Here is a 144179-nt window from a genome sequence, read left to right on the forward strand (position 1 = left end):
GAAATTCTCTGTAACTTATTGTCATTCCTTAACTCGGCACCAAACTACTATGATCCTTGTGTAATGATTGCACTGCATATTTTGGCTTGCACTATAATAGTCTGGTTTACTTAGTATCAGATAATTTATTACGTATTATATATTTATTTGTTGTATTGAATATATCTGTAAAGCTTCTGCAATAGAATTTAATTGTTCCCTTCCCTGTGAATATAACAATTAGACAATCTTGACTTGACTTGATTCCTAAAACCTACCTCCTTTGCCAAGCACAGGTCCAAATTCTTCACTGCATTGTTTGACACTGCTTCTGTAAAGTCTCTTCAACCTTTTTCAACACCAAAGGTGCTATATAAATGAAAGTTCATAATAAGATGATAACATTGTTGTAACATAATTGAAAATGTTGATATATTTTGTTCAACTGCTTTGTAATTGAAGGCTAGGGCTACTTCTGTTCATCATACTTATTAATGTTCTAAGAGACCAGCGTCAGCTGTCCAATTGAAATTCTAAACTTAGAATAAACTTAGGAGTTTATAAAAGGAAAATATAATATAAAGGGATTGAGATAGACAGGGAAAGTGAAGTCTGAGGCAAAACTTTGGAGTTTTTAACATATGTATATTAGAGACGCTCGTTATTTTTCTATCTCTATTGTTTATCGTGCAGGAGGCCCTCTCTTTTATTCTACTTCACTTCCTCTTTGTCAAGCATAGCAGACAGCTGGATAACATTATAATTATTATTTGGTTTAACAGCAATGATGCTGCCATCTGAGCAGGCCAAATTTGCTGGTTGATTTACCACTCTACCATTTGAGTGATTGACACTTTCCCAGGAAACCAAATGTGCATTTAGTGCAAACTTCACAAACCAAAGCATTAAGATCATATGTGTAAGAGTCTGAAGAGGGTACCTACTCGAAATGTCACCGATCCTTTTTCTCCACAGATACTGCCTGACCCGTTGAGTTACTCCAGCACTTTGTGTCAATGTTCATTTAAAACCATATTATTGCTTTCTTAGCTATTTTAAATACATTTGCACATTGTTGTTTAAATAACAATCTACTTCATGGATGAGATTCAAATGTTTCTATGTACCCTCTTTCTGGTACATAACATAAAGAAGCAGTTAAGTAATCTGGACCTGTTAATCCTGGCTACATTGGAGAGGCTATGACTTCAAAATGGGGTAAAAGCTTCAGGGCTGCTGGGAGATTTGGTCAATTTGGAATTGCTATCTGCAGAGCTGGGACAAGCTGCAGAGTGGCGCCAGTGTGTCTAGAGCCTAGATACAATTTGCAAGCAAAGAATAAGAGCATCTGCAGACCCTGTCAGTTAGGTTCAAAATGCATAGAATGGATTGGATGGCTGCAATCCAGACATACACCTTGTAAATAGTTGTAAATAATGTTGCAGGGTTCTACTTTTGTGTTACGAGTTGATTGGATGAGGTATTGAGCCTTGATGGGTTTTCAGGCAAATCAGGGTAAATGTTTCTAAGTTGGCTTCCATGCGAAGTCCGGTTTGAATACAATGTATTGAGCTGCTGTATTATTGGGTTAGGGAAATGTCTGTTATGTATGGGATTAATCAATATCTGTATTAGGTTATTAAGAGACCACCCCCATGTGGTTCGGCCCCTCGAGGTCACGGGAAATATAAAAGTCTGCTACAACGAGGTTCAGCGTCAATCTTCTGGGAGAGCGCTTGGGACTGCGTGAACTTCAGGAGTGTCTCTGTCTGAGCGAGGCCTAGAGGGCTTGAACAGGCAGACACGAGGATCGAATCCGCGGTGGGATATGTACAGCAGTTGAACTGTAATGCGCTTTTGTTAAAATAAAATGTAGTTGTTTCAAGTGCTTGATTCAGTGTTTTTACTGAAACTAGACTGGGGGGAAGCTTATAAACGAGCAATTTACATTGGGGGCTCGTTCGGGATCTCAAAAATCCCCCAAACACAAGTTTACGATCAAAGGTGTAGAGCTGTTTCGATCACAAGTGCAGAAATCGGGCCCACGGTGCAGTTTTCGCGTTGATTTTCTGCACTTCGTTAGTTGGAGCGGATCGATCATTCGTGGGCTTGGGAAAGGGTCTAATCAAGATCATTAGAACATAGTCTAGTAGGCACGGGGGAGTGGTTAGCACACCTTTGGGGTAGGGGCCATAAAACCAGGGTGGGATTAGAGGCCCTGCTGGGGTTTGTTTAGAATCCCTTTCCTGGGTTAGAGGCCCAAAAATTTGGTCGTAGTTGGCAGACTGCAGCTGCTTTAACAAGAGCCAAACGCGCTTCAACGGGCGAGAGGTGGCCCAGGGTTAGACTTGGTATCCAAATTGGTGGGGTATTAAAATACAGGTCTCGCCTTCGATCGGATCTTTGCCGGGAGCGCGAATGGAAAAGGTGGGCTCTGAAAATCGGCATCGATAACTCACAGCGCAAAGCAACTAGGCGCTGGATCCTCGGTGCCCAGCAGAGAGGAATGTCTGTGCGAAGGTATCTGAGTCTCTCCCTGAAGTGATGGACGAAGAACCTCAAAAAGGTACTGGGCTTGGATGGACAGAGTAGAGACTGGCCGGAATACTCCAGTCCATTCAAGAATTCAACTGGCCAATTTTAGTTTGATTCGAGAGCCCACGTAGTAGAAGAGATACGCACTAAAATTAGGAGTTTGAGTTTGAGTCTATACTTGCATTGCCAAATTTTCAAATACTGAATTTCATATTGAAGTTCTGCCAGTAAGGTGGAATTTGAATTCCTGTCGATAGAACTTCGGAGTTGGTGCTTGTCCGTGATTGATTCCGAATAGCGGCTGATCAGCAGTGAATAGTAACCCTCTGGTCGATTGTTGACTAGTACCTGATAGCGAACAGTACCTGAGGGACGGGAACCTGATTTACTTGACGAAAAGTAACTTGAATAGCGAAGGGAACCCCTAATTCTGTCGAACTTAGACAGGAGGGATAGAGTTCCCCTTATTGAAGTCCAGTCTTAGCAGAGGGATAGTAACATTCGAGAGGAAAAGTAGTCATTTAAAGAGTAGTACCCCTCAGCAAAGTGTAAACTAGGAAGGGGAAAATCTTTGGTAGCAGAGGGAGAGTTTCGCTGCGTGATAACAGCGTGAAGTGGTATCGAAATCGAGTGTTCGTGAACTGTGCGCTAGTGCTTTAAATCATTTTGTAAATTGTAAAAATCTAGCTTCGATGGCCCAATTCAATAGTTCCATGGTAGTCTGTCTTCACCTTCTCCATCATGATCTGGTTTGGCTCAGCCACCAAGCACGACATCCGGAGTCTGCAGCGAATCATCCGATCAGCTGCAACCTTCCCCCCATTGACGAACTGTACACTGCAAGGGCTAGGAAGAGAGCGGGTAAATCATCTCTGACCCTTCTCACCCTGGCCACAAACTCTATGAAGCACCTCCCTCTGGAAGGCGACTCCAGACTGTCAAAGCCGCCACAGCCAGACATAAAAACGTTTTTTTTCCACAAATAGTAGCTCTACTCAATAACCAAAATCTGTTGCCTCCTTTTGCTCTGGTATTTTATTTCATTCACATGTTTAAACTATAATGTTTTATTATTAATGTTTAATGTTTAATTAATGTTCATTAGGCGAGATACAGTATTGGGTAGGCTAATGGGACTGAAGGATGATTAATCCCCGGGACCTGATGGACTGCATCCCAGGGTCCTCAGGGAGGTGGCTCTAGAAATAGTGGACGCATTGGTGATCATTTTCCAATGTTCAATAGATTCAGGATCAGTTCCTGTGGATTGGTGGATAGCTAATGTTATCCCACTTTTCAAGAAAGGAGCGAGAGAGAAAACGGGGAATTACAGACCAGTTAGCCTGACCTCGGTGGTGGGAAAGATGCTGGAGTCAATTATTAAAGAGGTAATAATGAGGCATTTGGATAGCAGTAAAAGGATTAGTCCAAGTCAACATGGATTTATGAAAGGGAAATCATGCTTGACTAATCTTCTGGAATTTCTTGAGGATGTGACACGTAAAATGGACGAAGGGGAGCCAGTGGATGTAGTGTATTTAGACTTTCAGAACGCCTTTGATAAGGTCCCGCACGGGAGACTGGTGACTAAAATTAGAGCACATGGTATTGGGGGTAGGGTGTTGACATGGATGGAAAATTTGTTGGCAGACAGGAAGCAAAGAGTAGGAGTGAACGGGTCCTTTTCAGAATAGCAGGCAGTGGCGAGTGGAGTGCAGAAGGCTCGGTGTTGGGGCCGCAACTGTTTACCATATATATTAATGATTTGGAAGAGGGAATTAGGAGCAACACTAGCAAGTTTGCGAATGACACAAAGCTGGGTGGCAGTGTGAACTGTGAAGAGGATGTTAGGAGGTTGCAGGGTGACCTGGACAGGTTGAGTTAGTGGGCAGATGCGTGGCAGATGCAGTATAATATAAATAAATGTGAGGTTATCCACTTTGGCAGCAAAAACAAGGGGGCCAATTATTATCTCAATGGGGTTAGGTTAGGTAAGGGGGAGGTGCAGCGAGACCTGGGTGTCCTTGTACACCAGTCACTGAAAGTTGGCGTGCAGGTACAGCAGGCAGTGAAGGAAGCTATTGGAATGTTGAACTTCATAACAAGAGGATTTCAGTATAGGAGTAAAGAGGTTCTTCTGCAGTTGTATAGGGCTCTGGTAAGACCACATCTGGAGTATTGTGTACAGTTTTGGTCTCCTAATTTGAGGAAGGACATCCTTGTGATTGAGGCAGTGTAGTGTAGGTTCACGAGATTGAGCCCTGGGATGGCGGGACTGTCATATGAGGAAAGATTGAAAAGACTAGGCTTGTATTCACTGGAGCTTAGAAGGATGAGGGGGATTCTTATAGAAACATAAAAAATTATAAAAGGACTGGACAAGCTAGATGCAGGAAAAATGTTCCCAATGTTGGGCGAGTCCAGAACCAGGGTCCACAGTCTTAGAATAAAGGGGAGGCCATTTAGGACTGAGGTGAGAAAAAACTTTTTTCACCCAGTGAGTTGTGAATTTGTGGAATTTCCTGCCACAGTGGAGGCCAAATCACTGGATGGATTTAAGAGAGAGTTAGATAGAGCTCTAGGGGCTAGTGGAATCAAGGGATATGGGGAGAAGGCAGGCACGGGTTATTGATTGGGGACGATCAGCCATGAGCACAATGAATGGCAGTGCTGGCTGGAAGGGCTGAATGGCCTCCTCCTGCACCTATTTTCTATGTTTCTATGTTTTATGTGTAATTCTTAAATGTTACTATATGTCGTGTTGTTACTTGCGAGCGGAGCACCAAAGCAAATTCCTTGTATGTGAATACTTGGTCAATAAACTTATTCATTCATTTTTCTGTGCCTTTCAGACGGTGTCATCCTTCAGTTTAACCGGTAAACTCCAGCTAATTAATAGATACAAAATCTTGCTCTTTTTAGCCAGAATTTGTAACCCTGTATTTGAGAAGTAAAGCATTCAGTTTGGATTAAACAGTTGTTGTTGATACAAAGTTCATGTTAGTCACTTCCAGTTTTATTTTACACCAAAATTAATAAACAGAAAATTGAATCGCGTTTATTAAGACCAAACAGTAAACACAATATGTGTGATTCATAACGTACTCATAACTTAGCGAATGAGTGGCATCTAGTGGGAGGAAGTAGGGTAGTCACCATCATTTACGTAGTACGAGCTCATACTCCAAAACCCTGTTTTTAAAACAAACTATCGAATTTGGTAAACATGCAGCAAAGGGCTGGACGTTTGAATTCGGATGCTTTGAGACAAACATTCCTCCGATGATGGCTTTCTGCTGCAGTTATTCCGTTATTTTTGTGCAGCTGCTGCTTGTATTGCACAAGATAAACGTCTTTGATCTCTATCGCCGAAAGCTCATGTACTTTCAGCATTAGCCGAACAAATCCTACTGCAAATCAGTCCTCTAGGTTCGCGGACACATCAAATCCACGAGTGACTCCTCTGTCGCTGAATGGCGCTGTTGTTAGTCCTTCCGCCACAGAACACTTGCAGTTGCAATCTGTGGCTTGTCACTTGTTCGGCGTATAATACATCTTCATTCAAAGCACAAAAAGGGGGGCATATTAAATAGGGTTTACTTTTTTTTAAATTACAGGTTTGAATAAAGTTATCCACACAATTAATGCTCCTGTTTTTTTTTAAATTTAGATTTACTTTAATATTAGTTTTAACCCGAAAGGGGTGGCAAATACGTCTGGAATAAACAGATGGGTGGAAGGGGATTACATTTCAGGGAGTCACACCCGCCACCCGACCGCTGCGCCCCGTTTCCCTTCAGAGGTTGCTGCTTTGTCAAAGATCACCTACAGTACCTTTAAGAAGCTGTGTGGAGGGGGAGGGATTGCACCGTAACATATGCAGATATAAAGTCTTCCCGTCGTCTTTACCACTACTATCCTTGTAATAGTGCTTCCAATAATTTGCCACGTCGGAAATTAGCCAGAGTGATAAATATGTTTATCTGAAATCGCTTCCTAGGGACCATCAAATAAACTGCAAGGGGGCAGGGATATATCACCAGTTACGGGCTTTCGTGCTTAAGTGCAGAAGAGGGAGAGAGGAAAAAAAAAGTTCCTGGTAGCCACGCAGCCTTGTCAGTTAGCGCTGGTCGCATCATCATCCGGGCTGACGAAAATAATGCAATTCTAGGAGTGTCTGATCGGGAAGGATGAAATCTTCAAACAGCGTTAACACGTTTCCAATTAAAGATACGCCGGGGTAATCCGGTGGGACCGATTACGTCTACAAATAGTCAGTAAAAGGCTGGGAAAGATCTAACGAAAGTTACTGAACCAAAGGTTGCCAAGTGAAGTTTTATTGTTTACCACCCACTTCAAGTCGATAGCATTATATTGAACTACCACATGCATCATATACTATATAAGGGCCTGCGCTTGGAGGCACAGCTGAAATTGTGTGGTTTGTGGAATTAAGTGCACACTTAATATCATATGTTTTGAGCAACAGTCCACCTTTTCTGCACGGTGAGAGGAAAAAAAACGCACGGATTGCACGGCGAGGTGCACCGGGAATCATTTTATCAGCCCGTGCTTAAAGGTATGAGTTTTTTATTTTTCTGAAATACACACCTTGATTGTAAAAGATATCTTGACTACAATTAGGCAAAAACAGAAACCGCTTCATGTTATTTGTCTGAATGTGCGAGCTATCCCTCGGAAAAGCGACACCAGTGTATCATTGTAAAAGTTTAGTGGAGGCACTCAATGATAAAATGCTCACTAGAGCACAATAGGCTAAGCTTTTGAATTGTTTTTTTACGCAGTATCTTGAGCGTTAGAAATTTTCATTTCTATTTCCGGAAAACCAATAAAGTGATTGCTGCAAACGAGAAATTATGCATCATTGTGAGTGGGATGGCATAACCTTGCGGTTATCTAACGAAAGCTGTTAAAGATCATCATGTCGGTTTATTTGCTCTTTCAGTATTTCCAGTCGAGGTTGGGAGGCTTTAATCTTTCGACAGAAATGAATGGACTGAGGCTGCCGCTATTCCTTGGATTTATGCTTTTGATAATCAGAGCTGGATATTGCCAAGAGAAGTCAGATTTCGCGGAGAAGACAGATTTCGCGGAGTTACGGGACGAAAAAACTCTCTTTAACTTGATATTGGAAATCATAAACCAGTTACAAAAGCACCACGAGGAGGAATCTAATGATGTTATGTATTTTCCACAAGACGTTGACTACACCTTTGATCCTCAGGAATTCCCTGATTATGATGTCGCTCAGAAGGAGAAAGTTGGTAGGTGTTTCAGGTTTATTGGCTTAGTTGTTTCCTGAGTATGTGTGTGTGTGTGGGGTTTTTTAACGTCCTATTAAGAGCCGTGCATGATGGGCGATAATAAATTTAATGTACATTACAGATTCCCCCCCCCCCCCCCGCCCCAAATGTGTTCAATTGACAGATCCTAGGGGCGGGTTATTTTTTATCTCGGTGTGCATTAGTCTTGTGGTCCCGTGGGAATGCGAATGGTCAAGGTTTGCTTGACGGTCCGACCGTTTAGAAGAGATAGGCACAAAGTACTGGAGTAATTTAGCGGGTCAGGCAGCATCTATGGAGAAAAGGAATAGGTGACGTTTCGGGACCAGTCTTTAGACTCAGACTCGGGCGATCCGAAACGTCACCTATTCCTTTTCAGCAGAGATGCTGTCTGACCCGCTGAGTTACTCCAGCTTTTTGTGTCTATCTCCACATTTTATGAATGAATTCTGTCTTAGTCAGGGTGACATGAGGACGCAAGTCTTCTGGTTTTCTGACGACGAGTAGATCAGCACGCCGTAGTCTGTTAGAAGCGGGGAAGCGCCACAGCCCGTGAGCTGTTGCTTTTCGGACTGAAGTCTGTCCTCGGAACATCATCAGCCCATTCTACAGTAGCTGTGGAGTTCCTCCAGCATTTTGGGGTTTTTTTTTATTCAAGATTCCAGAATCTGCAAGTCTCTTGCTTTCCGTTTATCAGGGAATGGGACGGTGTTGTTTTCCCCGACTGTATTGCAATCTTTTTAGATTTGTTTATCGGCCAAGAAGCAAGAGATGTCACATAATCATAATCAGAACGTGACTCTTCCAAAATATATTGAAGCAGTTAAGGTGGAAGTGCTGCTGTATCCGGATCTTGCCTGCTTTGGGGAACTTTAGTTATGGGGAGAGATTGGATAGGCTAGACTTGTTTTCCCTGGAGCAAAGAAAACCCAGGGATGAGCTGATAGAGATATATACAATTATGAGCCACATGTGGTGTAAAAACAAGGCGGCATAGGTTTAAGATGAGAAGAAGGAGTGTTAAAGGAGATTTTAAATATTTTTTTTCACACGGAGATGGTTAATATCACGAATTCCCTGCAAGGGGACGTGGCGGAATCCGAGACAACCAACCTTTAGGCAAGCATCTAAATGGATAAGGCATAGAAGGATACAAACAGTGCGCTAAATGGGATTGGTGTAGATGGTTGATATGGACGTGGTTGGTGCTGCGCAACTCTTCGACTTCCAATATCTGAAGTCACACCTGACTTGAGGCACTGTCCTGAATCTCCTTAAACTAAAGCATTCAGAATCCAAAACGATCACTGTCCTATTGTCAGAACAGAGGAAGGTGTCGTCTTTCTCTCTGTTTGCCCCGCCTGATGAGTAATTGGTACAGATCCGATTCTTGGGATTGACAATGGTTAATGACGATGTATTGTGAATCTATCCTTTTTCAGGACAAACTAGAAAATATAATTTCAGTTCACACCTGCAATGACACCCACACAAAATCTATAAAATATCTACCCCTCCCTGAATGATTACGAAACAAATTTGTCGTGGTACTGCGTGCCGATGCGGCCATTAAGATTGAGCACATGATATATACTGTATCTTTTTCCAACAGAAATAGTACCCAGGGATCTAAGGAGGGTGAAGGACAAGTTTCTAAAACATTTAACAGGTAAGAACCCTTTAACTTTCGCTGCGTGGTCTTCAGCGTGCTGACTATCAGCTGGTTTTAATCGATTATTGGTGTTGTTTCAGGACCTCTTTACTTCAGCCCCAAATGCAACAGACACTTCTACCGGTTGTACCACAATACCAGAGATTGTACCATACCAGCCTGTAAGTGCCCCGCCTTTCTTTTCAGATTATTTGGGACTACGTTTTATTTTGAACGATTGTTTTGGACTGATTAAGTCCAACATTGTGATTGTGTTAATTTGTCGCTACCGTTCCTTCGATATGCGTTAAACACCGAGAATGGTGGAAGTCTGAAACAATGCCTCGGGCTCACCATCTTTCGCCAGGTACCCATATTGGGGTGATGGGACCCACACTGCCATATCTTTAATTCTGAACCACATCAAGTTTGCAATAACTTTTCTGTCCACGGTCGAGAAGAAAAGTGTGACCCGTTGAGTTATTCCAACACTTTAAGTTCCACGTTAATATGTGGTTTTGGGGAGTTATTGTAGCTCCAATTAAGACAAATATTAGCTTAGGTATCCTTTTCTAGGCAGTTCCTGGAATAAGGGTGACACGCAGCAGCGTAACGGTAGCGCTGTTACCTCACAGCTCCAGAGAACCAGGGTCCTTCCTGATTTATCTCTGTGGAGTCTGCACGTTCTCCCTGTGACCGCGTGGTTTTCTTCCGGGTGCTCCGGTTTCCTCCCACATCCCGAAGACGTATCGGTTTGTAGGTTAATTGGCCTCTGTAAATTTCTCCCAGTGTGGGGATATTGTTACATCAGCAGTAAGACTTGTTGTATACTAGTTTCTGGTATCACGGTGCACCCACTGGTCCTGTCACACTCCACTATCACTCACTGAGCTCAATTGACAGAGGCCAATTACCCTACCAGTCCGGACTTCTCGGAGATGTGGGAGGGACCCAGAGCACCCGGGGGAAACCCACGCGGTCACAGAGAGAACTACAAACTCGACGCAGACAACCACGGGGGGGGGTCGCGACTATACCCAGGTCGCTGGAGTTGTGAGGCGGCGGCTTTATCAGCTGCGCGGAGCTCTACCGCCTTAAAATAAATTAACTGCACGGCCAAAAGTACAGGCTCACCAAATTAAACTAATCATCCGCAGTTCTTCGTTTCCCCGTCTGCCTGGACTTGGTTTGATAGAAAAATAGACATTTGTTTCATGAGAGTGAAGCAAATCTGATTCGGTGATTTATCAGAGTTCATAAAGGTCATACCGCACTTATCGGGTTATTTCGAAAAGAGATGCGCATGGAACGCGCGACCTTTGTGGAAAGGGGAGGATATGTTTATTACTTTGCTGATGGGTGACCACACTTTCTTACCGCAGATTATAAACGATGTGCCAGGCTACTCACAAGATTGGCGGCTAACCCGATGTGTGTGAAAGGCTGAATTCGACAAATGGTCAGTGTTTATCCGCGTGAAAATCCTGCTAAGACTTGCAGGGTGGGGAAGGGAGAATATACCATGTTGCCTGGCTGAGATCAACCTTTGGGGGTGGCTGGGGGGAGGGGAGAAACACGACCACTTGTTCAGTCAGTACAACCTTACATCAGCTAACGGCCAATCACTCAGTATCGATTGGCTTGTTCAATGTTGTACTTTAATTAGCACCATTCCAGACGTCTGACATCAGTGAGACCAGTGCAGCTTTCTCGTCGAGTCATTCCAGTTCATTCACTCACGGCTAGTCGCCACAGAGGCACTTTCATTTTTTTAAACGGATTTCCAAACATTTGTGAGTAACCGAACGCATGTCACTGTACTTCGGTTGAAGTCACTATTTAAATTACAACTGCACCGACATTGTACTTAAATAATTACTGAAACACAAAAAAAAAAATCAGTCAGAGTCATACAGCATAGAAACAGGCTTTTCGGCTCAACTTGTCCACACCGACCAACATGTCCCTTCTACACTAGTCACATCTGCCTGTGTTTGGCCCATATCCCTCTAAACCTATTCTATCCATGCACCTGTATAAACGTTTCACGCATGTTGCGATAGTACCTGCCTCAACAAGCTCCACTGCAGCTCGTTCAATACACCCGCCACCCTTTGTGTGAAAATGTTACCCCTCAGGTTCTTACTAAACCTCTCTCTTCCTCCTCCTCCCCCTCCCATAAACCTATGTCATCTAGTTCTCGATGCCCTTACTCTGGGCAAGAGACTGTGTGTTTACCCGATCTATTTGGAAGGGTCCCGACCCAAAACCTCACCTGTCCATTCCCTCGCAGATGCTGCTAGACGCACTGAGTTACTCTTGCACGTTGTGATTTATCCAAGGTTCCTACATCCGCACTTCCTTGTGTCTCCAAGTGCAGCCTTTGCCATCATAATGAGTTTCTGCTCTTTACAAGGCAGCACTAATTACCATGGCTACCACTCAATTAAAGATTGATAGCAATTGCAGCGTTTGACGCGCTCATCACTTTTCACAGCTTTACAATCTATAGTTCAACCCACGCACTTTGAAAGTGGAAAGTCTAGCCTTGAACATTTAGAAGGCAATTGACTGGATGTTGAACATCTTTTCTACTCACAGATTGGAGAGAGGCACAATTCCATTGAGTACTCCAACCTATGAGCTAGAAAAAAGGCATACGTTGGTGAAAAAAAAACTGAGCGCCGTTCACATTCACGCAAAATGACATTATTATCCGTGACTTCCATTTTGGCACTTTCAAGAATCTGTAAGGCGGTGGAGATAACATCATCACCAGAAAACATAGAAGGAATCAGATATAAAATAAATAAATAAAACAGGGACATGCTGCCCACAATTTGTGTGCGTGTAGAAAAGTTGACCCAGCCTATCCCCTGCTCTATAGATGTGCAGGTCTACCCAATGACAATGCACTAGACAAAGTTTGTTGCCTCTACCATCCTTGCAGATTGCGAGGACAGATGCGACCACTCAAATAAGTCCTTATCTGCCCTTTAGTCTTTCTACTATTTATGTTACATAAAATATCCCCAGCTGCTCAGGAAAACAGGTTGGCTTTCTTTACTCCATTTGGGATGCTCATAATTTTCTATTGCTCACCTCACTTGTATCCCCTTAGACATCTTTTCATTGAATGTAACCCCAGCCTACACAATCTTTCTTCATAGCTATAATTTTCGAGAGGTGGCAAAATCCAGGTAAACCTTCCCTGCACCCTTTCCAGTGCAGTCATGCCTTTCTTACGATTTGCGACCTGGGCTTTTGTAGTACTTAAGATGTGGTCTAATGAGTGTTGTATACAGTATGTCCTTTTACATTTCATGCCTGGGCTAAGAAACAAAGGTATTCCATGTACTTTTTCACTAGTTGTGGAAGGACATGGACAGATTATGTTTTGGGTCGGGGCCATTCTTCATTCATGTTTAACCACCTAAAGTTTAAAGATACAGCATGGAAACAGGCCCTTTGGCCCACTGAATCCACACTGACCATCGATCACCTGTTCACACACTAGTTCTATGTTATCCCACTTTTGCATCCACTTCCAACACACAAGCCATTTAACCTACAAACCCATAGGGATGTGGATGGAAACTGGAGCACCTGAAGGAACTCATAGGGAGAATGTACAAACTCCACACAGACAGCACCTGAGGTCAGGATTGAACCCGGGTGCCTGGTGTTGTGAGGCGGCATCTCTCCCACCTGTGCCACTGTGCCATCCTTTGCACTACTGTGCCACCCTCATCTGTCTTGATACCTTTACGGATCTGTTGCCATCTACTCCAAGGTCCATTTGTTCTTTCATGCCATTTACTATCATAGAATCGTACTGCCCTTTGGCCCAATTGTCGATGCTGACCAATGTGTCCCATCTAAGCAAGTCCAATTTGCCCATGTTTGGCCCATATCCCTCTAAACCTTTCCTATCCACATACCTGTCCAAGAGTCTTTTAAATGCTGTAATAATATTTGCTTCTACTCTGGCAGCTCGCTCCATATACCCACTACCATCTGAGAGAAAAAGATGCTTCTCAGGTTCCTATCTTGGACCTCTTAACTTAATTTGTACTTTGGTTCTTAATTCCACTACCCTGGGTAAAAGACATGTGCATTCATCCTATCTATACCCTGCATGATTTTATACACCTCTGAGCCTCCTGCACTCCAAGATAAAGTCTTAGACTCTCCAACCTCTCCCTGTAGCTCAGATCCTCGAGTCCTCTCAACATCCTTGTAAACCTTATCTACACTCTTTCCAGCTCCTTCCAGCAACCAGATGACCAAAATTAAACACATTACTCCAAGAATGGCCTCACTGCACCACGGGAGATCATACTCTCCATTTATTAATATTTTTGCACCTTTTAAGATAGGATTTCAACAAAGATTTTTGCAGCCTTATTAGCCTCAAGTGATGTACTGGAATACTGGAAGATAGCTAATGTTATCCTCTTGTTGAAATAGGGCAGTAGGAATAAGCTTGAAAACTACAGGTAGGTGAGCTGTGAAATTACGAGAGCTTTAGTGGGATAGATGGTTAGTCTTTATCCCAGAGCAGGAGAGTTTACAACCAGAGGGCACGGGTTTATATTGAGAGGGGTGACATTTAAAGATCTGAAGAGTTTTTCACACAGAGGGTTAATTGGAATGAGCTGCCAGCAGAGGTGGCAGAGGTGATATATTTACAATGTTTCAAAGGCATTTACTTAGACAGGTATTTAGATTCAAAAGGATATGCCTAAAGCAGGCAAATGGGATTAGCGTAGATATACGTCATCGTCGGCATGGATAACATAGATGTGGTTCTGTAAAATGGTGATTTTATGATTCTGTCCAAATGCATAGCCTTGCACTTCCCTCTAATTGCTGCCTTTCTGATCACATTACCAGACTATTTATATCTTCCTGCAGTCTAAAGTATGCTTCCTGTTGTCCAAATGACAAACTTTGCATAATTTACAAACTTAATCATGCTCATGACATTTAAGAATATATTACAAATTGCAGGGGACTATACACAGCCTGACAATAGCCTCCACACCATGAATTGCCAAACCGTGAACCAAGTGCTGTTAAATGGGATTATTATAGATGGGTACTTGATGGTCACCATAAGCATAGTGAGCTAAAACATTTGTTTCAGTGCCTTGTGACTTCAGGAACTCTTCGTACAACACAGTGTAGAAATCCAGCCATCCAGCAACTATTATCATTTGCTTCTTGTCACTGAACCAATCTTAGATCCAATTTGCCATTCTCCTAGAATCATATAGGATTTTACTTCCTTGGTTTGATGGTCAGCTGGGACTGTCAAAGGGCATGCTAACATCAAATGCAATCTTTTCTTTGACTCTTCTTGATGCCTCCACAAAACAAAAGATCATCTTGAGTCAGACAATGCCTTTCCATGATAAATCCATGTTTATTCTTCATAAGTTCATGATAGGAACGTGGCCTATCAAGTATACTCTGCCATACAATCATGGCTGATCTATCTTTCCCTCTTAACCCCATTCTCTTGCCTTCTCCCCATAACCCCTGATTATTCTCCCTGATAAATATGTGTCTTTTAAAATGATGATTCACAGTGTCCCTGAGAATGGATTCTAATAACCTGCCACTGGTAGTTAAACTATTTGGCCTATAATGCTAAAAATTCTCCAATCCTCTGGCACCACTCTGGTAGCCAGGATGGATTGAAAAATCGTAGACAAACCCGCTGCAACATTCTCCCATTTTTTTCCTCAACAGCCTGGAATACATTTAATTTGGTTAATACTGCTCAATTTTCATATCTTTTATATCAACTCATTGTCCTCAACTACAATGTCAACATCAATTCTCTCATTCTGAAGACAGTCACAGAGTATTTGTTTGAAACTTACATCTGTCCAATTTAAGTCTTTACAGACAAATCCAAGATGGCCCCATCTCTTGTAAGACTCACTATAGACAAGCAAAAAAAAATGTTCTCGTGAATTTAGGAATTCTGACTGCTCCATACCTGTAGAAATACACGTGGTAATTGTTCTTAAGGTACACAGTGGAGTGGGTGAGCTTTACCAGGATGTTGTATAGACGTAAAGTGTTAGGAAAACCTAGTTAGGCTGGATCTGCCTTCCTTGGAGCTGAGGAGGTAATAAAAATGATGAGGGGAATAGATAAGGTGCTTAGTGAAAGAAGATAGTTATAGCCAGAGGGCGTATGGTTAAGGTGAGGAATAAAAGGGAATCTGAGGTAGATTTTTTTCACTAGAGGATGGTCATAAACTAGAATCTATTGCCTTAGAAGATGGTGGAGGCAGGTACCTCCACACGATGAATTGCCAAAGCATAGAGGGCTCTAGAACATGTGCTGTTAAATGGGACTAGTTACAGAAGGATACTTGAAGGTCACCATGAACATTGAAGCTGATGTATTTGTTTCAGTGTCTTATGACTTGAGGACTCTCGAACACTTTGTACAACATAGCATGGAAGTAAATTCCATGATTGATAAATTCATGTTTTAAGGCAAAGCTATATAAGAAGATAGAAAATACATATAAATACCCATTTTATTCCAATTATAATGATCGTGGTTAGCATCACACAAGATTACGTATAGAATTATCTAATTTTTTACATATAATCCTTACTGTGCTATCACCTTCAACTGGGAGGCTACAATGTATTTGATCAATGTTTTGACTATAATTACTTTAGTTCAATGAAAAAGGCAGTTCAGTGATAGCAAACAGAATTGTGATGCAGAAGTGAGATTTTTTTTAAAAGTTGCAATATACGGACTGGAATAGCTTATCAAATCTTGATAATGCACTTTGTGCTGGAACTTACTGTGTGAAATAGTAGCTGCTCAATTTGTTGCGCATGGGGAAAACTATCAATCAAGCCACGCTCAACACTAAGTGGAGTTTACAGCAACAGTAGATGCCTGACCACATGGCTGGTCAATCTCTTATTTCAATCTATTCTATGAAAGTGAGTCCTGATATAAAGCTTTACTGAAAAATAAAATTAATTACTCACCATATAATCGATTAAATGGTGAAAGATACCAGAATTACCGTAGATGCCATTTTCACAATATAAATTCCATCAAGACTTGCCCACATGAGCTAACAGATAAATTAAAGCCTGATCAGGGGTTTTCATGTTTCCTGCTTAAACATGCCAAATGCTTCATGCTCATTTAAAAACTAACATGTAACTTACTTAAACCCCTTAAGAGTACAAAATGCAACAATCTTGTTTTACAGGTGACAACAATGAATTCAAATATCCCCAGAACCAAGAAAAGTGCCTTGGAAAACAACAGGGAAACAAATAGATCTCAATACCTTTATAACATATTCCATTGTGATCAAAGATTTATTTTTGCATACAGATGGATACTTCCATAAACTCCTCAATGTGCATTTTGTATGTTGGTCAACATTGTTTCTGTAATTCTGTACATTCATATAAATAACGGCCTATGTTACAAAGGCTTAATGTTTAAGAAAATAATATAATTTCACTGTTTTTGCTGCCAAAATTGCACATATGCTTTCTTGTTCAACAAATATTTGGAACATTATTTTGTATTAAACATTGAGATGCTCAGATACTGTTCAAGACGAAGCTACTCTATCCTAAATTTACTGCAGGATTTTTCTTCTTGCATCAGAGTACCGACTATCTCTTTTTGTCATATGTAATGCTATTGCAATTTAAAACCATTTGCCACATTATAACATAGTAACTGTCGATAATGAGAATGTTTAGGGTCACCCTGTGGACTAGTTAAATTATGATTTGCATGACATTTTCTTGTCTTTTCAAAATTTAACACCTTAAAACAGTACAGTTAGGCTAGTACTATGTTCGTTATGGTTTTCATTCGCTGAACTTAAAGAGGTTTGTCAGCAATTATCTTTTGTCTAACATAGTGGAGTGTCATTTGTACCAAAATATACAAGCTAATGTCATTAGTCACTGTACATTAAGATTTATAAACATTCCAGCTAACATGTGCAATATGTATATATTGTAAAGACTTGAATATATATCAGTTATAAAATAAAGTGTTTGGTATTTGGCACAGACAGGACTGAGTGCCTTTTGTATACATTCCCTGGTTGTTACTACATTGTTTCACGCCATGATTCACTATAGAAGATATCTACATTTCTAAACTTCAGACAGACATGGTTTACTTAAACCAATGTAACTTTTGTCTTTTAAGTCAAATAAATGGAAATGCACAGTATTTAATCAGGAGGCAATATAAAAAAATATAGCCATTATCATATTGTTTAAAGTTAGGCTGAATATATTTTCAACTATGAAGCAAACAGATCTCTGAGAAAGGATAACACTTGGAATGATGCTACATCATCTCCTAATACAGTATTTGATACATTTGTATTTAATAGCCACTTTCACATTCACGTTTCTGTCCAATGTCTACTTTCCATTCCATGAAGAGTTCTGAGCACACTGCAATTTGCCATCAGATTATCTATCGACTATCACGGAAGTCCATAGAATTAATACTCATACGGTCATAAGTGATAGGAGCAGAATTAGGCCATCAGCCCCACAAGTCTATTGCACCATTCAATCGTGGATGATCTATATCTAAGTCCTAACCCCATTCTCTGACTCCTCCCCATAACCCCTGACACCCAATGCGGCTGTTAGACTGTGTGCTGGCACCAGCAGGATAGAAAAATAGAAAATAGGTGCAGGAGAAGGCCATTCGGCCCTTCGAGCCAGCACCAGCAGGATGTGGTCTTTGGACATAGACACAAAATGCTGGAGTAACTCAGTGGATGAAGCAGCATCTCTGGAGTAAAGGAAATCCTTTAGGAGAAAAAGAAAAAGGTAAAAATATGATATTTGGACACATTTACATAAAGTAGAATACTGTTAATTACGGATGATTACAGCCAGATAAATGGCACTGATAATGAGCTCACCTGGAAGGTGATCTTGCACTGTCAAGTTTACACCTCTTATGGTGCTTGTTCAGTATTAAACCTCACTGGGATTTAAAGATGTCCAAATTTATGGACATGGATTTTTAGACTCAGTAGTTTTTAAATTTGTCTTTGTTGTTCTTTCCATTGTTAAAATATTATTCTACAAAAGGATCTAAAGAAATTTTGATATTCCCTAGCATTTTTCCACAAATAATGTTGTCAAACTCCCTCGTAATGCCAGTTTCAGAAATGGCTGGCTACTGAAGGGCTTTAGTCAAACGCTTCACAGCTGGTGGCATTTAGCCATACAGCTGCAACCTCAAGGGCCAGGCCTTAGGAGGCACACATGCACAACCTCAATACCACTCTCCCAGCTGATGGAGATGGCTGTTTCCTCAATAAATTGCATGAGGGAAATTGCATCCCCCAGGTTTATTGACAGGGAACTGACGAGCCTTGTGTACCGTACCACTTAGGAGAGAAGCAACGTGGACAAAAGACCAGGCAGATGCCATCAAGTCACCTGCTGTGATACTGCCAGTTGGTTGCAAGGAAGAAGCAATATTCCCACGCTGCTAACCAGTGTCACACAACATATCATTACCTCACAAGCTGGATCAAGGTGTGTTTTCACAACTTAAAACTTAATCATATTTACATCTAAGATAGACTCAAAGTGCTGGAGCAACTCAGCGGGTCAGGCAGCATCTCCAGCATTTAGTGGAGCCCCAAGGCATTTTATACATATATTAACAGTAGGAGAGTAATTATGGAAAGGGTTAGTCCACTCAAGGAACAAAGAAAGGCCAGAAAAAGTTTGTGAGTTCCTCAATGTGTATTTCACATCAGGATTTACCATGGGGAAGAGCATGGATGATGCTGAGGTTAGAGAGGGATATGTTACTACTGTATAGATGTAGGGAGGTCATGTTACAGTTATATAAGACGTTGGTGAGGGCATATTTACAGTATTGTGTTCAGTTTTGGTCACCATGTCGTAGAAAAGTTGTTGTTAAGCTGGAAAGAGTGCAGTGGAGATTTACCAGGATGTTACCAGCACTCGACTGCCTGAGCTACAGGGAGAGGTTGAGCACAAGTTCACTAGTTATAATTCAGGCATTCTCTGTCTTTCAGTCTAAAGAAGGGTTCACAAGTTGTAGGAGAAGAGTCCACTCCGCCATTCAATCATGGCTGATCTCTGCTTCCCAATCCCATTTTCCTGTATTCTCCTCATAACCCTTGACACGTGTTCTAATCAAAAAAATTGTCTATCTCTGCCTTACAAATACCCACTTGGCCCCCACAGCCCTCTGTGGCAATGAGCAGGCTAGGACATTATTCCTTGGAGTGCAGGAAGATGAGGAGTGATGTTATAGAGGTGTACAAAATCACTAGGAATAGATCGAGTAAACGCACAGAATATTTTACCCATTATAGGGGAATTGAAAACCAGAGGACATAGGTTTAAGGTGAGGGTGTAAATATTTAATAGGAATGTGAACAGTAACTTTTTAACAAAGGTTGGTGGGTGTATGGAATGAGCTGCCGGAGGAGGTAGTTGAGGCAGGGCCGATTGCAAAATTTAAGAAACATTTAGACAGGTACATGGATAGCATAAGTTTAGAGGTATATGGGCCAAACGCAGGCAAATGGGACGAGTGCAGATGGGGCATGTTGGTTGGCATGGGCAAGTTGGGCCAAAGGGCTTGTTTCCATGCTGAATGACTATTATTCTATGACCATAATTCAATGTTCATACCGTTAGTTTGTAATTTAGCTAAGTAAAGTATGAGGTGCTGTTCCTCCAGTTTGCCTACGGCCTGCCTGGCTCGGAGGCCCAGGATATAAAGGTTGGTAAGGGAATGGAAGGGGTGTTAAAATAGTTAGCAACCGGAAGATCCAGCAGGATTCCTGTTATCTTGTTATTCTTGTTGATTTCTTGTTATAGATAGATGTACAAAGAGAATGCATGGAAAACAATCCATGTTGGATATAAATTTGACCAATGAAGCATGTCCAGGAAATGCTTGACCTGATTTTATTTGCATTCTTGGACCGTTTGCCACAACATTGACTGGAGATGATTTGTGGTATAATATTTGGAGCAAATGATGCATAAACAATTTCAAACTGAACGGGAACTAAGTTAGTAAACATATTGCTGGCAGCCATGGAAAATGAGCCCCAAGGCTTGTGATAGGCGTGGAGCACAAATGTGACCATTTGACAGTGTTAAGGATAGTCATCAGCTTATTTTCCACATGTTTATAAACAGGTTTTTAACAATGAATCAGTCACCAACAGGCATCTCCTGCTTGACCAACTGGAGTTAAAAAACTGAGCTTCTAATATTGTATTGCCATGCTGAGCACATTGAAATACAGCGCCATTCTTCCTTAAATTAATCTGGAGAAGTAATCTGCAGAAAACTTAGTCCAAAGCTGTTAAACCTCTCCAAATTTTCCTTATTGATGACAATCTCTGAATCTGAGAGCAGCTTATTGACAGTCATGGGTTGAGGAGACATACAGCATGGAAATGAATGAATGAATGAATGAATGAATGAATGAATAAGTTTATTGGCCAAGTATGTACACATACAAGGAATTTGCCTTGGTGCTCCACATGCAAGTAATGACATACTGTAACAATTAAGAATGACACATAAAATATTAAACATTAATAATAAAACAAATAAAACACTACCATGCAGCTTATGCTGATCAAAATGCCAATCTTTGCTAATCCCGTTAGCCTGCATTTGGCCCCTGCCCATTTGAACCTTTTCTACCCATATACCTGTCCAAATGTATTTTTAAATGTTATAATTGTACCCGCCTCCTCTGCCAAAATGGGAATGGTGGATGCCTGGAACGAGCTTCCAGGGGTGATGGGCAGATACAAAAGTGTCATTTAAGAGGCATTTAAGAGGCTCTCTTCCCCTCTCTCCTCACCCCTCACCCCTCTCTCCTCACCCCTCTCTCCTCACCGCTCTCCCCCACCCCTCTCCTCACCCCTCTCATCAACCTCTCTCCTCCTCCTCCTCCTCCTCCTCACCACTCTCCCCATCTACCGTCTCCCCTTCACCCTCCCCGCTCTCCTCCCCTCCCCCATCTATGCTCCCTCCCTCTCCCCATCTCCCCCTCTCTCGTCACCCCTCTCCTCCCCCCTCTCTCTCTCCCCGTTCCCCCCTCCTCTCCCTCCCCTCCGCTCTCCCCATCCCGTCACCCCCTACCCTCCCCCGTGTGTGGGAGGTGGTTAGTGTGCGTGTGAAGCCGCATCCCCCCCCCCCCCCCCCCACCGCAACCGCACATTGAGGGAACGGGACCCCACCTCTCCCCACTCCCCCTCCTCTCTCTCCCCTCATCTCCCCCCTCCTCTCTCCCCTCTACTCTCTTTACCCTCCCCCGTCTCTCTCCCTCTCTCCTTCCACCTTTCTCTCTCCCCTCCTCTCTCCCCTTTCTCTCCCCCCTTTCCCCCTCCACTCCCTCTCCCTCCTCTCCCCACCCCGTCTCCCCCTACTCTCCTCATCCCCCTCCCCCTACCCCCCTGCGTGTGTGGGACGAGGTTAGTGTGTGTGTGAAGCTGCAGAACCCCCTCCCCCCCCCCTGCCCAACCGCGCGTTGAGGGAACAGACCCAGCGGGTCTGCACTTGGTCTAGTATATATTTAAAACTCTCGTGTTGGTTTGTCCGGGTTCTATTTCGCGAATATTCGTTTTAGGCGTTTGTGAATCTCCTCCTCCGAAATTTGCAAAATCTAAACAATATTTACATATTCCGGTAGGGTTTTTCCTCCTCCACTTAATGTTTGTAAAATTAGAACATTCGGTTCAACCTTTCACTGCTTTTTCAGTAAAAAACATTAAAAAATTCAAAATGTTAAAAGCTTCTAGCCCATAGAATGTTGATGAACGTTCCATCGTGTGATATCACAATGCCCAATGTCCAATCGCAATGGATTTCATTTACATATGCCTTTGTTCCAGCCCCAGCCCCGCCATCCCCCCCTCCGCCTGATGTTGCAGCACGTTCCATTCTGTGATGTCACAATGCCATCCCTCACAGATGGCCAATCGCAATGGATCTCATTTACATATGCCTTTGCACCAGCCCCAGCCCCTGTCGAAGCGCGTGATCACGAGTGTGGGAATAGAGAGGAGTGGGAGTGTTAGGGAGTAGAGAATAGATGGACTGCCCCTACCCCTCCACTCTTCCCCCTCTCCCCCCACCCCTCCCCTTCCCTCCACACTCTTCCCCCTCTCTCCCTCCCCACATCCCTCCCCTCCCCACACCTCTCCCACTCCCCCACCCCTCTCTCCTCCCTCCCTTCCTCCACACTTACCCTCTCCCCCTCCCTCTCCCCCCTACCCCTCTCCCTCCCCACTCTCCCCCTTCCTACACACTCTTCCCCTTCTCTCCCCCTCCCCATCCCTCCACGCTCTTCCCCCTCTCCCTCCTCCTCCCTCTCTCCCCCACCCTCCTCCTACCCACCCGTCTCCTCCCACTCAATTTCCCTCTCTCCTCACCCCTCTCCCTCCTCCCCTCCCAACCCCTCTCCCCCACCCTCTCTCCACTCCCCTCCTCCACCCTCCTTCCCCCCTCCTCCAACCCCCCTCTCCCCTCCTCCACCCCCCACCAAACCCCCTCTCCCCCTCCAACCCCCCTCTCCCCTCCTCCAACCCCCTCTCCGCCCTCCTCTCCCCGCTCCCCCTCCTCTCCCCCCTCGTCTCTCCTCCCTCCTCTCCCCTCTACTCTCCCTTCTACTCTCTTACCCCCCTCCCCTCTCTTTCTCTCCCCCTCTCTCTCCCTCCCCCTCTCCCCCTATCTCCCCCCCTTCCCCCTCCACTCCCTCTCCCCCTCCTTTCTCCCTCACCCCTCCTTCCCTTCTCCCCACCCCCTCCCCTACCCCCCTCATCCCCCTCCCCCCGTGCGTGTGGGAGGTGGTTAGTGAGCGTGTGAAGCCGCAGCCCCCCACCCCCCTGCAACCGCACGTTGAGGGGACGGGATCCAGCAGTCTCCCCTCCCTCCCCACCCCGTCTCCCCCTCCCCCCCACTCTGTGTGCATGTGAAGCCGCAGCACACACACACCCCCCCACCCGCCCAACCGCACGTTGGGGGAACAGACCCAGCGGGTCTGCACTTGGTCTAGTAACTATTAAAACTCTCGTTGGTTTGTTACGGGTTCTATTTCGAGAAAATTCGTTTAAGCTGTTTGTGAATTTACTCCTCCACCCTTTGCCGTAACGGAGAAAATTTTACATATTCCTGGAAAGTTTTCCTCCTCCACATTTTGTTTTGAAAATTAGAAAATGTGGTTATTAATTTCCCTGCTTTTTTAGTAACAAATATCAAACCAGGTGGGCGGCGCGACTCTCGTCAGCAGCGGCCTCTGCAGTCCGTCTGTGTTTTATTATTTTTTGTCTCGTTTTTATGTAGTTTTTGTTATTTTTTTTTGTTGGGGTATGTGTGTGGGGGGGTGGGGGTAACTTTAAAATCTTTCCCCTGCACGGGAGACCCGACCTTTTCTTTGTCGGGTCTCCGTTGTCGTTGGGGCTGCAACGTGGAGCGGCCTCCAACAGGAACGACCTGGGGTTCCAGCTGCGGAGCTGCCGACTACTCACCGTCACGGGGCTGGCCGAGTCCGGAGCGGGTGGAGCTGTGGTGGACGCTGCTGCCACCCGACCTCCGGAGTTTCGGAGGCTGCAACTGCGGGTTTGGCGGACGGCGGCACCGGGAGCCCGCGGGTCCCTGCTGGGTGACCGCTTTTCGGGGCTTCCGCAACGGCGACTTCTCCCGCCCGAGTTGCGGGGTTGAAGATTACCTGAGCGGGGCCTTACACCATCGCCCCGCGCGGCTTGGAATGGCCGCGGGACTTTGCGAGCGCACGCCGGGGGCTCTAACACCAAGACCCGGTGTGCGACCTTGCATCACCCGGCGTGGCTTTAATGGCCGCGGGACAATCGCCATCGCCAGCCGGGGGCTTTGACTTTGACCCTGACATCGGGGGGGGGAGAGTGCAGTGGAGAGATAAGTTTTTTTGCCTTCCATCACAACGATGTGATGGATGTTTGTGTAAACTGTGTTGTGTCTCGGGTCTTTTTGTTTTGTAATGTATGGCTGCAGAAACGACATTTCGTTTGGACCTCAAGGGGTCCAAATGACAATAAATTGAATTGTATTGTATTGTATTGTAAACCATTTAAAAATCAAACTGCTGCACGAGTCACAGTGCCTTCTCACAGATGTCTAATCACAATGGATCTCATTTACATATGACCACAATGGGGCAGGTGTGGGAGATTGCAACCTTCACGTGGTCTGGCGTGCACAATCAAATAAGATCAAATAGAGCAAGTTGTCCTATCCCCCTGTCTAACCCCCCCCCTTTCTACCCCTCCCCATCTGCCCCTCCCCCTTCCCTCACCCCATCCCCTCCCCACTCTCCCCCTCGCCTCTCTCCCCCTCACCTCTCACCCTCCCCTCTCTCCACCTCGTCTCTCTCCCCTACCCTCTCCGCACTCTTCCTCCTCTCCCCCCTAACCCTCTCCCCCTCCCTCCCCACTATTCCCTCCCTCCCCACTATTCCCCCTCTCCCAACCCCCTCCCCTCCTTCCTCCTCTCCCCACTCTCTCCCCCCTCCCACTCCACTCCCCCCCCCCCCTATCCCCCCCATCTCCACCCACCACTCTCCTCCACCTCTCCCCCTCCTCTTCTCTCCCCCCTCACCTCTCCCCATCCTCATCCCCCCCTACAACCCCCCCTTTTCTCTCCCCTCCCTCCCCCTCCTCTCCCCCTCCCTCCCTATTTCCCCTCCTCTCTCTCTATCCTCACTCCCTCTCCCCCTCCTCTCCCTCTATCCCCATTTCTCTCCCTCTCCCCCTACCTCCCTCTCGCCCCCTCCCTCCTCCCCCTCCACCCTCTCTCTTGCTCCCCTCTCTCTCTCTTGCTCCCCCCTCTCTCCCCCCCCCCTCGCTCCCACTCCCTCCCTCTCTCTCCCCCTCTCCCTCCCTCTCTTCCCCACCCCCTCTCCCCCCCCCCTCTCTCTCTCCCCCCTCTCTATCTCTCCCCTCCCCCTGCCTGAACCCCTCTGTTAATGGATCACCAACTTCCTGACCGACAGGAAGCAACGTGTGAGGCTGGGAAAGCACATCTTGGACCCGCTGACCCTCAGCATAGGAGCACCGCCAGACTGCGTACTCTTTACTCACCTTTACTCTCTCTACACCAACAACTGCACCTCCACAGACTCCTCTGTCAAGCTTCTCTAGTTTGCGGATGACACAACCCTGATTGGACAGATCCAGGATGGGAAGCTATCTGCCCACAGACAGGAAGTGTCACAGCTGCGTCCTGGTGCCATTGCAACAATTTGGAGCTCAATGCTCTTAAGACGATGGAATTGGTTGTAGATTTTAGGAGAGCTCCCCCTACTCACCATCAAGAACAGTCACATCTGTGGAGTCATTTAAGTTCCTTGGAACCATCATCTCCAGGGACCTTAAATGGGAGGCCACCATCGACTCCAGTCAAAAAGGCCCCACAGAGGATGTACTTCCTGCGGCTGAGAAAACCCAATCTGCCGCAGGCAATAATGGTCCGGTTTTATACTGCCATCACCTTCTCCATCGTGGTCTGGTTTGGCTCTACTCAACAGCCAAAAGTCTGTAGCCTCCTTTTGCCCTGGTATTTTATTTCATTCTTCACATATTTCAATTATGTTTTATTTTTAATTGCCTACTGTATATCGTGTTGTTACATGTGAGCAAAGCACCAAGGCAAATTCCTTGTCTGTATGTTGCTTGGCTAATAAAATGTATTCAATTCAATTCACTTCAATACCTTACTGACTATTGAGATGGACTGAAATGCTGCCATTAAAAAAAGCAAATATTTACCTAGACTGGCAAATATCTTTTGTCAAGGTTCAGAGAGATAAAGTATTAAAAACAAAGGCGATTAATTGAATTTCCTTTCCATAAAGGAAGTATGTGGTGGCAGATAAAGCTTAATTGTTTCAATCTCCTGCAGCAGATGAAATTTAAACACATTTAGGAAAAATATTTGAATTCAGATTTGGGACTGACATGTCTAAAATGTCTATTACAACAAGGAAGGTTAACCAAATAGTCATTTAACATAGCATGTAAATGTTAAGATAAATAAATGTGATGGGTTAAAAGGAAGGAAAGTAAAATCACACAAAATTATAGGTTCAATTGGGTCAGCAGTGTTTGCGAAGAATGAACTCCAGGATTGAAAGCTAAATTAAAGGCTTAAAGTTTCAGGCATCTTTTAGTATGCTGAAAACATGAAATATTCTCGCACTGAAAGGTACCATATGTGTTGCCTAAAACTAGGTACACATAAAGACAACTTGAAGATAAAAATATATACTTTTGTGATTGAATAAAGTACTCTCCCTGTGAATGTATTGTAAAGATAAAACATCCCAAGGTATTCTGCAGAATAATGTAAGAGAGCAATGTTAAGAAGTTATTTTGAGCAATGACGCAGCATGGTTAAAGATCTGCTCATATATTTTCAGCAATCTTTTCGTTTAAAAGGAGCAGATGAAGGTCTAACAGAGTAATCAATTTGCCCGACCTTAAAGCTCTGGCAGTAACAGAGAGGTGGATTGTTTGGAAACAGGAGGGGGGCTGCAGAAGTAGAGGAAGCCCTTGAGCAATTTTAAACAATGTCCTTAAAGTTCATGCACAAGAAGCTATTAATAAGAGGTGCTGGGTGAATGAAAGATTGTGCAATAGATGACACATGCTGCCTATTAAACCAATGGAAATTAAATTATGGCAGGATTAACACCGGAATGCTAAATTGCAGAACTCAGAGGAATATGGTTGAGGGTTTCAGTGGTACAAGCGATTGCTGCAAGAACAGCTAGCTACAGGCAGCTTTGAATGGGCGCAGGTATTATGTTACATTATATCTGCAGGACCGTAACATGAAGAAGGGTCTCGACCCAAAACGCCACCAATTCCTTCTCTCCAGATATGCTGCCTGTCCCGCTGAGTTACTTCAGCATTTTGTGTCGAGGTCATTAAATTCGACAGATTTACACATGTGCCACAAGGAAGTGGTTTTATAAATTGAGTTTCAGGGCTGAAATTCAGCTGAGAATAGGGTGGCAAGTTTGTAAAGCTGCTGCCTCACAGCACCACAGACCCAGATCTGATCTGGCTCTGTGTAGAGTTGCACGTTCTCCATGTGATCACACGGATTTTCACCATGTGCTCCGGTTTCCTCGCTAAACAAAGAACTGCAGATGCTGGTTTATACTAACGATAGACACAATTAGATCGAGTTACTCCAGCACATTGTGCCTATCTTAGGTTTCAGGTTAATTGGCCTCTGTAAATTAACAGTGCATAGGGAGTGGATGCGAAAATGGATAACATAGAACTAGTGTGAACAATTGAAGACTCCTGTTGACTTCTTCATTTTGGTCTCGGAAAAGAGCAGGAGAATTTAAAAGATTAGCAGAGGATTAGTGGAGCCAGCTGAAGGCAGCTAACTTGAGCAGCGGGACAATTGAGCAGCCAACATAAAAATGCAAGGTGTAGTGGAGCGGCCGTGTTGGGAGAGACCCTGTATTGAGATGCAATGCTGTGTTGAGGACAAGTGTGAGTCTTCGGCGAGGAGGCTATCACAGAGGGCGATAGGAGTCTGCTCTTGTGTGTGCATCTTGTTATTTTTCTTTCTTTCTTGGTTCAGTTGCAGTAGTGATGGCAGGTAAATTGGTACAATGCTCCTCCTGCAGGATGTGGGAAGTCAGAAAAACAGCTGGTGCCAGGAGATTGCAGCAAGCTGCAGGACTAATAAGGTTGTCATAATCGGTGATTTTAACTTTCCCAATATTGACTGGGACTGTCATGGTGCAAATGATTTAGACAAGGCAGAATTTGTCAAATGTGTTCAGCATAGTTTCCTCACGCAACATGTAGATGGCCCTACACAAGAGGGGACAACGTTTGATTTAATCTTAGGAAATTGGGAGTGGCAAGTGGATGCATGTTGGCGCGTGTGCCTTTTGGGACCAGCGAGCAATGTTCTATTAGGTTTAAGATGGTTCTGGATAAAGACCGGGTGCGCCCATTGGTTAAAATTCTAAATTATAGCAAAGCCAATTTTGAATGTATTAGACAGGAACTCCCTCAAGTCGATTGGTGCTGGTTGTTTGCAAGAAAAGGAAGTCCGGAAAGTGGGATGTTTTCAAATGTGCACTGCCAAGACTTCAGGCCTGCATTAGAGTGAAGGGCAAAGCAGGATGACGAGGAAATTGAGGCTCTGGCCAAGAATAAGGAGCCATAGGGCAGGTATAGAGAGCTGGGATCAAGTGTATTCTTGGAAGTTTCGGGAACTGAGGAGCATGCTAAAAAAAAAGGAAATCAGGAAAAAAATGGAAGGAGATATCTCTGGCAAATAATATGAAGGATAATTCCAAGAGAGAATAGGACCCCTCAAGAATCAAAGCGATCAACTGTGTAGAGCCACAGAAGATGGGCAAGGTCCTCAATGAGTATTTCCTCTCTACAAAAAGGGGAACTTGGGGCAGTTAATGATAGTGTTTTGAGGGCAGTCAGTCTTATGGTCATGGAGGTGTTGAATTCCTAATGCGTGTGTAGGTAGACAAATCTTCTGGACCTGAACAGATATATCCATGGATAATGTGGGAAAATCAATTGCATGTGCCCTGGCTGAGATTTACAAGTCATCATTATATACGGGTGAGGTGACAGAAGACTCCGCGGAGGGTGGAAAATATTATGTCTCTATTCAAGACGGGCTATAAAGAAAAACCTGGAAACCATAGGCTAGTGAATCTAGCAAGTGCGATTGGAAAGTTACTAAAATATTTGGAGGGGTATGAAAAACATGCATGTAGACAGATAAGGGCTGATGAGGGAGTCAGGAAGTTTTGTACAAGGGAGATCACGTCTCACAAATCTGATTGAGTTTTTTCTAATATGTGATCTAAAAGGCCGATAAAGGTAGTGCTGCAGACATAGTATATATGGAATTCAGCAATGCATTTGACTAGGTTCCACATGGTAAGCTGCAAAGAGATAGCTGAATTAATAGAAAATTGGCTTTGTGGAAGGAAGCAGAATGCGATGGTGGAAGGTTAATATTTGGACTGGAAGCCTGTGACTAGCAGTGTGCCTCAGGGTTTGTTGCTGGGGCCATTACTGTTTGTCATCTATATCAATGATTTGGATGAGAACGTACAAGGCTTGATTAGTAAGTCTGCAGATGACACTAAAGTTGGTGGTATTGTGGATTGTGAAGATATTTGTCAAATAATGCAGCAGTATCTTGATCGGTATTAAACTCCATCCCCCTGAGGAATGGTTGGTGGAGTTTAACAGATGTGTCAAATGGCAGGACTCTGGGGAGCATTGTAGAGCAGATTGATCTAGGAGTCCAGCTACATGTTTCCTTGAAGGTGACATCACAGGTAAATATGATGGTCAATAAGGCTTTTGGCACATTGGCCTTCATCAGTCAGGGTTTTGAGTATAGAATTGGGAAGTTATGTTACAGTTGCACAAGGCGTGGCCTGGAGGCAGCCGCGAAAGCTGTGTGGGCGGGCATCAGCATCAAAAGGTCAGGCCTGGAAACAGCCGGGCCGGTGGTTGCCCGGCCTGGATGTGAAGGTCAGTATGTGGCTGGCCTGGAATTGGCCACGGTGGTGGTGTGGGTTGGTAGCAGCAGCTTTGGTGGTTCAGGTCCTTGGAGAGACGGAAGAATTGGTGAGCATTGGCGCTGCGGGTCTCTGCCTCGTAGTGGTCGGGTGCACAGCACAATCCAGCGGTGAAACCTACAAGCAGTCAAGAGAGCCGGAGGGACTGGTTGAAGGTGGTCAAATTTGTGATGCTCGGTGGAGTCCATGTAAGTGAATCAGCGTTTATTGAAGGCTTGGATCCAGCAGAGAATGAAGTAAAGTTGAGGTCCATTGTAGGTCTGGGCGAGTGAGGCACAGAACAGAGGGAGAGTCAGAACTAGAGCCTCCTGGTACTAGCGCATGGCAGGCAGTGTACTGAAGCAGGACTGTTGCGAGAAGTGGCAGATTGAGTACAGGTGCCTGAAATGTGGGTTGGACAAAACTGGGAGGCCTGGCAAGAAGCTTCAAGGCACAAGATGGCAGTGCAGGCAAGTGTTCAGGAAACACAAGTGGCTAGGGTGGTCAGTCTGGGTCATAAAACATGGTCGTAGTGAAGGTGAAAGAGCGAGGGAAGAGGGAGTCCAGGTGAGGCACCTAACTTCACCTACACTCTAACAGGAACATGCTATTAGTTTTGCCGCCATCTGCAATTTCCCAACAATTTTTAATTTTAGATGTCCCTTTTACTATTTGGGGTTCTATAGTACACTCCCAACAAGGTAATCATCCCTTTTAAATATATATATTCCTGCTCCTTTTTCAAATTCTTCTCTGGTCTGCTATTTCCTTTTTTTTTTTTTTTTAAATCAACTACAGCACAACAAACTTTCAATCATGCATCTGAAAATATGATCTCTTCCTTGATAGATAAATCTTGTAGTTAAATCCAAGGTCTTTCTACCTTAAGGTTGTACCACCAAACTCTCATGTCTACAAACAGCCATCAGATCAGTGGCAAATGTTGTTAGTACAGTACTTCATTTCAAAGTGTTTCATACTGTGAACAATGGCAAAAATCCTTTATAAATGGAAGTGTTCATTTGACATTTTGGTACAAGATTTTTTTAATACTTTTGCAGAGACTATATGGATGAAATGAAAAATAATTAAGTATTGGGGATTATTTTGAATCAAAGGATGAGGTAATTTGAAAACGTACTTTAGTGCAGCTTGCAAAAAACATCCAAACCATTGCTGATTTTTTTTAACCCTCCTTCGCATTGTAGTTGTTGATCATTTTTGATGAACCTATATCTATCAAAAGGTGATTGCCTAAGTAGAGTTTTATCTTTCAAACAATCCCCCAGCCTTCGGGCTCCTCCTCCTTTTTCCTTTCTTCTCCCCGTTCCCCCCCCCACCACCACCCCCCATCAGTCTGAAGAAGGGTTTTGGCCCGAAACGTTGCCTATTTCCTTCGCTCCATAGATGCTGCTGCACCCGCTGAGTTTCTCCAGCTTTTTTGTGTACCTTCCATTTTCCAGCATCTGCAGTTCCTTCTTAAAAATATTAAATGTAAATAGTGCCAGTTTAGGGTATGGGAAAATTGCTAGTATTCAAGATGATTGCTTCATAGGGAAGGCAGAAATGTATTTCCAATAGCGGAGCGGAATATTTGAATGTAGTAACACACAGAATAAATTTAATATGACTTAATTTTCTCAAGTACGTTTTTCACTCTTATACACATTTAAACTGTCCACAGTAAGAGCATCAATTCTGTAGCATCAAATTTTATTGCCCTGCAATCAAAATTCATGAGAATAAAACCATCAAGTTTGTGATTTTTGCCTTTGTAAAGTTTGCCGATGAATATCATTTTTGTCTACTTGGTATAGAGCAAACAAGATTATATATAGCAAATAATTTTAAATATTTAATTAATTCTATAAATTCGAGGCCAATGATGTTGGTAAACCATATTCAATGGATTTGTTTTGATAATTTATAAAAGCAATGCTTCTTTTTGCATTGTTAAGTAGAAGCCTCTAGGAATCCTGTGCAACATCTTAAACACTGCTGGTACACTTCTTCAAAATGTGCTTCATCTCCCTGGACATGAGAAACAAAATGAGTAAATTAATATCTCCAAAACATACAAGAGGATAAACACACTTCCGCTTAAAACAGTGAACAATGCAAATGTTTCCAAATTTGAAAATAATGTACACACAACATAACTTTAAAGCTTTCACTACTTACATAATAGGGATCTTGTATAATACGCTTCTTCTCTGGATCAAATGATCCAAGTAGTTGTATGCTGGACTTAGGATTGCTTACTTTTTCAGCCATTGCCTTTAAAGATCTGTAAATTTATCAAACATGAACTAAGTTTCTTCTGCAAATGTCATATCAATAAATTTAATAATGATTTCAACAATAAGTAAATAAGCAGATTTGGCTAACCTTGCACCAGTTTCCCCTGCCCCTCCCCCTTCCTTCCCCTCCGCCTTCTCTCCACTGAACGTCCGTTGAGCAGCATCACAAATCACAACTATGTATCTCTTGGGCTCACACCGTCTATCCAACAATTGGTTTATCGGGGAACCTCCTTGACTGAGGTCACCTGTTGGCGTTCCTGATTTTTCCTGCTATTTGCGTTTAGTTTTTTTCCAAACTCCCTCCACATTAGTCTGAAGAAGGTTTCCAACCCGAAACATTTAATATACATTTTCTTCAGAAATCCTGCTGGATCCACTGAGTTAATCCAGCATTTTGAGTCTGTCATAAGTAAATTAATCAACTGCCACCAACTAAAATTGAACTCTTTCGCAAACATTGATATCAGAAATGTTAAACAAATCTATAGTTTGATTAGGAAACAGAACTACTTTGAAGATAGTTATTCTTTCAATTACTGTACTGTCTAAAATCTATGCAGCCAAATTGCCCCTCCCCCAATAGGAAGTCTCGAATACATTCTAACTACAGCCATGAGCTCCCAAATACAATATGCAGTGTAACACAGTCATCACTGCCCTGAATAATCTGCAGTTTCAGTTCAGGGTCACAGTAACTTTCTTCTCCACAAACAGACTTGTCAAGCACAGGTGCATCATTAGAACATTGCCCGTAGATAGTTAGAATTTGCTTTGAAAATCTTGGCCTGCTGATACAATATTCCTCATATGTTGCTTTGAGAGCAGTTCACTCAGTCCTCCTTCAATCCTCTTTGGTAAGGAAATCTTGCTTTAAGACAATCTCCTCCTGCTTTTGATTGTGCTGAAGGGTCAATAACATTTACAAAATACACCAGCCAATTGTTTTTCCTTTATGTAAAATCCATTTCAATGGCAGGCAGAATCTCGATACCTGCCTTAGTCAAGTCTAATTTGCTCTCATCTAAATCCCTCAAAGCTTGAACTAGTTAATTACAATGGAGCAAGGTTTCTTCTTTCTACTTAAAATATATTTCCACAATATGCACAGCAAATTGTTGCATCACAGAAATCCACAGTTCAATCAAATATGTTCAACCTGTTCACATTTCTATCCCAGTTCTTTAATAATGGGCCAGACATTTGCTGTATTGCAAATTAGAAGTGGCGGCGCTGTGATACAGCTGCGGCTCGCCTGCAGTCTGTCTGTTTTTACTTTTTGTGTTGTTTTTTTTTGTCTAATTTAGTAATTTTTTTGGTTATTAGGTGGTGTTATGTGTGTGGGGGGAGGGTGAAACAGAGCTTTCTGTCTCTCCCTTCGGGGGAATGCGACTTTTTTGTCGTATCCCCCTTCTCTTCCCCCGTCTGCGCTGAGGCCTAATGGCGGAGCTGGCGGCCTCCAACCTGCGACCGACCTCGAGGGTCCGGAGGTAGAGCCAGCCAGGACTCACCAACGCGAGGCTGGCCGTCTTCGAGCTGTGGCGACGTCCGGGTAGCGGCACGACTCGGTGCTCTGGTGAGGGCGGATGGCGCGGGGCTGAGACACTCCTGTGTGAGCGGCACGGCTACCGGCTGGAAGGCGCTCCCGTGTGAGCAGCCCGGTGCGGGGCTGAGACGCTGCCGTGTGGGTGGCCTGGCTATCGGCTGGAAGGCGCTCCGGTGAGGGCGGACCGGCTCCCGGCTGGAAGGTGCTCCCGTGGGGGCAGTCCGGTGCGGGGCTGAGACGCTGCCTTGTGGGCGGCCCGGTGCGGGGCGGAGACGGTGCTCCGGCGGCTGAGGCGGCGGCGACCTGGATCCGGGGCTAGGCCGCGGGCCAGTGGAGGACAATGTCGGGAGCTCGCAGGTCACAGGCTGGTGCCTGTTTTCCGGAGCACCCGTTGCAACAGCTGCGCCCGCTGGACTGGAGGGCGGCAGCTTCGACCACCCCCGGGCCGCGGAGCTTGAACCGCGGGACTGATACCATCGCCCGGTGGGGTATCGCCTCGGCGCAGAGGGAGAAGAGGAGGGAAGAGACAGTAACTCTAAGACTTTTGCCTCCATCACAGTGAGGAGGTGTTTGGTGAACTCACTGTGGTGGATGTTAATTTGTGTTTATTGTGTATTGTTATTATTACATGTATGGCTGCAGGCAACAGCATTTCGTTCAGACCGAAAGGTCTGAATGACAAATAAAGGATTCAATTCAATTCAATATTGGGAATTTAGCTCATGAAAACCTAAATTCCCAATACTTGCAATACAGCAAAATTATTCTGAACAGTGGGAATCAATAATATTCTGGGAAACTACGTAGCAGTACAGTACATAGATTATTGATTAGTACAGGTGTCAGAGGTTACAGGGGGAAGGCAGGAGAATGGAGTTAGGAGGGAGAGATAGATCAGCCATGATTGAATGGCGTAGAAGACTTGATGGGCTGCATGGCCTAATTCTACTCCTATTCCTATGACCTATGAACAGATTTTCAAGTTCAATGCTAGATTTCAATAGAAGGAATATTATGCTCTTCTATTAATGGGAAGACAATTCACTCTGCTAGATTACATACACTATCAGTTTACCGAGCAAATTAAACCAAAAATCACGTGCTGTTGAGGTATAAATTAATAAATAAGCCTCAAAACATCAGGGATGCAGTTCTGAGCAAATTACTGGAGCAAAAGGCTGACAGGTACCCTTGTTATGATAGACCATCTGTGGGCTTAAGAAATGGCTAATGATTGAGATGATGTACTCAAACTTCTGGCAATGCTCAGTGGATTGGGCAGCATCTGTGGAGGCATATGGGCAGTTGATGTTTTGGGTCAACACCCTTCTTCATACTGAGATTTAGATGATGTGTTGATTTTAATTTTCTAAAATACCATGGACAGTGGAATTTTGTTATGTTGCAAAACAGCAAATGCAATCCTTTTCTTCAAAAAGGGAGCGGAGAAGAAATGGGAACTGCAGGCGATTAGTTTGGCATAGGGAAGATGTTGGAAAGTATTATAAAGGGTTGCAGCACACATAGATAGGACATGGAAAAGGGGAGATGCAACGAGACCTGGGTGGCCGATTAGGAAAAGGGGAGATGCAACGAGACCTGGGTGTCATGGTACACCAGTCATTGAAAGTAGGCATGCAGGTGCAGCAGGCAGTGAAGAAAGAATGGTACACAAAATTGCTGGGGAAACTCAGCGGGTGCAGCAGCATCTATGGAGCGAAGGAAATAGGCGACGTTTCGGGCCGAAACCCTTCTTCAGTCTGAAGAAGGGTTTCGGCACGAAACGTCGCCTATTTCCTTCGCTCCATAGATGCTGCTGCACCCGCTGAGTTTCCCCAGCAATTTTGTGTACCTTCGATATTCCAGCATCTGCAGTTCCCTTTTGAACAGTGAAGAAAAAATGGTATGTTAGCATTCATAGCAAAAGGATTTGAGTATAGGAGCAGGGAGGTTCTACTGCAGTTTGTACAGGGTCTTGGTGAGACCACACCTTTGCGTACAGCGTACAGTATTGCGTACAGTTTTGGTCTCCTAATCTGAGGAAAGACATTCTTGCCATAGAGGAAGTATAGAGAAGGTTCACCAGACTGATTCCTGAGATGTCAGGACTTTCATATGAAGAAAGACTGGATAGACTTGGCTTGTACTCGCTTGAATTTAGAAGATTGAGGGGGGATCTTATAGAAACTTACAACATTCTTAAGGGGTTGGACAGGCTAGATGCAGGAAGATTATTACCAATCTTGGGGAAGTCCAGAACAAGGGGTCACAGTTTAAGGATAAGGGGGAAATCCTTTAGGACTGAGATGAGAAAAACATTGTTCACACAGAGAGTGGTGAATCTCTGGAATTCTCTGCCACAGAATGTAGTTGAGGACAGTTCATTGGCTATATTTAAGAAGGAGTTAGATGTGGCCCTTATGGCTAAAGGTATCAGGGGGTATGGAGAGAAGGCAGGTACAGGATACTGAGTTGGATGATCAGCCATGATTCTATTGAATGGCGGTGCAGGCTCGAAGGGCCGAATGGCCTATTCCTGCACCTATTTTCTATGTTTCTATGTATCTATGAGTTAGGAATACAAGACAGTTTCCTTTCATTAGTTGGGACATGGAGTGCAAGAGCAATGTGATACTGGTACAATTTTACAAAACATTCATTAGATCACAGCTGGAATATTTGAGTGTAGTTTTGGTTGCCATGCTATGGGAAGAACATGATTACACTGATAAGGGTGCAGAGGAGATTCAGCAGGATGTTGCCTGGGACGGAATGTTTTAGTAATGTGGATAAAGGATAGGCTGTGTTTGTTTTCCTTGTAGCACAGGAGACTGAGAAATGGACCCGAGAGAGGTTTACAAAATTATATATTAGGTGTGGGGAAAATGGTTGCCTAGTAATTAAGACAGAAAAATACTTCTTATAGTCAAGAGAAATGTTTAAATGTAGTGACACTAATACAGAGTCAATTTAAATGTGATAACTTTATCAAGTACATTTTTCACCCATATCTCTATAACAGGTTGCTAAGAGGGCATAGGTTTAAGGTGAGGAGGAAGAGGTTTAGAAGAGAAGAATGTTTTCATCCATAGGGTGGTTCCAATCGGGAACACGCATCCCAAGAACGTGTTGGTTACATTTAAGCAGCATCTGGAAAAGCACTAGAATCGTCAAGACAGAGAAGGTGATAAATGGAATTTGTAGATGAGTTGGAAGACCTTTGCTGTATGACTCTTTGACTTTATTACATTATAGAGGGTCGTGACAAACTTTGACCACACTTTTTCTCCACAGATGCTCCCTACCTGCTAAATTCAATCTGTTGTTTTGTTGAAAAACTTCTAGTGTGTAAAATAATACACTGGCATGGAATGAGGACTCACTGGCCAACAGCAAAAAACATGTTTTTTCCTAGTTGTCACAGTTGACAGTGAGGTGCCAAAAGAATCAATTTATACAAATTACTTGGATGAAGGAACTGAAGAAAAAGGTTACTAAATGTGCTGATGACAAGAGAAGTTGGATGTAAGCTGTGAAAATATATGGAGCCTTTATTGAAGGATTTTGATAAGTTATGTGATCTGCAAAGATCTGACAAATGGAGTATAATGTGTGAAAATGTATAATCTATCTGATTTTTAAAAATTGCCCAAAGGGTGAGAGATTTCAAAGCTTCAAAATGCAGAGGGATCGCGATTACATGATTCACTGACATTCAGTGTGCAGCAGTTACATGCAGTAAGATAAGCTAACAGAATTCTAATTTGTTGGAAGCAGTTTAGATCAGGTTTAGTTTAGTTTAGCAAAACATCATGGTAACGGCCCTTCTGTCCAACAAGAACTAATTCACATTAGTTCTATGCTATCCTACTTTCTCATCCACTCCTTACACTGTGGGCAATTTATAGAGGCCAAATTAACCTGCAAATCAGCACATCTTTGGGATGTGGGAAATACCAGGAGGAAACCAACCTGTTCACAGGGAGAACATGCAATTTCCCGACAGTCAGCACCTGAGGTCAGGATCAAACCTGTGTCTCTGGCGCAATGAGGCGTAGCTCTACCAGCTGCGCCACAGTGCTGCTCACAGTAGAAGAACCTGGACCCATACAATTTGCCTACTGCCACAACAGGTCAACGCAGGATGCAATCTCACTGGCTCTCCACTCTGCATGTGACCACTTGGACAATAAAAACACATAATTCAGGCTGTTGTTTAAGAAGGAACTGCAGATGCTGGAAAATCAAAGGTAGACAAAAATGCTGGAGAAACTCAGCGGGTGAGGCAGCATCTATGGAGCGAAGGAAATAGGCAACTTTTCGGGTTGAAACCCTTCTTCAGACTGACATCTATGTTAGAATGATTTAACCACATCATTCAGGCTGTTGTTCATAGACTGCAGCTCAGCATTCAACTCCATTGTCCCCTCCAAGCTGGTTACCAAGCTCACAGAACTGGCTCTCTGCATATCCCTCTGGAACTGAATCCTCGACTTCCCATCACCAGGCCATAATCTGTACAAATTGGCAGCAATACTTCCTCTGATAATCATTAGCACGGGAGCACCTCACAGCTGTGTGCTCAGCCCCTTGCTCTGCACACTCTATTTTCATGACACAGTTCAAATTCCATCTTCATGTTCACCGAACTACACCACCATTGTTGGACAAATTACAGATGACAAAACAGAGTATAGGAGGGAGATTGATCGACTGACCAAATGGTTCCAGAACAACAACCTTGCACTCATCGTCAGTAAGACCAAGGAACTGATTGTAGACTTTATAAGTGGAAGGAGGATCCATAAACGGTGGTGGAGAGTCAAAAAGCTTCAAATTTCTCGACATGCATATCTCTGAAGATCAGTCCTGGGCCCAGCACATTGATGTAATCACAAAGAAAGCCCATCAACGCCTCTACTTCCTGAGAAGATTGAGGTGATTTGGTATGTCAATGAATATTCTCGTGAACTTCAATAGGAGTGCAATAGAGAGCATATTGACTAGTTGCATCATGGCCTGGTTCGGCAACTCAAACGTCCATGAATGAAGAAGATTGCATAAATGGTGAACACTGCCCACTCCACTGCGGCAAGCCTCAACGACTTCCGCCCAGTTGCACTTACCCCCATCATCACCAAGTGCTTCGAGAGGCTGGTCCTGGCACACCTCAAAAGCTGCCTACCCCCCACACTGGATCCCTATCAGTTTGCCTACCGCAAGAACAGGAGTACGGAGGATGCCATCTCAACGGCACTTCACTCCGCCCTCTCCCACCTCGACAACAGAGACACTTACGTAAGAATGCTGTTCATCGATTACAGCTCAGCATTCAACACCATTATACCATCTAAACTGATCACCAAACTCAGTAACCTGGGCATCGATCCCTCCCTCTGCAACTGGATACTGGACTTTCTAACCAACAGACCACAGTCTGTTAGGTTAGACAAGCACACCTCTTCAACCCTCACCCTGAACACCGGCGTTCCACAGGGCTGTGTGCTGAGCCCCCTCCTCTACTCCCTCTTCACCTATGACTGCACACCTGTACATGGTACTAACACCATCATCAAGTATGCAGATGATACAACGGTGATTGGCCTCATCAGCAACAACGATGAGTCGGCCTACAGGGAGTAGGTCCAGCACTTAGCAGCATGGTGCGCTGACAACAACCTGGCCCTTAACTCCAAGAAGACCAAGGAGCTCATTGTAGACTTCGGGAAGTCCAGGGGCAGCACGCACACCCCCATCCACATTAACGGGACGGAGGTGGAACGTGTTTCTAGCTTCAGGTTCCTGGGTGTAAACATCTCCGATGACCTCTCTTGGACCCACAATACCTCAACTCTGATCAAGAAGGCTCACCAGCGTCTCTTCTTCCTGAGGAGACTGAAGAAGGTCCATCTGCCTCCTCAGATCCTGGTGAACTTCTACCGCTGCACCATCAAGGGCATCCTTACCAACTGTATCACAGTATGGTATGGCAACTGCTCTGTCTCCGACCGGAAGGCATTGCAGAGGGTGGTGAAAATTGCCCAACGCATCACCGGTTCCTCGCTCCCCTCCATTGAGTCTGTCCAAAGCAAGCGTTGTCTGCGGAGGGCGCTCAGCATCGCCAAGGACTGCTCTCACCCCAACCATGGACTGTTTACCCTCCTACCATCCTGGAGGCGCTACAGGTCTCTCCGTTGCCGGACCAGCAGGTCCAGGAACAGCTTCTTCCCGGCGGCTGTCACTCTACTCAACAACGTACCTCGGTGACTGCCAATCACCCCCCCCCCCCCCCGGACACTCCTCCCACACGAAAAACACTATGTCTGTATATATGCTAATGTGAATATTTATTCAAATCATATGCTATGTCGCTCTTCCAGGGAGATGCTAAATGCATTTCGTTGTCTCTGTACTGTACACGGACAATGACAATTAAAGTTGAATCTGAATCTGAATCTGAATGGGTACTGACCTCCCTAACATTGAAGGGAACTACAAGAGTTGCTCCCTCAAAAAGGTAGCCAGCATGATCAGAGATCCACATTCCCATTTCACTCCTGCCATCTGGAAGAAGGTGTGGGAGCCTGAAAACTATAACGGCCATGTTCAGGAGCAACTTCTTCCGTACAACCATCAAGCTATTTAATACTACAAACACGGAACAAGCTCCAAACTACATAGACCTAGGGGTATTTCTATGCACTACTATTGTTTGTTTATTTTTTATATATATTGTGCTGCTGCAAGTAAGAATTTCACTGTTATTTTTCAGGACATATGACAATAAAACACTCATGATACATCATCCTTTTTAATGAACTTTTCGAATGATTTTAAGATGTAAAATTCCAAAGAGTTGCAGGTTGGGAAATTATATAGCCACACACTTTGCCACTCAATATGTAGTATTACAAGAAAACTTTAATGTCTCTGCCTTTTATGATTAGCAGAAAATACATAATTGATTTACACAAAGTCCAACACATTTTAAGCCAGGAAATAATTTAATATTACCATTGACAAAGGCTTTTACTTAAAACAAGAAGAATTGTTGAATATTTTATTTGACTCACCTTAAATTGCTTTCATCCATGCAAAGCATAAAATCATATGTTACAAAATCATTTTTGGTTACCTAGAATTAAAAAAATATGAACATCCGATTCATTTACAATCAGATTATTACATATAGTAATTGAATAATTAACATTTAATTACAATTATTCAGAATTGATTTTATTCTGTTGAAATAACTTTGGGAAAATAATAGTAATGTAACTATTTAAACCACACATTCTAAAAAGTTAAACTATTCTTCAAAGTGGATAGTCAAAGCAAACAATGATGTTTTTGCACTAATTCTTTCAGAAGGCCTTGGCTTAGTAGTACCACTCTCATCGCAAGCTAAAAGTCATGGATTCAAATTCCATGTATTGTAGAAGGAGTTCATCATTCCTGGAAATGCATTTTCTTAGATGAGATATTAAATAGGGATTCTATCTCAGCAAGCCTGTTAATTGGAGCATCCAAATTGGCTAACAGCAGCTAATAAAAAGGCAAGATGTGGCAGAGCAACTGTGTTGTGAGAGGTGTTGTGTTGAGGTGAAGTGCGAGTCTCTAGCTCAAGAGTCTTAAGTGCTGCGTTGAGGTTAAGTCGTCTTTGGCTCAAGAGTCAACAATGAGGCCGAGGCAAGGAGATTATCTGAGGCAGATAGGAGAATAAATAACAGTTTGCTCCTGTGCGTAAATCGTGTTTTTTTTTTACTGCTCTCTCTGTCTTGGTTCAGTTGCAGTGGTGATGGCAGGTAAGTAGGTACAATGCTCCTCCTGCTGGATGTGGGAAGTTAGGAAAACTGCTGGTGTTCCTGGTGACCACACCTGTGGGAATTGTGTCCAGGTCCCCACTTACTTGTGTTTGACCCATATCCCTCCAAGCCTTTCCCATCCACATAGTTGTCCAAATGTCCTAAGTATTATCGCAGTGACTAGTGGGGTACCGCAAGGCTCAGTGCTGGGACTGCAGCTATTTACAATATACATCAATGATTTGGATGAAGGGATTCAAAGTAACATTAGCAAATTTTCAGATGACACAAAGCTCGGTGGCAGTGTGAACTGTGAGGAGGATGCTATGAGAATAAAGGGCGACTTGGACAGGTTGCGGGAGTGGGCAGATGCATGACAGATGAAGTTTAATGTGGATAAATGTGAGGTTATCCACTTTGGTAGCAAAAACAGGAAGGCAGTTTATTATCTAAATGGTGTCAAGTTGGGAAATGGGGAAGTACAATGGGATCTGGGGGTCCTTGTTCATCACTCCATGAAAGTAAGCATGCAGGTACAGCAGGCAGTGAAGAAAGCGAATGGCATGTTTGGCCTTTATAACAAGAGGAGTTGAGTATAGGAGCAAAGAGGTCCTTCTGCAGTTGTACAGGACCCTAGTGAGACCCCACCTGGAGCATTGTGTGCTGTTTTGGTCCCCTAATTTGAGGAAGGACATTCTTGCTATTGAGGGACTGCAGCGTAGGTTTATGCTGAGATATGTCATATGCTGAGAGAATGGAGCGGCTGGGCTGGTACACTCTGGAGTTTAGAAGGATGAGAGGGCATCTTATAGAAACATATAAGATTGTGAAGGGTTTGGACACGCTAGAGGCAGGAAACATGTTCCCAATGTTGGGGGAGTCCAGAACCAGGGGCCACAGTTTAAGAAAAAGGGGTAAGTCATTTAGAACGGAGACGAGGAAATACTTTTTCTCATAGAGAGTTGTGAGTCTGTGGAATTCTCTGCCTCAGAGGGCGGTGGAGGCCAGTTCTCTGGATACTTTCAAGAGAGAGCTAGATAGGGCTCTTGAAGATAGCGCAGTCAGGGGATATGGGGAGAAGGTAGGATCGGGGTACTGATTGGGGATGATCAGCCATGGTCACATTGAATGGCGATGCTGGCTCGAAGGGCCGAATGGCCTACTCCTGCACCTATTGCCTATCGCCTCATCCATTCTTCTGGCAACAAACTCCATTAAACATACTTTAAGAAAATGTTGCTCCTCAGGTTCCTATTGAATCTTTCCCCTCCCTTCATAAACATATGCCATCCAGTGCTTGACTCCCCTGCTCTGTGGGGAAAAAGACTCTCCCCAATCTATTCTTCTCATACATCTCTAAGTTCACATCTGACATTTATTGCTATCTATTATTTTGGTATGTGATATAAACAAAAACTGGTTAGTTGGTGGGCAAAGTTTAAAACAAGACTTTTGGCAAATGGGGAGAATTCACTATTTTTACAGGCATAATCACATTATGTTGTTACTTTACAGTGAGTTAATCTCTTCGAAACATATAAGTATTTGCCAAATACAATACTGCCAATTTTTTTAATACATTTTCAGGAGCATAATATACTGCTCCAACCAGCATTATACAGGAGTTTTAATAGGGATCTGAGCTTTTTTTCCCCCCCAGAGTGGTTGATAATAATCACACAGAACAGAAACAGGCCCTTTGACCCAACTTGTCAGTTGTTAACAAAGATCTAGCCCCATCTAAGTTATTTGCCCCTATTTGGTTCATATCCCTCTAGACTTGTCCTTTCAATGTCTGAAGAAGGGTTTCAACCCAACACGTTGTATATTCCCTTTGCTTCATAGATGCTGCCTCACCCGCTGAGTTTCTCCAGCATTTTTGTCTACTATCAATGTACATGCCCAAGTGACTTTTAAATGCTGTTATAGATTCTTTGTTATCCTTCAGACACACCAGTGGGTTCATCCACTGATGTGATATGGGTAAAGGCCAGTTGACCAAAGTTCAGAACCAGCATGTTCCAGTAAGGAGGGCAAAGTAAAACTTAGTTGACCAAAAATGTTGTGATTTGTCAAAAAGCAAAGCGCACGTAAGGTTTAAGAGGATGGAATCATGCTGGGCCCTAGAGGGATATAAAGAGAGGAGGTAAGAAATGAATCAGGCAATTGGAAAGGCCAAAATGGACCAAGAAATAGCTTTGGCGAGTCGGATTAAAGAAAATCCCAAAGTTTATTGTACCTACATTTGTTTATATTATGCACAACAACATGGATGACAGGGAGGTTGGTGTGGAGAATACGTATGGGCAGTTTGAAAATAAGAAGGAGGCGGTTTGTGGGCTCGATAAGCATTGGATGGGATCTATCCCAGGTTATTGAGAGATATGAGAGATTGCGGGAGCCTTGAATATCTTTGCGTCTTCTCTAGCCACGGACTAGGTGCTGGAGGACTGTTGTTCCTTTATTTAAAAAGGGAAGTGGAGAGAATCCAGGGAATTCTACTCTGGTGAGCCACGTGAGGACGTGATCATAGTCATACAGCGTGGAAACTGGCCCATTGACCCAACTTGCCTATGCTGACCAAGATGTTGCATGTACACTAGTCCCACCTGCCCAGGTTTGGCCCTTATCCCTCTAAACTTTGTCTGTCGATGTACATGTCCAAATGTCTCTTAAATGTTATGGTATCTGCCTCAACTACTTCCTGGCAGCTCATTCCATATACCCACTACCCTCTGTGTAGAAAATGTTGCCCCTCAGTTTCCTATTAAATATTTTCCCTCTCAACTTAAACCCATGTCCTTTGGTTCTTGATTCCCCTGCTCCAGGTAAAAGACTATGGACATCTACTCTATCTCTTCCCCTCATAATCTTATAAACCTCTATAAGATCACTTAAGATTAATAAAGTCCTTGCCTGCCTGATCTCTCCCTATAGCTCAGAGCCTCATGTTCTGGAAATATCCTCTTAAATCTTCTCTGTACTTGTTCCAGCTTTTTCAACTTGTTCAATGAAAGTAGGGTGGTGGATGTTGCCTGGATGCATTTTATAAGGCATTTGATAAAGTCCCCCATGTGTACAAAAATAGATGGTATTGCAGTTAATATAGTTAAAGAATTACAGCATAATATTGATCAACTGGGCAAGTGCCTGACCCGCTGAGTTAATAGAGCACTTTGGCCTTAGTCAGGATATCACATATAGAAAAAGACAATGTACCAAAAGCTTTCTTTATCAGTCTATCGATCTGTGAAAATACTTGCAGCTAATTGTGTACATGTAATCCTAGATTCCTCTGCTCTACTACACACCCCAGGACTGATCTCCCGTTTGCTAAACATTTTAACTCCCCATCCCATACTTACCTTTGTCATGGGGATCCTCCATTGTCAGTGTGTTCCTCCATGGAAAATGGAGGAACAACACCTCATATTCCACAAGGTGGCTTACGATCCAACTTGTAATTCTGCAATTTTAGGTAATCTCTAACAATCTCTTGACTGTTGCAGATACACTTTGAAGAACTATTCAAATATATTCAGGAGTAAATTACATAATTTACTTGTCATTCATCTGATATATTAACACAAATTAACCAGTATTAGACATGTGATTTTTTTTCATCAGCACATTTAAAATTTACCAAAAGCATTGTGGTAATAAATAACCATGATTACAATTGACATTATTCCATCTAGAATAGCAATTTGAAAACAAAAATTGTGTAAGTTTAAAAGAAGGCTAATACATCTACCTGTCTTGCTTTATGTGTTGTCTCAATGCCATGCTGTCTTAAACAGCTTAGAGCCCTTGAATCTGGGGACTTCCCAACATTGATGTCAATTACACCAGCACTGTCTATCATCCACTGCAATAAGAAAGAAAATTGATAGCCCACAATAAAACAAAAAAACTGAGATACAGTACCTGCCTGGCAATGTGATTCGTGGTAATGCCATGTTTCATCAGACACCTCTGGCCCCGAAGGTCAGCGGGATTGCCTATTTCATATCTTGAAGTTGCTGCACTGTCTACATTCCACTGGAAGAAACACAAGTGCCATGCCGTTTGTTTCCCCATGCAGTCAGTAAAAAAAAATATTAGAGCCACATTATTAAGATCAATAATTGGTAGGAACTTTCACTTTACTACAGCCAAACCCTAATATAACCTTGGAATGATCTGAAATGTTATCTCCCCATCTACATGAAGATTTCCAGAATTTTTGTCATTAGTTCAAATATTTATTTGCAGAAAGCAACGCCAGAATATTAGCACTTAAAATTCTTTGTAATGCAACAATGAGACTTGTTGACTAATTGTGTTCGTTCGAGAAATGTATTCTTCTTTTCGAAAACATTGAACAGCGATTTGGAATCGTCTTAGCACAACATTATTATATCTCCATAAGAGTATGCCAAATGTTTTTTAAAAATTCATGAGTTTTAAAAACATTAATTTTCTGGAAACACAAATCACCAGACTGACACATATTAGGATTACATTTACAAAACAGAAAATGACAAGGAAAGCTTTGCATGTGCAATACAAAATTGATTAATATACATGGATCACGAGACAACGTGGTAGTTACTAGCCAACTTGTATGAAATTGAAATCAACATTTTCAATAGGAATAAAGGTGAGCAAGTGACTGGATAAATCTTAAGGAGGTCTTTAAAGGTGCCACGCAAGAGAAGGAACAAGAAATAAAGGAATTGTTATAATGGCTATAAAATACAAGATTGTAAGGGAAGTTTCAATGGATAGGCAAATTCAGGAGTTAGTAATCTCCATTTGGGATATGCTGACTTTGTTGAATATCGGTGCTAAGTTTCCTTGTAAAATAATCAATAACTGCTGAATGAATTATTATACTCAAATGCAATTTTCATAACATTGACCTATTTTAGAATAATAGTCCAAACTTTAATATTCTATTCACCTAAGCAGAGTTAGAAACATTGCAGGGTATCATTCTCAGCTGATAAAACCATTATTGCAGATTCAATAGAACGGTGACATTAGAGAAAATATATAAAGCGCAGTTAGTAGCAGAGAATACAGTTTGTTAGCGGCAGTGATAGCAATTTGGTAGCCTACTTTTGCAGTGCGATTTGTTTATTAGTTTGTGAATAAGTTTGAAAATTAAAAAACCAGGATAACTTACTTTGTCTATAACACCCTGGTCTGTTGCCAGTTTCCTGAAGATGGCTTCAGCAATTGGAGATCGGCAAATATTGCCTTAAAAACAATTTAAAAAATAATTTTGATCAATAACTTTGCTCATTTTACTTTGTTAGCAACTATAGCTGTTTTAAAATAGCTCTATTTTAAGAACATTGAATTCCTATCGTTGACAAGACCAAAATAGAAAAGGATCATATTTAAAATTACTCTTCCAGCCATCAGCTGTTGCAGACAAGCTATAGAAACAAAATACCTCAATAGCAAGTAACATGGTAAAACATTAGTTTTCACACCTTTATTTCTTTTACAGACAAGAAACCACTTAAACCAAGTTGTCTCCAATTTCATTAAGCAGTTTGAAAACAAACAGCAAGCAGTACAATGACATATCAGCATCTTAATTCCTTTGTGGAGATTGTTTATTATTGTCATGTGTACTGAGGTACAGTGAAAAGTTTTTTGATGCGTGAAACTCAAACTGGTGCCAGGACAGTTCATTTACCTAATAACATCTGGGAAGCACCGTCCCCAAATTTGGAGGTGTGAGTTTTTAAATTTCTGTATCTCTTGCCTAATGGGGAAGAGGAAGTGACCGAGATGAGATTTATGCTAGTGGCTTGCCGAGGCAGCACAAAGTGTAGATGGAGTCAAGGAAGGGAGGTTAATTTGTGTGATGGTCTGGGCTACGTCCACACTCTCTGCAATTTCTTGTTGTCTTGGGTGGAGCTGTTCGTAAACCATGCTGTGATGCAACCCGATAAAATGCTTTCTATGGCGTATCTATTGAGATTGATGATGGTTGTAGGTATATGCCGAACTTCCCAAGCCAGGGCTCTCACTTAACTTTTTTTCTGTTTCCAGCCGGGTAACCTTGGCAACTTTTTAGGTTGCCAAATGACAGTTTAGGTGGTCATTTAAGGTGGCTTGCATGACGCGTGCGATAATGTGCTCGGACGAAATGCGTAGTTAGCAGTCGGAATTATGCTCAGGTTGGCGCTTCTACGCGCTGGGTGTGGGCCCTGGGCTGGCGGTGTCACCGGCTGCTCACCCGGGCGGGGATAGGACACTCGGTGGGGGGGGGGGGGGGAATCGGGGCGGTCCAGTGGCCGTTCGGCAGAGCTTGCGGCGCCGGGGACCCGGGTTGGATCCTGTCTGCGGATGAGGTGCGGGTCTGTGTGCGTGCTACTATAGTGGACTGCGAATGCATCCTTGCAGGGCACTAGTGTTAAGGATTGTTGTAGAGGATAATTTGTCACCCACCCGCACTGATTGTGGTCTGTTGGTCAGGATATCGAGGATCCAGTACGCTCCGAGGGGGGGTTGCACGCGCTGATTCCAAGTTACATGAATTTGGAGATAAGCTGGGATAATGGTATATAATGGTATTGAAAGCAGAGCTGTAGGACTATGACTAGCAGTCTGACATAGGTGTCCTTCTAATCCAGGTGTTCCAGGAATGAGTGGAGGGCTAGGGCGATGGCATCAGCCATGGACCTGTTGTGGTGGTATTCGCACTGCATTAATAGGATGGGTATTTTTTTTAAATAAATATTTATATTTTATCACACACCTTCAGGTGAAAGGTATGGTACTTTATCGATCACATGCACTGAGGTACAGTGAAATTAATTTTTGTTTACATTCCTGACAAGTGTGACTATACATAAGCAATTGGATACATTTTAGATAAGCATCACACAGTGCAAGTGTACAACAGTACAGCACATACAGTATACAGAGTCTGCAAGAAAGAACTGCAGATGCTCGTTTAAATCGAAGGTAAACAAAATGTTTGGAGTAACTCAGCGTGAGAGGCATCATCTCTGGAGGGAAGGAATGGGCGACGTTTCGGGTCGAGACTTCTGAAGAAGGGTCTTCACCTCAAACATCACCCATTTCTTCTCTCCAGAGATGCTGCCTGTCCCGCTGAGTTACTCCAGCATTTCGTGTCTACCTTTACTATACAGTCGCCAGTTTGGCGTCATTTTTATCTTCCCAGAATCATCAACACCATTAACTTTCGTGTCACCTGCAAACTTACTATTAGACCTTCTACATTCATATACAAATCATTAATGCATAAGACTAATAGTAAGGATACCAGCACTGTGGTGCACCACTGGATACATGTTTCAACTCATAAAACATCTTTTCATCTTCTGCCTCTTTTACCAAGACAATTTTTGACCCATTTTCCATCATGGACTGGATCATATGCACTCTAGCCTTTTCGATCAGTCTCCCATCAGGGATTGATAAAATATATTACTGAAGTAAAGATAGACACAAAATGCTGGAGTAACTCAGCGGGACAGGCAGCATCTCTGGAAAGAAGGCATGGATGATGATTTGGGTCTAGACCCTTCTTCAGACAAAGTACATATAGATGTCATCGATCGCATTGCCCTCATCAGCACATTTTATTATCACTGGAAAAGGCAAATTTGTTATGAGTATCTCCCCCTAATGAGATCAAGCTGACTGTCTTTGATTCATGTAGAAATAAGGAATTGCAGATGCTGGTTTACAAAAAAAGACAAAATGCTGGAGTAACTCAGCGGGTCAGGCAGCATCTCATGAGAACATGGATAGGTGACATCTCAGGTCGTGACCCTTCTTCAGTCTGATTGTGGTTGGGGGGGTGGGTGAAAGAGGAGGGGAAATTTTCAATGCCTGCAGTATGTTCCTTTATACATAAAGAAACCTTTGATATACTTTGACATTGAGTGTTCTTTGGACATGCAGTCACCCTTATAGGCCCTGAGCTTTCAATATTTCACTTCTGAATGACCCCCACTTATTTGATTAGAACAACCTGCAATGCCAAGAGTTGCTCCAGCACTTTGTGTCTTTCTTTGTAAACACGCATATGCAGGTCCTTGTGTCTTCAAGTAGCTACTCTGTCTGCTTGTGCCAGGTTCTTATAAGTAAGTAAGTTTGTAAATTTATTGGCCAAGTATTCACATACAAGGAATTTGCCTTGGTGCTCCGCCCACAAGTAACAACATGACATACAGTGACAGTTACAAATGACTCAGAAAACACTAAACATTAATAATAATAAAACATTAATGATAAAACACCATTGATCAAGCATGTGAACCAACAAAATACCAGATCAAAGGGAGGCTACAGATTTTTGGCTGTTGAGTAGAGCAACTACACGTGGATAAAAACAGTTTTTATGTCTAGCTGTGGCAGCTTTGACAGTCCGGAGTCGCCTTCCAGAGGGCAGTGATTCAAAGAGTTTGTTGCCAGGGTGAGAGGGGTCAGAGATGATCTTGCCTGCTCGCTTCCTGGCCCTTGCAGTGTACAGTTCATCAAATGAGGGAAGGTTGCAGCCAATAACCTTCTCTGCTGATCGGACGAATCGCTGCAGCCTCCAGGTGTCGTGCTTGGTGGCTGAGCCAAACCAGACCAGGATGGAGAAGGTGAGAACAGACTCTCCGATGGCCGTGTAGAATTGGACCATCACTGCCTGTGGCAGATTGTGCTTCCTCAGCTGCCGTAGGAAGTACATCCTCTGTTGTACTTTTTGACTGTGGAGTCGATGGTAGCCCCCCACTTAAGGTCCTTGGAGATGATGGTTCCCAGGAACTCAAAAGACTCCACAGATGTGACTGTGGTGTTGTTGATGGCGAGTGGGGTGAGAGCTCTCCTAAAGTCTACAATCAATTCCACCGTCTTAAGAGCATTGAGCTCCAGGTTGTTGCGATGGCACCAGGACGCCAGCTGTGACACTTCCTGTCAGTAGGCAGATTCCACCCCCATCCTGGATCAGTCAATCAGGGTTGTGTCGTCCGCAAACTTGAGAAGCTTGACAGAGGTGTCTGTAGAGGTGCAGTCGTTGGTGTAGAGAGAGTAGAAGAGAGTACGCAGCCTTGCAGTGCTCCTATGCTGAGCGTTTGCGGGTCCGAGATGTGTTTTCCCAGCCTCACATGCTGCTTCCCGTCTGTCAGGAAGCTGGTGATCCACCAACAGAGGGGCTCAACAAACAGGATCCTTGCATAGGTCCCCTGGCTGTCTAGGTGCTGTAGGATGAAGTGCAGGCCCAGGTTGACTGCATCATCTACAGATGTTATGATATTGAAATTGGCCTTTTCCAATTCAGGATAATAATTATTGGATCATTCTCATCCTTTCCCATAACTACCTTGACACGTAGTGTGTTATGGTAATAATCTCCAAAATGCTATCCATTGACACTTGAACCATTTGCACAGCTACAGCCCCAAGATTATGTCTGGTACTGCCCTTTGTCTAGGACTATCCACATATTCGCTGAAAAAGCTATCATGGATGCACTTTTGAAATTCCATCCCTTCAAAGCCCTTTCCATTAAAATGATCAGTTAATAACGGGAAAGGTAAAATCTCTTATAACACTTCTGGTATTCTAACATTTCCTTACGGTTTGGCTCCACACCTGCCCCTCTATCTCCTGCTAACTATTAGGAAGTACATCCCCAAAAAAGTGATTTCCAACTGTCACCCCCAGCCCACTTTGTTTTTTAAAGCCCCAACCAAATAGTTTTATTTGAAGATATTTCATTACTGAGTATTGCATTCCTTAATCAATGTTCCAAGGCCATTTATTTTGCATCTGTCGAGGAGGAGGAGCCAGCAGCCGTCCGTCTTAAATTCGTTTTTTTTAATAGTTTTTAGTGAGTCCTGTTTTTTTGTTTGTAGGGGATATGGTCTTTTAATGTGGGGGGGTAGGTGTTACTTTATTTATAGGTCCCTACCTGGTCGGTGTGGCAGCCTTTTTTCCGGGCTGCCCGTCGACCCGTCCTCGTGGCCTACCAGCGGGCTTGGAGCGCCGTTTCTTGGCGGGAACCACCCAGCACCTCGGCCTGGGTGGCGGCACAGCATTGGAGCGCTGGAGCGGAGCGGGCGATGCCTTGCCTGGGTCGCCGCGCTGGAGCTCTGGCGAGCTGGACCGCCGTGAGCAACATCTCCGGGCTGCGGGTTTGCGGAGCGGAGAGACGGCGTGCGTAGAGGCGGCAAGGCGGCAGTGCGGAGAGCGGGCACCGACTTTTTCATCTGGAGCCTGGGAGCGCCAAACCGGCGCGGCCTTGTTGGCTTCGGCAGCCGCGGGCTCCAACCAAGAAGCGGCCGTTCCAAGTGGCCCAGCCGCCGAAAGGACTCTCCCGACGCCGGGGCAAGACCACCCGGTGAGAACGGCCAGGGATATCGGGCCTCCGTACAGGCAATTGCGGTGGCCTCAATAGGCCTGACTTTGGGGTGATCATGGGGTGGGGACTGGACATTGTGCCTTCCTCCACAGTGCTATCCACTGTGGGGGGATGATTTTTTTGTCTAATGTAATCCTGTAGGTCTGTGTCCAAGATGGCTGCCGTGAAGAGAGAGTGGACGCTGGCGCGCTTTGGCTGCCGCTGCTCTCTTTTCACACTGTGTTTTTGATTTTCTGTTTTTGGATTGAATTCTGTTTTTAATTTGTGTCACTGTGATGTCTTTAATTACTTGTTTTATTCCGATTATATGTTTTTATTCCGATTACTATGTAAGGTGTCCTTGAGATGTATGAAAGGCGCCCATTAAATAAAATTTATTATTATTATTATTATCTGTCAGTCTCATCATGCTTGAAGAGTCCATCGCAGTTGCAGTCCTGTCTATCTTTCAAATATGTCTGTGAAAGCAATAATATCATATTCCCACATGCTGATCCTCTACTTTGGAGAAACCAAATGCTGATCAGATAATCACTTTACGGAACACCTTTTGTACCCTCTCCAAAGCCTCCACATCCTTCCTATATTGGAGTGACTAGAATTCCACACAATGCCGTAAATGCTTCTTGTCATGCAATTACACCATACGCCTTTTCCACCCCATTTACTTGTGTTGCGACTTTCAGGGACATCAAGATCCCTCTATACATGTATGTTGTTATGATTCCAGTCATTAACTGTAATACTTCACCTATTACATTTAGTCTCCCAAAATGTGACACCTCACAATTTCTCTGCCTATATCTGTAATTGATCTATATCCTGCTTCATGCTCTGACAGCCTTCTTCACAGCTAGCAACTGCACTGATTGTTGTGTCAACTGCAAACTTACCAACCAACCAATCTACATTTGCATTAAAGATATTAGAGCCATAGAGTAATACAACACAGAAGCAGGCCCTTCAGCCCAACTCTTCCATGCTGTCCAAGATGCTCCATCTAAGATAGTCCCATTTGTCTGTGTTTGCTCCATATCCCTCTAAACATTTCCTACCTGACAAGTATGTTTTAAATTGTGTTTTAGGATCTACATCAACTACCTTAGCTTGTTCCTTATACCCGCCACCCTCTGATTGAAAAGCTGCCCCCAGGGTTTGTATTAAATCTTGCCCCTCTCAACTTAAACATATGTCCGCTTGTTTTTGATTCCCCTACTCTGGGTAAAAGACTATGGACATTCACACACTTGGATAACAAAAACTACAGCTCAGCGTTCAACACAATTGTCCTCTCCTAACTGGTTACCAACCTCACGGAACTGGGCCTACACTGCACTGAATCCTCGACTTTCCATCAACATACCACAATCTGGCAAATTGGTAGCAATACTTTCTCAATAACCATCAGTGAGGGAGCACCTCAAGGCTGTGTGCTCAGCCCACTGCTCAACTCACTTTATACTCATGACTGTGTAGCCTGACACAGTTCCAACTCCATCTTCAAATTTGCATACGACACCAACGTTGTTGGACGAATTACAGATGACGGTAGGTCAGAGTATAGGAGGGAGATCGATCCACCGACCAAATGATGCAGGAACAACAACCTTGATCTGAACGTCGGTAAGACCAATTGTAGACTTTGAATGAGGAAGGACAACGATTCATAAACCTGTCTTGATTGACAGGATGGTGGAGTCAAAAAGCTTTAAATTCCTGGGCTTTGGGGGGAGGGGGAGGGGGGGAGGCGGGGGAGAGGGAGAGAGGGAGAGAGGGAGCCGGCAGTAGTTGTGCACGTAGGCACAAACGACATCGGGAAGAAAAGGAAGGAGGTTCGCCAACATGACGTGAGAGAGTTGGGAAGAATACTGAGATGCCGGACTTCTAGGGTGGTTATCTCTGGATTGCTTCCAGTACCACATGCTAGTCAGGACAGGAACAGGGAGATAGGGGGTCGGAATGTTTGGCTGAGGGGTTGGTGCAGGGAGCAAGGATTTATTTTAGATTTATAGACCACTGGGATCTCTTCTGGGGTAGGTGTGACCTGTACAAAAGGTTACACCTTAACTGGAGGGGGACTGACATTCTGGCAGGCAGGTTTGCTAGAGCTACACATGTGGGTTTAAACTAAATAGAGGGGGGGGGGGGGATTGACAAATTGGGAGTATAAAGATGGAGTTGAAGAGGAAGTGGCTACAGGAAAAATTACAAAAGATTCTCAAATTAATGGGAAGGAAAGCTTGAGAATGGACAACAGAGCAAGGTCAGGGCCAAATGCGAGGAGGGAAGTGAATACGAGGGTCATAGTGCTGTATATGAATGCGCAAAGTATAAGGAATAAAGTGGACGAGCTTGAGGCTCAGTTAGAAACTGGCAAGTATGATGTTGTGGGAATTACTGAGACATGGCTGCAAGAAGACCGGGGCTGGAAACTGAATATTCAAGGGTATACCTCCTGTCGAAAAGACAGACACGTGGGCAGAGGGGGTGGAGTTGACCTGTTGGTGAGGAATGAAATTCAGTCCCTTGCAAGGGGTGACATTGAAACAGGAGATGTGGAGTCAGTATGGATAGAACTAAGGAATTGTAAGGGTAAAAAGACCCTAATGGGACTAATCTACAGGCCCCCAAACAGTAGCCTGGACATAGCGCAAGTTGAATCAGGAGTTAAAATTGGCATGTAGTAAAAGTAATGCTGTGGTTGTTATGGGAGATTTCAACATGCAGGTAGACTAGGAAAATCAGGTTGGTACTGAACCCCAAGAAATGGACTTTGTAGTGTGCCTTCGTGATGGATTCTTTGAACAGCTTGTATTGGAGCCTACCAGGGAGAAGGTCATTTAATGAACTGGATTTGATAAAGGACCTCGAGGTTAATGAGCCATTAGGAGGCAGTGACCATAACATGGTCAGGTTTAATCTACAATTGGAGAGGGAGAAGAGTAGATCGGAGGTGTCAGTGTTGCAGTTGAATAATGAGGGGTCATGAGGGAGGAGCTGGCCAAAGTTGACTGGAAAGAAACACTAGCAGGGATGACAGTGGAACAAAAATGGCAGGTGTTTCTAGGAATAATACAGAAGGTGCAGGATCAGTTCATTCCTAGGAGGAAGAAAGATTCCATGGGGAGAAAGGGACGACCATGGCTGACAAGGGACATCAGGGACAGTATAAAAATTAAAGCGAAGAAGTACAACATAGCAAAGATGAGCGGGAAGCAAGAGGATTGGGTAATGTTTAAACAACAGAAGATAACCAAAAAGACAATACGGGGAGAAAAGATGAGGTACGAAGGTAAGCTAGCCAAGAATATAAAGCAGGATAGTAAAAGCTTCTTTAGGTATGTGAAGAGGAAAAAATTAGTTAAGACCAAACTTGGACCCTTGAAGACCAAAAAAGTTGAATTTATTATGGGGAACAAGGAAATGGCAGACGAGTTGAACAGGTACTTTGGATCTGTCTTCACTAGGGAGGACACAAACAACCTTCCTGATATAGTAGTGGCTAGAGGATCTGGGGTGACAGAGGAATCTGACAGAAGATTGAGGGGGGATCTTATAGAAACTTACACAATTCTTAAGGGGTTGGACAGGCTAGATGCAGGAAGATAGTTCCCGATGTGGGGAAGTCCAGGACAAGGGGGTCACAGTTTAAGGATAAAGGGGAAATCATTTAGGACCGAGATGAGAAAAACATTTTTCACACAGAGAGTGGTGAATCTCTGGAACTCTCTGCCACAGAAGGTAGTTGAGGCCAGTTCATTGGCTATATTTAAGAGGGAGCTAGATGTGGCCCTTGTGGCTAAAGGGAACAGGGGGTATGGAGAGAAGGCAGGTACAGGATACCGAGTTGGATGATCAGCCATCATATTGAATGGCGGTGCAGGCTCGAAGGGCCGAATGGCCTACCCCTACCCCTGCACCTATTTTCTATGTTTCTATGAACTGAAAGAAATCCACATTAGGCAGGAAATGGTGTTGTCTATTGTCTAAAATGCTGAACAATGCCCAGTCCATCATGGGTACTGACCTTCCCGCCATTGAAGGGATCTACAGGAGTAAATCCTCAAAATGGCAGCCGGAGTAGGCCATTCGGCCCTTCGAGCCAGCACCGCCATTCAATGTGATCATGGCTGATCATCCCCAATCAGTACCCCGTCCCTGCCTTCTCCCCATATCCCCTGACTGCGCTACCTTTAAGAGCCCTATATAGTTCTCTCTTGAAAGTATCCAGAGAACCGGCCTCCACCGCTCTCTGAGGCAGAGAATTCCAGACTCACAACTCTCTGTGAGAAAAAGTGTTTCCTTGTCTCCGTTCTAAATGGCTTACCCCTTATTCTTAAACTGTGGCCCCTGGTTTTGGACTCCCCCAACATCGGGAACATGTTTCCTGCCTCTAGCGTGTCCAAACCCTTAACAATCTTATATGTTTCAATAAGATATCCTCTCATCCTTCTAAACTCCAGAGTGTACAAGCCCAGCCGCTCCATTCTCTCAGCATATCTCAGCAGTCCCGCCATCACGGGAATTAACCTTGTAAACCTACGCTACACTCCCTCAATAGCACCACCCTGTCATTTCACTCCCGCCATCAGTAAAATGGTTTAGGAGCCTGATAATAATAATAACAACTTTTATTGTCGTTGCACAGAGGTACAACGGGATTTGGTATGCAGCTTCCATACGATGTAATAACTTAATTAGCTAAAAATGTAGACACCCAGAGAAACATGATTTTTTTTAAAACAGTTAAAACAGTATAAAGAGCAAATAGGTCTGTGCCGGATCGACGTGCAACGTGACCATCCGAGGGAGACAGTTCATGGGGGGGGCACTCAGCAGGGCTAGTTCAGAGCAGCTATAGCGCTGGGGATGAAGTTGTTCCTAAGTCTGGAGGTGCGGGCGTAGAAGGCCTTGTAACGTCTGCCGGATGGTAGAAGGGCGTGAGGAGTCTTTGTGAATGCTGATCTCCTTCTTGAGGCACCGTGTATTGTAGATGCCCTCCAAGGCTGGTAGCTGTGTCCCAATTATCTTCTGCGCTCTGTGGACGACCCGCTGAAGAGCTCTCCTCTCTGCCTCTGTGCTGCTGAGATACCACACAGATGCCATATGTTAGGATGCTCTCTGTGGTGCAGCGGTAGATGGTTGTCAGCAGCTGTTGGGGCAGACCAGTCTTTTTCAGTGTTCTCAGGAAGAACAGTCGTTGCTGTGCCATCTTGACCAGCGCAGCGGTGTTGGTGGACCATGTGAGGTCCTCTGAAATGTGTGCCCAGAAACCTAAAGCTGGACACTCTCTCCACACTGTCCCCATTGATAAAGATTGGATCGTATTCCCCATTATGTGTCCTTCTGAAGTTGATAATCAGCTCCTTGGTCCTAGAGGTGTTTAGGGACAGGTTGTTATCTGAGCACCAGTCCGCCAGGTTCTGCACCTCCGCTCTGTAGTGCATTTCATCACCGTTGGTGATCAGCCCGATCACCATTGTGTCATCTGCAAACTTGACAATGGTGTTGGTGTCGAATGCAGGAACACAGTCGTGTGTGAAGATGGAGTAGAGCATGGGGCTCAGTACACAGCCCTGTGGTGTGCTGGTACTCAGGGTGATAGTGGAGGACAGGTGCGGGCCCAGTCTCACTGCCTGCGGTCGCTCCGTCAGGAAATTCAGGATCCAGTCGCATATCGACGAGCTGAGGCCTAGCTGGTGGAATTTGGTGATGAGCTTGGTGGGGATGACCGTGTTGAAGGCAGAGCTGTAGTCTATGAAAAGCATCCTCACGTACATGCCCCGTCTTTCCAGGTGAGTCAGGACAGTATGAAGAGCCAGAGAGATGGCATCCTCTGTGGATCTATTTGCCCTGTATGCAAATTGATGCGAGTCCAGTGAGGCAGGGATGCTGGATTTGATGTGTGAGAGGACCAGCCTTTCAAAGCACTTCATGGTTATTGGTGTTAAGGCAACCGGACGGTAGTCGTTCAGGTTGGTGATTTTTGTATTTTTCGGCACCGGCACTATGGTAGCTGACTTCAGGCACTTGGGGACCGTTGCCAGAGATAGAGATAGGTTAAAGATCTTGGTGAATACCTCAGCCAGCTGTACAGCACAGTCCCTAAGTACCCTTCCTTGGACTCCGTCCGGGCCTGCAGCCTTGCGTGGATTGACCCTTCGCAGAGCGCACTGTACATCCTGTGTGCTCAATGTTAAGACCTGTCCCTCCACCATGGCCGGGGTTATTCCACTCCTGGTTGTGTTGCCAGTTTCGAAGCGAGCAAAGAAGGTGTTAAGCTCTGAAGAAGGGTTTCGGCCCGAAACGTCGCCTATTTCCTTCGCTCCATAGATGCTGCTGCACCCGCTGAGTTTCCCCAGCAATTTTGTGTACCTTCGATATTCCAGCATCTGCAGTTCCTTTTTGAACAAGGTGTTAAGCTCGTTGGCCAGTGTGATATCACTGTGGGGGCAGGCGGGGCTGCTCTTGTAGTCAGTGATGTCCCTGACACCCTGATAACTAACATCCAGGTTCAGGACCAGCTTCAACCCTGCAACCATCAGGCTACTAAACACTACATTCTTCAAATAAGCTCCAAACTGCACAGGCTTAAGGACTTTGTTTTTGTCTTTGCACTATTTTAGTTTGTTTATAGAACTTCTCTTGGTTTTTTTAAAGTAATGTTTACAGAGTACTATGTTCACATATCTGTTGTGTGCTAAAGTAAGAATCTCATTATTCGGGTCCTATGACAATAAAACACTCTTGATTTTTGAACTGGTGTGCTGCAATGCCGAGAACTAAATTCTGCACTGCATATCCTTCACTTTGCTCCACCTATTGTACTCGAGTTTGACATGATTGAATTTATGTATAGTATTATCTGATATCAATGGATAGCATACAAAACAAAGCTTTACATTGTACCTAGGTACACGTGAATAACCTAATAAACCTATACTTGGAATTTCTGGAATTCAGCTGCACAGAGCCAACTCCAATCAATTTTAGTTCAGCTTATTGTCACGAGGTACACTTTTGTTGCGTGCTAACCATACAAACGAAAGTTATAAGATGTGTTTTTCTGTGACATTGATAAAGTGATAGACATTGACCCAGGAAGTTCCTTGTTGTAGCGACATGGGCGGCACAGTGGTAGATTTGCTACCTTACAGCGTCAGAGACCCTGGTTCGATCCTGACTATGGGTGCTGTCTGTACGGTGTTTGTACATTGTTCCTGTGACTGCATGGGTTTTCTCCTAGTGCTCCGGTTTCCTCCCACACTCCAAAAAAGTGAAGGGTTGTTGTATCCCTGCCCACTCTCCCTGACCCTCCCCACCCTAGTTGTTGTACTAGTTTCACTATCATCCTGGTGAGTTTCATTGTCTGTATAACTCATTTTCACCTAGCCCACAGCCAACAATGTCCCGTCTCTTTTATCGTTATTTTTTTGCTTATATTTCATTCATTTGTTCTACATCTCTATCTATATCCGTTTCCCTTTCCCCTCTCAGTCTGAAGAAGGGTCTTGAACTGAAACAACACCTGTTCCCTTTCTCCAGAGATGCTGTCTGACCCGCTGAGTTACTCCAGTATTTTGGGTCTATCTTCCGTTTAAACCAGCATCTGTAGTTCCTTCCTACAAAAGATTTGTCAGAGTGTGGTGAATCTGGAATTCTTGGCCATAGAGGCCAAGCCAGTGGATATAATTAAGGCAGAGATAGATAGATTTTTGATTAGTACGGGTGTCAAAGGTTATGGGGAGAAGGCAGGAGAATGGGGTTAGGAGGGAGAGATGGATCAGCCATGATTGAATGCGTCAGAAAGAACGGCAGATACTGGTTTAAATCGAAGGTAGACACAAAATGCTGGAGTAACTCAGCGGGACAGGCAGAATCGCTGGGGAGAAGGAATGGGTGACGTTTCGGGTCGAGACCCTTCGTCTAGCTATGATTGAATGGCGGAGTAGACGATGGCCGAATGGCCTAATTCTGCACCTATACCTTATGATCTTAGTGTGCGGGGGATGCGAAGGCCCTATTCACAGATACTAGAGGAGCCTGTTCCCACGCTGTAGGGCTGTCTGGCCCCGAGTAGCACTCGCGTGCCCGGAACGCGCAGTTGGCGGCCAACCGCCGCCGCTCGAACCCCCAACCCCCAACGCTCGAACCCCCAACCCCCAACGCTCGAACCCCCAACCCCCAACGCTCGAACCCCCAACGCTCCAACCCCCAACGCTCGAACCCCCAACCGCCGCCGCTCGAACCCCCAACCGCCGCCGCTCGAACCCCCAACCCCCAACGCTCGAACCCCCAACCGCCGCCGCTTGAACCCCCGGGGAACCGCGCTCATCCCCGGGCTGCACGGGTGCTCGGCGCCGGCAATAATCGCCCGTTTGGTTAACAGGCAAACATACACACACCGTAAATATTATTTGCAGCGGATTGAATGCTTACCCAAACACACGAAAAGCACCGACTGTTGTCCACCCGCCATCTTCACCGGGTCCTTTTTCTTTTTTTATACCGCCGCTGGTGCCTTCCCTCCTGCCTGATCAGTTAGCCTCGCAACCAACCCACCCCCCCCCCGGGTAAGACCTCATTGGCTGCAATATAATCGTATTTTATAACTTATTTTCAAACACGAGCTGAAATTAGCCCCATCGTCCTCTGGCAACTTTCTGGCAGCTTCACGGAGAGCTACGATGAGGCCCACGGTACGTCCATTAGGAAGTGGACAGGTAGGCAGGTGAGCAGAGGAAAGGAGCGAGGTAGACGTGGGGCGCACTGATAGTTTACCTTTAACCATTTTACTTGAGTATTTCCTGTAAAAAGTAAGTCCTTCATTTTCTTTGGGCGTGTGCTTTAGAAGAAACACTTTCTGTGGGTTTTCCAATTGCACCATAGTTGTTGTTTGGTGCAATGTAACGTCCGAATAATGTTATAGAACAGAGGACAGTACAGGAACAGGCCCTTTGCTCCACCATATATGTGCTGAACACTATACCAAGTTGAACAAACCCATTCTGACTGTACATGAACCATCTTCCGTCATTCATTGTATATTCATGCATCTATCTAAAAAAATCAAATATCACTATTGTATCTGCTTCCTCCACCACCACCTTGGCACCTCGTAAACCTATGCCCTTGAGTATTTGTGATTAGTACAGATGTCAGGGGCAATGGGGAGAAGGCAGGAAAATGGGGTTGAGAGGGAAAGATAGATCAGCCATGATTGAATGGTGGGGTAAACTTGATGGTCTAAGTCTGCTTCTTATCACTTATGAACTTATTTTCATCCTGGAAAAAAAGGTTCTGACCATCTAGCCTATCTATGCCTCATCATTTCATATACTTCTACCAGGTCTCCCCTCAGTTCTGACTTTCCAAGGAGTGTTCAAACACTCACCTTGGATTCTCGGACTATTCTCGATCGGACTTCACTGGCTTTACCTTGCACTAAACATTATTCCCTTTTCATATATCTATATTCTGTAAATTACTCTATTGTAATCATGTTTTGTCTTTCTGCTGACTGGTTAGCACGCAACAAAAGCATTTCACTACCTTGCTACACGTGACAATAAACTAAGCTAAACCACTTGGTTTAGATAAACTTTCACTGCATTTCCTTTGCTTCTCTCACCTTAAAGCTATGCCTTTTAGTCTGACAATTTCTCTTTTCGAAAAGGGTTCTATATAATTCCATTAGTACTTTCCCCAACCTTTGATGCTTCAGAGAAAACAATCCAAATATGTCCAATCTCTCCTTACAGCTAATAACCTTTAATCCAGCCAGCATTCTAGCAAACCTATTCTGCACATTGAACAAAGCTGCTATACAAACAGCCTGACTCTTGCACTGTGCCCTTACTGATAAAGGCAAGCATACTATAAGACCTCTTTACCACCATCTACATGTGTTGTCACTTTCAGGGAGCAGATAGAACAATATAGCACAAGAACAGGCCCTTTGGCCCACAATATCTGTGTCAAACATGATGCCAAGATAAACTACTCTCATCTGCCTGCATATATCCAAACCCCTCCATTACCTGCAAAGCCTTTACTTTTGACGCTGTTACACTTTCAGAGGTGCATAAGGCCCTGAGATGTTTAGACACAAAAAAATCGGCAGGTCCAGACAACCTTGAGCCTTACTTCCTAAAGTTAGCCGCTGATTTTATTGCATTGCCTCTGACTTATCTTTTTAATCTATCCCTGGAGACAAACGAAATTCCCCTTATTTGGAAATCTGCCTTTGTTCTCCCACTGTTAAAAGGGGGGGACCCCACTGTGCTAAACAACTATAGGCCCATCTCCAAACTGTCTGTTTTAATTAAGGTGCTGGAATCCATTGTAAACCAACAACTGAAGGACTTTTTATCAACTAACAGTATTTTATCTGAATTTCAATCTGGTGTTAGGAAAAAATATAGTACGTCAACAGCTGCTTTAAAAGTAGTAAATGATTTTATTGAATTTTTAGACAATAAGCAACACTGCAGCCCTTTTCGTTGACCTATCAAAGGCTTTCGATACTGTGGATCATGCCTTATTGTTACAAAGACTATGCGGCATCGGTTTGTCTGATCAAGCTGTCTGTTGGTTTAAAAACTATTTATCAGGCAGATCCCAGTGTGTGCGAGCAGAAGGTATTACTTCTAGCTCTCTTAATGTATCCAAGGGTGTGCCACAGGGATCGGTTCTAGGACCTTTATTGTTTACTATTTATATTAATAGTCTAGATCATAAAGCTCCGAACGCAAATTTTCACTTTTATGCTGACGACACAGTGATATATTGCTCTGCGTCTACCCCAAATCAGGCTCTCTGTCAGCTCCAAACTGCTTTTAACTGTGCAACGTAACCTGTGTGATTTAAAACTTGTTTTAAATGCTGACAAGACAAAGCTCATGCTGTTCACTAAAGCTAAATCAAAGCCCTCGGGCCTCCCTCCTATCACCACTTTGCAGGGCTCTGTGGTTGAATCTGTGTCTCAATATAAATATCTGGGAATTATAATTGACGATTCTCTCTCTTTTAAACCTCATATCCAGCAACTTATGAAAAAACTAAAGATAAAATTAGGTTTTTACTTTAGAAACAAATCTTGTTTTTCTTTTGAAGCCAAAAAAAGACTTGTTGCTGCAACGTTTATGTCTGTGTTGGACTATGGTGATGTTTTATATATGAATGCATCTTCAAAATGCCTACAGTCTTTGGACACGGTCTATCACGGAGCACTGAGATTTGTTACAAATTTTAAAACCCTCACGTACCACTGCACTTTGTATGCTCAAGTTGGATGGTTTGCCCTGTCCACCCGCAGACTCCATCATTGGCATATCCTTATTTATAAGACTATCCTCGGTGTTCTTCCTTCATACCTGCAGAAGTATGTAATTCGAAAAAGCACAGGAACTTATCAGCTCCGCTCTGAGGACTTGTTCTTACTAACTGTACCTAAAGTCCGTACTGAACTGGGGAAAAGGGTATTTAGTTATGCTGCTCCCTTCGCATGGAACCAGCTGCAGAATGAACTGAAACTTAAGGAGCTGGTTTCTATAAACAGATTTAAATCCCTTAATGATGTTGAAGCGGGCTCTTCTGTCTGTACATGCTTTGTTTGATGATGTTCTGACTGTGACTCTATTTATATGTTCTCTGTTGTTTTTTTTAAATTATTGTCTGTAACTGTGGAACTGTGCTGCTGCCTGTCTTGGCCAGGACTCTCTTGTAAAAGAGATTTTTAATCTCAATGAGACTTCTCCTGGTTAAATAAAGGTTAAATAAATAAAAAATAATCAACCTGTGTATCCAAAAGCCTCTTCAATTGCATCTGCTTCTAACACCATCCCTGGCATTGTGCTCCAGCCATCCACCACCCTCTGTGTATACCCAGCACATCTCTGCCCCATACACCTTAAAACTTTGCCCTCTTTGACATTTCCACCCTGGGGGGAAAGGTTCTGACTGTCTACCCTGTCTGTGTACCTCATAATTTCATATACTATCAGGTTCCAGAGAAAACAATCCTAGTTTGTTCAACCTCTACAGTTAGTAACCTCTAATCCAGGCAGTATTCTGGTAAACCCTCTCCAAGGCTTTCACGTCCTTTCTGTAATGGGTTGATCACAATTGTATGCAATACTCCAAATGCAGCCTAACCAAAGTACTGTAAAGTTACAACATGACTTCCTGATTCTTGTACTCAAGCAATGGACATGAACACCAAGGTCCCCCTGTTCATCAATATTGTTAGGCATCTTGCCATTATACTTTCCCTTTTGATCACCCAAAGTACAACACCTTGTACTGGCTCAGATTAAACTCATCTGCCATAGCTCTGCTCATATCTGTAACAGATATATGATTGTATACTTTGACAGCCTTCCTCTGTCCACAACGCCACAAAGTTTGGTGTTGTTTGCAAACTGTCATTAGGTAGGTACTATAATAGCATTTAAAAGACATTTAGTCAAGTACATGTAGTAACAAGGAATTGCAGACAAAATGCGTAGGAAGGAACTGCAGATGCTGGTTTACACCGAAGATAGACACAAAATACTGGAGTAACTCAGTGGGACAGGCAGCATCCTTGGATAGAAGGAATGGGTGACGTTTCGGATCGAGACACTTCTTCAGACTGCGAGTCAGGGGAGCGGAAAGCACAGATATGGAAGGGTAAAGTGTAAAAATAAGACATCAAAGGGGAAAATGTAAAAAAATGTAGAATAGATCATTGTTAGCTAGGGGAAGGTGACAACGAAGCATACAAAGATAACATTTAATCAAGAGGACAGTCAGACTGGTTGGAGAACTAGGATGGGGGAGGGATGGAAAGAAAGGGAAACCGAGGGTTGCTTGAAGTTAGAGAAGCTAATATTCATGCTGCTGGGTTGTAAGCTGCCCAAGCAAAATATGAGATGCTGTTCCACTAATTTGCATTGGGCCTCACTCTTGACAGTGGAGGAGGCTCAGGACAGAAAGGAATAGGACGAGGAAGGAAACTGTTTAGCAATTGCAAATGTTGGTTTACCAAAGAAAGACACACAATGCTGGAGTCATTCAGCAGATCAGGCAGCATCTCTGGAGAATATTAATGTTTTGGTTCGAGATCCTACTTCAGACTGATTGCAGAAGGGTGTGGGAAAGGTAGCTGGAAGTGGACGGACAAATCACAGTTGCCAACAGATGACCTTTGGCGATGGGGTTCCCTGTTGGACAAAGGCTGGCTAAAAGGGATACATAGTTGCAAACTTTGAAGTTTGGTGAATAACTTTTTGTAGAGGGGGTGGGTGGAGAAACTGATGCAAGGTCGGCCAGGCTTTAGAGGGAGGGAGTGGTTGTGGTGGGGTGGGGGGAAGGGAGGTGTTTGTAGAAGCTACCATTGGGTTGTAAGCTATCCAAGCAAAATATGAGGTACTGTTCCTCCAATTTGCATGTGGTCTTGCTCTGGTAGTGGAGAATGCCCAGGACAGAGAGGTCAGTATGGTAATGTGAGTTAAAATGTTTAGCAATCGGGAGATCCAGCAGGTTTTGGCGGACCGAGTGTAACGGTTCGGTGACGTGGTCGCCAAGCCTACGCTTAGTCTCGCTGATGTACAAGAGTCCACAACAGGAACAATGGATGCCGCATTTGAGGTTGGATCTGGGACATGAATAGGAAAGGTGTATGGGCCAAACACAGGCACATAGGACTAGTTAGCTGCGCTGCACTCCCTCAATAGCAAGAATGTCCTTCCTCAAATTAAGGGACCAAAACTGCACACAATACTCCAGGTGTGGTCTCACTAGGGCTCTGTACAACTGCAGAATGACCTCTTTGCTCCTATATTCGATTCCTCTTGTTATAAAGGCCAACATGCCATTCACTTTATTCACTGCCTGCTGTACCTGCATGCTTACTTTCATAGACTGATGTACAAGGACCCCCAGATCCCGTTGTACTTCCCCTTTTCCCAACTTGACGCCATTTAGATAGTAATCTGCCTTCCTGTTTTTGCTACCAAAGTGGTTAACCTCACATTTATCCGCATTAAACTTCATCTGCCATGCATCTGCCCACTCCCCCAACCTGTCCAAGTCACCCTGCATTCTCATAGCATCCTCCTCACAGTTCACACTGCCACCCAGCTTTGTGTCATCTGCAAATTTGCTAATGTTACTTTCATCCAAATCATTGATGTATATTGTAAATAGCTGCGGTCCCTGCACCGAGTCTTGCGGTACCCCACTAGTCACTGCCTGCCATTCTGAAAGGGACCAATTAAACCCTACTCTTTGTTTCCTGTCTGCCAACCACTTCTCTATCCATGTCAGCACTCTACCCCCAATACCATGTGCCCTAATTTTGCCCACTAATCTCCTATGTGGGACATTATCAAATGCTTTCTGAAAGTCCAGGTACGCTACATCCACTGGCTCTCCCTTGTCCATTTTCCTAGTTACATCTTCAAAAAATTCCAGAAGATTAGTCAAGCATGATTTCCCCTTCGTAAATCCGACTCGGACCGATCCTGTTACTGCTATCCAAATGTGCGGCTATCTCATATTTTATAATTGACTCCAGCATCTTCCCCACCACCGATGTCAGGCTAACTGGTCTATAATTCCCCGTTTTCACTCTCCCGCCTTTCTTAAAAAGTGGGATAACATTAGCTACCCTCCAATCCACAGGAACTGGTCCTGAGTCTATAGAACATTGGAAAATTATCACCAATGCATCCACGATTTCTAGAGCCACTTCCTTAAGTACCCTGGGATGCAGACCATCAGGCCCTGGGGATTTATCAGCCTTCAGTCCCATCAGTCTATCCAACACCATTTTCTGCCTAATGTGGATTCCTTCAGTTCCTCTGTCACCCCAGATCCTCTGGCCACTACTATATCAGGAAGATTGTTTGTGTCCTCCTTAGTGAAGACAGATCCAACGTACCTGTTCAACTCATTTGCCATTTCCTTGTTCCCCATAATAAATTCACCTTTTTCGGTCTTCAAGGGTCCAACTTTGGTCTTAACTAATTTGTTCCTCTTCACATACCTAAAGAAGCTTTTACTATCCTGCTTTATATTCTTGGCTAGCTTACCTTCGTACCTCATCTTTTCTCCCCGTATTGTCTTTTTGGTTATCTTCTGTTGTTTAAACATTACCCAATCCTCTTGCTTCCCACTCATCTTTGCTACGTTGTATTTCTTCGCTTTAATTTTTATACTGCCCTGACGTCCCTTGTAATTCAAAACATTTTGAAGTTTGTTGCTTTGCAGAGATGCATGTTTCACAGTAATAAGCAAAACCTTTGATGAATTTGGCATTAAGTGCTCTGAATGGCCATATTTCAAAGAATGCAAAGGTGGTTACTCTTGGTGACCACCCTATTTTAGAGTAACCACCGTTACATGACAATGGTAAATTTAGACCAAAGAACTTGGTGTCCACCAACACACGCGTACCACTAGCATTTTGCAGTATCTATATATATATTTCCATCAAATTATGTACCTGCAGTCTCTGATTATGTATGGATAATTACCACCATAAAGTGTATTCAAAACATGAGAAAGAAATTACAAAAAAAGAAATACTGGTAGAAACAGGAGCTAGTTTCATTTTGGTGGCCACACTTGGACACTGTAACTAGCGTAACGCATGTTTCACTAGATAACAGGAATATTGCTCATTTGGTCACATACTCCATGTTTATAGCAAAAAAGTAAATTTGTATGTTGAAAAACAGCAAGTGAAGAAATCAGATATCATGCTTTAGAAAAAAATGGCTTTCTAAATTTCATGTAATGGTGGTTATGGTGGACACCAAACGTGTAAAAAAATGCATTGGAACGCAGGACTTTGGACAAGGAATTTTGTTCATTCATGAAATTTTCTCAAACTTCATGAACTATCTCTCCGTGTCATATACTGCTGCTGTGAGGAATTTTGATTCATCTGAATCATGTTGAAATTATTTATTTGTGAACTTCAATTTTATGTGTGATGTCACACTTTTTGTACCCAGGATTGTAAAAACACATATATGCTTTCTTTTTGTATTTGACCCAATTAAAATCCTCTCTGACTATCAAAGATTCCCTTACCTTGGTATCCGTATCCCTCCTTGCATAAACATGTCAGCCCTGAACTCAAATCAGCTGGTCTTTAAACGACTCCCACATATCTGACAGACTTACCTAATAACAACAGCTCCCAATTTACTCTCCTTAATGGGCCTGTCCCTTATTAGGCGACTGCCGGCGACTGTCATATTCTTGTCAGGTCGCCGAAAAAACGGCGAGTGGACCCCATCCTACGACTATGTCTACGACAGCCTACAACCTAGTCAACAACAAGCTACGACAACCTACAACCTCGTTCCCGTCAATCGGCGACCCAATAGTGGCGAGTTAAGACGTCCACCTTCGACACACCTACGACAACCGAGGTCACGCTACGATATGCTATGACACTAGGAGTCAACTGTAGGTCAATGAACCTCATTTTGACCTCCAAAACAATGACATCATCCTATTTTACTTTTAAAGGGTTTGTAGGTTGGGGTTTCCTATCATTCTGAGTCATGTTTGCTATGAAGAAACATTTGAGGGCATTGCTCTCACAAGAAGAACCCCTGCTGTTTGCAGCAGCCGTCACGCTTATAGATCCGCAAGGCAGAAGGATAAGCAGAATGGTGAAGAAAAAGCCCAAGAAGAGGTCTGTGTGGGTGAGACCCGTGTTCCAGAGTAGACCCACGTTGGGCCAGTATGAAAACCTGATGTCTATGCTCCAGCAAGAAGATCATGATTCTTTTAGAAACTTCACTAGAATCACCTCTGACCTGGATCAGGAGATGAAGAACGGGTAGGCCAATCAAATTCACCAGTCAGCACCGTTGATAACCAATGACAAGTGGGAACCACCTACATCATCCTGGCGACCGACTAGCACCTACTATCACTGCACCCACGTGACGAGAAAACTAGCTACGACACATGGGGTCAACAAAAAAGTCGCATGTTGAATTAAAATTTTTTTTGAAACATGTTGAAAAATTAGCGGCGACCAGAATGACATTACGACTTGTCGCGATACTGAGGAAACTACTCACGACCATGCAGGCGACACCACGGCAACCACCGGCGAACTTGTGGCGACCATGAGGCGACCGCATAAAGCAAAGTAAAGTAAAGTAAAGTAGCCTTTATTGTCATTCAGACCTTGCGGTCTGAACGAAATTTTGTTGCCTTGCAGTCCTACATATAGTAAAAAAATGGCAAAAACACACACAAAAAACACAAATTAACATCCACCACAGTGAGTTGAATACTCCTCACTGTGATGGAAGGCAAAAGTCTTAAGTTTTTGTCTCTTTCCTTCTTATTCTCCCTCTGCGCTGAGGCGATCCAGGCTTCCGATGTTGTGACCCCGCCGGGCGATGGTAAGTAATGTCAGTCCCGCGGCTGAATCCAAGCTCCGCGAACGGGCCGGTTCAGCTCCGCGGCCCGGGGTGGTCGAAGCCGCTGAAGCTGCGGCCCTCCAGTCCAGAGGACACAGCTGTTGTCGCGGGAGCTCCGCAGAACAGGTCACCAACCTGCGAGCCCCCGACGATGTCGTCCACCGGGCCCGCGGCCGGTCCTCCGAGGTCGGATCGCTGCTGCCGCTGCCCGCTCCGGGGTCTGGTGGCTGCTGCCGCAGTCGCTGCCCGCACCGAGGTCGGGTCGCCACTGCCACTGCCCGCGCCGGGGTCGGGTCGCCACTGCCGCTGCCCGCGCCGGGGTCGGGTCGCCACTGCCGCAGCCCGCGCCGGGGTCGGGTCGCCACTGCCGCTGCCCGCGCCGGGGTCGGGTCGCCACTGCCACTGCCGCAGCTCCGAGGCCGCCAGCTCCACTATTAAGCCTCGGCGCAGGCGGAGACGGAGACGGGGGATACGACAAGAGAAGTCGCATCCCCCTGAAATAAGAGCCCAAAACCATGTTTACTCCCCCCCACCCACACACATACACAATAAACCAAAAATGAACTCAAACAGGACAAAAGAACACAAAAAAGAAAAAAAAGAAAAAAAGACGGACTGCAGGCGAGCCGCAGCTGCTAAGGCAGCGCCGCCATCTTGAACATAGACTCCTGTAGTTGCGTAAAAAATCGCCTAAGTGCGATTAACAGTGCTTCCACACCTCAAAATTATTTTTCCTGAAATAGAATGGCAAATTTCCTAGAATTTGATGGTATTTCCTGAAATTTTCAAAAATGCTTCCTGCATGCTATTTGATGTTGTTTTTCTTTCGCGGGCACATATCAATAACACAAAGAAGAACAAGGCAAAACAGATCTATGTAACTACACCGTATCTGCCTGCTGTTACTCACGTGTACAGTGTTATGCAAGGCATTATGCACTGTGCACATATATGCACATGGTATCAGGGCTCTCGCTTAACCTTTTTTCCCTGGTGCCAGCCGGGCAACCTCGGCAGCTTTTTAGGTGGCTTGCATGACGCGTGCGATAATGTGCTCGAACGAAGTGCGTAGTTACCTGTCGGAATTATGCTCAATGAAGCATTCACATATTATTTCTACTTCAAATAAAGTCACAAACTAAACATGTTCACCGAATTTCGGGTAATTTCTTTCAAAGTGGAACCACTGCTCCTTAACTTGTGTCTAATCCTGTTGTAATGTGCTTTACCCCAATTTAATACTTTCCTCCAGTCCAGATTTATCCTTATTAAAGCCTTGGCTTTTATTATTTATCTATATTAAAACAATCTATTACAGGGAAAGTTGGCATGTAAATATGTCGTAGATTAATTATACAATAATTGTATGCAATTCAATTCTTTGCCACTGTTCCAGTTCTTTAAATCCTGTTCAGCGCATTTTGTCTTTTCCAACAATTTACCTAATTTGGGAAATTAGAAACATAGAAACATAGAAAATTGGTGCAGGAGTAGGCCATTCGGCGCTTCGAGCCTGCACCGCCATTCAATATGATCATGGCTGATCATCCAACTCAGTATCCTGTACCTTCCCTCTCTCCATACCCCCTGATCCCTTTAGCCACAAGGGCCACATCTAACTCCCTCTTAAATATAGCCAATGAACTGGTCTCAACTACCTTCTGTGGCAGGGAGTTCCAGAGATTCACCACTCTCTGTGTGAAAAATGTTTTTCTCATCTCGGTCCTAAAGGATTTCCCCTTTATCCTTAAAATGTGACCCCTTGTCCTGGACTTCCCCAACATCGGGAACAATCTTCCTGCATCTAGCCTGTCCAACCCCTTAAGAATAGTTTGGAATTTGTTTCCACAAGTGTTTCAGATGGTGTATCCAGATTATAGCAACTCATTTTGTATTTCATGCCTATTGTGTTTATTTTTACTATCAACTTGTGTCAGATTAAGATTCAGATATACACCAGGGTGCAATAATGTTCCCAGGTGAAGGTCAAGGCTGCTGCGTACAAGTCAAAACGATCCCATGCCTTTCAAGAAATCTTGCTACGATTTTTCAAAGACATCAGAAAAGCCAAGACATTTGGACAAACATGAGTCCCAGTATAATCATGCACAATCATCGACTGTGGCAAGTCTTGAATACCATCAAGGGGTGCAAACAATTTCAGGCAGCCTCCCTTGCTGGTAATAGTATGCACCACCACCACCCCCACCGTCCCCCCACCCTTACGATGCATTCTATTATTTTCTTAATTCAGTTTTAATAAAAAGGACAACATTTAAAAGCAGAAGTACTAGGAGCTTTTGTAAAATGTTTTCGATGTTAATAGTATTTCTAATCATGTCACAATATTTCATCCATGACTTGAAATATAAATATAATACAGGTACAGTGTTAATCTTTAAGAAGGAACTGCAGATGCTGGAGAATCGAAGGTACACGAAAATGCTGGAGAAACTCAGCTGGTGCAGCAGCATCTATGGAGCGAAGGATATAGGCAACGTTTCGGGCCGAAACCCTTCTTCAGACCCTTCTTCAGTCTGAAGTAGGGTTTTGGCCCGAAACGTTGCCTATCTCCTTCGCTCCATAGATGTTGCTGCACCCGCTGAGTTTCTCCAGCATTTTTGTGTACCAGTGTTAATCTTTGCTTTTCTAACACATTGCCACAATTATATGGTTAAAAATCCCTTCTTAAAGTAAAGTAATAAAGTGCAGTTATGATGCATATTTTGCAAGAAAATTAATATTGGTATTGCAAATAGTATTTTAAATAAAATCAAATGCATTATTACAGTGAATCCCATTCCATCAAACCTGAAGTCAGAAGCCAAGAAAGCTGCAAAGATTTTAAGAGAGTTTACAGAAATAACTTCAAGAAATGGACCTGATGTAATTATACCAGGTTAGTAAATTAGTTGTGTGTTTTTTTGGCATAACACTGACTTCAGAATTAAGGGACAGAAGTTTAGGGGTAACATGAGGGGGAACTTCTTTACTCAGAGAGTGGTAGCGGTGTGGAATGAGCTTCCAGTGGAAGTGGTGGCGGCAGGTTCGTTGGTATCATTTAAGAATAAATTGGATAGGCATATGGATGAGAAGGGAATGGAGGGTTATGGTATGAGTGCAGGCAGGTGGGACTAAGGGAAAAAAAAATTTGTTCGGCGTGGACTTGTAGGGCCGAGATGGCCTGTTTCCGTGCTGTAATTGTTATATGTTATATGGTTATCTTGTACATTTGTTTCTGTTTAATCATATTGTGTGTCGGGTCTTCCGGGCATGTTGAGGGTTGGATTATCTTTTCATATGAATATGCATAAGTATTCAGGAATTGGCAACAAAGTAATTTGTTCACTTTTTTAAAAATTAAAAAATTCTGACAGCTGAGGCAGAGAAGCTTTGTAACTAATCTAAGGGTTGAACAGTGCTGAGGATAAACCCAGGGTTTGGAATTAGGTGAATGTGGACCTTCTAGAGATTTTAAAAATCATGAAACCTTCCTAAAATCATGCCAAACACAGAAATGGAGACCTAACTACTTTTTATTCCGTTAATTGTAACTGTTTCTTCTCTAGGTGATTGTACCTCTCCATCCGCACATTTAATCTAAGCCCCATTCCCCTGTCAACTCAGTTTAAATCTATCCTAACTGTGCCACCAAATCTCCTTGCAAGGCTGTTGCTCCCGTTCTGGTTAAGATGTAACCCGTCCTGCTCGTACAGATACCATCTTCCCCAGAAATGGTCACAATGGGGTCTAGGCGACTGAAACCCATCCCGATGCACCATTCTTTCATCCATACATTTATTTGACCTATCCTTCTATTCCTATACTCACTGACAATTATGGCTTTGTGTCAGGTCTAGACCCTATATCATCAGCTTGTGTCTCCAGTAAAGAAAGTTATAGTCATGATCATATATCATGGAAACAGACCCTTTGGCCAACTCATCCATGGTGATCGAGATGCCCTATCTACGCTATTCTCATTTGCCCATATTTGGCTCATAATCCCTCTAAACCTCTTCTGTCTGTACCTATCTAAGTGTCATTTAAATAGTTATAGAACCTGCATCAACTACCTTCTCTGGCTGTTCGTTCCAAATACCCACCACTCTCTATGTGGATAATGTTGCCCCTCCGATTCTTGCCTTTCTCATCTTAAACCTATGTTCTCTGGTTCTTGATTCCCCTACCCTGAGTAAATGACTCTGTACATTCTTTCACCCTATCTCAGGCTATCGAGTCCCGGCGACATCCTCATAGATCTTCTCTGCACTCTTTCCAGCTTAATGACATCCTTCCTATAGCAGGGTGGCCAAAACTGAACACAATAACCCAACTATGACATACAGAGCTGTACTGGATATTCCGTTGTTTTCCAAATGGATCTTTCTACGCTATTGTAAATGTGTGATTTTGAAAGTAATATTCAGGCTATATAAAAATTATCAAAAAATTTCCAAAAAATAATATTTGGTTTGCTTTACAATATTCACAAACCTGAAATAGTTTATTTCCAGAGTAAGTATTTAATTTTATTCATGAATTATTGATGAAATAGCACAATCACTACAAGATTTAAGGATTTTCAATCTGTCACGATCTGTGACAGTGCCCCTAGGATCAGTTTATGTTTTCAGAAGACATGGAAGGAGCATATTTTTATTTTATGGGGGGTAATATGAAATTGTTTAATGAATTTGCGTTATTTTTATTCATTTTAAAGCTCATGTGATAGCTAAAGCACAAGGACTTGCAATCCTATCAGTGATTAAAGCTGGATTTCTAGTAACGGCTCGTGGAGGTAGTGGAATTGTATTGGCCCGCCTACCAGATGGAAGTAAGTTATCCCAATCATTATTTTACACTTTGAAAAAAAATGTTTTTTTGTTCACTTTTGCTGATACTTTAACTTATTTTAAAATTAAATACATAGCAAAATTATAGAAGTAAACTGAAATAAAGTAAGGCTGCAGTATGTATTTGATAATTGTTTGCTCATCTTTATAGAACATTAGACCAAGTGGGACCCGTTGGGTCCCATCCCCTCAATGCGCGGTTGCGGGGGAGGGGGTGGGCTGCGGCGTCACACACACACACTAACCACCCCCCCCCCCCCCACACACACACACACTAACTACCCCCCTTGATATTATATTAATATTATTAATTGGCTCCTTTTACCCCATACCCACCCTATCCACTAACGCATAGCCCCCAACTCGCAGGCGCGTCTAGAGAGGGGGGTCTAGGTAGGAGGGGAGTCCCGGGTCGAGCCGAGGGGGAGAGAGAGAGAGTGGGGGAGAGAGGTGGGAGGGGGAGAGAGGTGGGAGGGGGGGAGAGAGGGGGGGGGAAGCCCGGGCCGAGCAGAGGGGGAGAGAGCGGGGGGGGGGTATGCCCGGGCCGTGGGGGAGAGAGAGAGAGGGGGGGGGGAGGCCCGGGCCAAGCTGAGAGGGGGGGAGGGCCGAGCCGAGGGGGAGAGAGAGAGAGGGGGGATGGGAGAGAGCCGAGTCGAGGCGCAAGCGGGCGAGTGAGTGTCAACCAAAGGAGCGGCGGTTGTGCCAAAGTTGTCTTCAGCGAAGATCTTTGGTCGGCGAGGGGGGGCGGCAGCTCGCGTGGGGGGGGAGGCAGCTCGCGGGGGTGGCGGCAGCTCGCGGGGGGGTTGGGCGGCAGCTTGCGGGGGGAGGGGGGGCGTGTCGGCAGCATGCGTCGACCAAAGCTCTCGGGAGCTCTTGGGTACAGGGCCCGAGCGAGGCGCGAGCGGGCGAACGTCTTCAGTCAGCAGGGCGACTTTTGAACAACGGGGGGAGGGTTGGGAGGTGACGTCAGTCGCAGCGCGAGCAGATGGCAGGAAGATCTCAGTATCATATGTGACAGATATCACAGTACAGGGGGTAAATCTCTACCAGAATATGTAAAAAAGTTCCTGTTAGCGCGTCGTTTCTTCGAGTAGATGTGATCACACACAAACAAATGAACACACACACACACACACACACACACACACACACACACACACACACACACACACACACACACACACACACACACACACACACACACACACACACACACACACACACACACACACACACACACCACACACACACACACACACACACACCACCCCCCCCCCCCCCCCCCCCCCCCCCCCCCCCCCCCCCACCTTTATATTTATATAAGGATATCACAGTACAGGAATAGTGTCTTCGGCCCATCATGTCTGTGCTGAATATGATGCCAAGATCAACCCTTTTCCTACCATTCCATGCATATTCACATGGTTATCCAAAAGTCCCTTGTATGCAAAGTGGTTAAGAAACCAAATACTCTAGCACCCATCTTTTATCTCCAGAAATGCTGCTTGGTATAAACCAGCATCTGCAGTTCTTTATTTACACAAAGTAGAACATGAAGTGGATTTTTGGTTTTACCTTGGTCATTATTTAGGTTTATTTAACTTAAAATGTTTGTCTGAATTTATTTTTTTCCATGCAGGATGGTCTGCTCCTTCGGCAATAGGAATTGCTGGTCTTGGTGGTGGTTTTGAAATTGGAATTGAGGTAGGCAGTGTTTTCTAAACTGATGTGTGTAAACATTACATTGACAAAATTGCAGTATTTTTTGTAAACAGCATCTGCAGTTTCTTGTGTCTCTCTTCTATACTCAGTTCCCTGACTGCTGAAAGCCAATGTGATAAAAGCCTTCTACACTACCCTGTCTTCCTCTGACATCATTTTCAGAGAACTATGTCTGATGTACTCCTAGATTCCTCTGCTCTACAGCACACTGCAAGGTCCTAATGCACATTGTGAAGGACCTGCCCTGGTTTGACTTCCCAAAATGTACCACGTCACAGATATCTGAATGAAACTATATTAGCCTTTCCTTGGCACATTTTCCTTGCTGATTTAGATTCATCTGTAAGTTTTGATAACCTTTTACACTGTCTACGATACAACCTATTTTAGTACCATCTGCAAACTTATTACTCATACCTTGTATATTCTCATCCAAATTGGGGATATAGATTAGGTATGTTACAATACTTACCTTCAGCGGCGCTGCAATTCTGCCACTGGCCGTGTGCGCGATTTTGGCGTGTTTGAGGGGGGGCGGGGTTAAAACGCGTTTTTTTCCGACCTGGTCCTGGATTATATTTTGTTGGAGTGCAAGATTTTGCTAAAGAATCGTTCCGACGGCCATTCTGTGTGTTTTTTTTTTTTAATTGCCCGACAAGTTAATCGCTGGAGTGATTTTAAAATCAGCTTCTGAAGCCGTCAACGCCGACAACGGGGACGGATTTTATGTAGGGGACAGGTAAAAGAAAGTAGTTTATTTTTATGTATAAAAGTGTTTCTTAAGATGCATTTAATTCACATTTTAAGTTGCAAAACGGTGATTTCTTTCCCCGAAGAACCGGCAGTGTTTTTGCTGCAGATATGGGGGACTAAAATCACCGCAACTGCAACGTTCCAAATGGTCGCGTTCCAGAAAAACCCACTAGCAAGCTGATTTAAATGGCCATTAATTTACAGGTATTAAACTTTAAATTCCTTCCATTTGGCCTATAAACCCATGACAATGAGATTTTAAAATTATGGTATATTGTGAATTCTTGTGTGAATGTTATTTGGACACTTAGGCTATTTAAAAATGTTAATCTATTCTTAAGAAATGGATAGATGATTAGATCTAGTAATTGAATTTTGTAATTAGCTACAATTAGGTAACTAACTAATTATATGCTTTAATTTCAAGTCATCTAAGTAAGATTGTTTCATATTTGTTTCAGAATGCTTCAACCTATAATAACTGAAAATGTATTTCAGTTCTCTTAATTTTTAAGAAAGTTATGGGCTTTAGACTGTTCTCGATCACAGCTTTTGTGTTAAGTCAATGAAAAAGCAATAGGGAACAAGATGCTAATTTCTGAGTATGAAAATGGCCATAACTTTTTTAATACTGAAGATATGAAATTGAATTAGGTGTCAAATTAAACTTCTTTTTATGCTTTATCTGATGGGATAAATTAAAGACTTGATTTTTTAAATCTCAAAATTTTGTAACATTGCTATATAGATGACATTGGCAATGGGCCCAGCACCAATCCCTGAAGCACATCATGGTCCTAAACCAAAATGAGTGGACTTATGGCCAGTGAAGAAGCTTGTTGGAATACATCCGGCTAATAAAATATGATTATGATTATGAAAGGATAGAGTAGGAAAAAGATTAGTTGGAGATATGGGCAGCAAGATGGCATATGGAAAAGGTTGACAAGTGTGAGGTGTTTTCAGTTTGGGAGGTCAAATGAAATAGGAAAGTATACAGTAAATGGCAGGAGCTTTGATGTACAGAGGGTTCTTGGGGTGCAAGTCCATAGCTCATCTTCGCAGATGGGATTAGTTTAATTTGGCATCATGGTCAGCAGATGGGCCGAAGGGATGCTCCTGTGCTTTACTGTTATATGATATTTAAATATTATGAAGATAATAATAATATCCAATTATGTTGGCAAACCTTGGATTCTGGTGGAGCTGATATTTCAGCATGTGTTGAAAAATTTGTCCTTGTGCATATAACACTTGACATTGCTTCACCCAGTGCCTAAATCAATGGGCAATTTTCCAAAATGGCAATTTAGCTATAATTTAGCTACAATAGCTGATTTTTCCAAAAGTCCAGAGGCTCTCAAGACTTGGTTTGTAGTAAGGTTTTCCTTTCCGTAATGAAGCATTCCCAGCGTTTAGATAGTGCTATATTATGGAAACAGACTTGTGATCTAATTGCAGTGATTAGTTAATTGGATGAGCATGGTGCACTGAAAATATAACAACTGAACTCGCGTTAGTTATTGAGGCAGACAGGAGGTTCTGCGGCAGCAATTGAGATTCTAGGATGGTGTTTAGCCTCCCTGTTGCCAAGATCCAGGATTGCATGGAGCGGCTGCATGACATTCTCAAATGGGAGGGTGAGCAGTCAGAAGTCATTGTGCATGTTGGCAAAAATTACATACACTAGGTAGGAAATGGGATGAGGTCATGCAAAATGAATAAAGGGAATTAGGCAAAAGGTTATGAAATGAGCTGCTAGAGGAGATGGTTGAGGTAGGTTCCGTAGCAATATTTAAAAGACATTTGGACAGGTACTTTTCCATATGCCATCTTGCTGCCCATATCTCCAACTAATCTTTATCCTACTCTATCCTTTCATAATCATAATCATATTTTGTTAGCCGTATGTATTCCAACAAGCTTCTTCACTGGCCATAAGTCCACTCATTTTGGTTTAGGACTATGATGTGCCTCAGGGATTGGTGCTGGGCCAATGTCATCTATATCCACAATTTGGATGAGAATATACAAAATATTGGCAGGTATAGATAGTGTAGATGGGGTTTCTTGGTCAACATAGGCAGTTTGAGCTGAGGGATGTGTTTCCATGCTTTATAACTCTGAACCAAATAAATTAATCACTATCTCTTATTATATATGATTATCTGAACCAAATTGCTTATCTTCTGTCATATTGGGTTTTCAACGCTTTGGACATCATTTAATTCACATGAGAAGAAACCTATGTATTACATCAATATTATGACTTTTATATTGTTTCTATATTATGTGCCATTGCTGTGTGCCACATTAATATTTAAACTTTTAAGAGTCACATGACATTACACTGCACAGTATATGTGTGAGCACTTTTAAATAATAGTTCTACATTTTCATTTGGATGTAGAACATTGTACTCGTAGTACTCAGCTTGCAGCAGTAACTATCTTGGATTTGAACCCCAAATTTCACCAAACTTACTCTGAGCATGCTTCTAAAGTAAAGGACATACTGGAGGGTCCATCTACTGATCTCCATGAAGTTTTATAGTATAACTTTTGAATGTAGTTATTTTATCTGAAGCCACAACTGTTTTCCTTCATTCTGAAAGCACAAGATCGATGAAGCTTTCATTCTCCTAAATGATCCTGAGGTAGACCAGTGCAACTCCAGTTCCCTCTTACGGCCTGTAAGGAGTAATACCAGAAAACAATTCTCACAGATGTAGTCATCAGGAACACCAACAGTTTCCCTGCGTTCCCATGATCTGCAGAAGGAATGTTGCACCATTTTATCTGTCATCACTATTGCACTAAAACCAAGAGAGAAAAAAAGCACAACCATCTAAAAACAAGAAACAGCAGACTGTGCCTTTCCCACCTGTCTTTCCTCTGCCTACTTGCTGAAACCTCTTGAGCTAAAGCCTCACACTTACCCTCTCACAGCAATCTCCTGCAGCTGACTCAATCACAGTTTCCTTCAACCTGTTAATACAAGATCGCATTAATATGTGTGTGCCACATTAATATCTAAACTTTAAAATCATTCACATAGGGGGTGACACACAGCAGTAGAGTTGCTGCCTTCCTGGGCCCGAGACCCGTGTTAGATCGTGACCGCGGGTGCTGTCTGCACAGACTTTGTACATTCTCCCTGTGACCGAATGGGGTTTCTCTGTGTGCTCTGGTTTCCTCCCACATTCCAAAGATGTGCGGGTTTGTGGGTTAATTAGTTTCTATATATTGTCCCTGGTGTGTAGCGAATGGATGAGAAAGTAGAATAACACAGAACTGGTTTACGAGTGGTTGTTGGTCAGCGCAGACTTGGTGAAAGGAAGGGCCTGTTTCCACGCTGTATTTCTAAACTAAACTAAAGTAAACCAATCCAATCACTGCCGTTTGAAATCTTCCATTGCTGCTCCAAAACTGAAATAGACTCTCTCAACCAATTCAACTGCTGCCTTTTGAAAACTCCGCTACTGCTCCATTACTGAAATACAACTGACACAAACTGACTCAGCTGATAATGAGTGTAGGAAAGAATTGCAGATGCTGGTTTAAATCATAGATAGGACACAAAATGCTGGAGTAACTCAGCGGGACAGGCAGCATCTCTGGAGAGATGGAATGGGCGACATTTCGGGTCGAGACCCTTCTTCAGACTAAGATCAGCATTTTGTGTTTTATCAGCTGATAATGATGTCAATTGTGCAGATTATGTTGGCGAACCCAAATGCAGCTGACAGGATCATCCCTGGAGGACATATTCAGTGACTGGTAGAAGATGCATTCTGTTCTGAAAATCAATTATCATTTCTGTTCTGAAAATCAATTATCATTGCTTCAGTGGAAAAATTATACTAAATCAGTGTAATCAATTTCTGTCACTGAGATTGTTTTCTGTTCTCAAAAGTCAGAATAGTTACAGAATAGTTGTGCTATTTTAAAACATGATATTAAAATGTGAACATTTCACACATCGTGGAAACAGGCCCTTCGGCCCAACTTGCCCACACTAAACCAACATGTCCCATTTAACTAAACTAAACTAAACAAACGATAGACGCAAAGTGCTGGAGTAATTCAGCAGGTAAGGCAGCATGTTGTTTCGGGTCGAGACACCTTCATCAGACCCAAAACCATCACTTGTTCCTTTTGCCCAGAGATGCTGCCTGACCTGCTGAGTTACTCCAGAATGTTGTGTGTATCTTCAGTGTAAACAGGTATCTGCAGTTCATTTTGACACTCCTTAAACTAAACAAAGTTGCTCACATTTCTTTCTATGAACCTGAATTTTTGAAAAGAGTATCTGAAGCATTTAGCTCGGGGCAGAAGGTTGCATCTGCAAAGAAACTTGCCCTCATACATCATAGACTGGTAGCTGAATCCCCCCCCCCCTTCCTCCTTTTTAGTCAGTATTTCCTGACTGCTGACCTTTGCATATTCTAGCCAGTTCACAGGCAAGGAAACAAAGCAAAACAGAGACACAAGAGAGTGTGAACACTGTCACATACTCTGCCCATTACAAAAGCAAAGTAAGTTTTTCTCTTGAGGTTTAGTTTAGTTTAGTATAGAGATACAGGGCGGAAGCAGGTCTTTCGGCCCAGCAAGTCCATGCTGTCCAGCGATCCCCGCACACTAACACTATCCTATACACGCTAGTGATAATTTAAAATTACACCAAGCCAATTAACCTACAAACCTGTACGTCTTTGGAGTGTGGGAGGAAACTGGAGCTCCCGGGGAAAATGTACAAACCACAGTCATGGGGAGAACGTACAAACCCAGCACAGACAGCACAACCCAGTAGTCAAGATTGAACCCGGGTCTCCGGCGTTGTAAGGCAGCAACTCCACCGCTGGCCACAGTGCCAGTATTTTGGATTTCACATCATCAGCTGCCTGAGATCAGCACTGTGATGAATATTTTGTTTATTTTATTGTCATGCAAACCGAGGTACAGTGAGAAGTTTTTGTTTGTTCTGTGCTTTACCAGTCAGTAGAAAGACTATACATGATTAGAATCAGGCCGTCCACATTGCACAGATACAAGATGTATAGTTTAGTTTAGTTTATTGTCACGGAATCAAGGGATATGTGGAGAAGGCAGGCACAGGTTACGGATTGTGGATGATCAGCCATGATCACAATGAATGGCGGTGCTGGCTCGAAGGGCCAAGTGGCCTCCTCCTGCACCTATTTTCTATGTTTTTATGTTTCTATGTAAATTAACCCTCGCAATGCGGCTTTCCCCACACTGCACGGCTCATTCTTTTTGCCACTGTTTCTCAGATCCCCGGTGAGTGCTTTTTACTCCTTCACTGAAAATTTTCCATTAAGATCTGACTAATCTTCAACATTTCACTTCTGGCACTCAGGCCAAACCCACGAGTTACTCACGAGTCACTACGATAAACTCTAGGGCTACTACGGTATTACAACGAGTTTAAAAGTTTCCAATTTTTCCTTCAAGATTTAATTTGACTCGTGGAAATCTTTCAACATGTTGAAAATTTTTCACGGGTTAACAAGTTTCCCGAGTACCTGCTGTTAGCGTTACGAGTCGCTAAGTTATGTCCACGAGTTCCGTCGTTCCCGCTACGTTAATTCTACCACGAGTTTAACTTGTTTTTAACTCGGGACCACTCGTGGGTGGACTCGCACCGTGAGACAGGGGTTTGACTCTAGTCCCACCGGTATGCGTTTGGCCCATAAACCTATCCTATCCATGTACCTGTCTAAATGTTTCTTAAATGATGCAATAGTACCTGCCTCATCTACCTCCTCTGGCAGCTCATTCCATACACCCACCACCCTTTGTATAAAAAAAAGGTTACCCCTCTGGTTTCTATTAAATCTCTCCCCCCCTCACCTTAAACGTAATGTCCTCTGGTTCTCGATTCTCCAAACTCTGGGCAAATGATTCTGTGCATTTACCCAATCTATTCCTCTAATGATTCCTCTAACATCCACGTAGATCATCTCTGCATTTAGTTCCAGCATGACAACATCTTTCCTATAACATGATGCCAAAAACTGAAAACAGTACTCTAAATGTGGCCTCAAGTTCAAGTTCAAGTCAAGTGAGTTTATTGTCATGTGTCCCTGTATAGGACAATGAAATTCTTGCTTTGCTTAAGCACACAGAAAATAGTAGGCATTTACTACAAAACAGATAAATGTGTCCATATACCATGATATAAATATATACACACATGAATAAATAAACTGATACTGCAAATAACAGAAAGTGGTTGGTAATAATCAGAGTTTTGTCCGAGCCAGGTTTAATAGCCTGATGACGGTTCTACCTTCTCACCATTGTATTACAGAACTGCACCATCACCTCCCAACTTCTAAACTCAATATTCTGACTGATGAAGGCTAACATGTCAAAAGCCTTTTCACCTATTGTTGACGTGTTGTTACATTTTTAAAATATAATTTTAACATCTATTATAGGTATCCGATTTGGTGATAATCCTGAATCACCAGCGTGCTGTTAATGCTTTTACAAAAGGGGGAAATCTTACTCTGGGTGGAAATTTTACAGTTGCAATTGGACCTATTGGCAGGTAAATTAATGTATATTTTTTAGTTTCTTGAAGAAATATTTAATATTTTGTACTAAAATTTACTGACTAAATTACTTATTCAAACAAGATGTTATCAATATTCTGTATTCATTTTATTTATTACGCTCTGGCTCTGGCCATTACGTAATGGGCTCGCCGACAGACTCAGCCCTCCAGCCTGAAGATATCTCCATTCATCATTTGGTTTGAACAGAGGCATCAGGGAAAGGGAGAGGCAGTGGCGTCTGCCTCATGATAAACTCTTTGTGGTGCTCCGACGTGCCGGTCTTTTAAAACTCCTGCTCTCCGCACCTGCATCACTTAGCGGTGAAGTGCAGTACCTTCTACCTCCCCAGGGTTTACCGCCATCATCATGACCACAGTCTACATCGCACCCCAGGCAGGTGTCTGTGGAGGGGCTGCATACCGTGGTCAACAAACACCATAAGATGTACCCCACCATCTTTCCTGTCATAGCCGGGGACTTCCACAAGGCCATCTTGAGGAAATCACTCCCAAGCAACCACCAACAAGTCTCCTGCAGCACCAGAAGATCAAGGACCCTTGACCATTGCTATTCCATCATCAAAGATGCCTTTGGCTCCATCTCTCACCCACACTGGGAAACCCGACCAGCTGGCTGTGCTCCTTCTTACAAATTGGCAGGGACTAAAGAGTGCAGCCCCGGCAATGAGTACTGCACAGAGTCAGTCAGGAGAGACTGAGGAACGACTCCGGGATTGCTTAGAGTCGGTGACTGGGCGATGTTCAATGACTCGGTAACGGACATGCACGAATACGCCATAGTTGTTTTTTAACATCATAAGGAAATGTGTGGAGGAGTTTGTTCCCATATAAACCATCCGAGTGTTCCCCAACCAGAAACCAGGTGGTCCGCAATCATCTGAGGATCATTTTTCTCAGGCATTCAAGCCTGGCGATGCAGAGTTATATATCCACATACAATCTTGATGAGGCCATCAAAAAGGCTAAATGGGACTTTTCCTCTAAACAGAAGGACAAGACGGGCATTGAACAGCTATGGCAGGGCTTGCTCGCCATCACTTCCTACAAGGAGAAACCAAGTAGCAGCTCAAGTGACAGCGAGACATCACTCCTGGGTAAGCTCAATGCATTCTATGCAATCACCGCGGCAGGGTGTGTGTGTAGTGGGGGCACAGCGAGACGGCTGCCCTTCCAGCAGCGTGCTGTGATTTCTACTTTTTTTGTTTTTTTCAGTTTGTCCAATTGTTTTAGTGTCTCTCAGTGTGTCTTGTGTGGGGGGGTGGTGAGGGGGGGTAAGGGGGAAACCGCTTTTGGTCACTTCCTCCACGGAGAGGCAACTTTTTCCATATCTCCTCCCTCACGGCCTAACACCAAGGATTGGTGTGACCTTTCCAAGAGAAGGGCCCGGAGCTGCAGCAGCGGGCACAGCGTGGGGTTTTTCCGATCGCTGGCCCGCGGACTGTTCAGCCCGAAACTGCGGACTGCAGAGCTTCTAGCCGCGGGCGCGACGTCCGGAGTCTTGGATCCCTCGTTGGGGATCCCCGGAGAAGAGCTCCGACCCGCCAGCCTTCAACATCTTGAAGCCGCATTCTGTGGAGCTTCTATCGCCAGCCTTCAACATCTTGAAGCCGCATTCTGCGGAGCTACTATCGGCCTGGCCTGGACTTACCATTGGAGTGGGATCCCTCGCCGGGAATCCCTGGAGAAGAGCTCCGACCGCCGGCCTGCAGCCTACATCATCTTGAAGCTGCGGTCTCCGGTAGGGAAGCACCGATTCGGGAATTACATTCCAGAAGAGAGGGCCTGTACATCTGGCCACCCACTGCGGCGACTGCGGAGGTTTATGGCCCCGACCACGGGGGAACACTGGAGGAGGCCTGACTGTACTTTGTGCCTTCTTCCACAGTGAAGAATGCTGTGGTGGATGTGTGTGTTAAATTTTATTGTGTATTGTGTGTTCTTTTTTTATTGTACCACTGCTGGCAAGTTCATTTCACTGCACTTTACAATACAATTCAATTTATTGTCATTTGGACCACTTGAGGTCCAAACGAAATGCCGTTTCTGCAGCCATACATTACAAACAAATCGACCCAAGACACAACATAATTTACATAAACATCCATCACATTGCTGTGATGGAAGGCCAAAAAAACTTATCTCTCCTTAGTTCATACACTTTATTGTGTATGTGATGAATAAATCTGATTGATTGATTGGTTCGATAGGGAGAACACTGATATGCCTTCTCGGACCCCCATAGCCCCGAATGGTATTGCAATCTTAGTCACCGAGGCTGGCGGCAGAAGTTATTTCAAGAGTGTGAGCCCTAAAAAAGCATCTGGACTTGATGATGTACTTCGTCGCGTTCTCAAAATCTGCGCGAGCCAACTGACTGGAGTGTTTGTGGACATCTTCAACCTCTCTTGACAGAAGTTGGAGGTTCCCCTGTTTGAAAAGTGGATCAATAATACGGGTGCCGAAGAGGAGTAAGGTAACATGCTTCAATGACAACCGATTGGTGGCAATAACGTCTTTGATGATAAAGTGCTTTGAGAGGTTATGGTGCATATCGACTCCTACCTCTGCAAGAACCTGAACCCACTACAATTTGCCTATCGCCACAATGGATCAACGGGGAAGCGATCTCGTTGGCTCTCCACTCTGTACTGGACCACGGACTGTTCATAGACTAAGATTGGTGTTCAACACCATTATTCCCATCAAACATGTTAGCACACTCGGAGAACTGAGTGTCAGCGTATTTCTGTGCAACTGGATCCTCAACTTTCTTTCAACACAATTGATAGAAATTAGCAACAACACTTCAATAATCATCCAGACAGGGGCACATCAAGGGTATGTGCTCACCCCCTTGCTCTGCTCACTCATGGTTGTGTAGCCAGACACAGATCCAACTCCATCTTTAAATTTGCTGATGGCACCACCGTTGTGAGCTGAATTACAGGTAATGAGTCAGAGTATAGGATGGAGATCAGTCAGCTGATCGAATGGTGACAGAACAATAACCTTGCTCTCAACATCAGTAAAACCAAGGAACTGACTGTTGACTTTGCAAGAGGAAGACCGAGGATCCACAAACTTGTCTTCGTCAATGGGTGGGTGGTGGAGAGACTCAACAGCTTTAAGCTCCTGGGTGTGCATATCTCTGAAGATCTGTCGTGGACCCAGACATAAAGTAAAGATCTGCATATTATTAAATGTTCTCATATAATGTATTAATGAACATCAGATAATGTTTTACAGAAACTTAGAGGGAGATGTTGCCCTAAGAAGTTCAGCTGCGATGTACACATACTGCAAGGCACGTGGGTTGTTTGCTGGAATATCATTGGAGGGATCTTGCTTGATTGAAAGAAAAGAGACCAATCGCAAGTAAGTTGCAGAAAGATTTGTTTTTCTGTCCAAATATTTTATGTAACGTGTCCAAAAATTCATTGACATATTTATGTTGGAATGCTGCTCTACATGACCATGGAGTATAGGTTCAGGTCTTGGTACTTGTCTCAAGATAAACTAGCTCGTTCCAAGAGGTGTTAGAAGAGAGGCAATATAAATTATCAAACAATTTTGCTTAGTCCAACTTTATACAGGTTTTAATTCATTTATTTTTGTAATTTGGTTTGTACATTTTTGTTTTTAAATATTTACTTTAAGCTGACCCTGCCTATCCACAGTTCAGAATAGTAATTTGATATTGTTTCTATTTATAAACAGATATTTCATTTTGAGCATCAAATCAAATTGCTGTTCTGGTATTAAAATTTAATTTAATGGTAAAATCATCACTATTACTGATTTTTTTAAATACTAGACTAAGTGGGACCCGTTGGGTCCCTGTCACATGGGAGGCCTGGTCCCCCAACGCAATCCTTTCCCCAACGCAATATTTTACCACTCACCAGTAGCCCCCAACTGCGTAGGCGCGGCTCATTTCCCCTCATCCCCCATCACTCTACCCCCCTCCTCGTCACCCTCCCTCTTCTTTCAACTCTCCGCCTCTAATCCCTCCCTTAACTCTCTCCCTCTCTCCTTTCCCCTACCCTCAGTCACTCCTTCCCTCCCTCAATAACTCCTCTCCCTTCCATACCACTATCCTATCTCTCCATCCCCCACTTTTCACGTCCCCCTATCCCCCCTCCCCCCACTTTCCCTCCTCACCTTCCCCATTGCCCTTCTCTCCCTCTATTCCCCACTCCCTACCTCCCCCACTCCTCTCCCTCTATTCCCCCTCCTCCCCCACTATCCCTCCTCACCTCCCCCACTTTCCCTCCTCTCCGTCCCTACCCCCTCCTCTCCCTCAAACCCCCCCACTCTCCCTCCTCACCCCAGGATCTCGAAGGGGGCCGCTTCTTTCCCTCCTTGCGTGGCCCTCCCTCACCTCTCCCTCCCTCTCCTTTACCCTAGCCTCAGTCATTCCCTCCCTCCATAACTCCTCTCCCCTCCCTACCCCCCTACTATCCCTCTATTCCCCACCTCCTCCGCTCCTCACCTCCCCCTATCTCCCCCACTATCCCTCCTCACCTCCCCCACTGCCCTCCTCTCCCTCTATTCCCCACTCACTACTTTCCCCACTCCTCTCCCTCTATTCCCCCTCCTCCCCCACTCTCCTTCCTCACTTCCCCCACTTTCCCCCCTCTCCCTCCCTACCCCCTCCTCTCCCTCAATCCCCCCACTCTCCCTCCTCACGTCCCCAGGTATTCCCCACTCCCCACCTTCCCCACTCCTCTCTCTCTATTCCCTCTTGTTCCCCAATCTTCCTCCTTACCTCCCACACTTTCAGCCCTCTCCCTCCCTCCCCCCTCCTCTCCCTCAATCCCTCCCTCCACTCTCCCTCCTCACCTCCCCAGGATCACGAGGTTGCCTCTCCTTTCCCTCCTTGTGTGCCGGAGCAGCGGCTGCGGGATTTGGGACGCGGCGGCTGCGGGCTTCGGGACGCGACGGCTGCGTGCAGGCAGGCGTGCCAGCAGGCAGGCAGGCCGCGCCGGAAGGTGGGTGCCGGCAGGAAGGTGTGCGCCGGCAGGGATGTGGGCATGGCCGGTGACTGACAGCGGGGCCTGGCCAATCAGTGCGGCGATGGTGCAGGAAAGGGCGGCGCCGTCCTGGCCGTGACTGACAGGAGAGGAGAGATGCTAAAACCTTAATAACGTTTAAAATATACCACCAATCGGAACAAAACTAGGTGCATTTGCAGCACAGGACAACGGTGAGTAAGGTGGCAAAAATTCGTAGCGCTATCACTTACTGTTTTTGCACAAATATAAATACAACGAAAACCAGAAGATAACCAGATGAGAGTTTTAGATATGTATAGATAGGCACCATCATTGTAAGTCACTGCCAGTGTTTGACATATGTATTTGAATGTCATATATTAGTACTTATGTTCCATGTTCCTTACATCATGTTTTCTATTCAAACTCTTCTTAGTCAGTAGTACAAATTCACTTGGACCATTTTCTAACACCTCGCTGCACTTTATTTTTCACTCTGTCCCCATGTCAGGAGACAGATTACCAACAGACATCTATTACAACCCCACTGATTCCCACAGATCTCTTGACTATACCTCCACTCATCCGAGCTGCTGCGAGGACACCATTCCTTGTGGTTTCTCCATCTCTGCACATCTGTTCTCAGGATGAGGCTTTCCACTCTTGGACATCCGAGATGTCCTCTTCCTGCATGAAACGTGGTATTCCCACCCCCTGCATTTGTTGATGGAGCTCCCAACCATGTTTCCTCCATTTACTGCAGTTCTGCTTCCCACCTCCCAGACAGAACAGAGATAGAGTTTCCCAGGACCTTACCTTTGACCCCATCCAGCCTCTGCATCCAACACACCATTCTCAGATATTTCTTCCTCCATCAACACAATTCCATCACCAGTCACATCTTCCCCTCCCAACCCTTTCTCCCTTCTGCAGATATCTCTCTCTCCTACTTCATGGTTTGCTCATCCCTCCCCACCTACCCCACTCCCTCCCCAGGCATTTTTCCATCCAACCGCAGGAGATTAAACACCCTTTCCTGCACCTCCTCGCTCACCTCTATTCAGAAATCCACTGGGTGGCGCCAGCATTGGCTGCCTCGCCAACAGTCTGTCTGTCCCTTCCTTCTTTGTGTTTTAATAGTATGTGTTAAATGTATGTTTTTAATGTTCTTTAGCTTGTTTTATGTGGGGGCGGGGGGCGGTTCGGGGAAGCTTTTTCTAATCTCTTACCTCGACAGAGATACATTTTTTTTCTGTATAGTATCTTCATCCGCACTGCGGCCTAACATCCAGGAGTTGGCGGCCTTTGCTGGAGATTGACTTTTGAGAGCTCCATCGCAGGGAGCCTACGGGACTTTAACATCGTGGAGCCCGCAATCCCTTTGCCAGGGATTGACCTTGGCGCTCCAACCATAGGAGCTTGCGGACTTAACATCACGGAGTTAGCAGTCTCTGGTCAGTTCTCTTCGGGAACTCCAAGCCGCAGGAGCTTCGACCGCCCCGACGCAGGAGTTTCGATCGCCCCGACGCGGGAGCTTCAATCGCCCAGATGCGGGAGCTTCGACCGCTGGCTGCAGGAGCTTTGATCGCCCCGACGGATGGTTTGATTGCCCTGATTGTGGGTGAATAAAGAGGAAGAAGATTCTACTTTTTTAGCCTTGCATCACAGTGAGGAATGTGCGGGATCCGCTGTGATGGATCTTTATGTTAACTTTTATGTAGTTGTGTGTCTTGTTGCTTTTTCTTTCATATGACTGCATGGTAATTCGCATATCACTGTACCTTAATTGGTACATATGACAACAAAAGACCTTTGAAACCTTTGATCCCCAGCACTCCTTCCAGATGAAACCAAGACTTATGTGCACCTCTTACCAACCATGTCCACTTCATTCAATGCTATTGATATGGCCTCCTCTATAATGTGATGTTTGAAATTTAGATTGCTTTGTTAGTATAAAATAGTTTCATGTTTACTCAGATCAAACAATATATAATGCACTGTAGTTCATAATTTTGAAAATAATAATTCTGTAAAAATGTGTTTAAATAGATTTTACTGCCAGGACATCAGGGCATCTGCAATTCTATATGGAGATGTCGAGCCTCCAACTGCAACCCAAGAGCTGTACGAAATATTGGGCAATTTCACTGAGCAGTACCAAAATGAAGAACTTCGTGGAACCACCAAAAAAATAGCAAGAACGCAAACAAGGGTTTGTGATGTTTTATATGCCTATTTCCTTTGTTGTATTCAGTCAATTTGAAACTGATCTTTCAGTTACCTGAATCAAAGTAAGAAATCTACTAAGCTTCAAAAGCGAAGTATGATTTTTTTTTCTCTGAAACTTAAGAGGCTTTTTTAGACAGGCACATTAAAATGCGAGGAATATAGGAATATGGATCACATGCATGTGGAGGAGATTAGTTTGACCGATAATAATACTCGGCATGGACCCCAGGTCAAAGTACGTGTTCCTGTGCTTTACCGTTCTATGTTCTGCATCGTTATTTCAATTTTTTCTCTGTAGTTAAATGCAGCAAAGATATGATAGTTCAGATATTCCTACCCAAACTAATTAGATTTTTGTTCTCTCATCAGCTAGAGTGTGTAAGCCGTCTTATTGAGTTTCATTATCTGTAACTCGTTTTCACCTCGGTCACAGCTAACAATGGCCTGTTCCCTTTATAATTGTTAGTTTTTTGCATATCTTTAATTCATTTGTTCTATATTTCTCTATATCACCGTCTTTATCTCTCATTTCCCTTTTTTACCTTGTCTCTCAGTCTGAAGAAGGGTCTCGACCCAAAACGTCAAGTATTCCTTTTCTCCAGAGATGCTATCTGACCCGCTGAGTTACTCCAGCTTTTTGTGTCTATCTTTGGTTTAAACCATCATCTGCAGATCCTTCCTACAAACTCCCACCTTTATTGGAGAACTTTTAATTATCTTTAATCAGACTTTATCTTGCACTAAATGTTGTACACTTTGACCTTATCTGTACACTGTGCTTGACTGTAATTACCTATAGTATTCTCTTTGCCTGGATAGCGCACAATCAAAAGCTTTTCATTACCTCAGAAAACAAATTTACTGATGTGCAATGTAGATTCCAGAATGAAATTTCCATTCACGCAAGAATTCAGAAATAATAAATTAAATTGTTTCCAAATTGGCTCCGATGCCTAACTGCCTGAGAAATTTTAAAATTTGCTTTTATCTATGCTTTTAACAGTTCAGTTTAACAATAGAAAAATCTGTAATTAGTTCCACAATGAATACTGTGCTTTATTTAGATTTCACAAATAAATGTTACTTTTGTTGTGGATTGAAACATGGAGGTCAATTCTGGTAGCCCTTCACAGAAATCAAATGGTATAAATAGCCAACCTTCCTTTTAATAGTCGCATTGATAGGGAACTCAATGTTGGCCAAGCTCCAAGAAATTTCAATGTTGCATTTTGAAAAGTGTGATGACAGGTTTCAAGCCCTCTGAATGTGCAGATAGTACTTTCATCCAATGCAGTCAATACAGTACAGGGACAGGCTGACCATTACATTTTTGTGTTTTACTAATCCCATTTACTGGCACTTTTCTGTAATCTACTATGTATTAGTGATTTGGGTTCTCTTCCAGATGTGAGAGTACCTGCCTCTAACATCCTTTCAAGCACTGCCGGTCTAAAGGATTGTTGCCTGAAATGTCATTTGTGCATTCCCTTAACAGATGTTGCCTGACCAGCTGACTTGTTTTTTGCATAGTTAGTAAGTTTGCAGATACACCAACATTGATGAGGAGTGTTGTGAAAGGATACAGTGGGATTTATTTCAGTTATAGAAATGGTCAGAGAAATGGCAGATGGTGATTAATCTCAACAGGTGCGAGACATTACACTTTGTGAGGTCCAATGTAAGGCGAAAGTATACAATTAATGGCAGTACCTTTTATAACATTGATGTAGATAGGGATGTGGGGGTCCAATTCCATAGATCCCTGAAAGTGGCAACACAACTAGAGTGGTAAAGAAGATGTATGACATGTTTGCCTTCAATGGTCACAGCAAGAGTATATGGATCAGGAACTCATGTTGCATTTGGGAGTGTTGTGTGTAGTTCTGGTGGCTCCATTATATGAAGGATACTGCCTGAATTGTACTTCGGAGTCACGTGAGTGACTACGTGAAGAAGGGCTGTCCGTCTGCGGGTGCGTCATTACGTCTGAACGCAACGCGCAGGACGGACTGGCAGAGGCACTACGTCCTCCCAGCCATCGGGATGGGCAGGTAAGGAAAGTTGAATTACTTACCTGCGTTCTTTCGGGCTTGAAGCTTTTTGTAGTTTCAGAGCCCAGATGTCGAGGAGACGGTCCGCGGGGAAGTCGGCTGCCGAAGACCGCAGCATTCCCAGTAGCGGGCGACGGTGTTGTTCCAGACATTAGCGCCGGCAGCAGAATCGGCAGGAGACTTTGTGCAGGAGGAGGAGGAGCTCCATGGTGGTCCTGCGGGACGTAAAACCACCCGCAAGTCTTACAAACCCGTTGACTCAGATGAGTCCGGGGAAGAGGGATACCCTCCCTCAACGGAAAGCGTCTGAGGACGACTCTCCCACATGGAGCAACTTATGGAGAAGTTGCTCCAACAATGATCTGCTCCAAAGGAGGGAGCTGTATCACCACGGGCCTCTACAGCAGGCCGTGCCGGGAGCCACACACATGGGGCAGCCCAATGTCTTCCCCATTGGAGGGGGAAGTACATATGGAAGAAACCACTCTGAATCAGAGTACAAAAGCACAGGAGGGGGAAACCTTCCCAGGGACAAGCAGAAGTAAGTAAGTAAGTTTACTTATATAGCACTGTTTATGTCAACTCGCATGACACCAAAGTGCTTTACATAAAATGAATAATAAGCTTCCATACAAACAAAAGAAAAGAAGTACTTCTGCAATCATCCAGGTTCCACTGGGTGCTTCCCTGGATGGAGATCTAGCTAATTGACAGCCCGGGTATTATGGAGAACCCGCAGGCAGCGGCACCTGTTTCATGGCTGCACAAATGTCTCCTGCTCTGAGGAGAGGAGCATCCACGGTCAGTTTCAGTCTGACCCAAAGCAAGAACCTCATTTAGGTCCGCTGGAGGGGCCATGTCAACGCAGGTATCCTCAGGGGCCTGCGGCAACACCTGTTTTCAGGGCTGCCTACAAATCTCACTCTCAGTGGAGGGGAGTGCGAGTGATCAGTAGGTAACTGATCTCGAATTTAAAGTATGAACATACTGAAGCACATGCATATGGCCTCAAGAGCCAGCAGTTGGCATGCCGGCAAGGGAACAGCGCTATCAGGGTGACTTTGGAGAAACCAGCCGCCGAATCCTCTCTTCAGGTAAGACCAGAAGAAGGAAGCAAAAGCTGTCGGACCAATCAAGGTACCAACGACAAGCAAAACTTCATCAGTAGGCGACAACACACCCCACACCCCCATAGGGGGTAAGCGGTTCACTGAAGCCGGTGGTAGCTTGAAAGCTGGGCACGGAAATATGATCAGTCGTCTTTCAAGGCAGACTCAGAATTATGGCCAGAATTGTCTTACAAGGCAGGCTCAGTATGATGAGGTTTTCAGACCAAGACCCAAGCAGAGGTCAGGAGAAACATGGAATCCACACTACCTACCAGTCCTACTCCCAATCAAGGAGAGAAAAGGAACCCGCATCAGGGGCCTTTGGGCTTACCACAAGACCACCGGTAGCCATGGAGGTAGGTGGGTCTGGGTTTACTGAAACAAGGGATTGCGGACCAGTTACATGTTGGTCATTTTACTCTTGTGTTTTTGTTCAAAATGACAATAACATGAATTTCAGATCTGGTTTTAAAAAACAGATAATAACATGTGATTATTTTTACTGCACAACATACATAGGTTCCAAGCAGACTTGGAACTCGGACCGGAGTTGTCTTCAAGGCAGGCCCAGTATCATGGGCAGGATTGCCTTTCATGACAGGTGACAGATGGAGGATGTCACTTCATCCAGGTTTAACTCATATGTGCAGTAGAGACTTTCAGAACAGCAATTCTTTGTTACGGTCTAACAACTGTTTTATAGGAGCTTCCTATAAAATGGTCACATGGCATGCATCGACCGCAAAGATGCATACTATTCGGTGTCTATTCACTAAGAACAGGAGATATTTGAAGTTTAACTGGATGGCATGGCTCTGCCAAATGGGTTGACATCAGCTCCTAGACTATTGACTAAACTACGGAAACCAATTCTGGGTCTACAAAGGTCTCAGAACCACATAGTAATGGCATATTTGGAGGACATTTTCATTTTGGAGTCACCAAGAATTGGCAGAAGCATCAGTCAAAGCAAGCCAAAACCCTGTTTTAAAGACTTGGTTACCACATCCATCCAGTTAAATCAAAATTGACACCTACAAGAGTAATTGATTACCTAGAATTTACTATCAAAAACAGTAAATATGTTGGAGACTTTGCCTAGGGGCAAACAACAATATTTAATTAAGCCTGCTATGACCTGATAGTCAAATACTAGCCATCTATCAGGCAAACAGCAAGTGTAATTGGCAAATAGTAGCTGCATTTCCAGCAGTACGTCACGGGCCTTTGCATTACCAGAATTTACAGTGAGCAAAGGAACAAACACTCAGATTCCATGCAGGCCAATTTGGCAAAACTATGGATTGCCAGCAGAGGCCATTGTTGAATAACTATGATGGATAACGAACGTGAGACAGCTCAAGGGAAATCTTGCTCGAAAGCCATCTTCAGACCACAAACACAGTCTAGAGCTGTGGGGGCAGATTGAATGAGCAGGAGTCTGTAATTCCCCAACACATGGAATCAATTACCCAGAATTGTTGAGGGCACAATATGGACTCAAGGTTTTCTGTAGCAACATGCAAATTCAAATTCAGACTGATAACACCACTGCGGTGACATATATCAATCACAAGGGTGGTGTAAAATCTGTATCTTACGACAGATGGTCGAACCTCATTTGGCACTGGTGTATCGAGAGGAATATTTGGGTTACAGCGGTCTATCTACGAGGTAGATATAACACGGTGACAGATGCTGGATCACGAATGTTTAATAACAACACAGAGTGAATGTTGAATCGGGCAGTATTTAACAAAATAACTACACAATTTGGCATACCAGATATTGATCTGTTTGCATCTAGACTAACCATCAGTTACCCAGATATGTGTCCTGCGAGCTGGATCCAGGAGCAAAGGCAGTGGATGCTTTCTCCCTCAATTGGGGAGGAATGTTTATGTATGCTTTCCGCCAACTTGTCTCACAAACCGATGCTTGACCAAAATCAACCAAGACTAAGCCACAGGCATCTTGGTAGTGCCAGATTGGCCTACACAAGCCTGGTTCCCAAAACATTTTGGGAACTATAGTCCAGCCAGTTATGGCTGTACCCAAGAGCAGGGACCTCTTAGTGAACCCAGTTACAGGGAGCAATCATCCACTACATGAACGTATTAACTTGTTGGTCTGCAGATTCTGAGGAGGCCATTTCAAGGCATAGGACTGTCCGAACAAATACAACACAGTTCGGATAACGGATGTCTTGGAGTTCCTATCAACTCTGTACTATAACTATAAACAAAGTTATAGTGCAATCTATAGTGCCAGAGGCGCACTCTCCTCCTATCTGATGCTGGAAGCAGGGCACGGGTCGATAGGAACGCACCCCTTTACAACAAAATTCATGAAGGGAATTTACAATTTAATACCTCCAAGGCCAAGGTACACGGACACATGGGATGTGAGCGTGGTATTAACCCTACTTTGACAGTGGGGACCGCCTATAACTAACCCTGAAGGTGGTATACTGACAAAGAGTCCAGACACTGCAAAAGCTACGGTTGGACTACATGACCACCAATATGAACAACATAACATTCGTAATCAGGAACCTGATAAAACAGAGCAGGCCAGGAATGCCAGGGATGAATATCCAGTTCTTGGCATATCCAGAGGACCAACAGTTGTGCGTGTGGTAACATACTAACACCACTATCTGAGAGTTACGGAGAACCTCAGAGGCTCAGAACAATCGGTCCTCATCAACCATTAAAAACCACACCAGAAGGTGTCAACTCTAACCATCTCCAGATGGTCAAAGCAGGTAATGGCGGTAGCAGGAGTGAACATTTATATGGTTAAATCTCACTCCACCAGGGCTGCATCTACGTCGGCAGCAAGAGCTATGGACGTGCCCCTTGACGACATCCTAGTGGCTGCAGGATGGACGAATGAAATAACGGTCCACCGGTTTTATAACAAACCCATAACCGGACTGGGGGTGTTTGCACGTACCATTTTAAGTTCTGTCCCCTAGTTTCCCCCCAAGATTGGGAGGGGTAACTATTTTTTAAAAACTTTCTTTCATTTAAAGCATCAGTGTCTTTACTTAACTACGTAATGTCTGAATGCTTTAATGATTACACGCATCCATGGTCAATCCATTCAGTGTGTGACGCCTGGATTCGTAACCGGCGTAAAATCACAGAGCTTTGAAATCTTCACGTAGTCACCCACGTGACTCCGAAGTAAAATAGTAAGATTAAACGAGAACTTACCAGTTTGAAGTTTGATCTTGATTTTATGAGGAGTTACGATGAGCGATTACGTGCCCATCGCTCCCACCCTCATACTATCAAGGTCATATGGAAGTTCTGCTTTGAAGATTGACGCGCACGCAGACGGACGGCCCTTCTTCACGTAATCGCTCATCGTAACTCCTCATAAAATCAAGATCAAATTTCAAACTGGTAAGTTCTCGTTTAATCTTACTATTAAATTGTATAAACTCTAAGGAGAGGTTGGACAAATTTGGATTGTTTTCTCTGGAATCTATTTCCCACCACTGAAATAGATTGTGGGAACACCTAATAGAAGTACAGGTGCACAACCTTTTATCCGAAAGCCTTGGGACCAGACACTTGTCGGATTTCGGAATTTTTCGGATTTCCGAATGGAAGATTTTTAGCATAGATTAGGTAGGTAGCGCGGGCGGCTTGAAAAGTCTGGAGCGGCTGCCTCCTCCCCGGAGACCGGGGAATCATTGCATAAATGTTAGTCAGTTAGTTTGGAGGGATTTTATGTGGTGGGGGGGGGGGTGAAGGGGGAAACTTTAATTCTTAGTCCCCTACCTGGTCGGAGAGGCGGGGAGCGGGCAATGCCTTACCGAGTCGCCGTGCAGTAAGCTACGGAGTGCTGTGGCCGCCGACTCCCAACCGCGGAGCTGGGGGCTGCGGGCGTCCGGCCGCGGTTGGAGCTCCGACCCCGGCAACTCTACCCCTGGCTGCGCGGCGCTCCAAATCCAGCGCGACCCGCGGCCGGATGCCCGCAGCCTCAGCGCTGCGATGTTGGGAGTTGGCGGCGTCGCAGCGCTGGGATACCAGCGGGGAGCGGGCAATGCCTTACCAGGTCGCCGTGCGGTAAGCTCCGGAGCGCTGTGGCCGCCGACACACAACATGTCGGCGGCCACAGCGGTGCTGGGGCTGCGGGCGTCCGGCCGCGGGCCGCGCTGGATTTGGAGCGCCGCGCAGCCAGGGGTAGAGTTGCCGGGGTCGGAGCTACAACAGGCGCCGCCCGCGGCCGGACGCCCGCAGCCCCAGCTGGGAGTCGGCGGCCACAGCGCTCCGGAGCTTACTGCACGGAGACCCGGTAAGGCATTGACCGCTCCCCGCCTCTCCGACCAGGTAGGGGACTAAGAATTAAAGTTTCCCCCTTCACATAAAAGCCCTCCAAACTAACTGACTAACATTTAAGCAATGATTTACAGATGTTTAAGTGTCTCCCCAGTCTCCGGGGAGGAGGCAGCCGCTACAGTAGTACAGACCTGGGTTGACCGTGGGTCGTTTTGGGTCAAGTTTGGCGCCAAACGCGAGCTTTGGTGTGCAGACGACATCCTGGGAAAAATGGCCGGTTTTCGGAGTTTTTCGGTTTCCGGAACTCCGGATAAAAGGTTGTGCACCTGTATATTAAATTATGAGAGGCATGGATAGGGTAGATAGAAACTTTTTCCTGGGGAGAGACCCTTCTTCAGACCAGCATCTGCAGTTCTTTCCTACACATAAAAGAATCTTGAGTTTGTATTGGTGCAATCTCTTTGAACATTCCGACCACATCTATTGCATATCAGACCCATTTTGTGTAACCCCTTCAAATGTTCTGATTTTGCTCATTAATTGTAGAACAGGGATAATTGGCAGAAGAATGGCGATGACAGGCTTAAGCAAAGCTTTTGGTTCAATGACTATGTTGAGTTATTGTTGATTATTGTTGAGCTAATGCTGAAACATCAAAGCTGAAATTTATAAGCTGAAACTTACATAGAATTTGTTATAGCCATGGAGGGGATGTATGTCATTATCCTTAACTTGAGTATGAGGCCATTTGCCAATTATATTGAATTATCTGCATTTTTTTAAATAATCCACAGGAAATCTGTGCAAAACCATTGAGAATAATGAGAACAATGTATATTTAATTGTCACTTGACCACAGAATGTCTGGACCTAATGTTTTAAAGAAAAAGGGATGGATGTATTCCTTCATTCTGCATGATCATATCTTTTCCTCTTGATTATATAGATCAAAGAATCAAAAAGAAATTCACCAAAACCACAGCGTATGCGGGTATCTGCGAATGAAAGTGGGCGAGGTATCTGTATGAATATTATTATGATGCACTACCTTTCTACTTGCCTTTCTTATTTGTGATTCTAATCCTGTGCTGTGAATTACGGTCTTAATTCAAAATCAAAAATGGCACGCCGGAATTGTGTGAAAATTCCTTTGTCACGTGAAATCCCGACACGCTTATTTCTCTATCTTTGAGGCCCTATTGTGGGGCAATGGTAGCACTAAATGACTATATTTGCCTCCACAGCACAGTCATGGCCCATTTAAAGTGAGCAAAAGACAAAGTGCTGGACGAACACCCTTCTTCAGATGAAAGAATGACCCTTTGACATCTGTCTGAAGAAGGGTCCTAGAAACATAGAAAATAGGTGCAGGAGGAGGTCATTTGGCCCTTCGAGCACAGGTCAGAAAGAAAGGACCAAAAAAGAAGAAAGATTCTAAGGGGAGTAGGAGGCAACCGTGACTGACAAGAGAAGTTAGGGATAGAATAAAATTAAAAGAAAAGATGTATAACAACAAAGAGTAGCCGGAAGCCAGAGGATTGGGAAACTTTCATAGGACAACAGAAGGAAACAAAACGGGCAATACGGGCTGAAAAGATGAAGTACGAAGGTCATTCGGCCCTTCGATCCAGCACCGCCATTCATTGTGATCATGGCTGATCGTCCCCTATCAATAACCCGTGCCTGCCTTCTCCCCATATCCCTTGACTCCACTAGAGCTCTATCCAACTCTCTCTTAAATCCATCCAGTGACTTGGCCTCCACTGCCGTCTGTGGCAGAGAATTCCATAAATTCACAACTCTCTGGGTGAAAAAGTTTTTTTTCACCTCAGTCTTAAATGACCACCCCTTTATTCTAAGACTGTGGCCCCTGGTTCTGGACTCGCCCAACATTGGGAACATTTTCCTGCATCTAGCTTGCCCAGTCCTTTTATCTATATTACTAAATCTCTGTTCTTGACCGCTTTTGGCCTTTGTGCTGCGATTTCCGAGAGAACGCCGCCACCTACGGCCGTCATTTTTGGCCACCTCGCTCAGAGCCCCCCTCTGCCGCATGTGTGCCGAGTATTTTTCCCGTCGATGAAAAATGACAGAGATATTAATGTTTTTACAAAATTCCCCATTCTCTCTGCTGCCCCCGCTGGTGGCAGGGGGGAGGGAGGGACTATAAAACCAGGAAGTGGTGTGCCTCAATTAATCTTTGCAAGATGGAGCTCTGTCAATTAGTCTCTGTCACTCTGAGCTCTGAATGACACTGAACAAATGTGACAGCACTGTGAGTACTCTCTCTTTCACCCCCCTCTCCCCTCCCCCCCCTCTCCTCTCTCCCCCCCCCCCCTCTCCTCCTCCCTCTCCTCCTCCCCCTCTCTCTCTCTCCCCCTCTCCTCTCTCCCCCCCTCTCCTCTCTCCCCCCCTCTCCTCTCTCCCCCCCCTCTTCTCTCTCCCCCCCTCTCCTCTCCGCCCTTCTCCTCTCCCCCCTCACCTCTCTCCGCCCTTCTCCTCTCCCCCCTCCTCTCTCCCCCCTCTCCTCTCTCCCCCCTCTCCTCTCTCCCCCCTCTCCTCTCTCCCCCCTCTCCTCTCTCCCTCCCCCCTCTCCTCTCTCCCCTCTCCTCTCCCCCCTCTCTCTCTCCCCCTCTCCGCTCTCCCCCCCTCCTCTTTCCCCCCCTCCTCTTTTCCCCCCCTCCTCTCTCCCCCCCTCTCCTCTCTCCCCCTCTCCTCTCTCCCCCCCTCTCCTCTCTCCCCCCTCCTCCCCTCTCTCTCCCCCTCCCTCTCCTCTCCTCTCCCCCCTCCCTCCTCTCCCTCCCCCTCCTCTCCTTCTCTCCCCCCTTCCCTCTCCCCCCTTCCCTCTCCCCCCCTTCCCTCTCCCCCCTCTCCTCCTCTCCCCCCTCTCCTCCTCTCTCCTCCTCCCCCCCTCCTCTCCCCCCCTCTCTCCTCTCCCCCCCTCTCCACTCCCCCCATCTCCTCTCCCCCCCATCTCTCACTCCCCTCTTTTTCTCCCCCTCCTCCCCTCCATCCCCTCCTCCACCGTCCCTCCCCTAAACCCCCCTCCCCTCCTCACACCCCTACCCCGTTCCGTCCACCCTCCCTCCCCCTCCCTGCTCCCCACCTCTCCCCTGCCCCTCATCTCACCCCCTCTCAGCACACCCTCTCTCTCCCCCTCTCCCACCTCTCTCCTCCCCCTCTCTCCCCCCTCTCTCCTGCCCCCTCCCCCTCTTTCCTCCCCCTCTCCCCCCCTCTCTCTCTCTCCCCTCCTCCCCTCCATCCCCTCCCCCACCCTCCCTTCCTCCCCTAAACCCCCTCCACACCCCCTACCCTCTTCCCTCCACCCTCCCCCCTCCCTGCTCCACACCTCTCACCCTCCTCTCAGCACCCCCTCTCTCTCCCCCTCACTCTCACCCTCTCTCTCTCCTCCCCTCCTCCCCCACCTTTCCCTCCTCACCCACCCTCCCTCTTCTCCTCCTCTCCACCCCCCTATCCCTCTTGCCCCTCTCTCTGTGTCTCTGTCTCTGCCCCTTCTCTCTCTGCCCTTGCTCTCTACCCCCCCCCCCCTCTAGATGTGACTTCAAGTTGGGGGCTATGCGTCAGTAGATAGGGTGGTTATGGGGTAAAAGGAGCAAATTAATAATATTAATATAATATCAAGGGAGGTAATTAGCGTGTGTGCGGGGGAGGGGGGAATATTTAGTGTGTGTGACGCTGCATGCCGCCTCCCCCCCCCCCCCCCACAACCGCACGTTGGGGAAACAGACCCAACGGGTCTGCACTTGGTCTAGTAATTTTATATAATTCTAGAAGATCCTCCCTCATCCTTCTAAACTCCAGTGAATACAAGCCTAGTCTTTTCAATCTTTCCTCATATGACAGCCCTGCCATCCCAGGGATCAATCTCGTGAACCTATGCTGCACTGCCTCAATCACAAGGATGACTTTCCTCAAATGAGGAGACCAAAACTGTACACAATACTCCAGATGTGGTCTCGCCAGAGCCCTATACAACTGCAGAAGAACCTCTTTACTCCTATACTGAAATCCCCTTGTTATGAAGGCCAACATTCCATTAGCTTTCTTCACTGCCTGCTGTACCTGTAAGCCAACTTTCAGTGACCGGTGTACAAGGACGCCCAGGTCTCACTGCACCTCCCCCTTACCTAACCTAACCCCATTGAGATAATAATCTGCCCCCTTGTTTTTGACACCAAAGTGGATAACCTCACATTTATCTATATTATATATGATCATATTGAATGGCGGTGCAGGCTCGAAGGGCCGAATGGCTTACTCCTGCACCTATTTTCTATGTATCTATGTATACTGCATCTGCCATGCATCTGCCCACTCACTCAACCTGTCCAGGTCACCCTGCAACCTCCTAACATCTTCTTCACAGTTCACACTGCCACCCAGCTTTGTGTCATCCGCAAACTTGCTAGTGTTGCTCCTAATTCCCTCTTCCAAATCATTAATATATATGGTAAACAGTTGCGGCCCCAACACTGAACCTTGCGGAACTCCACTCGCCACTGCCTGCCATTCTGAAAAGGACCCGTTCACTCCTACTCTTTGCTTCCGGTCTGCCAACCAATTTTCTATCCATGTCAACACCCTACCCCCAATACCATGTGATCTAATTTTAGTCACCAGTCTCCCGTGCAGGACCTTATCAAAGGCTTTCTGAAAGGCTAGATACACTACATCCACTGGCACCCCTTCATCCATTTTACTTGTCACATCCTCAAAAAATTCCAGAAGATTAGTCAAGCATAATTTCCCTTTCATAAATCCATGTTGACTTGGACTAATCCTTTTACTGCTATCTAAATGCCCCATTATTACCTCTTTAATAATTGACTCCAGCATCTTTCCCACCACTGAAATCAGGCTAACTGGTCTGTAATTCCCCGTTTTCACTCTCGCTCATTTCTTGAAAATTGGGATAACATTAGCTATCCTCCAATCCACAGGAACTGATCCTGAATCTATTGAACATTGGAAAATGATCTCCAATGCGTCCACTATTTCTAGAACCACCTCCCTGAGGACCCTGGGATGCAGACCATCAGGTCCAGGGGATTTATCATCCTTCAGTCCCATTAGCCTACCCAATACTATTTCTCACCTAATGAACGTTTCTTTCAGTTCCTCTACCCCCTTAGATCCTCTATCCTCCAGTACACCTGGGAGATTGTTTGTGTCTTCCTTAGTGAAGACAGATCCGCAGTACCTATTCAACTCTTGTGCCATTTCCTTGTTTCCCATAATAATTTCACCCGTTTCTGCTTTCAAGGAACCCACATTTGACTTTGCTACTCTTTTACCCTTAACATATCCAAAGAAGCTTTTACTGTCCTTCTTTATATTCCTGGCCAGCTTCCCTTCGTACTTCATCTTTTCAGCCCGTATTGCCCGTTTTGTTTCCTTCTGTTGTCCTATGAAAGTTTCCCAATCCTCTGGCTTCCGGCTACTCTTTGCTGTTATACATCTTTTCTTTTAATTTTATTCTATCCCTAGCTTCTCTTGTCAGCCACGGTTGCCTCCTACTCCCCTTAGAATCTTTCTTCCTTTTTGGTCCTTTCTTCCGGACCTGAAATATTGTCTGTCCATTTCCCTCCATGATGCTGCCTCATCTACTGAGTTCCTAGAGTACTTTGTTTTTTTGCTCATCTGTCTTTTAAAGTGATTTTATACTGGAGCGCTACTGCTCATTTTAGGTTATGTGGTTCTAAAATCAATGCACAAATTACAGTGATAACTAGAATTAGTTGGAGCAATGTTTTGAGCACGAGTTAATTAAATTTCTGAAATGAGTTTAAATCCGGCCTGAACTCAGTGGATTCGTTTTCTGCTTTTAGATCCTTGGAAAATTCACATTCTCAACTAGTCTACAGAATGATTATTTTTGGCAAATGGAACATTGTCACAAGTGAAGAAAAGAGCTTCTGAGCTTAGAGTGAGGCAAATTATGTAGCACAGGAGATCTTGCTCTCAATATAGTTCCCCCTCATGTTACCCCTAAACTTCTGTCCCTTAATTCTGAAGTCATGTCCTCTTGTTTGAATCTTCCCTATTCTCAAAAAGAAAAGCTTGATCACATCAACTCTGTCTATCCCTCTCATCATTTTAAAGACCTCTATCAAGTCCCCCCTTAACCTTCTGCGCTCCAGAGAATAAAGACCTAACTTATTCAACCTATCTCTGTAACTTAGTTGTTGAAACCCAGGCAACATTCTAGTAAATCTCCTCTGTACTCCCTCTATTTTGTTGACATCCTTCCTATAATTGGGCAACCAAAATTGTACACCATACTCCAGATTTGGTCTCACCAATGCCTTGTACAATTTTAACATTACATCCCAGCTTCTATACTCAATGCTCTGATTTATAAAGGCTAGCATACCAAAAGCTTTCTTTACCACCCTATCTATATGAGATTCCACCTTCAAGGAACTATGCACGGTTATTCCCAGATCCCTCTGTTCAACTGTATTCTTCAATTCCCTACCATTTATCATGTACGTCCTATTTTGATTTGTCCTGCCAAGGTGTAACACCTCACATTTATCAGCATTAAACTCCATCTGCCATCTTTCAGCCAATTTTTCCAAATGGCCTAAATCACTCTGTAGACTTTGGAAATCCTCTTCATTATCCACAACACCCCCTATCTTGGTATCATCTGCATACTTACTAATCCAATTTACCACCCCTTCATCCAGATCATTGATGTACATGAAAAACAACAAAGGACCCAACACAGATCCCTGAGGCACCCCACTAGTCACCTGCCTCCAACCCGACAAACAGCCATCCACCATTACCCTCTGGCTTCTCCCATTCAGCCACTGCTGAATCCATCTTGCTATTCCTGCATTTATACCCAACAGTTTAACCTTCTTAACCAACCTTCCATGAGGAACCTTGTCAAAGGCCTTACTAAAGTTCATATAGACAACATCCACTGCTTTACCCTCGTCAATTTCCCTAGTAACCTCTTCAAAACATTCAAGAAGATTAGTCAAACATGACCTTCCAGGCACAAATCCATGTTGACTGTTCTTAATCAGACCCTGTTTATCCAGATGCTTATATATATTTTATCTCTAAGTATCTTTTCCATTAATTTGCCCACCACTGAAGTCAAACTAACAGGTCTATAATTGCTAGGTTTACTCTTAGAACCCTTTTTAAACAATGGAACAACATGCGCAGTACGCCAATCCTCGGGGACTATTCCCGTTTCTAATGACATTTGAAATATTTCTGTCATAGCCCCGGCTATTTATACACTAACTTCCCTCAATGTCCTAGGGAATATCCTGTCAGGACCTGAAGACTTATCCACTTTTATATTTTTCAAAAGTGTCAGTACTTCTTTTACTTTGAAACTCATAGTATCCATAACTACTCTACTCGTTTCCCTTACCTCACATAATTCAATATCCTTCTCCTTGGTGAATACCGAAGAAAATAAATTGTTCAATATCTCCCCCATCTCTTTTGGCTCTGCAGATAGCTGCCCACTTTGTTTCTACAACAGTAGAAATCAGGTTGTCGTTTGAAACAAGATAGATAACAGTAACTTGTATTTATGGTGCACCATTTAACATGGAAAGTCTCAATGCGCTATCAATAACGTTTTCACATTTTCATTTTCTCCTTAAAAATTGATTTGTCCAAAATTTTAAATCTTATTTCAGTTGAATGTTTGTTGTTTTGAATAAATGTACAGGTTCACCATCGATTTTCTGGCAAATAGGGATCAGGCACCTCCTTTAATTCGGACAAATTTGCGAGAGTGCACTTGAAATCCGCCTCCCCACCTCCCCTCCCCCTTTCCCCCGGAAGTGTTCTCGAAAATGTGGCACCTAGGCCGGAGAGGCAGTTGATCTCGACCTCATTGGAACTTCCGCGCCGATCGGCAGGTTGAATCTGCCCACTACGGCCGGGGCTCTCTGGCTACTGTCATCCACAGAATCTGTTCCCATAGCTGACTTCCGCAATCTACTTTGCGGGCCAATATCTCGGCTGCCTAGGCTGACCGCCCACGTACAATAGGACTCCTCACGTAGGTCGCAATCTCTGTTGGTCCGGCAAAACTGGATAATCCAGAAAGGCTCTGGAACCAAGGATGCCAGGAAATCAGTGGTGGATCTGTACTTGGAATCATAAAAACAGTGATCAATGGCCTCAAGAATGGATTTAATTGTAGATAGTCCCCGAATAATAAATGGGTCCCATTTTTACAGACATCTTTAAGGCAATTTTGTTGATAGGTTGGAAAATAGACACAAATCACTCAATATGGTAACCACGCCTCCACAATATTGTAAATGTCATCAAAAGGATGTAAGACCGATAAGAAAGAACAATTACTTAAAGTGGAGAGAGAGATAAGAAACTAGTTCCGCCATCTGTAGCATCAGATCTTTGAATGCAATGTTATGAAAGCTTGTTTGTACGTACAAGTGTCTATGAGATACATTTTTCAGATGAGATACTAAATCTGGATCCCATCTGATCTCGTAGATGGATCTAAAAGATTTAGCTAAGAAAATAAGACAAAGAAGAAGGAGTAAGCCATTCTTATTGCATCGTGGCCGTTCAATATGATCCTGTCTCATCAAATTAATATCATTGCTGTAATTATGCTCCTAAAGCTTACCCCGTTAATCTAGTTCAGTAAAACACCGAGTCAAGCACTGGATCGACTAAACTCTTTATTCTCATTCACAAGCGAACTTCCTATATGATACCTAACCAACACTGCGGGTCCGATCCTTGTCTCTACTCATCCAAGCCCTTCAGCCTTGTGCAAATAGATACCTCCCAAGGGCACCTCCAGAAGATCGTCCTCGATCCATGTGGTGTCCCCTCTTTTATACTGTATCGGACCCGTGGCGCAAAATACATGGGGGGGGGGGGAGGGGCAACCCCTACAAGCCAATCACAAATAAAGATCATATAATACATTTATTGACAGCTCCCTAACCCAATCACAAAATATCCCATTACATTGTTTCCACAGAAGGTTCTAGTTGGAAGACAGTTCACCAAAGTAAAGAAACATTTCCCCAGGTAACATAAACAATTCGAGTAAGACTCCATACTTTGACCAATGACAAGATAACAGTGCAAAGACTCTGTAACATAATTAACAATACTTATACAACACCCAATTCTGTAACCAATCCTGATCATGCGTTGCAACCAAGCTCAGCTCTTTCTTCAAAACCCTCATGCATATTAACAATTGAGGGGATATCTGGACTTCATCCCAGGGTCCAGACACTCTGGAGCCATGAACCTCATGGCTTTGCAGCTTTGACAGATGACAAGCAGGTTTTGCAAATGCTGAGATCCTCCATTTTGTGACATACTTATTTGGCCAATATTATCATTGCCAAATACTAATCAAAAAGGACAATATAGTGGTGCAATTAAAAGTGCTGTTGCCCCAAAGGTCCAATAACCCAGATTCATCCTGACCTCCAGTGGTGTTTTTGTGGTGTTTGCATTTTCCATTTGTGGTTTTCTCTGGGATCTCTCATTTTCTTCCATATCAATAGTTGTTGGTAAGTCATGAGCAAGGACTTCTAGGATTACATTAAACATTGATTACTGACCTAAGTAAAGGTAGCCTTAGTGTTCTAAGGACAGTATCTGATTTTCTTAAGGCCAGAGTAGTCTTTGTTGTCATACACATGTGATGGTCCAATAAATCATGAAGAGAATACACTGAAATTTGCTATGTTGGTTTCTCATTGGAGTAAAAATTGGACTGGATTGGTCTTCCATTCTTGAAAGATTTAGTTTATCACTAAACCGGAAGAGGACAAGACGAGAGTTTTATACCAGACCAAGTGGGACCCGTTGGGTCCCGTCCATCAACGTGCGGTTGCGGGGGGAGGGGCGGCCTGTGGCGTCACACTCACACTAACCACCAATCACACGCACATACCAACCACCACCCACACAAACACTAACTACCCCCCACACACACACACTAACTACCCCCCTTGATATTATATTAATATTATTCATTCGCTCCTTTTACCCCATCCCTACCTATCCACTCATGCATAGCCCCCAACTCACAAACTCCACATCTAGAGAGGGAGGGGGTAGAGAGAGAGAAGGGGCAGACCCAAAGAGAGGGGGAGAGACAGAGAGAGGGGCAGAGACACAGAGAGAGGGGGGGCAGAGAGAGAGACACACACAGAGGGGGAGGGGCAGAGAGAGGGGGGGCAGAAAGAGAGGGGCAGAGGGAGAGAGAGGGGCAGAGAGAGCGAGAGGGAAAAAAGAGAGAGAGAGAGAGAGAGAGGGGGGGAAAGAAGGGGGGAAGAGGGGGGGAGGAGGGGGAGAGAGGAGAAGGGGGGAAATAGGAGGAGGGGGGAGAGGAGGGGATGAAAGGGGGAGAGAGGAATAACAAGAAATAAAGCTAGAAATTTTTGGGAAAGCCGATTTCTGAATCCATGGGATAAAACTGCAGGAATATGTAAAAAATATACCGTTATATCGTCGGGTTTTTCACTCACACACACACACACAGACACATACATAGACGCACACAGATAGACACACACACACACACGGGAGGAGGGAGGGGGTGGGGAGTGGGAGGAGAGTGGGGAGTGGGAGAAGAGCGTGGAGGGCAGGAAGGGGGGGAGAGGGTAGGGGGTGGGAGAGGGGTAGCGGGGAGTGGTACAAGATAGAGGGGGTGGGGGGGGAGATGGGGGTGAAGAGGGGTGGGGGAGGGGATGAGAGAGGGGTGGGGGAGGAGGGAGGGGAAGGAGGAGGGAGAGGGGGAAGTGTGGAGGGAGGGGGAGAGTGGTAGGGGGAGTGGTGGAAGAGGGACAGAGGGGTAGGGAAAGGGGTGGGGGAGCGGGGGGGAGAGGGGTGGGGGAGGGAGAGGGATGGGGTGAAGGGGAAGAGTGGGGAGGGAGGGGTAGGGGGGTGGTGGAAGAGGGGAAGGGGGTGGGGGAGAAAGGGATGGGGTGGGAGAAGGAGGGGGGGAGGGAGGGGAGAGAGGCATGGGGAGAGGGGAGGGAGATGGGGTAGGGGTTAGAGGGGGAAGAGTGGATGGAGTGGGGAGGGGGAAGGGGGTGGGGAGAGAGAGAAGGGGGTGGGGGACGGAAGGGGGGTGGGGGAGAGAGGGAAGGGGTTGGGGGAGGAAATGGCAGAGATGGAAGGGGGGTGGGGAGAGGGATGGGGGTGGGAGGAGGAGGATGAGGAGAGGGAGATGGAGAGAGGGATGGGGGAGGGAGAGAGAGGGATGGGGGAGGGGGATAGAGGTGTGGGAGAGGGGGGGAGGAGGGAGATGGGGTAGGGGAGTGAGGGGGAAGGGTGTGGAGGGAGGGGGAGAGGGTGGGGAAATAGTGGGGAGGGAGAGTGGAAAGGGGAGGGGTAGGGACAGTCCATCTGTTCTCCATTCCCTATCACCCCCAATCCTCTTTCTCTATTCCCACACACGTGATGACGCGCTTCGACACAGGCTGGGGGGGAGGGGCTGGAGCTGGGGCTGCTGCAAAGGCATATGTAAATGGATCCATTCCGATTGGACATCTGTGAACATTGGGCATTGTGACATCACACGATGGAACGTTGCATTGTGACCACACGACATAACGTTCACCAACATGTTATGGATGAGAGCTGTTTTTTTTTTTAATTTTGGGGGGGGGGGGGTAAGAAGGATTTTATTAAAAATGTGTACATAAACACGACGAAATTTAATCAGGAGTGGATACTTGGAATGAAAAGTGATATCTCTACCGAAATGGAAAAAATCAGGTCGTTTCTGCGTCTGACGTTGGCGTGGCAACGAATCAAAGGCTGGCAGCCACGTCAGAAGCACACCCGGCCAGCCGGACACAGAGTTTTATATTATAATAGATAGACTAGACCAAGTGCAGACCCATTAGGTCTGTTCCCTCAACGTGTGTTTGCGGGGGAGGGGGGGGCGCTATGCGGTGCCACACACACTAACTACCCCCGCACACATGCTAACTACCCCCCTTGATATACTAATATTATTAATTTGCTCTTTTTACCCCATAAACGCCGTATCCACTGACGCCTAGCCCCCAACTCGCAGGCGCATCTAGAGAGGGGGGGGGTAGAGAGTGAGGGCAGCGAGAGAATGGGGAGAGACAGAGAGAAAGGGGCAGAGACAAGGGCAAGAAACAGAGGGAGAGGGGTGGAGGGAGGAGGAGAGGAAGGGTGGGTGAGAGGGGGAGGATGGGGAGGAGGGAGATAGAGAGGGGAGAGAGAGAGATGGGGGAGAGAGAGAGAGGGGGAGAGACAGCGAAATGCAACCGTGCGTCACGCGTTCAGAATGTTCTGGAAATGAAGCGTCTGCGTCTCATGCACGAAAGCTTACGGCAGCTCTATGGAATCAGGGGAGAAGCCTGCAGCGTCATACACACACACACTAACCCCTCCACCCCCACACACACAGCGGGTCCGATCTAAGCTGTCAATGAAGACAGCAAATTTTTTTTTTTTAAACTGTCTTTGAAATTAAAAGTTAATGTTAAGAATTAGTGATGTTAAGTGAGAAATAATTCAATTCAATTTAATGAAAAACAATGGAATCAAGAACCTGGCAGGCTGGGTAGGGCGGGGCCAGGAGGCAGTTGGGCCAGGTGCAAAGACATTGTGAGGTCAGCAGCTGGGCAACCTTAAGTGGAGGTAAGCCGGGCGGCAGCAGCCGTTATGGTTGTGCGGGGTACGCGATGAGAAGGTGGCTAGCAGGAGGTGAAAAAATAACTGAGTGGGGTGGGGGGTGGGTTTATTAAAAATGTGTACAGAAAAATGACTAAATTTAATGAGTGGATTTGCTAATGTAAAAGTAAAATCGCTAGGTCGCGCGGGTCACGCGATGAGAAGGTGGCCAGCGCCACGTCCGCACACGGTTTTTGCCACACCACCCAACCCCCCCGTCCCTCAACCGCACCACCCCCACCTTCCAGAAGACTTCGATGTATTTTACCTTGATTTTACAGTATTAACAACACATTACAAGGTATCTAGGAAAATAACCACTCCATAAGCTTCAGGACTGGAGAGCTGAGGGTGAGCTATATCTCTGTGAATCAGCACACAGTATTCCCTCATGTCCAATTTGGTAATGCAGTCTTGCCCTTAAGTCTTCAATCTCAATTTCTAAGGATTGTATATTGTCCAATTAGATGCTTGGGAGTTGGAAGTAGAAGTCAAAGTCTCTTGCGCTGCAATCATACTTGCAGGCCACTCTAACTGTTGCAAAGTATTTATGAATGGTCTTACCCACTACCTATGGCTCCTCACACGATATGCATTGTCACTACGGAGGATGCACTGTCCTGAACGGCTGCCTGTCCTGCAGCTGTCCGTTTTTTTCCCCTTCTTTTTTATTATTTTTAGTACGTTAAGTGTGCTGTCAGGGGGCCTAATCTTTTTATGTGTGGGGGGTGGTGGGGGGGAAGGGGGAAACTGCTTTTCGAGTCCCTACCTGGTCGGAGGGGTTGCCTTCCTCCGAGCAGCGACTTCGACCTGTCCTTGCGGCCTACCAGCGGGTCCTGGAGCGACGTTTCCCTGAGGGGACCTGGCCAGAACATCGGCTTTGGCGGCGGCGCAGAACATCGGCTTTGGCGGCGGCGCAGCGCTGGAGCGCTATTGCGGAGCGGGCGATGCCTTTCCTGGGTCGCCGCGCTGGGACTCCAGTATGCCGGGACCGCCGATGAGAACATCGTGGAGCCGCGGTTCTGTGGAGCGGCCAGCTGCAGCGCTGAACTTTACATCCCGGAGCCTGGGATCTCTTGTTGAGATCGCCAGTGTGCGGAGCTCCGTCCGGCGCGGTCTGTTGGCTTGGAAGCTGCGGTCTAAGGTGGGAAGGCGGCCGTTCCTGGCACCCCAAGCCGCTGGGGGTTCTCCCGACGCCGGAGCACCATCACCCGGCGAGAACATCGGGCGCCGTGGTGGCGACTGTGGAGGCCTCAATAGGCCCGACTTTGGGTGGACAAGAGGATGGGGACTGGACTTTGTGCCCAGGAAGGATGTTTTTGTGTTGAACTTCTTTTTTAATACTATGTTGTATTTTTATTAGTGTGCTGCAAAGACATCTGAATTTCCCCTGAATAAGGGGTTTAATAAAGTTTAATCTAATCTAATCTAATCACACACATTCACACCCTAGCTCTTGAGTGGGCCTACTCTTGCTATATTTAAGAGGGAGTTAGATGTGGCCCTTGTGGCTAATGGGATCACGGGGTATGGAGAGAAGGCAGGTACAGGACACTGAGTTGGATGATCAGCCATGATCATATTGAATGGCTCGAAGGGCCGAATGGCCTACTCCTGCACCTATTTTCTATGTTTCTATGTTTCCCTTCCCTCTTGCTTTAATCCTACTTGCCAAGGATATTTCACGGCCCCTTTTAGCCCTTCTAATCTCTTTCCTGTTTCCTTTATATTCCTCAAGGACTTTAGCTGATTTCAGCTTCCTAAATCATGCATATGCTTCCTTGTCCTTTTTGATTAAACTTGTCATGCAAGGTGCCTGAACTTTGTCATCCTTATCTTCTCACATGCACATATGGGTTCTGAACTCGTAATCGATTGTTTTTTTAAATGTCCCCACATGGCAGATGAGGATTTACACTTAAATAGCTACCCAATCTAGTTTCAGCAACTCTTGTCTAATACTATTATAATCAGCCTATTCTTCATTTATTAACAAAAGTTGCCAAAGTTTTTCAGCTTTATTATGGTTGGAGCCTTCTCTGTTATGATCCAGAAGTCCTCACTGCATGATATTAAGCTAACTCCCAAATGCAAATTTCTGCCTATGATCCAAATTAGACAAATTCATACTTTGCAGTCATGGTAAATGTGGATAGCCCACTGTGAGTTCTAAACCATTATTAATAACTTTAAATCTGCCATTAATTGACTTTCATCATACTTTATTCAAAAGTTTGAATGAGATTGAATTGTTGAAATGGAATTGCATAACTAAATTACTATATTAATACTTTAAGGAAGTTCACAGGATCATAACATCCATTTCTGATCTGTTTTGATGCTGGAAATCTGAAAAAAAGGAGTCTATCTCTGACTCTATAGTAGGATTGATGGTAAGCATAGTCTTGATGGGCTGAAGGGCCTGTTTTCACGCTATCTCTAAACTAAACTAAATCTCTTTTACAAAGTTCTGACTTACTGAAGATTTCCAGTATTTGCTGGTTTTATTGTTAATTTGGTTAGTTTTTGACATTACGTGAATGTCTGATGAAAGAACATTGCCCTGAAACATTAATATAGTGTCTGTACCACAGATGGTCTTAATTTTCTGTTTATTTTAGATTTCCAGCATTGTATTATTTTGCTATAGCAATGGATGTCGTTGTTTTCGGTATGTTTTGTTCTGTTAATTAGTTTATAATTTCTGTATGTCACTTGCAGCCAAATAATCCCACATTGTGAGATTGTCAAATACAGTGGAAATCCAGTACCTTAAATATTGTATTCCAATTAGGATGATTGTAAAATCATTCTTTAATAGTGGGCGGAAATAAAAGAGTTGGAGAGCATGGCTAGCGAAGACCTTCTTTATAAGTGTTCAAAATGAAACAGTAAACTTGTATTTACCAAAAATAAGCTTTTCCTTCACCCCCACTTAATGTTCTTAGTACAGCACTACTAAATGGTGCAGTAGAGGTTCATTACGTTGATTTTTGGGGCAAGGAGATTGTCCTAAGAGAGAAGAATTGAGAAGAATGGGACATTAGTGCATGTATAGGTGGGGTGGGGGAAAGAAGGTGCAGTCAAGTATAGGACAACTAAGTTAGTCCAACAGGCGGATTTCCACAATATTTTTTCGAATGTTGTAAAGCTGTAAGAGATTGTAACTTTTGATATTTTTTGAGATGCCAATTCTTAAGAGCTTCAATATATTTATCAGTGAAGAATTGTACAGATACTCCCACTCATCACTCACCGCCACTTTCTCAATACTGATTACTTAGTTTAACTCTGTTTGGGAAGAATACATTGTTCAGGTTGTACTTCTCTCTTGGCAATGGCAAAATCAACCTCAGAATATCAACCTCTGTATTATTGTCTTTAAGCTGTAAGAATTACTGTCCCTACCAGGCTCCCTCATGGCCACAAGATTGTTTGGTCCCTATTTCACCATCACTTCATACTCTTCTGCGATCTTTACTGCATCTTCTCATGCAATGCATATTACATGATAATAGCCCATCAGGGAAATTGTCTCAAATGATTCCAGGCACTATATCACTGTCTATGCATTGCATATACTTGAATGGATCCGAGAAAAGCTGACTTGAGGGTTGTTATTCTGTTTAAGATATGGTCCCAGCTTTGCTGGTATCAGCAAGTTGCCCAAACTCATTGGTCTCCTACCCTCACATCCTTACGTAGAGCCAGTGTCTGGACACAGCTTATCATTGGAAATGTAGCTTCCAGCTAATCAGTGATGTCCCTATATGCATATACTTCCATCCGCTACCATATTTTCCCTTTGAAATCAATTAGCTTACTAGAATTCCAATACTAGACTATTAATGTAGGAAATTCTGTGGTAGTTATCTCAAAAAGCAGTCCCTTGTTTGGGCCTCGCCACTTTGTGAACAAATACTATGGTAATGACAGGCATATTGAAACACTGTTAGCCCTTTAGTTCCTCTGAGCCTATTCCTTCATTCAGTTAAATCCTGTGTGAGCTGTATCTTATTTATTGAGAGGAAGGGGGCTAAAAGAGAGAGAGCTAAGGAGTAGAGGAACAAGGGGGGCTGCCGAGAACAAAGGCAACCTGTGGGGGGTGGAAACGACGATGCCGAGAACAAAGAGGGACCAACTTGACTCTAATGAGTACTTTTGTAACTTTGTCGGTGCCAGAAATGTGGCGATTCTTTGTGTATGTGTATTGTATGCAAAAACAAAGAATTTTACTGTACCTAGGTACATGTGACAATAAAGTATCGTTGAATCATTGAAGGGAGGTGGAGCAGATGAGGGAGGCAGTTAGGGTAAAGGGTATGAGGAAGGAAAACTAAAGTAGCAAGAGGAGATGGGGGATTGTGACGATCAGATCCAAGAGAAAGGATGTGGGCTAGATCAAGAATCTGCAGTCATGTGGTGTGCTTAGAGATTGTGTCGCCACCGAAGTATGTGTTTTAAGTTGTAGTTTGAGTTTTGGACCTCCTCACCATTAGAAAAAGACCATATAAAAGTTGGTGTAGAATGGCCACTCCATATTAAAATAATTCATGCTCATGTTTTGTGCTCCTCAAATCTAGAATGGAAGCAAGTTAACCCTGACCCCCGAGACCACTTCAAAAGATTCATACCATAAATGATTAGGTTCATCTCGATTAAGCACCCGTGCAGAAGTTGTTGATTTCATTAACTTCACCACTAAGTTCCATCCGGCCCTCAATTTCACCTGGACCATCTCTGACACCTCTCAGCCCTTTCTTGATCTTTCAGTCTCCATCACAGGGGACAGACTATTGACTGAATATCAAAATTTGAAAAGCTATAAAAAGGCCGTAAATATGGATCACATGCAGGCAGAGGAGATTAGTTTTACTTGGCATCATGTTCGGCGCAGACATTAGAGACTGAAGGGCCTCTTCCTGTGCCGTACTGTTATATGTTCTATGTAAGTGTTTCATATATTGAGTCCCAACAGTAAATCATCTTCTGCCACACAATCAAAAAATTACTTACGTTTTAATTTACCAGCTTCTGAGATTCTGACTGTTTCCAATAAAATCAACACTTTTCATTGCGGTCTTTTGGTTCTCTTTGCATTCCTGTGAATTTATGGAACATAACTTTCTAGCCCAACACTAAAAGTTAACCCAGTCAGTTTATTAAAACTTGGAAACAAAAAGAAAATTTAGTTTTGAAAAGCAAGTAAGACTGTGGATGCTGAAAACCTGAAATAAAGAAACAGAAAATGTTGCAGATACTGAGCAAATCAGGAAGCTTCTATGGAGAAGAAATAAAGTTAACATTTCAGGTCAATGATACATCACCACAGCAAAATCTAATGAACAGAAAAATAAAATTTCCAAGTAGACAGGAATGAGGCGAGAATTCAAAGAGATTATTATTTATAGAATATAGAACATTGAAAAGTATAGTGTCGTTTAGATGTGAGGTACAGCATGGAAACCGGCCCTTCGATCCACCGAGTCCACACCGACCATCGGTCATCCATTTCACTCTAGTTCAACAAAATGTTTGACAAAACGGTCACCAAATCACTCCAGCATTTTTTGTCCTTCAGGTGTACACCCCTTGCGCCATTCAATGAGATAATCGCTGATGTTCTAGCTCAGCATCATAAGAAACGCCACCGGTCCATTCCCTCAACAGATGTATCCTGTGCCTGCAGAATGTGGTAATCATTGCCCGATCCATCATGGGTACGGACCTCACTATTGAAGTGATATACAAGAGGCACTGCATCAGAAAAGCAGCTAATATCATCAAAGACCCATACTACAAGAATGAGGGAAAATGTAGAGGTTTAGGCTTGGATGACACTGATGTGGAGGCAGAGGATAAAATAGGATAAGGTCAATGTTCACAAGTTCCTCTGGTGGTAGTGCAGTGAAAATGGCAGTTAAGGCATTGGTAAACTCAACCCCAGCAATGTTGGTGTCATCTACAGACCTACTAACCAGCCTGTCTACGTTTACATCCAAGTCATTTATATATGTCACAAACACCAGGGATAATAGCACTGATCCTTGCAGAACTCTACTAGTCGCACACCTCCAACATGAATATTGGTCTTCGAGTACAACACTCTGTCTTCTATCAGGAAGCCTATTCCGAATCCATCTGACCAAGTCACTATTAATCCCGTGCATCTTAATCTTCTGGATCAGCCTACCATGGGGGACTTTATCAGGTGCCTAACTAAAATCCATGCAGCCAACATCCACCACCTTCTCTCCCAGATGCGATAAATGTTTGTTTCAAAACGCTAATATAACACATTCATTTGTAGGATGTACAAAGTTGAATAAATTTTGGAGCGATATATTTGATATATTTACAAAGCTTTTCAAGTCCACAATAGAACCTAAAACGGAATGGATTTTATTTGGAATAATAGTAGAAGATATCAATTTAAATAAGGACCAAAACTTTTTTTTAATTATGGGTTAATAATTGGAAAGAAATTGATATTTAAATTTTGGAAAAATACAACCATACCAACTGTTAAAATGTGGATTAAGAATATGATGGACATAGCACGCCTTGAAGAAATGAGACTCCGACTAATAGATAAATATGACCAATTCTTAAGGAGTTGGTCTCCTTTCATCGACTTTTTGGAATCATGTGATGCAGCGGTACCGTAAAGATTGCTGATTTCAGTTCATGCCGTGGATAGATCTACATCTCCGAATAAAGATTTGAAAATTTCTCTTTTAAGGGGCCTTCTCTCCTATTTCTACTTTCCACTTTTTCTTTTTTTTTTATATACACACTTCACGTTTTTCTATTCTCTACCATCTATTGTTCCTCTTTTTCCCCTTTCTATTGTTTTCTTTTTCTTGTCTTGCTTACTTCCTTCTCAAAACATAAAACTAGAGGTTGTATATAGAATGGATTACTGTATGACATAGTTGGCACCTAAAATTAGGTTCCACTGTACTGTTTTGTACTGAATTAACTTCTAATAAAATAAACAAAAAAAAAAACATCCACCACCCTACCCTCATCCATCACCTTTGTCACCTCCGCAAAAAACTTGAGCAAGTTAGAAACGTAGAAAATAGGTGCAGGAGTAGGCCATTCAATCATGGCTGATCATCCAAAATCAGTACCCCGTTTCTGCTTTTTCCCCATATCCCTTGATTTTGTTAGCCCTAAGAGCTAAATCTAACTCTCTTGAGATAAGGAGTAAGCCATTTCGAACGGAGACGATGAAACACTTTTTCTCACAGAGAGTGGTGAGTCTGTGGAATTCTCTGCCTCAGGAAGGAGGCAGGTTCTCTGGATGCTTTCAAGAGAGAGCTAGATAGGGCTCTTAAAAATAGCGGATTCAGGGGATACGGGGAGAAGGCAGGAACAGGGTACTGATTGGGGATGATCAGCCATGATCACATTGAATGGCGGTGCTGGCTCGAAGGGCTGAATGGCCTACTCCTGCACCTATTGTCTATTGTCTAAGACACATCCTTCCGTGTACAAACTCATGGTTTCCTCAATGGGTCATGTAACTCATGTTTTCCTCTCAATTCTAAATTACTAATTTTTCTAAAGTTCAGTTTTGCTTCGGTAAATCAAATAATAGCTTCATGCCAAAAGTACACTCCAACTTAACAATGGACTTTGGTTACTTGTGCCCAAGGTTATACTCATACTTACTTTATTAGCCAAGTATGTTTTCCAACATACAAGGAATTTGATTTTCCATACAGTCATAATAATAAAAAGCAACAGAACACACAAATACATTTTAACATAAACATCCACCACAGTGACCTCCACATTCCTCACTGTGATAGAAGGCGAAAAAAAGTTCAATCTCTTCGCTTCTTTGTCCTCCAGCGTTCGGGGGCCTCTAACCTTCCATTGACAGGACGATCTTACTCCCGTAGCCAGCGGCGGGCCTCCTCGTCGGGGCGATCAAGCTCCTGCATCAGCTCCCCCGCGCCGGGCGATCTACCTCGGGTCGGGGCTAATCGACATTGTGCGGCTTCCGGAGCTTCACGACTCTGTGTCTCCCGAGACTGCGAGCCCTTGATGTTAAAGTCAGCAGGCCGGCGTTGATCCCAGGCAAGGAATCGGCTTCGAAGGTAGGTCCTCGCCCCGCGGTGGGGCTCAAAGTCAGTCCCGAGCAAGGCCTCCAGCTCCACGATGTTAGGCCGCAGAGCAACCGGAGATACGACCCGGAAAAAAATTGCATATCCGACAAGGTAAGAGATGGAAAAATAGTTTCCCCCGCCCACCCCCCACATAAAACAAACCAGAGAACATGAAAACAAACTTTTAAAACACTAAAAATAACAACAAAAAAGACGAAAAGGACAGACAAACTGTCGGCGAGGCTGCCGGCGAAGCGCCACCCGGTAGTTACTTTACTTATAAAGTAAAATAAAGTTCAGCAAAATGAGCACTACTAAGCAAATTATTAAATGCTGTTTCAAACATGATCTGTTGCTTGTTGATCAATTCTTCAAGTGCCAGCTGAGGCGAGATTTAGACTGCAGTCAGGATGACAGCAGAGAACTGCCCCAGAATTTCGAATGGTTGGCACTTAACTGCCAGGTGCTCCAGTTTGGGAAAACAGGAATGAGACAAGACCACCACATCCAAGCATCGTGACATATTTATCATAAAGCAGAAGCTGACATCTCTTCCTTTTTCTGGCTTCACTATCTGTATCTCTGATGCAGCAGTCTTATTTTTAGGTCTGCCATGTTGCTCTTCAGCAATTGTAACTAACTGAGACTGATGTTGTAATGGTGTAAACTTCCTGGGCCAAAGGGCCTGTTTTCGTGCTGTATTCTATGTTGTGTGATGATAGGGGTCAGCTGGAGGAGGCAAAATTAACAACCACGTGGCAAGTTTTGCCTGAACATTGTTACAGAAATTCCAGCTAGTCTTTTCCACTCATGTTGGGTTGGACTATTATTTATGAAAGGGAGGTTGTTTTTTTTTAAGTGTTTAGTTGTTCATCATCATTCATGACTATTTATAGTAGGCTACAGATTTTAGTGGGATTGCTTAACTAGAATACAGTTCTGCTAATGTAATATAGGGATATAGGCTAAATACAGGCAAATGAGCATCCAGCTTTGGTGGGGCATCTTGGTCAGCATGGACGAGTTGAGCCGAAGGGCCTATTTTCGTGCTGTATGACTCTATCACTAAAAAGGTGGTATCTTAAGCTGACTTTGTAATCAGATAGAATATTTCTCATAATTAGAAAGAGAGCATGTCGGCCTTCTTAAGTGAAGTTAGAAATTGAAAAAAGCTGAAATTTTTCAAATTGATCAGTCTGAAGAAGGGTCTTGACCCGAAACGTCACCTATTCCTTCGCTCCATAGATGCTGCCTCACTCGCTGAGTTTCTCCAGCATTTTTGTCTACCTTTGAAATTTGACAAAGAGTGGTTTTCCTGGAAAAGAGAGTGAATTTATAAACAGACTATCTTCAGCCACAAAATACTGGAGTAACTCAACGGGATAGGCAGCATCTCTGGATAGAAGGGATGTGTGACATTTTGGGTCAAGACCCTTCTGAGGATTCTGAAGAAGGGTCGCGACCCGAAACGTCACCCATTCCTTCTATCCAGAGATGCTGCCTGTTCCGCTGAGTTACTTAGGATTTTGTGTCTATCTTCGGTGTAAACCAGCATCTGCAGTTACATCCTTCACATTATTCAGCCAAGCTCTTTCTCAACCCACAATCGTTGGTGTATCAACTCCACCCACTGCTAACTACATCCTTGCAAATCAGGTGGTTTGTAAAATTGCTCTGCATCAATTATTGTGCTCAATCATACCGTGGCAATGTATTTACTGTTGATTTTATAAGATTGTTCAGCTCAAGTGCGTGTATTTACATTTGTTCTGCCCCGTAGAAGATCCATGGGAAAAACCTTTAACTGTGACGGCAATATATTCGTTTGAGGGACAAGCACCAGGTGACCTCAGCTTCAATGCAGGTGATAAAATTACAGTGACAACCCAAACTAATTCTCACTTTGACTGGTGGGAAGGACAAATCCAAGAAAATGTTGGCATTTTTCCAGCCAATTATACATCTGCATCTCAAGAACATTTGTAGATATCACAATTTTTTTTTTAAATGCACTTTGGTTTCTGGAAGAATTTATAATAATAACCATATTTTTGCAACTGTCATATTTTCATGTTTGTAAATCCAAAGTACTGATATCAAGAAGGTTATTTATACTAAATACAGGCTATGAACAAATTTATGACCATTGATACCTTAATTCATTAAGAATCTTATGTATTTTTATGCCTAAAATTGATACTGTTAATTTTCTGATCACTCTATATGGTGTCAAATAGCATTCACGGGAGAAAGGTACATGACATTTTAAAAGTAAAATTATATTTTATCAGAAGACAGATCTTGTATGGAGTATTTAAATATTTATATTCAATAATGGTATTCCAAAAAAAATATTCTGGAGTTCATTGTTAATCGTAATTCGAAAGCAATTAAATAAAGAATCTTCAATCAAAGATTTAGATGTAAAAATAATCATATCAATTGTGAAGAATATGAATCTGTAATATCTGTGATTTGAAATTCTGCCTCTTAATTTAAAATACAGAAGTGTTGTGGGTGATTGTAAAGAATCTATAAAGCAGAATCTAAATATTAAAAATAATGACAAATGGGGTATTATAATCCAATAAAATGAGGTCTTAAAAATTATTAATGCTGGTATGTGTGATCTTTGCAGAAGAAGTTTGTCAACCAAAGTATTTGTCAAATTGCCTCCGTTTACAAATGCGACCATCACAAGTAGGTTACGCTCCCCCTCCACCTTCGCCACCTCCTCTTCCTCCTCCCCCAGAGTTGATGACATCTTCCACAATGTGGAAGGAGGTGGAGATGGCAGTGGAAGGGGAAGAAAGCAGAATGGACAAAGCAACGGGAAGAGGATGAGGAGGCGGCGGCGGAGGGGAGAGTGGACAAAGGAACGACCGACAGGAAGAAGCGGCAGCTGGTGAGGGGAGCCCCACGGTGACTGAGCATGTCCTGTCAATGGCGGCGACCTAAACAAAGTGCTGTTGGCCAGGGGCTACAATGCGAGCCATCAACCAGATGGTGCGGCAGCTGGTGAAGAAGGGCTCGCTGGTGCACCTTGTGGAAGATGTCAGCGACTTGGCCATGAGTTGCTCTCTATCTCCCTCGTTTCCGCTTGTCTTCCCAGTGTCGCACCGACTGTGGCTGAAACTGGAAGAACAGCAAACTCGGATGATACTTTTATATTTGTTAAACAGATGGAAAGCCCCCACTATCCTCCCGCTGCATTAACTGAGGTAATTCAGGAAACGGGACCACTAGTTCAAATTGTTCACATAAGTTCAAATTTACATAACTTATACGTGAGTGCCTGTACTCCAACTGTGGCCTCATCAGCGCCTTGTACAGTTGTAACATAACATCCCAACTTCTATACTGAATACCCTGACTGATGAAGGCCAATGTACCGAATCCTATCTTGACGACCTTATCTACCTTTAGACTTAAGAGCTACAGCGCGGAAACAGTCTCAACGAGTCCACAATGACCAGTGATCGCCCCATACACTAGCACTATCCAATACACTAGGGACAATTTACTATTTTTACCGAAGCCAATTAACCTGCAAACCTGTATGTCTTTAGAATGTAGGAGGAAACTGGAGCACAAGAAATGATGGCATAGCAGTAGAGTTGCTGCCTTACAGCACCAGGGGCCCAGCTCGATCCTAACTATAGGTGTTATCTGTACTGAGTTTGTGTGTTCTCCCCGTGACCTGCATGGGTTTTCTCCGAGATCTTTAGTTTTCTCCCACACTCCAAAGACGTAAAGGTTTGTAGGTTAATTTGCTTGGTATAATTGTAAATTGTCCCAAGTGAGTGTAGGATAGTGTTAGTGTGCGGGTATTGTTGGTCGGTGTGAACTCAGTGGGCCGAAGGGCCTGCTTCCATGCTGTATCTCTAAACTACAGTAAACTAAATCACCCACCTGTGACGCCACTTGCAAGGAACTATGTACCTGTCCCTCTGCTCTACAACACTCCCCAGAGCCCTGCCATTTACTGTGAAAGTTTTGCTTGGTTATACTTCCCAAAATGCAACACCTCACATTTATCTGCATTAAATTCCATTAACCATTCCTTTACCCACTTGACCAACAGGAACATGCATGCTCTGAATTGTAAGCACACTTGTAAAAGCATCCCACTTTCCGGACTTTCCTTTTCCTGCAAACAAGCTGCTCCAATCAACTTAAGCGAGCCTGTCTAATTCTATCAAAGTTAGCCTTGCCTCAGTTAGAACTCTAACTCGCGGGCCCACCCTGTCTTTAGCTTAGTTTAGTTTAGTGTAGGGATTAGGGTTGCCAACTTTCCCACTCCCAAATAAGGGACAAAAGGTCATAATAAGGGACAAATTCCCGATGGCATAAAGTACAGAAGGCCTTCGTCGAGTCACCACTGGTGGGCTTAACCCACGTCTTTTTTGCTTCCTATTGTTTGTTATAGCTGCAGTCTTCTTTTTTGCAGCTTTATCCATATTTGCACATGCCAAACCGACCGAACAACACCAGACGTTACTGAAACTTTTTGTTTTGGCAGGAATAGGCAAAATATAGCATACAACTGATATGCATAATGGGCTTGTGATTGGATGACAGGTTAATCACTCGTGCGTGGCATCAACAACACATGCAACACGCACGCACACTGTTGTATCAGATCCAGGATCTGTATATAAGCGTGCCCTCTGGTGATTACAGAGTACAGATTCTCCTCGACTTACGATGCTTCGACTTACGATATTTCGACTTTACGATGGTGCAAAAGCGATACACATTCAGTAGAAACCGTACTTCGAATTTTGATCTTTTCAATGAACCAGGCTTGCAACTGATGTATGGAAAGTGAGAGGACGTCAACCAAGTCACTAAGTCCGGGGCAATTCTTTGACCGACTCAGCCGTGGCTGGGTGAATGATGAGTTGACCCAGGTGCTGTACTGCACGTAAAGCCCAGCCGGCGGGCCAGCTGAGGAGTTTTGGCCCAGGCGCCAGACTTTGCGCGCAACATCGCGCACAAAGTCTGGCGCCCGGACCAAAACTCCTCAGCTGGCACACTGGCTGGGCTTTGAGTTCTGCTGCACGCAAAGTCTGATGATCAGCCATGAGAAGGTGGCGATGTCAGTGGTAAGCGAAGGTCCAAATGTCGGACAGCTGGTCGGGCTGCCGACTGATTGGGCCACGAGGCGAGGCGCTGCTGCTGCACTACATGTGCTGCACTACGTCAGGACGGGTGAGGCGGGGCCAGATGCGGCGCTCCGACCCGACAGTTGCCTCGACCCGAGTAGTAGCAGTCAAATACGGCACAAGGTGGTCCCGTATGGTACAAACCAATTTAACCCAATATATACGGGATGTCCCGGCTAATACAGGACAGTTAGCAACCCTAGTAGGGTTGCAGCGTCGACACAGGCCCTTAGGCCCACCAAAGCTGCATTGACCAATAGATCACCTGTACACTAGTTTGGTGTTATCCCAGTTTTGCATTCTACATAATAGGGACAATTCACAGAAGCCAATTAACCTACAAACTTGCACGTCTTTGGAATGTGGGAGGAAACCAGATTGCCCAGAGAAAACCCACACGGTCACGGGGAGAATGCACAAACTCTGTACAGTCAGCACCCGTAGTTTGAATCAAACCGGGTCTCTGCAGCTGCACCACCGTGCCACTCTCTGGACTAATGTGCATTTATCGCTAACTAGCTTGTAGCTAATAGAACAGTGGAAGCGGGTTCCAAGAGGCTCATCCACGAACATTTCAGCTACTTGCCCCTCACATTTTTCTAAAACTAGATCAACCATCGCTCTCTCTCGTGTAGGGCACTCTACATATTGCCTGAGGAAACCTTCCTGAAAACAATTGCTGTGACCTATTCCTTAATTAATAATTTAACATCTCCTCCTCCTTTATCTCTCCTATACGCTTGTACTCGCTAGAATGTAGAAGATTGAGGGGGGATCTTATAGAAACTTACAAAATTATTAAGGGGTTGGAGGGTCGAGGTGGCCTGTTTCCGTGCTGTAATTGTTATATGGTTATATGGTTGGACAGGCTAGATGCAGGAAGATTGTTCCCGATGTTGGGGAAGTCCAGAACAAGGGGTCACAGTTTAAGGATAAGGGGGAAATCGTTTAGGACCGAGATGAGGAAAACATTTTTCACACAGAGAGTGGTGAATCTCTGGAATTCTCTGCCACAGAAGGTAGTTGAGGCCAGTTCATTGGCTATATTTAAGAGGGAGTTAGATGTGGCCCTTGTGGCTAAAGGAATCGGGGTATGGAGAGAAGGCAGGTATAGGATACTGAGTTGGATGATCAGCCATGATCATATTGAATGGCGGTGCAGGCTTGAAGGGCCGAATGGCCTACTCCTGCACCTATTTTCTATGTTTCTATAGCATCTATACCCTGGACCATTGTGCTGCCAGTCCAGTTCCTCTCTTAACCAGGTTTCTGTAATGGCTACAACATTCCAGTTGCACGTACCTATCCTAGTCCAGATAACTGTGGGAGTCGGTGTTGCATCTCCTGCAGTTGCGGGGAAACATATCTGGGGATGGGGTGGTTTGGACGGGAAGGAACGAGTTAACGAGTGACTGCTGGTGGGATAATGTTGCAGCTGATGGAAATGTCAGAGGATAATCTGTTGGATGCAGAGGCTGGTGGGGTGAATGGTGAGGAACAGGAGAATGCCATCCTTGTACCGAGAGGGGAGTGGGAGCGCCTTCAGAACTACGCGACATGAGTGACACATCTATGACAGCAGGGGGGAGTACACGTTTACTAAAGAAAGAGGATATCTTGATGCAATGGAGATGGAGAAATTAAGAGTAGGGGATAACGTCTTTGCATGAGGCAGGATGGGAGGAAGCATTATCCAAATAACAGTGGGAGTCAGTAGGTTTGAAGTAAACATCAGCCAATAGTCTGTCCCATGTGATAGAGATGGACAGATCAAGAAAGGGGAGAGAGGTGTCGGACGGTCCAGGTGAATTTGAAGGAAAAGTAGATGTAAAGTTGATAAAATCAACGTGTTCTGCACGTATGCAGCAGAGAAAGAGTTGGGGGATGGTGCCAGTGTACGTTTGGAACAATGATGATTTGACATAACCGACAAAAAGGCAGGCATAGCTGGGGTCCATGCGAGTTCCCATGGCTACACCTTTAACTTGAAGAAAGTGAGAGAAGTCAAAAATAAGTAGTTGAGGGTGATGACAAATTCCGTCAAGCAGAGGAGAGTTTTAGTAGAGGGAAATTGATTGGGTCTTGGTTCAAGGAAGAACCGGATGGCCTTGAGACCTTCCTGGAGGGGGATGGATGTGCACAGGAACTGGACAACCATTGCAAAGATGAGACAATGGGGGCTAAGAAAATGAAAATTATTGAAGAGTTGAGGGCCTACGAGGTGTGTCGGATGTAGGTTGAAAAGGACTGGACAAGCTGCGATAGGATGGAACCAAGGTATTTGGAGATGAGCTCTGTGGAGCAGAAGCAGGCAGAAATGATGTGTCTACCCAGGGAGGAGCAGGCAGAAAGGATGGATCTATCGGGGCAGTCCTGTTTGTTTTTTTGAAAGTATGTCTGTATGTGTCTGGGGAATGATAAGGTTGGAAGCTGTGGAGCGGAGGTTGCCGGAGGCGGTGCAATTGGATAAAGGCTGGGAGATAATGGCCTGGTGTTCATCTGTGGGTTCATGGTCAAGGTGTCCTAGAGCTGGAACCTGGTCTCACCCCCTCCAGAGGTACTTTCCCCTGCAACTGCAGGAGATGTAGCACGTGTCTTCTCCCTCCCTCCTATATCTCCTCCCTCACCCCCATCCAGAAACTACAGCAGTCCTTCCAGATGAGGCAGAAGTTCACGTGCACCACCTCCAACCTCATCTACTACATCTGGTATCCCCGATATGGCCTGTATGTCGGCGTGACCAAGTGTAGACTCGGTGGCTGTTTCGCTGAACACTTGTGCTCGGTCCGCCAAGGCCTACCAGATCTCCGGTTGCTAACCCTTTTAACCCCACTTCTCATTCCCATACTGACCTTTCTGACCTGGGCCTCCTCCGTTGCTAGATTGAGGCCACAGGGAGGAACCGCACCTCATGTTCTGCTTAGTGCTTGCACTTCAAGCACCCGCTTTAGGTACGGAATAACAGCACCTCAAATTCTGTTTCCTATCATTGATCTTACAACCCAATGATAGGAACATTGAGTTCTCCAATGTTAGCTAACTATCAGTCCTTCTCCTCCCATCCCCCCTTTCTTCCCCCCCTTCCCCACCCCCTTCTCCCCTGTGCCACACCTGGAACACAGCTAATTCTCTCCTCCCCCTTCCCTTCCACCTACAGTCTTTCCTCTAGCTTCACTATTCATAATTCTTAATTTCTATTGTGTCACATCTTGTGTCTTTTCATCTCTAATCTCTCTCTAACCTTCTGCCCATCAAAAACCTCCCTCACCTGTATTCACCTATTACTTGCCAGCCTTTGTCCTGTCCGTCCTCTTTTTCAGCTTTCTTTCCCCCTGACGACCACAATCAGTCTGAAGAACGGTCTCGAACCGAAACGTCTCGAACCGAAACGTCACAAACCGAAACGTCACCTGTCCATATTCACCAGTGATGCTGAGTAACCCGAGCACTTTGTGTCTTTCTTTGAGATCAAGATTATTATTCTGGCACCATTCAATCAAATTTTCAATCTCCCTCCTAAACTCTGACTCATTATTATCCATTATTCAGCCAACAACAGTAGCATTGTTGTCAAATATAAAGTTAAAGTTGGATCTACGTAAATCTGGCGAAACATGTCATGGGTATAGAGAACGTAGAGCAAGGTACTGAGCACACAGCCTTGAGGTGCTCCTTTGTTGATAGTTATTCAGAAGGAAGTATTGTTGCCAATTCATTCTGATTGTGGTCTACTGATGATGAAGTCAAGGATCTAATTATGTAGGGATGAGCAGAGACTCAATACTCTGAGTTTAATGACGGTGTTGAAGGCTGAGCTGCAGTTGATGAACAGTGAAATTCGTGTTCTTATTGTCCTAAGTGATTCAGTGCAGAGTAGAGAGCCAGGAAAATTGTATGTTGATCGGATGTGGCAGTAGACAAATCGTAGTGGGTTTCAAATCCTTACTAAAACAGCAGATGCTGTACATCATATCCAACCTCTCTTAGCACTTCATCACCACGAACATTCGTGCCATTAGTCCGTCCTCATTGAAGCATGTCATCTTTCTCTTCTTTGATACTGGTATCATTGATGTATTTTTTAAGCAGGTGGAGACAAAGCATGGTGAGGTATCACTTTCCTAACCAGAGGTGAGGAAAGTTCAACAGTGCTGGGGGCAGATCCAACCTGATGAAGGAATAAGCGTATAGAAACTGGAATATTAATTTACAAGTGACAATGGTGTATAACATAATTGAACCACATTCACCAGAAGATTGCAGCAATTCAAGAGTTCTAGATGACGAATCATTTCGGGCAATATGAGATTGGCAATAAATGTTGATCTTCCCAGTGAAACTACCATCCCATAAATAAATAAATCAAAAGAAAAATAGTACTGCAAATACTTTAATGCTGCAGTGATAGTTCTCAGACTAATGGGAGTGGCAATGAAGTGAACTGTTCTGCGCCGAATGGAAAGAGTTTATTTTCTTTGCCACTGTGCTTAGAGGTGAGCAGAAAGCATTTAGTGTCACAATTGTGTTCCATATATAATAGTTGAAAGTTTTTGTGAGACCAGTAGTTGAGTTTTCATTGTTTTGCAACTAAATCAGTTCCGGCCACTGGTAGACACGGTCTATTACTGTTACACCGGCCCTTCAGTCCACAATGTCGGTGCCGAACATTATGCCAAGACCATCTCTTATCTTCCTGCACATAACCCATATTTTTCCAAACCCTGCTTATCCATGCGCCTATCTAAAAGTCTCTCAAATGCCAGTACAGTATCTGCCTCAACCACCAGCCGTGACTGCGTGAACCAAGCACTCACCACCTTGTGTAAAAAAAGTTGCCCCGCACATTCCTTTAAAATTTGTCCTTCTCACTTTACAGCTATGCCCTCTGATTTATTTTCTCCTAGGAAAAAATGTTTTGACTCTACTCTATCTATGCCTCTCATCATTTTATATACTTCTCTCAGGTCTACCCTCAACCTCCGGTGTTCCAGAGAGAACAATGCAAGTCTGTCCAACCTCTCCCTGTAGCTAATACCTACTAGTCCAGGCATCATTCTGGTAAACTTCTCTGCACCTTTCCAGAGCCTTCACATCCTTCCTGTAATGGGGCAACCAGGACTGCATGCACTACTCCAAATAAGGTCTAACCAAAGTCCTATAAAGCTGCATCATGACTTCCTGATTCTAAATTAAACTCATATGTTTGGAGATGACACAAATATTGCTGGAGTTATGTATAATGAGGAAGACTGACAAAGTATGTAGCAGGATATAGATTAGTTACAGTTATGGGTTGAGAAATTGCAGGTAAAGTTCAATCCAAACAAGGGTGAGGTGTTGCACAATGGAATATCGAAAGGAAGGGGAAAGCATACAGTTAATGGCACAACTCAGCAGTATTCATATACTGAGGGATCTTAGAGGTTCAAGTCCATAGATCCCTGAAATTCGCAGCTCAAGTAGATGAAGTGGCAAAGAAAGCATATGGTAGCTTGACTTCATTGTTTAGTTTCGTTTAGAGATACAGCGTGGAAGAAGGCCCTTCAGCCTAGTGAGTCTGCGCTGACCAATGATCACCCATACACTAGTTCTATCCTACACACTAGGGACAATTGACAAAAGCCAATATTCCTACAAACCTGCGTGTATTTGGAATGTGGGGAAACCGGAGAATCTGGAGAAAACACATGTGGTCATAGGGAGAACATACAAACTGTGTACAGACAGCATCCGTGGTCAGGATCAAACCCGGGTCTCTAGCACTGTAAGGCTGCAACTCTACCGTTGCGCTACTGTGCATTCATTGGGGCATTGAGTATAAGAGACAGGAAATCATGATATTGCTTTATAGGACTTTTAAGCAGCATTTGGAGTATTGCGTACAGTTCTGGTCACCCCATTACAGGAAAGATGGGGAGGCTTTGGAGAGGGTGCAGAAAATGTTTACCAGAATGCTGCCTGGATTAAGGATATTAGCTTAAGAATATTAAGGAGAGGTTGGACATACTTGTTTTTTGTTCTGGAATGCTCGAGGTTGAAGGGAGACCGAATAGTAGAAAAATTATGAGAAACATAGATAGGGTAGATTGTTAGAACTTTTTTTCCACCAAGGTGGAATTGCCAAAGATGAGAGGACATGGTGTTAAGATAAAAGAGGCAAAGTCTAAAGGAGATGTGCAAGCATGTATTTTTATGCTGAGAGTTGTGGGTGCCTGGAATGCATTGCCAGGGGTGGTGTTGGAGACAGATATACTAGTTGGGTTTAAGAGGCATTTAGATAGACATATGGGTCGGCAGGGTATTGATTATCTACAGCCAGATGGTATGTTTGACACTGACATTGGGGACCAAAGATGCCTGCTCATATGCTGTACTTTTTTATTTTAAAAAAAAGACACAAAATGCTGGAGTAACTCAGGCAGCAACTCTGGAGAACATGGGTAGGTGATGTTTCTGGTCGGGACACTTCTGCAGACCCAGTCTAGACCAGAAACATCACCTATCCATATTTTTCAAAGATGTTGCCTGACCTGCTGAGTTACTCCAGAACTTTGTGCCTTTTTTAGGAAACCAGCTGTTCCTGTTTCCTATAAATAATAATTGTGTTGGATTCTATCCTCATTCCTGTCTACTTGGAAATATGATTTTACTGCCTATTACCTTGAAATGTTGCTGTGGTGATATATATATGTAAAGTATCATCAGCCTGAAATGTTAAATTTGTTTCTTCTCCATAGAAATTTCCTGACTTGCTCAGCGCCTGCAACATTTTCGGTTTCTTTATTTCAGGTTTTCAGCACCCACAGTCTTACTTGCTTTTCTTTTTGTTTCAAAGATTTAATAAACTGACTGGATTAACAGAAGGAGTTGGGCTGGAAAGTTATGTTCCATAAATTTGCAGGAATGTAAAGAGAACCATGAGACTGCAATGTAAAGTGTCGATTTTATGGGAAACAGTCAGAATCTCAGAAGCTAATTAATCAAATCATAAGTAAATTTTTGCTTTTGTTGTAGGAGATGATTTACTGTTGGGACTCAATTTATGAAACACTTACATAGAACATGTAACAGCACAGGAACGGGCCCCTAGGTCTGTAATGTTTGCACTGAGCGTGATGCCAAGTTAAACTAATGTCCTCTGCTTGCATGTGATCCATATCTACTGCATTGTTACAGCTTTTCACACTTTGATAATGCCAAAGCTGCACGGAAACAGACTATTCCATCAGTATAACTCTGACTCAGCCGAATGCGGACAAATGGGACAAGATGGACTAGATAAAGCCCTGGTTCCATGCTGTATAACTATATGACTATATAACCCATCTTGTCCACGAGATAGTGCCTTTTGCCTACATTTATCCATCATCCTTCTAAACCTTTCCTATCCATATACCTGTCCACATATTTTTTAAACATTATCATTGTAATTGAGACCGCACTTCGAGTAATGTCTTCAGTTTTGGTCACCTGCTAAAGGAAAGGTGCATTAAGTTGAAAAGAGTACAAGGAAGATTTCTGAGAATTTTGACAGGATTCAAGGGCCTGAGCATTAGGGAGACGTTGGGCAGGCTTGGACATTATTCCCTAGAACCCAGAAGGCTAGGGAGTGATCTTACAGAGGTGTGGTAGGTATATGATTGATGGGTATTTTTGGTATATGGACAAGCTGCCAGAGGATGAAATTGAGGCAAGTAAAGTAACAACCATGTAAAGATGTATAAAATCATGAGGGAAATAGATTGGGTGAATGCACATAGCCTTTTTCCAGAACAGGGGAAATCAAGAATTAGAGGAATTAAGGTGAGATGATGCAGATAAGAACCTGAGAGACAATATATTCACACAAAGTATTCTGGGTATATGAAAGAAGCTACCACAAAAAGTCATTGATACAGGTGCAATGCAACATTTAAAATATATTTGGACAGGTACAAGGAAGGGAAAGGTTTGGAGGGATATGGGCCAAATAATTGAGATGGAGTATCTTGATCGACATGGATGAGTTCTCCATGGTGTATGATTCTATAACTGATTTCTTCACTAAATAGCTCTACTAACAATATTTCAAAACTAAATGTCTTTGCCTTTTTTTAAACTGGAGTTTATGGAAGCTAAAGCTGAAACAATAACATACTTTATTTAATCCTTCTATTTATTTTAAAACAGATTGAACAGTTATTTGATAACAGTTTATTGGAAGTTCCATTCCTGCCCCATAATCATATGAAACACCCAAATATTTATTAAAATGTACTCCAGCAGTGAGGTTGGCTTCATCTGTTTATGACCAATTGGTTCACTTGAGACATTAATCCTCACTTATAAAAGTACACAGAGCTGATCTATTGGAAACAAAACTGCAGACTATGGACTGGTTGGGATCTGGTAAAGATCAAAAATCAAATTGTACATAATTCATGCTGTTTGCATTTGCTGGGGCTCAAATGACTATCCCAATTTTAATAAAACATTACGTTGGATCACTGCATGTACTGCTCCCAAGGTGGCCTCATCCACACCGGTGAGACCAAGTGTGGACTCGGAAACCGATTTTTAGAGCATGTGGCTATCTTGAGGAAGAGTTCAGAGCAAGGGCGGTGCAGTTCTGGATCATGTTAGCATTAGAAAGGAAGAAGTGCTAGATGTAAGGCGACCCTTCTCCCATCTCCTCTGTCCAAAAACTGAAGGTAAGAGTTATAGAGTTGGCGCAACATGCAGCACGGAAACAGGCCCTTCAGCCCACAATGTCCATGCTGTTTGTTGTACCTATCTACACTCATTTTACCTATTCACACATTTACTTGAATCAGGTTGATAGCTTCTATGCGTTTAGCAGTTCAAGTACTCGTCAAGATGCTTCTTGAGAGTACTGCTCAGACAGGATGGCATTCCAGATACCATGTGTAAAAAACTCAGGTCTCCAATAAACTTTTTGCCTCTCTTAAATCCTTTGTCGAAGGCACTACCACCATGGAAAAAAAATAGTATCTATCCTATCTATAATTTTCATAATTTTAAATCCTCCAAATAGGTCTACCATCTGCTTCCTCCAAACCCAGGAAAACAAACCCAACCTATCTGATCTCTCCATATATTATTCATGTTTAATGTTTTATGTATCATTCCTAACTGTCACTGTATGTCATGTTGTCACTTGCTGGCAGAGTACCAAGGTCAGCGATGAAACCGCGAGCCGGATTGACCGTCTGCACATACACACACACACACACACGCATCGCAAATGCGGGTGCCAGGGAAAGCTGGGGAGCGCTGTATGAAATTCACACCCGCGATGAACAGGGAGGTAATAGATGGCTGGCACAATGCACGATAAGTCCTTTAGAGAGCGGGGAGAGAGGGGGAAAGAAGGGGAGAGAAGAGAGAAGGGGGGAGGAGGGGGGGGGGGGAGAAGGAGTGGAAACACTTTTAAGTAGCCAGACAACTTTTAATAAAGTTTAGCAGGCATTTAACAATACCGGTCGGTTTACTTACCTTTTTTTTCTCAACAAGCTTTACCTTTGACTACCTTCGGTTACCTACGATAGCATTACGACCTACTATGACCTACCTCAACTAAACCTATGAGTAAAAAAAATATAGATTTTTTTCCATGGCGACCTTTTTCTACTTGCGGGCATTTTTCAGCATGTTGAAAAAAACGCCGCAACCTAGCTGAGGCCCCAAATATGTGGGGACTACTCTCGAGCATGAAGGAGAGTTACAAAGACCTCCTAGAACCTCGTGTCGACCTTGCTGCGAGTATGAGTCGAGAACAAACTCTTCTAAACTCGCGAATTAGGTCGCCGCAGTGGGACAGGCCCTTTAGCCATTTTTTAAAACTGAAGCTGAAGCATGAATATGCCTTATTTTATCTTTGCAACATTGTTAACCATGTTGAGCAGTTATTGGATAATAGCTGTGTCTTGATTTATTGTAAATTCCATTCTGGCTACATAATCGCCTGAAATACCTAAATATTTATTAAGACGTACTCATACAGTGAGGTTGTTTATGACAAATACTCCACTTGAGACTTTAAACTTCACTTAAAAAAGCACACAGAGCTGAATTGCTGGCACAAAAACTACATATTATGGACTAGTTTGATTTAGGTAAATAATTAAGGTGAAACACTACATAATTCACTACAAAAACTTTCGGGGCAAAAGGAAGCCTCAAGTGACTATCCTGAACTTCATAAAAGCATATGCTGTATAATAGAAACGTTTTTCTTTTTTCTTTTGGATTTTCATAATGCAAAAGCCTGACACCAATTCAATGCTCTTAATATACCTTCTCCATTCTAGAGTCATTGACTTATACAGTATGGAAACAGGCCTTTCAACCTGTAGGAGCTATTTATGTTTAGGCTAGCTACTGTTGGCATATTATATCATTTTGTCTAGATATATCTTGCAGTAATATTCCAGGCACAGGGGGGCGGTCATTAGATGCACATAGGGTGTATATATATATGGGCATAATGGACAGGGAGTGATTCAGACCAGGCACAGGGGTGGAGAGTACATAGTTCTCACCAGATTGGGGAGAACAGCCTGGCTACAACTTGTATGCAGAATAAGAAAAGCCTGGTACTTTGTTTGTACAACTACTTCAATAAAGAACCAATTAAACTGGAAATAACAACTGGAAGATCTGTTCTATTAGGTCTGTGTAAGATCACTCCTACTTACCTGTGTAGTAATGGCAACGGAAAAGAAGACACTAGAAAAGTTAGAAATTGCCATTACAATTTAAGTGAGAACTGGCTCCATGAGTGAAACTGGAGCTTGCGAAAGCCTGGGAACACGGATTGTTTTATTTCACAAGCCTGACGCCGCCACACCAGACCAACTGCACAAGGTCGCCACCTGTGCTGATCTGACTAACGAAGATTGAAAATCTCGAAAGCCAACGCGTATGGAGAGAGTGAGTATATACAGCATTAAGCTTTATTGGAGAGGCTATATATGGTAAGCTGTATAGTAAAATGGCTACTAAGATGGAGAATTGAGAAGTGACCTTGAAAATCAGAGCGATACCAGCCACAGGCATATGGCTTTTACGTCAAGGCGTCTTTAAGGGATAGTGTACAAGTATGTCTGTGGTCAGAGCTAAAGCTCAGTCACAAGATGGCAATGTTCGACAGGATTCTGAAAAGGAAAGAAGAGTCATAAACACATTGACAAAGGCTTGGAATTGTTCAGGGAAAAGTGTCAGAAAACAAGAAACTTGATATGTAAACAAGTTAACAAGTTAATTGAAAAGCGGAGAGAGCTCATGAAATCAGATGAAAATGTAAAGGAAGTACAATCTAACCTGGTTCAATTAATCAAGCTCTGTGATGAAGTCATAGAAAACCACGAGTCTTTGGAGAAGTTATCACTGCCTGAAAAGGAGCTTGAAAAGCTAAATCAATGGTTTCATCAAAGAATGGAAACTTTTAATGGTTTTCTACAAGATGTAGAGGTGGGGTTATCTGATGTTGGACACAAACGACACACTCCATAGTTGAAGGTGCTACACAACAGAGTGTTGTATAATCAGAAGAAATTGGACCAGATGACAGTGTTTCAAATGCCTCAAAATCAAGCCACAAATCTTGTTCTTCATCATGTGCATCTTCAACTGCCTCTGCTCGCTTAAAAGCTCAGGCAGAAAAGGCTGCTCTCTTGGAATGAGCTGCCGCCATGAACAAAAAGCACAAGCTTGAAGCACAAAAAGAACAAATAAAAGAGACGAAGCTGGCAGCAACCAATGCCAAGCTCAAGCTTGAGCTTGAAGTTGAGGCACAAAAGGAACAATTCAAAAGAGAGATGGAACAGCTGGAACGAGAGACGGAGCTGGCAGCAGCCAATGCAAGGATCAGTTTACTGGAGACCAAGGGATCAAGAAGCAGCTCTAGAGTATCTCACGGGATGAGCTCTTATGTGAGAAAAGGAGCTGCTCAAAGGGAAACATCAGCTAAATTAGATCTATGGGCAGATGAATACTTGCCTGATCATGTGCAACAGGGGGGTGGGAGATTGCAACCTTCACGTGGTCCACCCTGTTTCGACGAATGCGATCAACCTGGCGTGCACAGAGGATCGAACAGAACAAGTTGTCTTACGACTTTAGGCTGTGCACGCTATACGCAGGAAGAAGAAGATGTGCAACAGGTTGTCAGACTAAAACAAATAACTTATGGACCACCTGGTAGAGCTCATGAAAGGACCCATCTAACTCAACACTCTCTTCAAAGGCAAAATGACAAATGAAGAAGGGTGTGCAGGGGCATGTAGGCATTACCCCCCTGTACTGAATGATGGAAACCAATGTGATATCTGGAACCTAATGCAGAGGCAAAATGACATCACTGCTCTTCTGGCTCAACAAAATCTCTCTTCTACTTTCCCACAAAGAGACATTCCTGTTCCTATGATGGTGATCCTTTGCAGTATGAAGTTTTCATCATGGCATTTGATAGAGGTGTGGAAAGAAAAACTAATGATAAGAGTGATTGCTTGCATTTTCTAGAGCAATATACAAGAGGGTATCCCAAAGACATTTGCATCCAGCCCAGGGCTACGAAAGACCAAAAGATCTGCTTAAAGAACATTTTGGTAATGAACATAAGATTGCCACTGCATACATGGTCAAGGCTTTTGCCTGGTCAGTGATCAGGCAAGGGAATGTGAAGGCATTGCAGGCGTTCTCATTGTTTCTGAAGGTTGCTGCAATGCTGTGGAACATCTATATGGAAGAAATGAATGTTGCTTCCAATATGAAGACTATCCTAAAACGGCCTTACAAGCTCAGAGACAAGTGGAGGGATAGAGCATGTCAGCTACAGGAACAGCTCGGACAGCGAGCTAGATTTACATACATGGTCGACTTCATGGAGAGACAAGTGAAGATACTGTCCGATCCACTTTTTGGAAACATTCTGGATGCTAGGCCAATTGCAACTGTCAAAGGCTCTACTTTTGCTAATGCAAGAGAAAGGTCCGTACCAAGAGGAGGCAGATTTGTAACAACTGTAATACCTGAAGAAACAGCAGTGCAAGAATATCTGATAAGTGGAATGAGAAGAAATGTATCTACCACCAATTCTCAAGGTTCTTGTTTGTTCTGTAATAAAAGTGGTCAAACATTGGGGCAGTGTCCACAGATCAAGAACAAGGGGCACAGAGAAAGGATAGACTTTAAACCCCCCCCCCCCCCCCCCCACGATTGATCCACATGGTTCGAAGTGTGCTGTGCTCCGTTCTTAAAAAACAAGTTCTGGACGATGAGGGATTGCAAACTTTATTTTATGAAGTTGAAGCAATTTTAAATGATCGACCCATTACCAAGAATGTTGATGATCCAATGGACCTGGAAGCACTAACACCAAATCATCTTCTTCTGTTGAAAACCAAGCCATTACTACCACCTGGACTCTTTGTGAAGGAAGACTTTTACATTAAACGCAGATGGAGTCAGGTGCTATATATGACAGATCTCTTTTGGAAACGGTGAACGCAAGAATACTTGCCTCTAATCCAAGAACGACAACGATGGTCAAGGGTAAGGAGAAGCTTTGCTCCAGGTGACATTGTTGTGGTGGCTGATTCCACTGCACCTCAAGGTTCCTGGCTAATGGGCAGAATATTCGAGACCATAACAGATGCACAAGGTCTTGTGCGCACAGTTCGACTTCAGACTAAGAGCAACATCTTGGAAAGACTGATAACAAAGATATGTCTGCTCCAAGAAGCTGAGACCTAGGCCTTTTTCCCAGCATGGAAATGTCCAACATTAGAGGGCACAGATATAAGGTACGGTGGGAAAGGTTTAATAGAGAAGTGAGGGGCAAGTATTTTACACAGAGAGCGGTGGGGTCAGCTACAATACGCAACGCAATGCCAAGGGTGGTGGTGGAGGTAGTTACAATAGTGCTATTTAAGAGGCTTTTGGATAGGCACATGGAAGTGCAAGGAGTAGGGGGATATGGATCATGTACAGGCAGACCAGATCAGTTTAAGTTGGCATCATGTTCTGCGCAATCTTTGTGTGCTGAAGAGCCTGTTCCTCTGCTGTACTGTTCTATGCTCTATTTAAAAAAATAGATTTCAAAGAACTTTAATTGTGTTTGGATCATGCCACCTAGTGGCAGATCTCATTCAACATCAATAATAGAAGTGAATCCATTTAAGTATGACCGCAATGATGATAGAGGGAGGTCTTAAACTCAATGTCAATATTAGCAATATAGTATGTCAAATATCTGTAAATGGTTAATTGAACTGCCAATAAAAAGAAGGCAAGGTGTAGTGAGTAGCTCAATAGGAATGGCTGTGTTGGGAGAGAGGTTGTGGAGAGGCTTCAGTGTTGCGTGGAGGATAAGTTTGAGGCTTTGGCTCAAGAGGCTTTGGCGAGAAGGCTGAGCAAAGGCGAAGCAGAGGGTGACAGGAGATAATGGTACGGACAGCTGTTTCTTGTGTTTGATTGTTGTGCTTTTTTTCCCCTGTTGGTGTTAGTGTAGCAGAGATGGCAGGGGGAATGATGCAATGTTCCTCCTGCAGGCTGTGGGAAGTGAGGGAAACTGCTGGTATCCCTGATGACTATACGTTGTAACGGGTATAGCTTGGACCCAATAGCAGCACAGAATCAGGCAGGTATAGTTGGTAATGAACTTTATTACGATACTGTAACACAGAGTAGTAACAGGAATGGGTACACCGTACTCACACAGAGGCTCAGGATTGAGCGAAGGTTCGAATTCGTGTAGGCAGTCGGGAAATCGCTGGAGAGTCTTGCATGAATGCTGAGAACAATCTGGCACTGTGTGAATGGTGAGGAGAGTCTATATACCGGGTTAAGTGGTGATCAGAGGCAACTGAGTGCAACAGGTGAGGAGAGTTGGGCTGATGAGAGGGGAGTGGCAGGCGAGGAGAAGGAGGGACCGGTGGAAAAGTACTGGGAGGTGAAGTGGATGAGAATGAGGAGAGGGCAGACTGTGACAGAACCCCCCCCTCAAGGGACGGCTCCTGACGTCCCAAAACAAAAAAAAAACAATAAAGAAAATAAACCCAATCCCACGCAGAGTTGGGTGGGAGGAGGGAGACCGGAGGAAGGCTAATATTCGTCCGAGACATCCATGTCCGCATCCTCCTCCATAGCATCAGAGGAAAGCTCCGTCTCGTCGTCACTGGGCGCCTCAGACGAAAGAGGGGACAGAGTCTCAGGGGCGGCGACCCCTCTAGGAGTGGCGGACTTGGACGGCTGGTCGGGATGACGCCTGTGAAACTCCCTGATGAGGGAGGCGTCCAGGATGTGTCGAGCAGGAACCCAGGACCTCTCCTCTGGACCGTAACCCTCCCAATCGACCAGGTATTGGAGACCCCTCCCGCGACGGCGGGAGCGCAGGAGGCGGTGTACCGTAAAGGCGGGGCCTCCGTCGATGAGACGAGGAGGTGGAGGAGGAGGGACTGCGGGGACCAGGGAGCTCTCCCGGACTGGCTTTACTCTGGACACGTGGAACGTAGGATGGACCCGCATGGAACGAGGCAACTTGAGCCTCACAGTCGCTGGGTTGATGACCTTCTGGATCTCAAAGGGACCGATGAACTTGGGTGCCAACTTCTTGGACTCCACCCTCAAGGGAAGGTCCAGGGTTGACAGCCACACCTTCTGGCCCGCGAGGTAGGTGGGGGCCTGGGTGCGGTGACGGTTGGCAGCCGTGGCGTAACGGTCCACGGAGCGGAGAAGAGCTGCCCTGGCTTGGGTCCACGTCCTGCGGCAGCGACGAATGAAGGCTTGGACGGACAGCAAACCTCTTTCTCCAGCGCCGGGAACAGTGGAGGCTGGAACCCGTAGGCACACTGGAAAGGGGAGATCCCAGTGGCCGAGCTTGTCAGGGTGTTGTGGGCGTACTCCACCCACAACAACTGCTGGGACCAGGAGGAGGGATGCTTGGACACCATACACCGCAGCGCCGTCTCCATCTCCTGATTCTTCTTTTCAGTTTGGCCGTTGGACTGGGGATGAAATCCGGACGTCAGACTCACGGTGGCCCCCACAAGTGTGCAGAACTCCCTCCAGAACACAGAGGCAAACTGGGGCCCCCGGTCGGAGACCACATCGACGGGGAGACCATGGAGCCTAAAGACGTGGAGTAACATGAGCTCGGCAGTTTCCTTGGCTGACGGTAGCTTGGGCAGGGGCACGAAGTGAGCCATCTTGCTAAATCTATCGACCACGGTCAGGATGGTGGTGTGACCACTGGATGGGGGCAGGCCGGTAACGAAGTCCAGGGAGATGTGGGACCATGGTCGATGGGGTACAGGCAGTGGAAGCAGATGACCCGCAGGAGCTTGGTGTGAGACCTTGTGCTGGTTGCAAACGGGACAGGCGTTGACAAACTCCTGAGTGTCCTCCTCCAGCGATGCCCACCAGAACCTCCGTAGCACCATCTCCTTGGTCCGCTGAATGCCGGGATGACAGGTGAGTCGAGAGCTGTGGGCCCACTGAAGGATGTCGGACCGCAGGACAGAAACCACAATCAGGCGATCAGGAGGGCATGCGCTGGGTCCCGGCTGGTTCTCCCAGGCCGCCTTGACCTTCTCCACTTCCCAGGTGAGGGAGGCAACCCTGTGCGAGGACAGGAGGATGGTCTTGGGGCCAGAGGCAGGCTCCTCCTTCGCCAAGAACTGTCGAGAGAGGGCATCGGGCTTCACGTTGTGGGACCCAGGTCGGTAGGAGAGGGAGAAGTTGAAGCGAGTGAGGAAGAGAGACCAGCGGGCCTGACGAGAGTTGAGCCTCTTGGCTGACTGGAGGTATTCAAGGTTCTTGTGGTCAGTCCAAACCAAGAAAGGCTGCTCGGTTCCCTCCAGTCAGTGACGCCATTCCTCCAATGCCAACTTAACCGCCAACAGTTCTCGGTTGCCAATGTCATAATTCCTCTCAGCAGGGGTCAGGCGTCGGGAGAAGAAGGCGCATGGATGGAGCTTCTGGTCCCCGGCAGCCCGCTGGGACAGAACAGCTCCCACCCCCACGTCGGAGGCGTCCACCTCCACCACGAACTGTCTCTCTGAGTCCGAAACTTGGAGGATGGGGGTCGATGTAAACCGTGTCTTGAGTGTCTGAAAAGCTTCATCGGCCGCGGCAGACCACCGGAACGGAACCTTGGAGGAGGTGAGTGCCGTGAGGGGTGCGGCCACAGTACTGTAGCCACGGATGAACCGTCGGTAAAAATTGGCGAACCCCAGGAACCTTTGGAGCTGCTTGCGGGAGTCAGGAACAGGCCAGGTGGTGACAGCAGAGACCTTGGCGGGGTCCATCTTGATGTTCCCTTGGCCAACGATGTATCCTAGGAAGGAGACTGACGGGGAGTGAAACTCGCACTTCTCAGCTTTAACGAAGAGCGAGTTCTCCAGGAGCCGATGTAGAACTGCCTGGACGTGGTGTACGTGTTCCTCCTTAGTCCGTGAAAAGATGAGGATGTCATCAAGATAGACAAACACGTACTTGTTCAACATGTCTCTGAGAACGTCATTGACTAAAGCCTGGAAGACGGCCGGGGCGTTGGTGAGGCCAAAGGGCATCACCCGGTATTCATAATGTCCCGTGGGAGTGTTGAAGGTGGTCTTCCACTCATCTCCCTCTTTGATGCGGACCAAGTGGTAGGCGTTGCGTAGATCCAACTTCGAAAAGATGGTGGCCCCCTCCAAGAGCTCGAAAGCAGAGGAGATGAGTGGGAGAGGGTAGCGATTCTTCACCGTGATGCCGTTGAGCCCCCGGTAATCTATGCAGGGACGCAGAGATTTGTCCTTCTTCTCCACGAAGAAGAACCCAGCCCCAGCAGGAGACGAGGAGGGACGGATGAGACCAGCAGCCAAGGAGTCGTTTATGTATTTCTCCATGGCGCCTCTCTCAGGGGCGGACAGGGAGTAAAGGCGACCCCTAGGAGGAGCGGAACCAGGCAGGAGGTCTATGGCGCAGTCATAGGGCCAATGAGGAGGAAGGTAGGTAGCCCTAGACTTGCTAAAAACCTCCCCAAAGTCATGGTACTCGGCTGGGACCCCCGTCAGATCTGGAGCAGAATTGGAGCAGGTGGCCGGTTGAGGAGCTGAGGCTTGCTTCAGGCACACTTGGTGGCAGGAAGGGCTCCAACCCAAGATGACACCCGTCCTCCAGTCGATGTTGGGGTTGTGTCGCCGAAGCCAGGGGTAACCCAGGATGAGGGGAAGATGGGGAGACTGCAGGATGTGGAACTGGATGGTCTCATGGTGATTACTGGACAGGAGCATGCGCACTGGGACCGTCTGGTGAGAAACAGTCCCCAGGAGATGGCCGTCGAGGGCGTTGGCGGGAACAGGTTCAGGCAGGGGAACACAACTTAATGTCACAACCAGAGTCTATGAAGGTGGCGAGGGTGTGAGAACCATCAGACAACAGCAGACGGGCATGACAAAGAGGTCGTCGGGCAGAGGAAAGTTCAGAGGTTCGACTCACCAGTAATTCCTCCGCTACTGGGGAGTCTGGCCTTTTACTGGACACTTGGAGATGTAATGACCCGCCAGGCCACAGTAGAGACAGAGGTTCCCCCGACGCCGACGTTCCCGTTCCTCGGGGGTGAGACTGGTGCGACCCACCTGCATGGGTTCGGGTTGCCTCGACGGTTGCCCTGACGAGGGTAGTCCAGTCTCCGGAGGAAAACGAGCTTGGGTGGATAGCTGGCGGTCCGCCTGTCCCTGTCGCCTCTCCCGACGTCTCGCCAGGATGCGTCGGTCCAGACAGGTCGTTAGCTCGATAAGCCCATCCAGAGAAGAAGGAAGGTCGTGGGACACCAACTCATCCTTGATATAGTCATTCAAGCCCAGCAAGAAAGCGTCACACTGGGCCGGGGCGTTCCAATCACTCTGACGGGCCCTGGTGCGAAAGTCGATGGCGAAGTCAGCGACGCTCTGGTTCCCCTGGCTCAACCCCAGCAGACTTCCCGCAGCGTCCGGACCCATCGAAAACTCACCGAACACCTTGCGAAGCTTCAAGGCGAAGGCCTGGAAAGAGGAGCAAGCCGGCGTGCGTCGCTCCCATTCAGCCGTTCCCTACAGCCGAGCTCTGCCAGTCAGGTGATTAATGGTAAATGCCACTCTCGCCGTTTCCTGGGCGAAGGTGTAGGGCTGTAGGGCGAAGAGAATGGAACAGTTCGTGATGGATGGGTTGCAGCCCTCCGGGTCTCCAGCGTAGCGCTCCGGGGTTCCCACCCGGGGCTCAGGTGATGGTCCTGGCGGACCGGGAGCTGGTGCTGTCGGAGCCGGAGGCGAAGCATGGGGTGTAGCCTGGGCGAGGGTGGTCATCAGCTGTTGGACCTGGGTGGCTAGTGCAACCAATGCTTGCTCTTGGTTTGACACAGCCTGTCGAACCTCGGAGTTGGAGGCAGTGAGCATAGCTTCGTGCTGCAGGAGCGTGTGCTCAATCCTCTCGAAGCGGTTTGACGGAGACGTTGTGTGCGCTGAGTCCATTGTTGGCCAGATTGCACTGTAACGGGTATAGCTTGGACCCAATAGCAGCACAGAATCAGGCAGGTATAGTTGGTAACGAACTTTATTACGATACTGTAACACAGAGTAGTAACACAGGAATGGGTACACCGTACTCACACAGAGGCTCAGGATTGAGCGAAGGTTCGAATCCGTGTAGGCAGTCGGGAAATCGCTGGAGAGTCTTGCATGAATGCTGAGAACAATCTGGTACTGTGTGAACGGTGAGGAGAGTCTATATACCGGGTTAATTGGTGATCAGAGGCAACTGAGTGCAACAGGTGAGGAGAGTAGGGCTGATGAGAGGGGAGTGGCAGGCAGGCAGGTGAGGAGAAGGAGGGACCGGTGGAAAAGTACTGGGAGGTGAAGTGGATGAGAATGAGGAGAGGGCAGACTGTGACATACGTGGGAAGTGTATTCTGGTGTAGCTCCTT

At 44.7% G+C, this 144179-nt stretch overlaps 3 protein-coding genes across 5 annotated transcripts; 2 read left to right on the plus strand and 1 right to left on the minus strand.

Moving 5' to 3' along the window:
* Window positions 1-6443: 6443 nt before the first annotated feature.
* On the plus strand, window positions 6444-17560 carry alkal2 (ALK and LTK ligand 2). The gene is made up of 6 exons (XM_033021681.1): window positions 6444-7093; window positions 7481-7799; window positions 9430-9486; window positions 9570-9650; window positions 10851-10927; window positions 16733-17560. Exons 2-5 carry the CDS (start codon window positions 7523-7525, stop codon window positions 10913-10915), a joined length of 480 nt encoding a protein of 159 aa, XP_032877572.1. The 5' UTR covers window positions 6444-7093; window positions 7481-7522; the 3' UTR covers window positions 10916-10927; window positions 16733-17560.
* A 14270-nt stretch (window positions 17561-31830) lies between these two features.
* acp1 (acid phosphatase 1) lies at window positions 31831-60748 on the minus strand. 3 transcript variants are annotated; one of them, XM_033021682.1, is made up of 6 exons: window positions 60613-60748; window positions 46960-47033; window positions 45544-45657; window positions 41058-41119; window positions 32320-32425; window positions 31831-32169 (listed from the first exon to the last, which is right to left on the minus strand). In XM_033021682.1, the coding sequence occupies exons 1-6, from the start codon at window positions 60650-60652 to the stop codon at window positions 32092-32094; spliced, it is 474 nt and encodes a 157-aa protein (XP_032877573.1). In that variant the 5' UTR covers window positions 60653-60748; the 3' UTR covers window positions 31831-32091. The 3 variants fall into 3 exon arrangements, with proteins under 3 accessions (XP_032877573.1, XP_032877574.1, XP_032877575.1); XM_033021683.1 differs by lacking the exon at window positions 45544-45657 and adding an exon at window positions 45717-45830; XM_033021684.1 differs by lacking the exon at window positions 45544-45657 and adding an exon at window positions 45717-45874 and having other exon boundaries at window positions 60613-60662.
* A 24-nt stretch (window positions 60749-60772) lies between these two features.
* On the plus strand, window positions 60773-104104 carry sh3yl1 (SH3 and SYLF domain containing 1; the record flags this gene model as incomplete). Its single annotated transcript, XM_033022080.1, has 9 exons — window positions 60773-60896; window positions 72403-72510; window positions 74335-74448; window positions 76107-76171; window positions 83406-83518; window positions 86792-86920; window positions 90592-90754; window positions 99173-99242; window positions 104076-104104. Coding segments are annotated over 9 exons (915 nt in total), but the record flags the coding sequence as incomplete, so codon positions are not given.
* Window positions 104105-144179: the final 40075 nt, after the last annotated feature.

Source organism: Amblyraja radiata, chromosome 5, assembly GCF_010909765.2.
Source record: "Amblyraja radiata isolate CabotCenter1 chromosome 5, sAmbRad1.1.pri, whole genome shotgun sequence".
Classification (NCBI taxonomy): Eukaryota; Metazoa; Chordata; class Chondrichthyes; order Rajiformes; family Rajidae; genus Amblyraja; species Amblyraja radiata.

What these genes read in the sequence shown, in the direction of transcription:
- acp1 (XM_033021682.1), bottom strand. Translation starts at nt 60,652, where the DNA reads ATGGCGGGTGGACAACAGTCGGTGCTTTTCGTGTGTTTGG. An exon ending in ATGGATGAAAGCAATTTAAG is followed by an intron (nt 32,426 to 41,057) that starts GTGAGTCAAATA and finishes ATAAATTTACAG; the next exon opens with ATCTTTAAAGGCAATGGCTG. An exon ending in TTATACAAGATCCCTATTAT is followed by an intron (nt 32,170 to 32,319) that starts GTAAGTAGTGAA and finishes TCTCATGTCCAG; the next exon opens with GGAGATGAAGCACATTTTGA.
- alkal2 (XM_033021681.1), top strand. Translation starts at nt 7,523, where the DNA reads ATGAATGGACTGAGGCTGCCGCTATTCCTTGGATTTATGCTTTTGATA. An exon ending in CGCTCAGAAGGAGAAAGTTG is followed by an intron (nt 7,800 to 9,429) that starts GTAGGTGTTTCA and finishes TTTTTCCAACAG; the next exon opens with AAATAGTACCCAGGGATCTA. An exon ending in GTTTCTAAAACATTTAACAG is followed by an intron (nt 9,487 to 9,569) that starts GTAAGAACCCTT and finishes GTGTTGTTTCAG; the next exon opens with GACCTCTTTACTTCAGCCCC.